The following is a 144,179-nucleotide window of genomic DNA, read 5'->3' as shown; positions in this document are numbered from 1 at the left end:
CCCCAGTGTTTATTCTGTACTGCTGTGTCTACCTATACTGCTCTGTAGTCTTGGGGTTTTTCTGTACCATGGTTGCATGGTTACTGGGCTCTCTCTGAGATAATTCAATCCCAGCATGAGCTGGATCTCCAGTGCTGACCAATCATGAGTTTTGAGGCACAAACTGCAGCGATCTCCCTTTCTGCATCTTGCTGTGTTTCACAGCATTTTCCTCAAACAAAGCCATTTTACTTATCCTCTGTCCTGCTTCTTGGTCATTGCTCCAGCCACAACCAGAAAGATCAGCTTTAGACATAGTCACACAAAAGTTATTTGCAGATAGCACCTAATAGGCAATAGTCATTGCATCCCATATTTAAAGACATGGGATTAAAAGCAGATAAAAGTCTAAGCCCAGCAGCATTTGTTTACAAAGCCCTCAGACCAACATGGTCTGATTTACAAACAGGAAAGAGCAACACTGTCCTTTTCAAAAGATTGAATCAAAGGAGTCAGCAGGACAAATCATTATGAGATGTACAAAGAACATCTTCCAGCTGAGACAAGCAAAGCAGTGACTCAAATACTGCACTAAATAGCAGTAACTGCTGCATACAGGAGAATATCTCCGTCTTATATAGCAGATTCAACAGGATCAATAACAAAATAAAAATAAAAATAATAAATAAAAAAATAAAAATAACTCCTAATGGATTATGAGAGCTACACTAGCAGGTCACTGATATGTTCCAGTTAGAAATTAATTTAATAAGGTCACTCTTCCCTACAGTTGACTTGCTAGAGTGACAAAGACGTTATGGATTATGAACCATACGCAAGTAGAGTCTCTGCAGGCAATAGGAGTCCACAAAGGATTCTGAGGCACAAGCAGCACTTACAGAGAACACAGCTGGCATGACAGAGAAGTTTTTTTTAACACAGCTTGAAAATATTTTATATTTCATTTTCAGGGGAAGAAAACATGCACATACACTGTTGATGTATGTACTTTATTTATCTTCTAGATATGCTAAATAAGCATAAGGATGTACATATTATATGAGGCTTCAGGAAGACATTGACTGTATAATGAAAAAAATGCATGACTCTTAGCCACAATGAATCAGAAAATTTTTTCATTTTAAATAAGAGGGGGTGTAAAACAGGCTTAATTAATAGGAAAATAAATAGTTTTGACAAGTTTTCTGCAGAATCTGTCTAATTTTAATATCATTCATTGGACTGACACACAAGCTTAAAGTTAAGCATGTGCAAATAGGGATTTCAATCTCTGCAGTGTCAAAATCCTGATTGACATAACTTGTGAGAGTCTCTATACTTATGCTCTCCAGAACTTGATTTATTGTATTGATTCATTATTCTTTGGCTGACTGTATGGCCCAGACCTTATCTGGGAAAATCATTACTCCTTTAATGTTCTCTTCTTCAAATGATTTCCCAACAGGGATAGATTCCCTATTTTTTGCCTTTTCTGAGTTTACCCAAAGGTATCTTCTGCAGGTTAAACTGTTTTTTCTTCTGTGCTGCTTTAGAGGGAGACTCAGCTTGCCTGTAATTCCGTTTAACATAAGTTAGTAATTACTTTTCTGGTAAGTCTCCAGTGCTGATAGGACTAGGTCAAATGCCAGAATCTGTTGTTAATGGAACAATTTTTAAATAGCTCAGAGTGGAATTCAGGTGTTAAACAAGTGCATGGTCATATGGTCCACATGTATGCCCATAAATTAAACAGCTCCAGTGAACAACCCTGAAAGGATTCACTTTCCTATGCTGTTACTGTCTGGGTTATTTCATGCAAGTTATTGCTAGAGAGCAGTCGTAACACTTCAGCTTTCTCACGCACTTCTATGCAACCACTAACTTACCCATTTCAACCACATATTGACACTATACTCCACTTTTTAGCCTAAAAGCAAGGATTAAACTTGCAAGTGAACTGAATGTAAACTTGGGCACATGAATATTAAACAGTGTACAGACATATTATCTACAATTTTATTTGCTTGTTGGATGGTTACTAATTAATTAATTCATGTTATTATTACCTGTGCAAGATCTACATTATCATGATTTAATAAGTAACAAATGAGATTAAGGGTTATTTTTAAATCTTTTGAGCAGACAGTAAAATTACTTAATGCCCTTCTACCACATGATAAATGACAAGAAGTTATGCAGCATCCAGAAGTATTTCAGAGTGCACTGGAGACTATGGAAGAATTTCAATTGTCATTGAAAAATATTGTGATTGAATTTTCAACTCATAAATCAATAACATGACAAATAAAGGAAGCAGATGTAGATGGAAACAACCCACAGTAAGAAATAATATGAAAAATAATACTTAATATTATTTATGTCAGTTCTTTTCCTGTATTAGGAAAATTATAAAGAAAATGAAATAGGTAGGAGAGGAAACATAAAATGAGCAGTTCAACAATATATAGCAACCAGATTTAAATTCTTCCCCTCTCATCCCTAGTGAAGATCAGGAACCAGAGCACTGCTAGCTCTTCCAATTCACACTGAGGATGTTCTCATGATGGACCCATCAGTAAAGCAGAGTCCTAAAACTGACTACAGTGGATTGTGCATCAGCTTCAGCTGAGGAGCAGTGGTAATGATGTGTAAAGCACTATTCCATTTTTTTCTTTAGGAAAAAAAGCATGTGCACACAGAGGCTAGAGGTTATCCAAGTCTCTTGTTACATTTCATGGTTTGTTCTGCTGGGACAAAATAGTGATGTGCCCAAGGAGTTTTCCAGCCAAGCAAAACCATAATACAAGCATTACCACTTGTACCGGAGAACTGGTTCAGTACTCCTCTCTCTGAGGTCAGTGGATGATACAGCAGAAAAATACCCCTGGCGTTTTATGCAACAGTGTCTCAGCTAGTTCAGGAATTATTCCAGCCAAAACCACATGTTCTACATTCTCAGCCAATGAAACATCGTAAGTGGAGCTGTGACACAGCAAGTCTGCCATGCCGAAATAAAGACAGACAGTGCTCAAGGATATAGGATATAGAAATACAAGCACTTGATTTTCCAAACCGGTTTCTGACAAGTATGATCTTGGGGGAAAAAAAAAAAAAAAAAAAAAAAAAAACAAACACTTAAAAAAACAATTACTAGAGGAGTCTGAGAAATAACACACAAAGCATAACACTTATTCTCACATTCCAATGAAACAGGCACCAGTTGAAGACTGGCTATCTAATGATTTTTAATGTAACTATAGTTATAATGTGATTTAAAACATTAAATCATTAATAGAAACTAAATTTGTGAAGGAATTACTTAAAATACTCAAAGAATAATTCTTGTGAATTGGTACTAAGAACCTAGAAGTTGACCAACAGAACAGATGGAATTAAACCTCAGCCAAGGAAATCCTCAGTGAACTTACTTTTGAAAACAATATAGGAGAAAAAGTGAGATAATGCTAAATAAAATTCAAACCTAAGTAACACTAACAAAACTAAGCAAGGTTAATATCTGAGAAGTTCTCACTGATGAAAAGTCCAAGGTCATGATCATTTTCTCTAGGTGGACAGAAAGAGGAAAAATGAAGGAGTAGCACAAATGATAACCATAGGGTTCTGGAAGAATGAGGGTTTGCTATTCTCATTAAGGTTTCTCTTACGTTGTGTAAAACTTCATTGCCTAAGAAAACAAAGACTGACATAAAAATAATTTACAGTTCCTGAAGCTTATCTGAGTTGTGAGAGATTGAACAATAAACTGAATTCCGGATATTCTTTCAATCTACTTCAAGAACTGCCTGAATAATTTTAATTATTTTCATTAGAATCATAGAATCATAAAAATCATAGAATTGTAGAATCATAGACTGAGACGGAAGGGATCTTTAAAGACCATCTAGTTCAACTCCCTTGCAATGGTATCTTCAACTAGATATGGTTGCTAATCTTGTCCTTTCAATCCCACTGGAGTTTCAAGCCCTGTATTTGCCAATATAATTTGCAGTCTGATTGGTATAATCTCTGGTAATATTTCATTTCTACACCTATGAAAATTTTGGAAACTTGTATATGTGTATATCTTTGAATGGCTGGTTGGATGGATGGATAGGAAATCTCTGTCCAGAATTTTAAGTAACATAAAGTAACATCCACAGGGGAAGTTTTAGTTGTACCACGTGACAAGAGAGGTGTTTTCAGCCAAATTGTTGCACCAGCATTTACTCCAACTTGTTGAAGGCCATCCTATATGAGAGCCTCCAATTATCATGTTATCTCTGCACTCTACAACATAAAGAGATGTGTCTGCTAAATACCAAGAGGCTGTTGCATACAACAGATGTATGTGTGAAGCTTCTGCAATAAACTGTTGCAAGAGACCTTTAGAACTGAAAATTCTGGCAATCAAAAGACACAGATTGTCTCCACGGTATAACAATATCTGCATATGTGACTTCATCTTAAAAACCATGAGGCAAGGAGATTTAAAATAAACTGCTGACTACTTGGCATGTGTTGACAAGATTTATGTGTCATTAAAACATTTAACACAACTGCAAATGACTAGTCATAACTGAACACTTTTTATGTTCTTAACTACTAAAATGTAACTCTGTTGGTTAACTATAATATTTATTAAACTAATTTTATCATTTAAAAATTAGAAATCTCTGATCCCAGATTTTTATTTATATTATGCCAATAGTGAGTCATGCTATCTAATGCTATGAAAAAGTAAGTGAACACCATTTAATGGAAACTCCTCTTCTAAGTGTTGTATTTAATCCGAAGCATAGAGAAGCCATTAGAAGTCTTTCTGTTACATTCAATTAAACTAAAATTGAATACATAAAACTGAAACACACATAAAATAAATAAAATTAAATTACAAGCACTCTTAAGTGCTTTCCTACTTCTGCAGCATCTTAATATAGCTGAAAATAATACATCATTCTTTATATGCACTTCTACAAATTTCATTCTCAGAGGCAAGTACTTATTTAATACAGGTCTTTCTTCCTTTTTACAGAAAATCTTTGGCTGCCCTTCATTGTAAGCTCCAAAGAATTTGGATTCCTTGTGCACTAGGAATGAAAGAATTTCCTTCCTTCTTTCCTTCCTCCAAGAACAGTTTTAATAGCTACTTCTCAAAATTAATGTAGATCTGTTTGGCCTGTTAGGTTTTTAAATTAATTACTGGTTATTATATCACTCTCTGCAGCCTCTGCTTCAAGGGCAATGAATCTCAGTTAAGATTCTATTCTAGCACATATCATCTCTTTTTGAGTTTCTCATAAGCAAAGTGTCTTTAGGTGGTCTATGGCTGAAAGGGTACAGGATAATAAACAGATAACAATGTCAAGTGATTTGAATTTTCCGTAATTCCCCCTGATATTGATTTCTGCCATATATTTGCTTTTCCATTCCTTTCAGCTGATAAAATGTAAATTAATGGTTCAAAAATGGCTCTTATTATCTTTATCAAGATTAAACAACTCAAAGTAAAAACACTGACATAAAAAAACTTAATTACAATTAAAATGATGAAAATATTTATTCTATTTCTTTGTATAGTGTCTTAATTATTGATTTAAATAAATTCATTTACTCAGTTAAAAAAACAAAATATTTTCGTATCACATAGTGAACAAACATGAGATGAACTTCATTTAGCTTTAAGCACTTTAATTGCATTATGAATAAGTCATATATTTTACAGGGATAGATTTCTTTTACTTGGCATTATGTCAGTAATCTCTCATCTCTGAATGTCTCTGTTTCATTCCTAAGGATATGTGTCCCTAACACAAAATCCACTGTTGATAAAGCTAGCAATAACTAACTAACTATGAAATATAAATGGTAACCAAACAAGGAACAAGTCACAGGACCACAGGATGGGTCAGGTAAGAAAGGCCACTGTGTGTCACCTGGTCCAACCCCCCTGCCCAAGCAGGGCCATCCCAGAGCACATGGCATAGGATTGCATCAAAAAAAATGGGGTATCTCCAGGGAGGGAGACTCCACAGATTCTGTGGGCAAACTGTTCCATTGCTCAGGCGCTGCACAGTAAAGAAGTCCCTCCTCATGTTCAGGTGGAACTTCCTGTGCATCACTCACTGCCCCTTGCCTCTTGTATTATTGCTCAGCACTGACCCCTCCCAGCAGACACTGACAGACAGGGATGAGGTCCCCTCTCAGCTGTCTTTTCCTGAGATTGAACAGGCCCATCTCACTCAGCCTGTCCTCATAAGGGAGATCCTTCACTTCTTTGATCAACTTCGTAGCTATCTGCTGGCCCTGCTCCAGCTGCCCCAGGAGCTTCAGGTCTCTCTTGTGCTGAGGAACCCAGAACTGGACACAGAACTCCATATGCAATCTCACTAGGGCTAAGTGGAAGTTTCTACATATATATATATATATATATATATATATATATATATATATATATGTATGTATGTATGTATATATATATATATATATATATATGTATGTATGTATGTATGTATATATATATATATATATATATATATATATATATATGAATTATTTATGGAGGATTACTGGGAAATTACTGTATATATATGTATAGATAAACAGATAGATAGATAGATAGATAGATAGATAGACAGTAATTTCCCAGTAATCCCCCATAAAGAATATCTTTATTGATGTTTATTGAGCTAGATTGACTTGATCCATCTTAACTTGCAACCTCAATTTTGGCTTTCAGTGTCATTAGTTAAACATTTTGAAGTTTAATTTTTGGAAGATTACAATCCAACATTCCTCTTTCACCTGGCATGATCAGATTGTCTCTTATTGAAACCTGTGGATTTCCCAGTCAGAGACTCCAATCTCTTCCAGAGACTGGGATTACATGGAGGAATGGTAAAGGCTATGAAATTACCAAAAAGGGAGAAGGAAGTTTAAAAGAGTCCCTCTGCAGAGATGTGCTTGTCCACAGACAGTACATATAATGCCACAGCTTTGACAGAGGCATGGCCCAGGATTTGGACCCTGGTCTGTCTGGTACCAGGGAGGGATAAATCTGACAATTAAATAAATGCTGATATAGCCATAAGTCTTCCAAAGTGTCTCTTAATGTGAAGAAAAGAGCAGAAATAGTTGTTTTATTTCCATACTCACATAAAGAAAGAGGCTGCAGTTCTATTCACCCTGTTTGAGGCTAGTTCACCAATCAAGAAGGAATTATAGGGTGGGGTTTTTTTTAAGATTAAGATTCCAGTGATCCTCAGATATGAACCCCCCGTCTCCAGTACATGCACTCTTCATTTGGTTTCTGATCAAGGAGAGAGCACACAGACCCTGCAGCAAAGGGATGAAAGGTACAGCAAATTGCAGAATCAAGGAAGGACCTAATTGGTTGCAACATTCCAAGATTATTTGGGAGGGTAAGAGGAAATCACTTGCTCACATGAAATAATTGTACAGGTAAAAAACTTGGGAATATATCACCAAATTTGGACCAATCTGAAACTGGAAGTACTATGTTCTTCATGCACTTATAAAGAGAACAGTCAATGACAAACTGTCTACAAGTTAATGTAAAAGTACCTGCCTGTTTTTCCATGCCTACACATGGAAAATTTCTGGGAATAAAGGCTTTTAACAGGATTTTTTTTACCTCATTTTGAACAATATATCATCAATGTCAACTAAGTTTGTTATAATTCACATTTCATTAGCAAATAGCAAATTTGAAAGCTCAGACTTCTTAACATTTATTTTCACTTCAGATTCAGTTTGCTCCTCATATGCACCCTAACCTAGTTCCAAGAATATATGCAAATGTTTAGTATTAAGCACAAAGTGTTCTGTGGTGCCATGACTAAGCACTCATAGAAGTGATCAAACATTGTAGGATATAATGATGAAAATATTCAATTAAACCATACCTATTCAGTGTAAATTTTCCATCTCAGGGAAGGAGGCAAATCTGCACCAAGAATGTAACAATTTAACTTTATGGTCTTCAGAATGAAAAGGGAGGTCTAAGGTAATCAAGAAGGGAGCAAAAAAAAAAAAAAAAAAAAAAAAAAGAGAGAAGTAAAAATGTAATGCTTTTAGAAAAAGGGAGATATATAGGTTTTAACAAATGCTTCATTTATATGGATTTGAGGTTATAATCTCGGAACAGACAGTTTGAGAGACTAGTCCAGAGACTCTTCAATTCCCCATCTCATTCAGAGAAGACACATGGTAAATTCTTTATTACAGAATCACAGAATATTGAGAATTGGAAGGGACCCACAAGGAACATAAAGTCTATGGGAATCAAACCCATAATCTGGAGTGTTATTAGCACAATGCTGATGCCAACTGAGCTAATCCTGGCATCTGTAGACAAGATGATTTACCATCTAAACTTCTACAATCATCCTGATCAAGAATCATATTCAACATTTATGGGAAAGGTCTTCTATGAAGACAAATGGAGAAAAGATGGTTCCCGCATCTCTTATCAGTCACCATGATAAAGGCTCTTTAACTTAAACAAGCAAAATCTCTTATCAAGAAAAGAAAAAAATTTGACTTCTTTGGATTATCTACAAATCACTTAGTAGAGATTAATCCTTCATAATGGGTGACAGAGGATCTGGTACCTCTGATTTCAGGCCACTTTTGATAGATCTATAATTACCTGAGACAGAACTTGATCCAGGAATTGATCCATTCTTCGTTATGAGAAAGACTCCTATCTTCCATTTACCTATATCCACTGTGGACATATTCACTAAATTTTCCCTACCAGCATTCTGCTTTCACCCAAGCAGAATTTTTTATAGGATTACTTATCTTTCCCTTCCACTTTTTTTCCTTTACTTTGTCAGCTGTTGAGCAGAACACCCAGTACATGTTCAATCGTCATTTCACTTGTGGATAAGGGCTCATTGTTTTCCACTCAGACAGGGAATTGCTTTAGGAAAATAGCTTGGATTTTCAGTCTCTTCCAGTCTACTTTACTGTTAAAATTTCCCTTACTCACTGTCTTCATGTGGTTTCTTTCCTATAGGAATGACTCTTGCCGGGTCTCAGGAGAGCGCCATTATGCCGCAGCACCTTTCTCAGCTTGCGTCACTAGAACATCATAGTCTGGAACCGGTTTTCCATCTTGCGGTTCACCCATTTTATTTCCCCTGCCCGCCCTGAATTCTCAACTAGGAGATTTTTTTTTTCCCTTTCTTAACTGTGGGGCTTAAGGGATCACAATGTTGAAGTTATTTGTGGCTTGGCTTTCACTCTCTGTTTCTCTCGTCTTACAATGCTGCTCTCCCACCAGTTCAAACTTCTAAGGTAGTTAGTTCTCTCAAGTCATAGAGCCAAGGAAAAAAAAAAACTTTCTACTTCTTTCTGTTCTCATTTAAAGCTATTGCAAGTGAAGTGTCATGGTACCATCTGGCAGTTAGGGAGATGCCACTGTATTCTAATTACCTTTTTTATCTGTATGCACACTCAAAAAAAAAATCAAAGGGACATGGCCCTTTCTGCCTTGGTCCAGCTTTTGCATTAAGGCTGCTAATGCATAAAGGTTTAGTTAGTGACATTTGTTCTACCCACTGAATTCAGACTTTTGTCAGCTGCATCATCTGTATAGGAAATTCTCCATGAAAGAAGATACTAGGGAGGAAAATTTAAAGAAGGAAGGTTTTTCTTAAGTGTATTCATCTTTACATACCATTGTTATTATTATACTTGGATTACACTTTTGCATTTCAGCATTTTAGTAAGAGCCTATTTAAAGACATTCACCAACTACTAAGACTGAGGCAATCATTATGTAAGGGATAGTGATTACCCACCTATCCTAGATTTGGAATAAATATGCCTTATGATAGAATACCTTCCATAAAGGTAATGAACATGGTGAAAATTTCACACATGCCTTTTACTTAACAAAGGGATAGATTTTAATTTAAAAATGTAGTGAAATCCATTTAATAGAAAACTAAATTTGATGCTTCTGAAAAGTCAAGACACCTAAATTCACACAGTTCCTGGAGATGATACTGCTGGGACTGATTCAGCCTCAGTTGTTTTGGCAGATTTTCAGTCTGATTAAAGATGCTTATGTGGAAAGAGCATTAGGTGAATACCAAGCCCATGGAAGGCAAAAGGAGACACTAACTTCTGTAATACCAAGCATATGTAAAAGAGTTTTCAATCTACTGATAAATAACTAACAGTGGAATTGCTTTTGTACAGCTTGAAAGCCTAAATAGCGCCAGCATACAACTGTGAACTCCATGAGTTTTTCTAGTTTCCTGATGTAATTTTACTTCCCTCAACAAATAACACAGTCCAGTGTGGCAACATAGACACACTACTTTAGGGTGATGGATTGAAATGCTGAGTTTGTTACTTTTAAATATTAAAAGCTGCACATTTTATGGTGAATTATAGCCCTGTTTTAAGAGCACAAATGTTCTCCACATTTATCTGAACCACACAGTCTGCTCAGATGCACAATAAGGAGTTTAAATTAAGGTCTTTAGAATGCCACCCTCAAAATGGACTCTCAAGTAGGCACTACCCTTGGAAGCACATGCAGTCATATAGTTCATTTACAGCAATAAATCTCTTTCAGCCAGTCATGTTTCTCCCTTGGCTTCAATGAAGGCTGGATCACATCCTTAAAGATAATCAGTTACAGAAACTCTAGTCTATAATCTTGAATAATAATAAGAAGAAAGAGTACAGCAAGGATAGCCCTACAGATGCAGCTACTCAGCCGGTCAGAAAGACCCTGTTCCTTCACAAGGAGGGAAAACACATGGACATCTCCTTGATGAATTGTGGGATATTGTTGACATTTCTCTCAGGAACAAAATGCAGAGAGCGCAGTGACTGCTACACCACAAAAAAATATGAAAATAGTGATTATCTCATCATCAAAGCTTTTAGGTTTTGGCTTCTAATGCTTGTAGTCCTTCAAATGCTTTTTAAAGCACTTTATTCCGTTTTCTCGTCAGGCACCAAATGGTACCTAGAAGAGCTTGACAATTTTTTCAGTTCAGAGATTTTTCCTGAATTCAGATAAGCTGTGAATTATAACACATTTAAGAACAAAATATAGGAAGACAGCTACCCATTGCAAATTAATATGCCTAAAGGAACAACGTTCTTAATGTTACAAATTGTATTTCTTTTTTATAATCAAGTTTGTCAAGATCAAAGATACACTTTCCTACAGGATACAAAAATTTTCCAGGGACCTACATAGTGAAACATACGTGTTTTGTCAGAAAATTGTACTGGGTTCACAAAAAGTTTCAGAACCAATGACTTCTGCTGTGGCATTGCTGGTTATAAAAGGCAAGCTAAATCTGGCATTTTGTGTTACTGTTTGAACTTTCTCATATTTGCAATAGGTGCTGATGTTGGCATAGGGGTATAAAAAACCTTTTCTTCCAGTACTGAAGATCTTTTATACCTTTGACATGCACCTTTCCACCAGCACTCAATTTATTTAAGAAATGGCAGTTTGATATTGCCAGTTATGAAGCAAAGAATATTTCATGGAAATAGTTTCCTATTTTGTCAAAATATAGACCTGAACTGAAATTGATAATGGGAAGGCCTTCTTGATTATCCAGCAACCTTTCCCACTGCCATGTAGTACCACTCTCACTATATTCCACTTTGTTAAGTATTATCACTGGATTATGCCAGACTAAAATCTTTGTAAATTTATTGTACCTGTTTGCTTTTTTGAGAAATATTTTTGGACTTGGTACAGACTAATTATAGCTCTGAATTTTACTTGCTCTAAAAAGGCTCTACATGCATGACAGCAGAGCAGCACCACAACAGGCAACTAAAGAAGTTGTGGAATCTGCATCCTTGCAGGTTTTTCAGACTTGGCTAGACAAAGCCTTCGCTGACCGAATGTTGATCGCCTTCCTTGGAGCACAAAGTGTGACTAGAAACTTACAGAGTTTCAACCACATTTCTATGACCTGAGGTACTGAAACAAACCTGGTAAGCACTCAGCTGAATAAGTCTCTCACTGTCCGTGTGGACAGACAATCCTGGTATTGCCTCTCAAATCTACTTTATCCTTATAATGCAATTTTCAAAATACTTCATAGAGAGTAAAAGGAGAAGTCCTTTATGAGAGTTATACAAATCTGAGGTTTACTTCAAATTACATTTTCTTTTCTTCACACTTGAAGGGCTGGAAGGCAGAGAACTGGAATCCTACTTGGCTTTATGTTCTCGATAACTTGATTTTAACTGTACCAAATATGTGGTTATCAGATTGGCTCCTTCTTGTAGAAGCCCACCCTAAAAGGGGCTTTAGGAAAAAGGATACCACACGTTATTGCAGGAGGCTTGCAGAATATAACCGCAGTGGGGAAATGACTACCCAGCTGCATAAGGAGCACTGGGCACATGGTCATGCAGGTGGCAGTCTAATTCCATACAGACCTCAGAACGTGCTGAAAAGTAAGAGGGATACTTGAGGAAGACTAAAAGAATGGGTCACTGATAGAACAGCATGCATAAAGGCAGACCTGTTGTAAGATATGATACTTACAGAATATGCCACAGTAACAGATATATTTTCACTCTGTAATCAAGAAAGTATTAGATTATTTCTAATTTAAGATGAAAGTGAAGATTATAGTTATGAGATAGGAAAATGAGAGTTATCGAAGAGTTCTTAACATCCAGGTGATTTCCTGAAGGAGTCTCTTTTCCAGGCTGAATGGAGTCCTTTGCATCTAGAAAGAGCAGCAATTAATTTCTTGGCCAATGCATAAGCTTTGCCCAGGTGGCAAGGTTATAATGCATTCCCAAAAAGGCTAATGGAGTGATGTTCATTAACAAACATGAACTTCTAAGTCTCAGCCTTAGAGCCCTAAGGCTTTAGCTAACATCTTAGAGCTCAGGGCTTAGATTTTCATCTAGATCATTTTAATAATAAGAATAACTTAAAGCACCTGAGCAGTCCCAGTGAGGTCCACGTAAGCAAGCACTGAGACACCTGCCTGGACTGACTCACATGAGAGCTAACAACCGAAACTCTGAGTAAGGATTGAAATAAGACCCTTAACAGTACTCCTTAACAGTTTTCAAAATATCACTACACCACAGCTTTTAGGGGCTTTGTTGAATAAATATCTGACAAAGTTCATTCTAAGCATTTTTTTATACATGCTATTTTTTCACAGTATGCTAAGCAAGACTACTGACACTGCATTTGTTTAAAACAAGGTGGTTATCTATGCATTTGATTAAAAATATTAAATTATATATCTCTTCACTTATACTTTGTGGCAGCACAACTCTGAAAAGACATCCACCTCACAATTTTTAGCCTCCAAATGTACCCATTCTATTATAATAAACAAGTGGGCCATACCCACTGTATAATTTGTTGATGTCATGTGCATAAAATTTACATAGCACATTTTGCAAAGTCCTACCAAAAAGATTTCAAACAATTCTTCACAAACACTATAATAATATTCTTGAATAATATTTCAGAACAGTGACTTTCTTATCAAAATCCACTGTTGAGAAAAAAGAGCTGCCACATTACAGGAGCTGATATTATTTCAGCTGATATTGGTTTTTATCTTCTCTAAGTTTAGAATGCTTATATCACCTTTTAAAAAATAAATAATACAAACCAGTTGATTGAGACAATACCAATTCCCAGCAGTCCAAGTCAGTAACTGTAATGTTACTCTCATTTTGTCTGAATGGGTTTACTTTTTTATACAAATAAACTGCTAAGCAGCGAAATAAATATAATGAAATTTGTGGAAAATCTGTTATGAAGTGTCACTGTATGTGAGAAACATATTTTGATTACAGAAGAAACAAAGTATTTGGAGTAGCAGGAAAAAAAACCTCCAACAGAAACAGTTGGTACTTCCACCAGGGGAAAAAAAAAAACCAAACACATCAGTAACATGATTATGTAACTAGGCCAACCTGGATGGGGCTTTGAGTAACCTGGTCTAGTGGAAGGTTCCTTGTCAATGGGAGGGGGTTGGAACTACATGATCTTTAAGGTTCCTTTCAATCCAAACTATTCTGTGATTCTATGACTGCAACAGTTCTTATCACTATTTTCCTGGTAATTTTAAGAAATATAGTAAAAACTGCTTGTTAACAAAAAACAACAACCTTACTGTCCGACTAAAAAACTCTTTAGAAAAAAAGAAGGTTTCAAACACTGAAATATGAATTCTCTAGTAGTCTTTTGTGTAGTGGAATTGATATATTCCATTTCCTCCAGATTCATGATTTGTTTTACTGTGCAATCCACTGCAGTCCTCCCTACCTTCCACAGATTAATAGCCAAGTAGATCAAATCAGACTGAGCTCTAATCAGTGCTGTTGGAGCTACCAGGACAGAATAGTCTTGTGCATTTGTTGGTCCACCAGCAGACACTGAGTAAGCTGATTACACTTGCAGATGGACAAAGTATTCCCTCAGCCAGCTGGGTCTCTGTAGTAAAGAGATAAACCACCTAACACATTAATATAAGAGAAAGCCACAATTACATTGAAAAAAATTCTGGCCAAAATTACTAAAAAGAAAATGTTTTTAAAAGACACAAAAAATATTTTATAAAACTCCACACCTTTTCTTACACAGTTAAATATAGTTTGGCACTCAATAAAATCCTTTCATCTGATGTCCATCCAACCCAAGAAGCAGCGTTCATGAACACCACTGTAGGACTTTTTATTGTCAGGTTAATACTCTGCTGACGGAATCCAGAATAGCCATGAATTTATGTTGCAGGAAGATTCTCAGTTGCTGGAGCAGTTAAGTGTTCTATTTTAACTCCAGCCATTTCTCAAAACTTCAAAGAAAAACTCAGATGGCTCTCTTTGACTTTGCAGGGATTTTGCATTAAATACACTTAATAAAACAAAACATTTCCTCTGTTAAAGTCAGAAGGAGGTCTTCTGCTGACTTTGCTGGAACATCACCAGACTATTCTTAAGAATAAGGATAGGTATTATTCTAAATAAATAAATAAATAAATAAACAAAATTTCAAAAAATTAACTTTCTTGCCTAATTCATCATCAGCCCTGCATTTAGGAGATGTGATCTGAATATATGATCCTGCTTGTCCAGAGTTCATCTCAAAATAGAAAGAGTGGTATTATAAACCTCTGGGAAAACAGATGCCTAAAGAAAGAGTTCCTGTATTGATCATCTGTGGGAGTCAATGCATGTAGGTTGCAAAACCCCTTGACTGCAGGAGCATTTCACAAGACCATGAAACCTGGCCTGTGAGCTTCCTAATGCAACACTGGAAGCCTCTCCTACTTAGCTCAGGAATACATATCCTAATACACCGACCTTGCAATCAAGACTTGGTGTAAGCTGTACTCTAGCAATGCATGTTTGCAGAACCAGATCAAAGTTTATGTATGTATGTAATAAACTTTCTACTTGTTTAATGAGTGGGCCAAGCCTGAACGATGACTCTTTGCTATATCCTGTACTATCAATGTCACAATGAGACAGAAGAATTTTCCTATTTGCTATGAAAAGAACAGTTTTGCTCTCTAAGTAGTCCGTTGAGAACAAAATATTAAAATTAATTGCTGCTCACAGCAAATGCAAGTATATAAAAGAGCCGATTCACTGTATTTTTAAAAAGAAATTAGAATACTTTTCTATGGTTATGGGTATGGTTATTAGAATATTAGCATATTAGAATATTAGAAAATAGAATTTATTATATTATTATCTCTATGCACAACTTATGACAATAATTTAAGAATATTGATAGCCTTAATTATGACACTACAAGTGGAAAAATTGCATTTCCTTCTAGAAATTAATACAGCCTAGTTTTAAATATGTCAGAAGAAATAAATCTTTTTAAAAAATCAGAGAAATTATGGTGAATGAAAATCAAATAAGTTCACACTACTGTGTCATGCAACACTTGAAGATTGAAAACCTGAAAGATTGATGATTCCAAATAAATTTTTCTAGTTTGCTTTATCCAGAAAGCTGTTATTACCATGCGCTGTTTAAATCAGCTACCCTCATTGCTCAAGTGGACGTTCACACTGGTGTAAAAATTTTAAAATTAAACATTTTAATCTTGCCTGTATAGAAGCACAGTTACTGAAATTATTAAAATTGAATTAATGTAGACGTTGGTAGATATAAGAGGAGATTCACTATATTTTTTCAGACTTCAGATATCTACACTCTCATAAGATCTGAGTTTGCTTTCAGTGTGGAAAACAACTATCTGATTCTGATAAAGAAACAACTGTGAGTCCTGCTATACACTCCAGTGTAAGTGGATGCTGGGGCTGTGTGGGTGTATGCACTTAGGAGCTTTGTGCCTCATTTGTCTTTTAATCTTTTTATTAATTAAAAGAGTTAATCTCATATTTCTGGCATGTGATCAAAATATTTATATTTTCTCAATAAAATCAAATCAGACATACTTATATAGCTAAACTGTACACCAGACATGACCCACTTTACTGTCATCAGATCACAGGTTTTCCTTCTTTCAGTACAAATAGAACCAAACAGGAATGACACTGGCAAGATAAAACCTACCTACAGAATCCAGAGAGATACTAATTATACATGTATTTAAATATGAGCGATACCTGCTTAAGGAAGGAGCTGAGAAGTTAAATTCCTCAATAGGCTTGTTGTCATTTGCCATGCAGAAGAAATCACTGTGGAGCTCAGGCAGTTCTAATGGATTTATCAGAAGCCTATCAGAATTTTGGAGAAACACCATTTGCATGAAGCATGTGACAGTAAGCTTCTGTCATTTTTCTCTCGTTCCTTTAAAATCAATTTTACATAAGCATTATTTCTGAATATTCAAGTTATACTAGCTACAAGTCTAGCTTACATCTCAGGGACAAGGGATATGAACCTGGCAGTTTCAGTCACCTGGATTTATTGGTCATCATGTCACGATGAGCAGTTTAGCATCACAACAGATGCCACCACAGATATTAATGCGTAGACTGGGATTTTTTTTTCCCTAAGGAAGAAAGATTAATCTTCCTGCCTGAGAACATTTTTTTTTCTGAACTGCAGGCTCATTTGCAGTCCCAGACCTTGTCATGCCACAATGGAGCAGATGGCTCCATTTCTTTAAGGAATAAATTCTGCCTCACATTTCCAAATTAGTCTACAAATGTGGACATCTGGTTTAATGAGAATAAAACAAAAGCAAAAGCATGCAGTCAGACTGATCACACATGAGAATAATAGTGCAATAGAAAATTAATAGGCCCATGGGTAAAACTGGTGTTGTGTAAGTTATACTCATCATAAACCTAAAAAAGTAAGAGTATTTACATTTGTTGTCACAATGGAACCTATCATGGCAAAAGACATGCAGCTGAAACAGTAATTGCTCAAACAAACATTCTTTGAATGGACATTTTTTTATCATTGAATAGTTTTGCAACAATATTGATTTTGTATTTGATTTTGCTCTTGCGTCTTATATCTTAGCTTTATGACATACCTGTCTTATGCATTTGCAGTAAGATATATCTTGAAATACATTGGTTAAAAAATGCTAACAAACTGCATTGATTTAGCCCAAGCAGAATGAAATAACTGTTACACATGACATCATAAACCCTTTTCCACACATTAACAGACTTGGAGGAACAACCTTTCTCAAGAGAGGCAGTAAAACAGATAACAATTAAGATTGTGAAGCATAAATTGAGACAGAGATTAAAAGCAAAGTTAGCAGAGAGGTAAAAAAGTGTGTCAATACAGACAAAACAGTGCCTTGCACGGACAGCAGAAATACTTCCACACGAGCCACCTCCAGAGCTGGGAGCAGAGTGGTGCTGGCACAGAGCTCTTCAGCCTAACTCATACTGAGCTGGTAATCATGGGCATTGCTACACTAATGACATCCCAGGTAAGGTCCTCAGATCTAAGATCCTTAAACTGCCTCGGCCCAGCATGTTCTATGCCATAATTACACAGGGCTCTTACTGCACAAGGTGGGTTTGGAGCTCACAGCCTGACACGGCTAGTCACTGAAAATTAGGTGTAGGAAAGGGAAGAAGAGGAGAGCAGCAGACTCCACAAGCAAGAGTTTCTTCCCAAAAGCTAAGTACCAAAATATATACCAAAAACAAAAAGAGTTTCTTCCCAAAAGCTAAATACCTTGGGACATGTCTTCAGCAACTGTCAGCTGGCACAGAATCATCAAAATCTCAGAGCTCTTGCAAAATTCCTGCGGTTGGGACATGGTCACACAATTAAATCCAGTGCTGAGCAGTTACTTCTGAATGTGTTTACTTGCGCATTATACACTGGGCTCGCCTTTCCTAATTACAGTAATCACTTGTGTACCTGCCAAGATGAGTTGTATAAGTATGTTCCTTCAGCATTAATGTCCCCTTTCAGAAAACATTGTCCTAAGGGTGAGAAATAAATGTAGACATCTAAAATTCACATATGTTCAGACTGGTGAAAAGTGGGAGAATTTTATCTTTGAGATGATATTTATGCATATTTAGGAAGAGCTGATAGGTGATGGAAGTCAATTATAGAGTTAAAAAAACTAGCAGGATATGTTTAGAAATTGGAGGGGAGAGTTATGCAAACAAAAACCAAGGATGATAAAACTGTCAGGTAGAATAATTCACTGATTCTCAGACAGCCACATTATCTGACTATGCAAGAAGCAAAACAGATGGTAAATGTTAATACAAATGGGTTTATAGGCAGCTTATCATAATGAACAAATATGTACTGCGCAGCATGTGCGAAGGACATTCAACCTATATTGTCCATCCTGTAATAGGAATTATCTGGATCTAATATAGACATTTCATATCCAAGTTGTACGAGCAGAGATATATGCATGTCAATTGCAGTTGAAATGCAGGAAATCAGAGGTTATCAGGTCAAGTTTATGCATATTCCACATATTCTAAGCCCATGGAACAGAGGGCAGAACCACAATACAGACTTCCCAAAAATATCTACATAGTTTAAAAATAAAAAGATAAATGTGCTCATACTGTCCTAATGGAAATCCTCCAACAGTACTAACAAAAATCTTGAAGTATTTAGACTGTATTTAAAAGACTTATTGCACCTGAGGTACAAACACTAGCTGGCTTGAGAATAGATAGAACAGTACCTGGGGTAGGCAATTGCAATGTGCTAGCTGGTCATTTGAGGTTTTACATAGCTTTCCAAATATACATTGCATTGCAAGCTCAGCCTCACAGTTATCAGCAACAGAACTACTTAATTCTGGTTGGGCATGTTGGCGTGAATTGCTCATACCTAGGACTGCAACACAGATACTTCCTCCCCACCCTCCCCACAAGAAAGCCTGAAAATCAATTGGTGAAGTTTTAGAGCCCAGGCTCATTAACACCTGACAATCCTAAAATCCTTGTCAATATCCGAATGGCAGAAATATTAGGACTATTCTATCTTATATTCACATAAATACAATGACTTTCCAAGGTTCCTCAAATTCTGACTTTTATTTAAAGTTAAAATGCCTAAAATACATTACAACCTAATCTTCTATCTGATAAATACTACATAAAAACAGCTTTCTCCACCACAATTTGCCAACCTCTCTTCAAAGGAAACTTCATTATGTGGGATCTGTAAAGCAAGTGTTACATTTCCCACATACTTCCTCCATTACTATCCAAAAACAGAACACATGTCAAAACTGTCATTTAGTTATTCATGAAAAAGTTGAAAAAGTTTAAGCAAATAATTTACACCAGAGAAGCCATGGGCCTTCTCATTCCCTCCCAAATAAGGAAGACAAAGAATCATCCCACTAATAAAATGAAAACAGTCTTTTACTTTTTTATAATCTCATCCTTGAAAGCTCTTTAAAAAACCCCAAGATATTTAGCTCAGATATTTCACAGACTTGTAAACATTGTGTGGAATGATACTGCAGTAGTACTTCTACAGTGAAAATATCAGCTGGGATGCTCAACAAAATCATAATATAAAATAACACATAAAAGTAAACAAAGCCAAACTTGCTGAAGCTATTCATGCTACCTCTCCCAGCAAATGCTCTTTTCAGTCCCGATAGCAAAGTCTCAGGAGACAGACTGAGATTTAGAGATGTCAGCTGATGACACATATCTGGGAACATCAACGGAACCTTCCCCTGGAAGTATTAGCAGAACAAACTGCAGATTTGGGACTTTCCTTCTCTTTGACACTCTCAACGTTTTTGCTTTCCAGTGCTTGAAACTGCCTTCCTGAGATAAGCTTTATGTGACTATCTTCTTTGGCTCTGCTTTGGAAAAGTGTCAGCTATGGAAAAGTGTCAGCTGTGTCCATTCCGTAGAACTGCACTGCACAGAAGTTGCGCATGATCTGAAAATGATATGGCATAGAAAAATAATAATTAAAAACATAGAGCTCATGAACTCTGAAAAAAATATTGAGAATGATTACTCTAAAGAAGAAAAGAGTGAAGGTGAACTCTAAAAGCAGACTACAGATTCTGTGATAAGAAAAGAAAAGAAAAAAAAAGGGAATAATCTGTGCCGTGTGTCTTGGATGGAGAGTCAAAGAAGCCATTACTTTAAATTTCTGGAACAGTGATTAGGAAAGTGGCAGGAAAGACTGGAAATGTTCAGGAGAATTTTGTAAGAGTAAGGTCAGGTTAAGATCTGACAAATTGCTTGAGAGGCATCATCAGAGGCCTTAAGAATTGGGTGAAACAATATGAATGACACTGCAAGAACACAAGACCTCTGTTCTTTTCACCATGGAAAAACATGATAGGGGGGTGAAAATTAGAGAAGTAGATTTATGCAGCAGCACTCTGAGAAGCCAGGAGTTCATGTGTTACAAATCACCATGTGCAGAACATGAGTTGCTGTGTACCTTAATAAAACATTCTAAAAAATCAGATTTCAAATAAATCCCTTTCAAAAAATAAGTAGAGCCTGTTAAAAATGTGAGCTGTGAAGTGTTTTCATGATCAAAATTGGCTAATACACATCAAAAAAAGCAGCAATGGTGAATGCTCAGCTTGCTTTACTGAAAATGTACGTTGACCGGTATAAAATCAAGGTGTTTGTTTCTTTTCAAATATAAGTGAAACAAAATTAGGACAAAGGCTGAGTAGTAAGCAAGGAAAACTGCAGGTGCTTCAAAGTTATTTAGGGTGGTCAAGTCCAGACATGACTGTGAGAAGTTTACAAGAGAAACCAAAGTAATCGCCAAAGTGGCAAATGAAACTCGACGTTACTTACAGAATAACACACATTGGACAGAAGAAGAAAGGAAGAGTGTACTTTCATCATCCCAAATTAACTGTATGAACTTTTGAAAATAGTCTGGTATCACTGTAGAAAACTCATTAAGACCTCAGCTCAATGCTGAGCTGTGGTAAAAAAAAACAGACATAATGTTTTGAAGGATAAGACATAGGACGGTGATTAATGCAGAAAGTATTGTAATGCCATGATAAAAATCAGTGGTGGAGTCTCACCTGGAATGCTGTACATGCTTCTGATTACCCAGTCTCAAAACAGATACTGCAGAACTAGGCAAGGTTCAGAGAAAAACAGTGTAAATGACCAAAGGGCTGGACACCTCACAATAATCAGAAAGGATAAAAAAATATTTTCTTCTGAAAGGACCAGGCCAACAATGACAAATGTGCACTGTGAAGTATGGAGAAAGCAAATAAAGTTTCTCCTTATCCCTGATTCATGACACAAGAACAAGGTCGTTAATTGACATAAAAACATTAGAAATTTAAGCACATAATGAATATGTATGAAGCATAAACATAATGCCAATTACTTGTATTATGCCCTCTTTTCTATACAGTAGAAAGGAATTAAGCAAAAAAAAAAAAAAATTAAGAACTATCAGTGTTAAAAAAATTTGCATGGAAAAATAAACCAATTAGGATTAAGGAGTAAGCCAAACCTAGGAGGGAGATTACCCTTTGTTTTAGAAGCAATTTCTCCTACTTACTCAACCAACTGGTAATGGACAGAGTTGATTGCGACTTGCTGAAATAAACCAAGAACAAAACTTATTTTACTCTGGTCCTTTCCCTACATCTGTCAGAGAAGAGGAGTGATGGGCACTGTACATCAGCAATGGAGAGGGATTAGACAAAAGCTGTTAGGAAATGGAAATTAACAGTGAAAAGCAGTTTAAAAGAGGTTGTCAAAATCCACATTCAAAGCTGAATTTGAGAACGACAGGAATGAATGTTAAAATAAATGAAGGTACAAGGATTCTCTGAGCACAACTATAAAATCTATACATACAGGAAAAAAAGTGGCTTTACTAAGGCAGAGGTGTGAATACACAACTGGCAGAGGTCAAGCTTAAGTAAAGAAAAATTGTAGGCCTGTATAGTGTCAACTAACCTATTTAAATGTGAAAACACAATAAATTATGCTTTCTCTAAAATGGAACACCTATGCATGAAAGCAAAGGTGTGCTTTTTATGTGAGGCATAAGCCTCAGAAAAAGCATACTTAGGTTTTAAAGCTGAGTTGACATTCTAAAAACATATGGGAAAATGAAAACTCAGTCCAAAAAGTGACTCAAAGAGAGACTGTAGTTTGAGGCTCCACAAAGGCACTTAGTAAACTAACTTGTATCAAAGTGTGTGCCTGAATGACTAAACAACTTTAGCACAACTTTCAGAGACACTAAGAGGAGTTATACTTTCAGGGCCCACTAATATTCAAAATAAATTGCCAATTGCATATGATTTGCAAATCTTCACTTTACAGAACTAAGGTTTTTGTTTTATATATATGTGTAATTTTTGTTTGTTTATATATGCATATTTTCATATACAAGTATATATATAAGCAAAGTAAAATGGCCAGGACCATTTTCTGACACTGAGGCCACCTGGCAATGAACTCATTAGGTCTCAACTACTGAAGTGCCTGTGTCTGCTAAACAGAGAGGGCACAATATGGAATTAGATGTTAGACAGAGACCACTCCCCATACCCCTGACCTGAAACTGCCTGGGAGTTTCCCAGGCAGCTGGCCTAGGCCAGGGCACAGTGGTGGCTGATCTGGGGACACAGCAGCAGAGAAGACCCAGTTCTAAAGCCTTTAGATGTCCTGGTACTGCTTTCTGGCACAAAGCAGATCATGGAACCCTGACTACCAAAGTCCGAGCTACATTATTTTTAAATTATGAAGGTATTTTCTTCTTTACAGTGGGGTGAACATCAAATAAAAATATAATTAATTATAGTTACTTTTCCTTATTTTTAATTACTCTCATTATTTAAGTCCCAAGTAGATAGATAGTCTTCTGTCTTGCAGGAAACCTTCTCCTTCCCCCCTAATATGCTTAGTTCACACGAAATGCATGTGATGCTCAGGTAATGTCAGAGCAGGCATATGGCAAAAACATAAAAGCCATATATGGCTAAGGAGGCAGACTGCTGCCTTCTACTGCGCAAGGACTTATGACAACATCACGCTGAAGGATTTGCATGACTAAAATTAGGCAAAACATATTCTCCATGAAAGAAGGGCAAGGCAGTCTATAAGCAGTAGCCAGAGGCAGCTTGAGACGTGTCAATTCAGCTGTGTAAAGAATGTGCCAGTCTCACTCTTGGAACAGTTTCCACACTTAATATACAGAACGAGTCATTAAAAAAGAGGGGGAGTAACATGAAAGGGTGAGGCATATGGCACACAGTGCGCTACCACAGCATACCATATATTCAAGATAATAGCGTGCATTAGAAAATCCATTTGCACTTTCACTGATGACAAGTACAGCTACTGCCAATTAACTTCTCTCTCCACCTCAGTTTCTGTTTCAAGGTAAATTCCTGACCCTAATGAATCAACAGCAAATTTGCTATAAAGGTTAGTAGGAACAATACTTACTTGTTTGGGATTGTGCATGTGTTTATATTCTAATTCAAATACACATACTTATTTTAGTGCATATTATTTGCTTCACACCTCCATGTTACTTTCCTCCATTTTTTTGTATTATGATGTAGCAAAGGTTGAAAAACATTAAACTGCCTACACTACTGTCATATTAAAAAAGATGGGCAGAGCTCCCGTCTGTCTTATCTCATTTCTAGTTCCTATCCTCCTTTGAGCTTAGTATGAGTATGTCCCCTGTAAAAGTGGATACAGTGAGGCATAAGCAACGTTAGCCAACTTGGATCCTGGAGGTCTGTGTGGCATGAGTTCAACACTCACACCACTTTACATTTGCCCAGTGCAATGGCAACCACATTGTGATGGCTCAGAGCATGGTCCTGATCCACAAACATCGATCCAAACCATGGTCTTCTCTTTTAAGGAGATTCAACCCTGGATTACAAATGATGTTCCAGCGTTCTTGAAAAGAAAATAACAAATTTTGTTCATTCTCACGTGATGACATTAGGATTTAAACAGACCCATTCCATACCTATATGAAAAACTATATCACCTACCAGATTGTTTAGTTTGCCCTTCTGTACACAGATGGTATGGATTCATGTCAGTGAATAATTAATATCAATAGTCAGGAGCTACCCACACTATTTAAAATATTCCAATGCAACAATAAATCACTTTGATCCATTGCACAAGTGAGGAGGTCTGAGTTGATCTAAGAAAAAGGGAAAACAGTCATGCAGAAACCTGTTCCAATTTTGAGGCTGTTGGAATTAATATTGTGCTGTGCACGTAAAGGCTCTGCGTAAACATACAGCTACTGAATGGACTGTGATGAAACTGATGATACACACACAGAGCATTCCTGACACAGACAGGTGAGCACAACACCAAGCCTCACTGAATACATTTTAACTTCCCTTTTACATAACCCTCGATGTCAGGCAGTTTAATTTTGCCAGAAATTAATGTTGACATACTCCCTCTGAACAAGCTCCAACCTATCTGCAAAGCTCATCTGTAAAAACCCTTCCAGAGACTCAACAGTCCCACTGACAACAACAGTACTGCCCACCGACTGCAGTGTTCCCTGTAGGGAATAATGCTGTGACTCAGGCTGGCCTGCACTTTTTATTACATTTAACCATAAACCTTACTCATAGAAGTACAACTGCATGAGCTTTAATTTCATAAACAGAAAATTCAAGTGTTTGTTTTATTGCAGTTTTAGTGTCTAAAAGGCCACAGGAAATCTACTCACTCCAGGATGACTACACATCTTCATATTGTAAGAGACATTTTTAATTCATTTCCTGTATGAGATTCTGCTATTTGGGGTAAATTACTTGCTGATATTTAAAAGCAATTTCCTTTCTGCATGAAAAATCCACAGCTCTTTAATATTTACAAGTCTTAGGTACATTCTTTAAGCAGCAGGGATTTTTCTTCTTACATCATAATATAGATTTGCACAGCCATTAAAAATACTTAGTCCACCTTTCTGCCAGTCATTAATTAAAAAACAAAAACCTTCTGATGCTATTTTGTTCTTTACAATTAATGAGGATGATAAAAAATCCTATTCCACAAATTAACTAGTCTATTGCCTCTGTACTTTTTTTTTTTCTATTTCCAGGATCACAATTCCATCAGCAAATGATGAAATTCAGCTACATATTCAGGAAGATTGATGCAAAGACCTTGTGCTGAGGGTGAGGGGTCCAGAGGGAAGACCTAAGGCTATAATGCAATTCTGAAAATGTAGAATTATAGAAATTGTATGATCTAACACTTCAGTGTATAAATGAAGGTGAAGAAGGGATGGAAATAAGTCAGATGTATTTCTAGTGCTTCAAACTAGTAGAACCCATTGGAACTAATGTCAAGATAATAAGCAACTCAAGTGAGTTCAAGGATGCAAACACCAGCTGTGTTTATTGAATCAAACATAGACATCATTTGTTTTTTTCACAAGAACCATTTTCTATAAAAGGAAAATTGAACAAACATCAAGCTTGAGTCAAGTGCCAAGTTATACCTTATGATTGTACAGGCTTTATTTGTCAACCTTCTTTTCATTTGAATTTTCCAGAACGAAACACCAGAATGAAGAAATGCCAGCAAAAAGCAGATTTCCAAATAAGGACCATCAAAACACATCCATATTATTTGACTTAAACCAACTCCTCCTTTATTGCATTCATCTCACTTTTTTAGTATGGGAACACACATCTGCAGTCCAAGCCATCAAAATAAGCAAAATTAAAGCAATGCAGCTGTCAAGTGAAACAATTATCAAATAATATCACATTGTTCCAAAATACCACCTTAAAAATGAAAAATCAGGCCTCCTAGATGCAAATATGTTCAATGATTTGTACACTTCTGTACCTCTATGGTCATTAGTAATGACGAATGGCACTTTCCCAGTATAGGAGATCAATGACCAATACCCTAATCCTAACTGACCCCATCAAAGGCAATCAAGGGAATTATCCACATAATTTAAGCCAAGGGTGAATGTCAACACTTTATATCTAAAGCAGCAACAAAAATAATTTCTTCTATGCAGTAGTTTCCATACTTACCATGTGCTAGAATGGTTTATAAACAAGAGAAGTACATATCAAGTTTCTGGCCATACAAATTAAAGAGGATGAATATCTCTGGAATGTTCAGGTCCAGAGCCAGACTAAACTATTATATTTATGTTGCACTTAAGCGTTGCTGTCAATCCTTAGTAGAATTCATCCTAAAGAACTTTAAGATGATTTTGTTCTAGGTGCTCAAGAGGCGTAGAAAGGTAACACAGGCAGAGGCTGCTAACACATCACAGATAAATAAGATAAAAGCTTCAAAAGCCAAAACTTTGAAAATTAAGTTTAGCTTCAAAGACATACAGCCAGAAAACATCACTTTATGTGTCTATGGTTTTGCATCTTGAGATGAAAATGTTAGTTGTGGAACAACTATCTTTACAGTAACCACTCATAGAAATGAAAGGCACAAACTGTGATATGCTGTGAAATTTAATGAACTTGCCTTCTTAAAAAGCATAGAAAAAAGCAGACAGATCTTCTGATATTAATGAAACAGCTAAGAAAATTCCATCTTTCTTGGAACAGAACAGTCCCACACATTTCATTCCATTTGAATCAGTGCCATTTCACATGCATGAAGTAATTCAGCCTAAATGATAATGGCAAGTTGATCCAAAGAATTTCTACCAGTTGATATTGAACAAGATGAACAGAATTCAGGTCTTGTAGGCAGGTTGCTGAACATGTGATTCTCACAGGCAAATTTACAAATTATAAACAGGTAAATTTACAAATTATTTGGATAACAAAGGTTTGAATCAGCATTATCACTTCAGGACAGACATTAAGAATGCTCTCTTTTGATTCTGAGATAATGTTTTGTTGAGTTGTTTTTAACAACAGAGGACACGGGCAACAAATCTTAAGAACAAATCATCCCTTTGTGCTTTGGCATAGTCTTCACAGTATTGTATCACTACAATTATTTTAACCTCAAAGACACATTTTCCATTATTTCATTTTATTACCCAGTGCTTCAGTGAAGTCTCTTTGTTCTTTAATGCCACGAAAATTGGAAGCTCTGTAGTAGCTGTGTTCAGGTCAAAAGCATGCTTCTGTAAGCCTCTTTTTTTCCTTTATTTTGCTTCTTCAGAATGTGCAGTTCAAAACAAGAGCCAAAGCACACAAAGAAAGTTTACCTCCATGGTGAAAAAACATCCGGCCAGAGGACATGTCCATACAAAAAATTCCCTAGTCTTTTTCTTTTCTATTCCTTGGAACAGGTTTGAAAGCTAAAGTTGAACTCAGTTCCAGATTATGATTAATGAGTAATATCTTTATAATGCTTACAGTACAAAAAAGCCCTGGGGTTTATTGAAAGAGAATAATGTAAGAGAATTCTGTTTTATTTACAGTGACTGAAGCACTGTCACCTTCCCACAATGATTAAGAAAGTATTTTTTTCCGTTGAAGAAAATAAGATTACTATTCACAAAGCATTCTTGGGAAAACAATCCCACAGCTTTTCCTTCTATTTTCTTCACATATTTTGCAGACTTCTGAAATATACTAGGGAAAAGTTGAAAGAAAAAAATACTTACCTGGAAAATTAAACCAAAATCACTAGGCAAACAACAATATGAAACACAAAGAGACTAAAGAAAAAACAAGACACAGATTTATTAACTACTTACCAATTAAACCCAAAGATATTAATGCTGAAAGCACTGGATTCAACATTAATAATTTAAAGACCATGGGGTCACTCCAAATTTTGACACCAATTTTCTAGTTGTTCATTTCGTGGTGTTATTCGCATGGGCAGCAGTTTTCAGAATCAAACTCATCTTCCATATTTTTTTCTATAAGGAAACCCAAATCACAATAAAATTATTTTTCTGTGCAACATGATTTTTTTTAAAGATAAATCAAATTAAATAATATAAAAATTAATTTAATAGATTTCTTTAAATATAGAGCAAGCTTAGAAAATGTCATGGAAATTGATTTTTTAATTAATCCTGTTTTCCTAACGGTACCTGCCCATATCCCAGCACAAGTCCTCCCTTACGCAATACCATACTCTGAAACACAGACTTTGGGAGCAGTATTCATCACCCTTGATTTTACCATTTAAGGTAAAGAATTCTTTTTCAGCAAGAAGATTCTTTCTGTGGTCAGAGGAGATGGTCTGCCACTCCCAGAGGACAATTCTACATGGTCTCAGGGGACATCTCTATGGCACCTGACACACTCCTGAAATCAGGCAGCTGCTGAAAATAACAACCCCATCCTCCCTCAGCTGCACATTCCTACAGGCATTTGGATGCTCACATTCAATGAGATCAAGATACAGATTAAGGTGAAAATTAACCTCCAAATTGAGGTGAAAGCACTCCAGGCAACAATCTTTCAGAAACATAAACCTCAATGTGAGTCAACAAACACCTACAGGAAAAAAAAATCTTCAAGTATAGAGTATCAGCCTGCACCCAGTTTAATCTAAAATGGTGACAAAACTGCATCTTTAAATAGGAGGAAGTTTCAAACTTTCCCTGTAAAAGAAATGTAGATAACACTGTAAGACTACTGAAGTCATATGAAACCTGCTTATTTATCTCAAATTTCTCTACACTACATGGGGCATGGATATGAGGTTTTTCCCATGGTGCTGGTGGAGAAAAAAATTTTACACACCATTCAATTGTTTGCCCAAAACTTCTTCCCAGTGAAGATGCAAACATCAAAGCAAGCCTCTAAATGTAAGATGCTTCTGTCCTTGCCTTTAGTGCATTAGTACAGCCAGCTAGCTCCATCTTTAAACTTTCACAAAACTGAAGTCCTAAACTTCTTCATGTGCCACTGAGTTCAACCTCAGAAAGTTCTTGAGTAACAATTTAAGATTTTAGATTGATTCTGCAGAATTGATAGTTATGGAATCTGAGAGACAGAAAGCACTTCATGAACACTGCATAGAATTTCTAAATCCCTGCTGCACTGTGCTGTGACTTTTTTTTGTTAAAACTTATACCATTAGTATTAATTCAAAAAGTTAAGAACCACAAAAGCTGATGCCGCAGGGTTTCTAAGCACGAGACAGTCTCAATGAATTATTTGTAGGAAATAACTCTGTATTTTTAGAATAAACAAAAATACTATATATCAAACAGCACAGAAAATAATCTGGTACATACATTTTTGCAATTCCTGTGTTAAAATTTTTGAGATATTTCATATCTTTTGAGATTAGATATTTTATATTTCAGATTTAGAGAGGATACTGATTTTTTAAGTATGAGGATACAAAAGTGTACATAGAATAAAACTTTATGTTAGGGTTTTCAATTTCCATTGAAATTATGATTTTGGTAAGAATTCCCAGGCTGCTTATAAGGCTTGAGAAGACCACATCAAATCTTTCAAATTTCCTATAAATCATCACTTCCACTTGGTGCAAGTCCCATTTTGAAACTGATTGCCACCAGCCAGTCTAGGAACACAAAGACCAAATTACTTCTCTGTCCTAGAGCTCACAAAGTGATGACCATGAGACTATAGGTACCCCAAGTCTGACATTGGCACAAGGTCCTTGACACCCTGAATAAGAATACTTCATCCCTGGTCCTCTAGCCTCACTGTCTGTTCTCCAGCCCACGAAATCTCTATCTGCCAGCAAATTTTTATCTCTGGGTCTCAGCTGGTTTAGACAGCCTTGCTTTTTACCACTTGAATTAGCCCCAGTTAGCCACATGCTCAAAGAAATACAGCCCCTGAAACTGCCAGCACACTCACACAGTAACACACTCCCAAGAGCTTCTGATCTCCCTGTTCTTCTCTCTGTCCCTCCTGCTGACACACATTCACTATTATGCAATCAGAAAGACAATCCCAACCTCAGTCAATTTGTTCACTTTCACTTCTGTTTGAGGATGTTGTCCAGTCCTGATTACAGACAGGTGGCATACTTAATTTGCTAACTATACTGCATTTTAAAATAAATACTTCAACAAAGAAATATGATTGCTGAGTGTTTAGAACTATATGTTCTCCAATTCTGCTGGGAGAAGGTGCCTCCTTATTGTAATGCCAGAAAATAACTCTTAGAGAAAAAAAAACTTAAAAATTCTTTATTTTTTCACCTGTTCAAATCTCATTCAGGAAGGATTAACTGTGTAAAAAAACAACAGCAGGGTTTTTTTTTTTTTCTTTAAACAAAAGGTACTATATGCAATATATGCATAGAAAATATTTATATTATGAAGTACTATTGCAATAGGAGCACATCTGTATTTGCAAATTTGGAAATGGATAAAACAAACAAAATGCATGGGCATTTTTCCTGGTTTACAGTACAGAGAATGCAGATATGCATCATGAGGGATACAAGAGACATGAGGCAACACCAAGAGTCAATGTTCACAGAAGTCACTGAGAAATGCAGGTATGGTGACAGAAAGAGAAAAAAAAAATAAGAAAATGAAAAAAGTAGGAGAAAAATCATTACTCAGAAGCAAAAGTACAGAGAAACTCGTGGGAGAACCTTATAACTACCAAGGAAATGTTGACATGGTAGTCTCTTCTGACTCAAGAGAGAAATAGGGAAATGCTGGACTTGCCAGGGAAACATTCTTGAAAAGCAAAACTGAGGCTGTCTAACAGAGAGATATTTCAAAATGTTCCTTTCTTTCACTGCATCATTGAAAGGCTGTACTGAAGCCAAGCAATGAATTTCCTCTCAGATATTCCTAAGTGTCTCATCATGGGCTAAATATCATTAAAAGTATCCTTATTGTCCCCTACAGTATAGATCAACAAGTACAGATCTCCACAGGGTCATTATTTGGGTGAAAATCTCCATATTGGTCTTTTATTTGCAATCTATTCTCTTTGAAGACAAAGAACTGCCTTTCAGCCATCTAAAGCTGAACTGCTTATCCGTGGAATGCAGGTTTCAGCAGGACATCAAGCAAATTCTTTGTTGATTCTTCTTAAACAGCAAGTTTATTTTTAGCAAAAAGACAATATACATCCACCATGGCAAAGGCTCAAAAAAAATTCTAAGATTAAATAGCAAGAGCAACTTGAAAAGCAGAGAGGAATGGTAAGAGTATGTACCCTTACTGAGAAGACAAGTTCTATTGAGGTCTGACTCAGTTTTTTAAAAACTCTCAGCAGCATTTTTCAGTGTGCTTTTTACACATAAATCATTAAGGCTTAAAACTAACAAAACTATTAATCACCTTGGTAGCCCTCTGTTCCTGAGGTTGTAAACTCCACAAGAAATCTGCTGAGCCTATTACTTCTACTGGAAACAGAGCTGCTCAGTTGTTCATTTCCCTAAACTGTTCATCTGTCAGAAATCTCTTGTGCAATATTTGAGCCTTCCAGTTACTGTAACAGCAATTTTAGCTTTCAGAAGGCTTCCCCTTCCTCTTAAAGACTGAAATTTGTTTTGCAATTCAGTTCATTTTATTTATAAATATTTAATTTTCATTTGCTTCCCTAAAATTTGTTCTGAGTGGGTAGTAACATGAATTTATTATGAAGTGTATTTATCTTTCTGTATCTCATTAGTGCTCAAGAGTTCTGTTGAGTCTAAGGATTCTGCTAAACAAACTTCTGGAGGCCAATTTAAAGTGCATTGAGGAAACTAAATGTAAATTTAGGATATAGTTCTTCTTTTATGCCCCTCTGCAATCTTCCCCAAAACCATATGCCCCACAGAAGTTCAGAAATGGCTTGAATTTGGTCATCTGAAGACAGGAGACATGGCCCAGATTAGTTTTATCCCCGCTGCACTGTTTCCAAGAATAACCCAAAGTGAGAGATTCAGGGGTTATAAACATGCACGCAACTTAAGAAAAATGGGTTTTAAAAAGTCAGATTTTAAAATGAAATAAAAAAACTCTGTGCAAGGGCTTGTAGCTGTCACACAGTGCTACTTTATGCTAGTGTTATCCAACACTGTGTTTTATCAGGTCTGCATATTGTTCATGTCTCTATGAGGCAATGAACAAATCAGAAAGTTCAAACCAAATGAGGATCCTTGAAAAAAAAAAAAAAAAAACCAATGTGAAGAATGAAGTTAAAAAGACACAAAGAGTGTCAAGATCAAAAAAGAGCAAAAATGTGAGTGAAAAATAGCTGACAAAAGAAAGGTTCCATTTGTGCATCTCATCATGACAATGGTTGATAACATTTTCAACATACCTTCAGTTCAACCAGTCAGCAAATATTCTGATAACATAAATATCCTGAAAGCACAAGCCAGGAACAGCACAGCATGATTTCAATCCGTTTTGACTTAGGAACATCACTATAGTTTCATAGAAACAGGTCACAATTAATGGAATTTAATTTGTCATTTTAAAATCTTTGTGATGCAACTTTCTTGGCTGGATATCAAAAGCTCTTTTCACTACTTCCCTGCTACAGAGAAATTAGAAAGATATGACTAATTGGGCAATTCCAAGCATATCTGGATACTTCTTCCCCTTAGACCAGCATCATAACTGCTTTATTGGTAAGTTCACAAGGAGAAACAGGTTTTATCATTAATACTAAATTATTTGGGAGATGGAGAATAAAAAAGTGTAGAAGCTGTTAATTTATATTTGAATTATGATGCCAGAAATTATTGCAAGGCTAAACACCCTGAGTACAGTAAACTGAATTCATCCACCTGAATGAAAACCATATTTGCAATTAGTTGGCTTAAAGCAGGGCACAGATTAAAAAAAAATTAACAGTGCAAACATTTAACAAAAGTATTAAAAGAGAATGTGCTTCTCACTCTATCTCTGCACAGATAAAAGACATAGATACCTTATGTTGGGGCTGAATCAAAATGCACTGTGCTTTTCAATCAGCGGGCAAGCATTTAGTCAAAATTACCTCTACTGGTGCTCTTAAAATGTCATGATGATCCATTTCCTTTAAAATGGAATGATACTAATATCTGTGTGTCCTTCAGATAAAACAAATAGTATTTTTACAAGTTCACATTGGTGTGCTAAAATGGATACTGCAGTTCTCTGTATCACTAAAATACTCATTAATCTGCCACACAATTAGATATTGCAGACAGCTAAACAGGTTTCTGGTTACTATCAAAAAGCACTTGATACCAGGTTTTCTAGTTTGTAAGAGCTTAGGTATTGCTCGAACACATTCTCTTCTCATTCCCAAACAAAACACAATGCTCAGAACTTCCAGTAAGGCCCAGACACACTTTTTCACAATACTTAATTTTTTCAAAATATTCACTACAGCTGCCTCTGGCATTTAAACTTCCTGAATAGGAACAGCTCCAACAATTGATGTCTGCAACATCATGGTTTGTATTAATAATTTCAAGACAGTGGAGTTTACAGATGTCACATATTTTATTACAGAAATTTCTGAAGTATTTTATTATCTGGCACTCTCTTAGTTACTGGAAGAGTCTTACAAGCATACTATGTACTAGCAAAGCTTCGTGACAGTAAAAGCAAACTACCATAACCAATAGCTTTCTTGACCAGGTTCTGGTCAAGGACCTAAAAAAATTTAGTTTGCAGTAAAGTGCTAACTTTAACATCCATCACAACCTTGAAAACAGAAGGCATTACTCTATGCTTAGTACTTGCTAACTAAAAGAATATCAGATTACATCTTGAAAATACAATTATCATCCCAGTTCCTTCTGAACCAGTAATGAAACTGGGGGGAAAAAAGCACCTTATTTTATTGATGGTCATACTTATTAAGGACATAGAACAAAGTCCTATAACCTAAACACTGGAAGGGATTAAATCATTGATAAAAAATATTATTAGTACAGACAATTTCTACTATTTATATCTTTACATATTTTTAATTAATGAATGAACCATTAATCTCTCAAAACGTGATTACCAACAACTATCCAGTAAAATATTCATCTAGGATAGTAATTCAGATAAAATAAATGGATTAGTTCCTGTAAGAAAAAAAGAGAGCAGAAAGAGCATCGATACCATCATTGCCATACAAAAACAACCTGCAGGAACCACTGGTAAGAAAATCAGCTTTGATACATGGCACAGTGTATTTGAAGAAGCAATTTTAGACATGGAATCTAGCAAAAAGGAACTGAGGGATTCTTGATAGAACAAAAGGATATGGAAAGCTGTGAAAGCAAGAGACACAAGGAAGAGGTTTGAGAGATACATACAACACAAAAAGGAGCAAAGCAGTGATAGCAAAACAAGAGGCTGCATAGGATTGCAAAAATACCTTACATTTTCAGGATGCATTGACATTTATGGTCGTATCTGTGTAAGTACACTAGAGGAAGGATTTAGATGCTTAATTTGGTGCTTAAATTCCAAATTAGATACTCAGCATCATCCCTGTTAGTTAATCCTGCATATCAGCACACTCAGCTGCTATTGCCCAAGAGAGCTGACATCTTTAGTACTATTTTAATTTTAATCAGTTTCACTTCTGTTCATATCTATGTATAGTTTCACATTCTGCTGCTTCTCTTAGCTGTAGCATTCTAATCAAAGACATCCTCAGAAAACCAGGCTGAAGGGGCCTGGATGGCACTAAAACTAGGCAGGACTAACAACAAGCACTCTCTGGAGCTAGGGCTTAAAACTCATGTCTCTCTGCTCCCAGAGTGAGCAAATCTGCAAACTGATCTTCTTTCACATTCCCAATTAATATTTAATTATTCCACGCAGAGCAAAACACCTTCAAGAGGAGACACTGCAACCATCCCACCTCAGTATTTTATAGCCAGGATACTTTCCTGGAAGATAGGAGATGCTGATTAAAGTTCCCTCAGGCAGAGGAAGGAACTGAATGCAAGCCTGCTGCCTTTTAACTGCTGAGGTAGTGCATAGCACACGTTGGGAGTGGCAGGCCAGCAACAGAACAGTAAAAGATTTTGAACAAAAAAGGCCATATGATTAATTTCAGGAACGGGAGACTGTCTTGAAGGACACTGGTCCCAGGCAATGACACTGCTTAAGGTATTCCCTGTTTTCAAGATCTCTCCCAAGCAGCTCTCCATTCAGCTTGTTGGGATTTGCCATTTGACTAACTTTTCTTAGAGGCTTCCTAATCTAACCTTAATGATGCAAATTCAGAAATACCAAGCACCTAGGTACAGCAAAGTGTGAAGCTGCAGAAACTTTTCGTGCTTTTCTTTGTGAGTATAGTGCCCAGCAGCTTAGACAAGAGATGAAGAAGTACAGTGTCACTGCCAGAGTGGGAAAATACCTTGATCACTTGGGGTCAGCACAATTCTGGGTGCACACAAGACAACAGAGTGCACAGCCCAGACTGAGAGTATTCACTGTAATCCAGTAGAAAGTAATAAGGAAATAGAGTAATGACAGCTTTTAGGATATACAAATAATGAAGTTCCAAGAAAAAGAAGTGCTCCTACAAAACAAATCTTCCCCACTTCCACTCCTCCATGTGCTCCCATTATGTTCCTCTCTTCCAACATTTACAGTCTTATCACCAAGCTTCCTACAATTTGTGTGCCACTCCAGTTCTCTTGAAAGCTACCATCTATCCACAGCCTTTACAGATAATATTCCTTCTCTCATCACACTAATAAAATTAACATGATTGGCCATTACACTAAAATAAAACATTCTCTCTCCCTGAACATACCAAAAAATAGTTTAGATTATTTGTAAAACAGATTGTTATTTCTGACATACTGGGCATACTGGGTTAGATTCTGACTTGAGATATGAATCAGTACATCTCCAAGAAAGGATCGGATTTACATCACATGAGTATCTTGTCTAATTAATATGCATCAGGACATTATGCAGGAATGCTCTCCGCATGGCATACATGTCCATGAACTGAGTGATACATCACACACATTCCTTCTAGATCTGCCATGTCAGAGAGTGTGTCCCACAGCATTGCTATGTTTGCACCTGCTCAGGTGGGTGAGGCAGCAGCACTACTGCAGTAAGCATATCACATATGCAGGAAGAAATTACAGAAGAGATGGCACACACCTTTGAGATCTCCAGAGGCCTATATCATCCAACAAGAAATATTGTTTCTTTGTATTTTTTAACTTTTTCTTTCTTGTCAGCATGTCTCAAGGGGTCTCTCAGAAATACTTAAGATATCCTGAGTTATCATTTTTCTCAAATCACTCCCCGGATTTGACAACACATGTCATGCATGTGAAATTCAGTTTATTTATGAAAGGATGGGAAACACACGGACACTTCATTTGCCATCCTAAAGCAAAACAGTCCTAAAGTGCAATCCTTCACTACACGGTTACAGCCTCAATCTTCTTTCTTTCTTCCCCCTCAGATCAGATGAAAGCTGCAGCCACTCTGCTTCCTGAAACCATAATCAGGTTCTTAAATAATTTCTTCAGCTGAAATTAAATAATAATACCACCACATTAAAAAAACCCACCTGTGAAGCACTGTGGAGACACTGTAAAACACTGAAGTTTTTGTGCTACATGAGTAGGAAAGAATCAAGTAGAGCTCCTTGAAAATGTTCAGACTTCAGCAACATAGCCTTTCTAGAATACCAGGCTTAGCAGCACTGCACAAGATATCACAAGCCTGTAAGATCACAGGTAATTACTCACACACTGTGCGATTTCAGCTTTCATCGCAATACCAAAACTGTTACAGCTGCACACAGTAGCTGGAGCAACCCAAGGTTTAGTCAAGAGTACTTACAGTATCCAAACGTCTCATGCGCACACATGTAAAATTCAGCTACAATTTGGTGATATACGTATTGAAATTATATAGAAAAGAGAAAGGTGCCAAGGTACATAAGCCAAGGATTATCTTGTGAAGTTAAAATTCCTGTTGACATGTGGAAGTTCAGGCTGTTGCAATCAAAAGGTGTATTTGCAAGTCTAACATTTATAATTACACAAACATTCCCCCACCCTTAATGTCAAACATACTGAATGCCTTTCTGACTGTGAGAAGCTTTCCAGCTGGTGAAGAAAACAGCATCAAGAATTCAATGTGTATATTACTTAAAACAATTATCTATCTACATTTCTAAAGAGAATGGAGTTCATTTTTGTTCCACTCTGTAACTCTACCATAGCCAAATATCAGAATAAAGAATAAGATGCATAAATTTAAGAAGCACATATTAATATTCACTTACAAACATCTCAAAAATATTACTAAGCTAATATGTATCTTTAATAAATGGCGAACTGTCATTATGGAGTGCAGTGGTTCAAAGCTTACTTATATTTAAAATATGTTAATTCCTAGCACAGACATTCCTCATCTGTGTGACAAGCTTACAGTCTCAATTAACCAGGCATTAGTGCTTTGCAAACTGCTTACCAGTGAAACAACAAAAAGTACAAACTAAATACTTTAAATCAGCTATAAATGGGTCTGTCTCCTCCAAAGTTATTTCTATTTTGAAAGGCAACAAAATCCACGAGATTGCAAGGGACTGGCAACTAGCAAACATGGCACTAACACTATGTATGACTTTGGAAAAGCTGTCCTGGGTTCCTCCTCCTTCTTTTGTATGTCTTATGTTTAGACAAAAGTGATCTTGGAATCATCCCATGTTAGTAAAATAGCTTACCAAAGTGACTGCACTAAGAGATGAATTGCCTAGGCTTCTTGTATTATTGGTAGACAGCACGACATGTCTTCTCCAGATCCATGCAAAGGTTTTTCTATATTCCTTTGATAATGTAGAATATTAGTGTAAAAAATAGAAGCAAGTTAACTGGTTATACCTGTATTGCTCCAAAATAAAGAATTCAGACACATTATTCATCCCTGATATAGTTAGGGCATTTTTTACCCAAGAAATAGAAAATTATAAGTAGAAACCAAAAACGTGTCATTTCTGAAATTCAAAACTAGAAAAGGAGGGGAAAGTCTGTAACACAGAGGGATACAGAATGTGAATTACAGACCTATCAGAAAGCAAGAAAGCAAGAAAGCAAGCAAGAAAGAAACATAGAAGTCCTGTGAAGCTCCCTGTGCTTCCCTGGAGCACCACAGGGAAAGTTCCAAGTGATAGTAATGTCGAGATCAAGCTAGCCATGGAAGCATGTGTCACTAACCATATTCACAGGTTTATTACAGGAATGCTCCTTGTACGATTTTTTTTTTTAAGAGAAAATTATACAGAAATTTAAGATTAAAATATGCAGCATAGTTTTAATCATATTACACCTCTTACTAAGATAAATGAAAAGATAAATATTAGTATATTCCTTCTAGAAATCAGGCAAAAAAGGCCAATATTCATGAAGAGCTGAAACACTGCTTTGAATGGAAACAAATTCTGAGTAACAGGGCTTCATTAACACATAGCAACTGAACAACTGTGGATCCTCACATCTCTTCTGCTGCCTTTTCAAATATTCAGCTTTCACTCATGCTCTCATATCAGAAGAGCTTCCGCTGCACCTCAGGACTGCGAGCCACAAAAGCTTACTTCAGGACTGCTTCCTGATGACTCATTTAAAATAAAATATCACAGAAGAGAAGACCATAGAAAGACCATCACCCAGTCCACACCCACTGCCAGTGAGCAGAGCAGGGAGCTGCTGCAGGTGGATACTACCACGACAAATTGCAAACATATATTCTCCTCAACAATAGCTGCTGCAGCAGTGAGTACAGTGGCAGAAAGAAAGGCTTTTAAGCAACTGTAAACAAGCCAAACACTCTTCAACTAGAGTGATTTTATGTATTTCAAATTTAAAAAATGCTTCATGTTTTATCTACTTCACTAGCTGACAAATGAAAGTGAAATAGCTCCTAAGCTGATAATGCAACTGCTCTCAGCACAAGCAAATTGTAGTAATTCTTGAAGGGCAAATGAAGCCCTTGGTAGCAGGACAGAAATGGGACTACTGTTGAATTTGGCTGCGTTTTCCAGTACCAGGCTAAGAATATACCATATGTCTAACAATATGTCTTAGTATTTGTTAATCTGATGAGGTCAGTCTATTGAAGTTAATTTTTATTGCCCTATCTAAAACAAGAGGAAATGGGAATCATTAAGTTACCTTTCCCAATCATTCCTTCAATACACCTAACTTCCTAGAGGATAAACTACCCTCTGCTGGAATAACAGAGAATTTACAGGCATGAAAACTGTAAATAAAAAACACTTAAACTCATTTCCTTGAAAACTTTTTTTGGGCCGTGTTAAAAACATTCTGCTGCAAAAACAGTTTGTCACTTGCTGCAGACTTACTAAAGCTGGAGCTTATTCCAGTGATTTTGCAGCCAGTGTCCTCTTAGTGAAAGATAACTGACTCACCTAATATATGAATCATTCCCACAAAATCAGCCTTTTTTTCAGGCAGCTCTAGTAGATTTTTCTAAGAAGCAAGCTGCTGAGTAACAGATAATACCTAGTAACTTGCTGGTTTCTATTACTTTTCTTGGTCCTCGAATCTTTCAGAATTCAATACTTAATGTAACATAATTCAGCCCACGCAAGAGTTGATTACATACAGTAGTTACACAGTGTACAAATCCTTTCTGAATAGCAAGTATTAAGAAAAAATCTTTCCCAAGGAGCCCAGCCTTAGCATTTATTCAGATAATTCTTCCACCAGGTAACAGAAGAACCATTGCACTTCACTACTAGTTGCTAGTCCATCCTGACAGCTGGAAATACTTTCAAGTCTAGACCCACAATGGGCAGGATGGTACAAGGAGAAACTTCTATTAAACTTTCAGCTGACTGTAACTCACATCTATCCTCAAATCATATGCCCAAGCCAGCCCTCACACTGCAAAGGTAGCAGAGACTCAGCCACATACTCTGAAGGATTCTGCCCTCTTTCCAAAGTGGTCCCAGTAGTTTCATGGAAGGAAACAAACTTCACCTTGAAATTACTGACTTTCTTCTTGGACCACTTCACCAGGATAGACACAGAATACAATTTGTACACAGGAAATATATTTTCCAGAGAAACTATAGTTTATTTTAGATGGAGGTGTTGAACAAAAAATGAAGCCAAGTATGACAACAGAGAAAGGAATGCTACAAAACCATATCATGAGTTAAGCCACTTCCATGACTGTTAAACCAGCTGCAAAAATCACAGGTCCACTGATTTCATCACAGGTGCCTTTAGTATACAGTTTCTAACACCCGATAAAAGACTTTATCAACTTTCAAACAGAAATGCAAAACTCTGATTCTTTCTTCAAATCCACAGAATATGGGTGTGCAACACACCCTGACATGCTATCACAGCACCCAAAAAAACCCCCAAAATAACCATGAGAAAGCCTGATACTTTGTTTAAATTTCTGGCACACAGATACTGTCACACAATTACAGCCAAGAGTCTTCAGTCCTATGATCTCTCATGGAAAATCTGCAGAACAGCTAGACTGGAACAGGACCTGCCACACAACTGCTTCCTGTACAGTGCTGGGCTGTTTCTGCTTCCACCACAGCTGCCAGTTACAATGCTTCCTCACAACAAAATGAAACAACACACAGCATCATCCACAGAGAGTTTAAAAAATACAAAACTATTCCAATTACTAAGATTAACAAAATATATTCTAAGGCACCTGTACAACTCATCCAGCATATATCCTAAAATACTAGTTTACTTCAGTAATGGTTGCAGTTTGTGCCAAAGAGGAATTTAACTTGAAACATATTTTTCTGCATAGGATCTGGGTTAGCTGGCTACATGTAACACATCAGGTAATGCCTGAAATAGTCAAAAGTACTTTAAGGGCTCTAAAAAAAGAAAATATTTTGGCAGCTATTTATCAGTGCTCTTCTATGAACTTCCCATTTCTGCTGTTGGCCTCTGAAAGGCAAGTAAAAACTGCCAACTTAAAAATAAATAAATAAATAAATAAATAAATAAATAAGACAGTATAAGCAACAGTTGAAGGATAATCTATTTCAACATACACTGTTCCAAAGAAACAGATTGAAATGCTAAATTTAAGTATTTTAAGTATTTTAACAACTAATGCAGACTTCATAACTGCTAAAATAGAATTGTGAACTAGCACAGCGATGATGGGCGTTATTACAGAGGAAAAACCCAGTGTTTTCCCAGTAGTACATCGTCCAGTGTACTACAGAGATTAACAGCATTGTTTACACAGTCAAAAAAACTCCAAACTTCAGTAGCATGGTTGACTAATATGGAACACATGACTGTGGAGTAAATTATAGAGCTGTGTTACAGCATCCCATGGGAGTGCACCACTGGGTTCCCTGGCAGTGGCATTCTGCAGCTCTCTCCTAGACAGGCATGCAGCAAGAGGAGCAGGAATGGGACAATATTGCTTTCACTCCACAAAAAACTACCCCGCCCTGGAAAAGCCCCCACTCATCACAGTGTTTTATCAAGAAGAAAGGAAAAGTGCCAGAAGTGCCAGTAATAATTCTAGTAATATTAGTAATAACTAGAACACCTCAAAAAAAAAAAAAAAAAAAAAAAAAAAAAAAAAAAAAAAAAAGACAAACCAAACGGTTACCATCTGTGATGATTTTATGCAAAAGTATGAGGACAGGAAAATATTCTATGTTTTAAAGTATAAAATTTTTATCTACTTACAATGCTACTTCTGTTCAAGTGACATTACAGAATTCCCCAATTCCTCTGAAATATTTTTTCAGCATACTCCTTGCTTAATTTTTCTCATTATTAATTAAAGACTGTTATGCAACATTTGGTTCAGTCTATCTCCATTGTCTATTAATAATGATTTTATTTTGGCATACAGACAGAGTCTACTCTAACAGTTTTTTTTTCCTGAAAAAAACTTTATGTGTCAAAAGCATGACAACAAAAATTAAGCAAAAAAAGCAGAAACACAGTTTCCCACAACCAAATTTTCCACAAAAGGAGAAAGGCTGACAAATTTTTGAGTAAGTCCAGAATGTTACTGAACTCCAAATATGTAATGGGAGTTTAACATGCAAAATGTTTTTCAGACCTGCAGCATGCTAAGAGCAGTCCAAAGTTTCCAAAACTGGCTGTATACACACTTCCACTGACTGCTGAAGACATCACTCCTCTGGAAGTGGAGTTCATAGAAGAACTGCCAGAAAATACCCATCAATTCAAATGTCTACATGGGGATTTCAGTATTAAAATCACAGTTACAAACAGCAGAAAGGCCTTTGCATAGTTTTTTGGCTATGTTCCAGCTGCCCCTGAGCAATGCAGGTAAGGTTTGGAACCCTCAGCCAGCTAAAGGAGATACAAAGGATACCATGTGACAGATGAGACATGCTGGATAAATATGTCATAGAAAAAAAGATAATAAGTAAAATATTTTAATTAAAATCTTTCATCAAGCTAGAAATATTACCACAGTTAGTTATTCATGTCAACTGATCAAGCTACAGTAGTTGACTCATGTGTCACAACTAACCTTCTAAAAATTGTAGCATTATAATCAGAAAAAGCTTACTCTGAGGCAATTAAGAGTAAATCCTAAATATTTTGATTGTCCTAATATTTTCTAATCTAGGATTTTTTAAATTCATTGAAGGTTTTTTCCATATATGATTACCCTTTGAAGCTTTTATTTTTAGTTTGTGATACTTTGACTTCTCATGTAAGTGGTTTCCTCGCAAACAGAAGTTCTTTGGTGGTTACTCAGTACTACAATGTGTGACATTTCTGCTACGAGAGTAGGACAACTCATGTTACAAATGGAATTTCTTCATTTTTTTTTAGTTTCACTTCAATTCCACAGTGTCTGTTTTGCTCTGAAGACTAAGGATTTCACGTGATTATGCTTTTCATCTTGACTAGGAGCTCTATATATCAAAACCATTAGTTGACTGGGAAACTCCCAAAAGTTACTGTATTTTTTCTAATAACTCTGAAAGCTAGATAATGGGTAGACACAGTAAGCTCACATCCCCAGAAACTCATCCCACAATTGTGTGACTGATTTCTAGCCTATTCTCTAATTAAAGAACTATTAAAACACTATTTCATAAAACTGAACATATTATCCTTGCACTCAAAGCTCTACTTTTTTGTACAGTTCTCTGGGGTTTTGTTTTTGGTTTTTTTTTTTGGTTTTGTTTTTGTTTTTTTTTTTTTGTTTTTTTTTTTTTTTGTTTTTTTTTGGTTTGGTTTTTTTGGGGTTTTTTTTCTGTTGTTGTTGTTTTGGTTTGGTTTTTTTTAATGTTGTTTCCTCATTGATTTTCCTGACTTTCCTCCACTTTTTAATTAGTTCTTCAGGCGTATCCATTATAAGACAGACCTTATATAACAAAAGATAGCATTCACTCTTTCACACCCACACTCATGTACACGCACACACACAGAAGGGCCTGGGCACCCTCTGCTATAGACTGAGCCTTGTTAAAACACACTATCTGTTATGAGGTGGGCAAAATACCTCATAAGATGGGATGTAAAGATGAGAAAATAAGTGAAAAAAAGGCAGCAACGAAGAAACAAAAATAATTTCCTCTGCCTTTAGTCATTAAAAAGCTTTGCACTGCTTCAGGGAAGCAAGGAAGTTATTTTTCCATACTGGTAAATACTGCTGCACATGTGTTAAATTAATCCCAGATAATGGCCTCTAATGCCAGAGCGCCAAAGTCCTGGTGTATGAAAAAAGGACTGTTGAGAAAGCACATGCAATGACACCTCCTGAATTCAGAGCTTGCTCTGCACCTGGCTTCCCTGCAACAGTTAGAAAATTGTTTAAAAGCAAAAACAACCTTTGTGCTGCATTTAGTTTGGAAATTCTTTTGAAGTGCTTCTCATTTTCTTCCAATAGTTAGGCAAATTGATCAACCTCTACTTCCACGTGTACCCCTGTGCTTCTGACAGAATGACTTTCTAGTTTTGTAAAAAAAAAAGAGCCACCAATACCAGCAAAATGTAAGGAAAAGTGCTGTTTGTTTTCTCTGAGCAGACCAAATCACCACCTCTGCTACAGTTTTTTTAATCATATATGTGTAAAGTAAAAATCAAGGGTTTTTTTCTAAAACTGCATTTTAATTTTCAAAGCACTTAGATAACACTAAATAAAACCTGATCAAATAAAAACAGCTTTTTTTCTTCATGTCTGCCCATATAGCACTGAAAAGTGAAACTCTTAGTTGTCTTTCCCATAGTACAAACTTGTCCTCATATATTTTGTTCTGTCAGTAATTTGTCATCAGCATATTATGATGTTATCATGACTTTACTGATAGCAAGTCCACAGGCATCATTTTCATAGGCTTAAAGGAAATAAAAGAGATGGAAGTTTTATAATACATTTTGCCTTTACACCAGAGGAGAGATTATTCTAAGGATACAAATGTCATGTTTTGGGACAGAGGTTTTGTGTTCTTTGTAGCAATTAATGTCACCAAGTGTACAAGGGCAATAGACCAGCAGGTGTGAAATCCAGCATGACAATGTGAAGATTCATCCCTGAGCCAGAAGTGATAGCACAGGTCACGAGCACAGAAACTCCTACAGACATACTCGTGGTTATAGGTCTTGTATGCACATTTCTGGACTAGAGACTATATCACCATAATCACCGCTTGGGTGAAAGCTGCACACAGGCACTGCATAGTGACTGCTGTGCTTCCATCAGCCCAGATAAGACTGACTATAATCGTAGGGCTTAGCCAGCAAGTGTAACCCCATTTCCAATTAACACACGATCGTCTCACAGTAAAGACCGAACAAATTCTCGGTACAGACACATATATACATGCCTTGTACGTACAGACACACTTCCTGTGCTCGGTACCCACACTAACAGAGGCCAGAAACAGGCAGTGTAGCAGATCTTCCCTCTGACAGCGGGACATGCCGCCCGCCCTGATGCCGGAGCATCGGCTGCCGGCCGTCCTGTGCGGCGTCACCCCGTCGGGCCCCTCTCTGTCATGCGCGGCCCGGCGGGCGCGGGGGTGACACGGGCTCGGCCCGGCACTCGGACAGCGGGACCCCTCCCCGGGTCCTACGCTGGAGCACGGCGGGCCGGGCAAGCGACAGCCCAACTCCGCGGCAAACGCCGTCCAGCGCCGCGGCGCTTTCAGTGCGAGCAGCCCGCGCTGCCGCCGGCCGCACCCGAGGGGCACACGGGCCGCGCCGCGGGGCCGCGCCGCACGCACAGGTGCCCCCAGCCCCCGCCCGGCCCCCGCCCTGCCCCCGCCCCGCGCAACCTGCCCTGCCAGGCGCGGCCAATGGGGCGAGAGGGCGGGGAGCGGTGGCGGAGCGGCCCGGGCCGCCCCCGCCCTCCCCGGCGAAACTCGGCGGGAGCGCCGCGGGGGCTGAGACGGTGCCCGCGCCCCGCACGGCCGACACCGCATCGCATCGCACCGCTCCGCTCCGCTCTGTTCCGCACAGCGCGCAGCGCCGCGCACCGCTGGCCGGCGGCGGGGAATGAGCTGCGGCCACCGCGTTCCGGCACCTTCTCACGCCGCCCCGAGGGCACCTGGAGCCGCCGCCCCAGCGCCGCGCTGAGCCCTCCCCGGAGTCGGTGCGAGAGGCGGTGAGGCGGCTCCGCTCGGGCCGCCCCGATCCCGCTCCGGGTTGGGCGCGGAGCGCTGCGGCAGGAAGAGGCAGCCCTGGCTCTCTCGGCTGCGGTCGGTGGTTGACGGACGACACCCCGGTTCGGCCTCATTTTAGGACTTTTCTTTCTTTTCCTTTCTTTCTTTCTTTCTTTCTTTCTTTCTTTCTTTCTTTCTTTCTTTCTTTCTTTCTTTCTTTCTTTCTTGAAACACGCCACTTTCTTTTTTTTTTTTTTTTTTTTTTTTTTTTTTTTTTTTTTTTTATCTCGCGCATTTGAATTTTTACTTTCGCACTATACAACCCTCTCCCCTCTGCTTTTCGGCTTTTCCTTTTCGGACCCGTTCTTGCCGTCTCCCAGCTCGCCAGCTGCAGCGTGGGTATCATGTCATTCGACCCCACCATCATGCCACCTGCGAACGGCTCCGCCAACGGGACTGCCAGCGGGGCCGAAGGCGGGAAGCCCCCCACTATCCCCACTGTCATGTTCATCTTCGGCGTGGTGGGCAACCTCATAGCCATCGTGGTGCTCTGCAAGTCCAGGAAGGAGCAGAAGGAGACCACTTTCTACACACTGGTCTGTGGACTGGCAGTCACAGATCTCTTGGGGACCTGCCTGGTGAGTCCGGTCACAATTGCCACTTATCTGCAGAACCAATGGCCAGGAGGAGCTGCACTGTGTGAGTACAGTTCTTTCATCCTCCTCTTCTTTGGGCTCTCTGGCCTCAGCATTATCTGTGCCATGTCTATAGAGAGGTACCTGGCCATCAATCATGCCTATTTCTACAACCATTACGTAGACAAGAAGCTGGCAGGACTCACCCTCTTTGCCATCTACGCTTCCAACGTGTTGTTCTGCGCCCTCCCCAGCATGGGGCTCGGCAAATCTACTTTGCAGTACCCTTACACTTGGTGTTTCATAGACTGGCGAACAAACGTGTCCACCCATGCAGCATATTCCTACATGTACGCGGGCTTCAGCTCCTTCCTGATCCTGGTGACTGTGATCTGCAACATCCTGGTGTGTGTGGCCCTCATTCGCATGCACCGCCAGTTCATGCGCCGCACGTCCTTGGGGACAGACACCACCTCCAGCCGTTTATCTGACTTTCGCAGACGCCGGAGCTTCCGTCGGATGGCTGGAGCAGAAATCCAGATGGTTATTCTGCTCATTGCCACTTCCCTGGTCGTGGTCATCTGCTCCATTCCTCTGGTGGTGAGTAACATCATGCAACCCTTCTTCTGTTCCATCACCCTTACTACAGAATCTTTTCTTCTCCTAGTCTGCTTGTCAAACAGGTTCCTGTTGGAATAAGTGCTTATTTGTGGCACCTGTAGTTAGTGTCACAAATTGTTACAATAACTCAATGGCTGTTAGCATACATGCATGATAAGAGAAAGTTGGGTAAATTTACATTTACACAAAAAGAAAGCTGCTTAAGTCCTAGAGCCCTTTACTTGATAAAATAGAGTGCCAAAAATCTCAATAATTGTTTCACTGTTCAACTGGAATCTACATAGTAAAATCCTGAGTGCTAAAGGCACTTTAAACTCCACCTGCAAAATTAATTTGTGTTAAGTGAGGCTTGGGACTGGCCTGCATTTCTGGCTGTTTAGTGTGTTTTTAAAATGTGCATGGTGTTGCTGTTGGGTGCAAGAGTCCCTGATGTGCCAAAGGAGGACAGAGTTGTTTTCACTTGGCACTAGTAACATACAGAGTTCTTCACAACCAAAACCTGAGTTAAGGTTCCACTCCTCAGGGATTCATGCACCACCTCTGGGGTAGATCCCATATAGGCATCCTTTCAGGAGTTCCCCACACAGTGGTAGGAGTGAACTCAGTGGAACCATCTGTCGGTGTATTGCTCCGTGAAATGAGTGTTGGAGGAATCTGGCCCACATAAACCTTGAGATCACACTGAAATGTCAAACAACATTACAACTAACTGTTTGCTCTTTTTCTGAAAAGGCTGATACAATTAGCGTTATTAAATTGAACACATGCTTTTTCTATTCCTCGACCTTGTCTTCAGGAAAGACAAACCCAAATCCACCAGCTAGAGGCAGAGTTCTTGCTTGCCAACAGCCATAATAAAGCTTGTCAAAAATCCTGTACTAGTCTGGCTCAGAGACATTAAACAAATAGTTGGCTTGCCCTATTTTCCATCTTACAAAACACAGTGTAGGGACTAAAGCAGTGGCTGTCAGACAGAAGGTGTTTTTAGAAGGACTTTTTAAAGGATGTTTCTTGTCAGTAGGGTGATTCCTGTCACAGAGAGGGGGTGCCATGTATGTCAAATAGAGCTGGCCAGCTGGAGATGCAAAACAGTGTATATGACTGTAAGGAAGTTTGGAGAAGTGCATGTGAACAGGACTCAGGTGTCAGCGAGTCTGTCCCCCTGCTCAGAGAAGCTGTAATGGCAGGGTTGGTCAGAGCTGCCATATTACTGACAAACAGGAGCTAGTGAAGTGTGGCTGTGCTGCAGCACCAGGGTCCCAGCCATTACCAAAGGCCATCTTCTCTCGTTTGGTGTTGTCACTTGGTGTGGTGGCAAGGCGTGACTGAGCGTGGTGCCATGTGTTCATTGCCTGACGTCCAAAGGAGGTTGAGAGGTGCTGTCTGAGCTGCACACAGGGTGTCCCTGGGAGGAGCACATGCCTTAGACAGAGGAACTGTGCCAGCCTGCCCTGCAGTCCAGCTCCAGAAACAGCAGGTGTAGGCTGACTCGCTGCACTGGGATGCATCAGGTGGCCGAAACCCTGACAGTACTGGCGGGCGACAGTACTTAATTTGATTAATCTAGCATCAAAACAGCTACTTCACAAAAGAAAAATACTGCATTTTCAAAAGAGGTGCTTGGTAAATGCAGAGAATGAGTTCTCTGAATTAAATACAGTGTCATGATGTGATGGACTTAAGCAGCTTCAGAAAACAAGCCTTATCCTGTAGCAAAGCATCTAAAGGAGTGCTGAGAAGTCTGTATGTGAAATGCAAAATGAAATAGTTTATATCCATTTGCACCTAGGCAGTCTTTTAAATAATACTTTAGAAAAAAAGGGGGGGTGAGGGGCGAGAATCAAGAGGGAGGGTTTACCAGAAAGTGAACTGGATTGTTGAGAGTTAAAATTAATGAACCTGGGTGAGGCAAAAGGTTTATTATTTAAACAGTAGCTAGTGAAAAACTTGCATATAGCAGAAGTATGTGAAGGTGCAGGTGATAAAAGTTGTAGAGCTCTCCCAGACCTTGATTTCACTTCATATAAAGGCAGAGTATTACCTTGGCAATGTTCACATAAGTTAGCTTTTACCTGCTAAAGCAGTATGTATTTTCTCTATCTAAAATGACGTAAGAAGCTCTCATTTCATTTAGATAGATGACTAAAAATAAAAGGAAGCTTTTTCTGAAAAAACAAACCCAAATAACCACATAGATACACATCATCACAGTGTCCAGTGTGGTTAAATTTCCTCATTGTTAAGTAGCTTTTTAAAGTCTTTTGCCTCCCTCTGCGGGAATAAGCCACAGCCACTTGTGCTACTTTGTGCCATGACGAACTGCCAGGTATGCTGCTGTGTTAAGCCCTCTGGATGCACGGACACTGAGGTTAAGAATGGGGAAACTCAGAGAAGTGACACCTTTGTAGTATAATTCCCTAGAAAGAGCCACTAGGTGAAGTAGGTAGATTACTAATATAGACTAATAGACTAATATATACTAATAGACTTACATTTTCATGACTCGGAGGAGTTTTAAGGAGTCCTCAGTTCAGCCTGGCAGTCATCAAGAAGCATAAAAGTGGTGCCAGCATGATTCAGATACACAAAGCAGGCTCAGAGGGTGCTTTGTGACTTAAGTTTTCTTTTGATGAGCTGACTTCCCGCTGATGATTTCAGCTCAATAAACCATCAAGTAAGTCAAAGAAAAGCAACTTCTGAAAAAGACACATAAACTACTAACATTTTAGACACTTTCACAAGATAGTAAGATAGCAGATGGGGTCAATCCAACAGGAACCACTTATTATGGTTTGATAGAAAAAAATTTAAGACCTGAAATATTAAACAGCCCTGAAATAACTGAGTCACAGATAACAGCAGGTTTTAATAATGAAATGCTTCAGCATATGATTTACACATAGGGTAGTTTAGAGATTTAGTGATTATTCATAAAGTCTGCAAAAGTTTAAGGTAACAAGTGCTGTAACAAAATTATGGGGGGTTATGCAAAATGCTAAATAAACTTGAGAGAAGGCTGATCAAATGTATCAAGGAAAAAAAAAAAAGAATGAAAAATGGATTTGTGAAGGAAACTTTATATAAACTGGTGTATTCTCAATGTGCAGAAGAGGATGTGAAAGACATGAATCTGACAATAGTTTAAAAATTAAGTAAGAAAAGCACGTAACTTATGTGCTGACTCGTGTCTTGACTCCACACAGCTTATGTCATCTCTTAAAATATTTTGAGATTTTTAAAAATAAGAATTACATAGTGTAAAATGTATGGAATAAGTTATATTAGAAGAGATTTCGACAAGAAGAGAGCAGAAAGTTTTATCTGGCCTTTCTAAAAAAAACAAGCTGTTTCAAGAGTAAATAGGCACATACTACTGAAAGTCTGGAATTCACTCCAGCAGTCTGTCAGATACTCTTAAAAACTTTAAGTGTGTGATCTTTTTCTCATTCTGACCACTGAACGTTGTTAAATTATGGTGATATGAAAAATAAAATGTAATGTTTCAGGGTGTACATCTTGTTTATTGCATGAAATGAATAGGATTTTCTAACTTGATGTTTAATTGATCTAATTGGCTTGGCTTGGCTAGTTGCAGCTTTTCAGTATCAGGGACTGTCCATGACTAACTGCAAGGTGTCAGGCATGATTTTTTGGCAGTGGAGTAGTCACCAAGCAGACAGTAAGATCTTGAAGGGCAAAGGTGATTGGCTTGTGGAGCTGCAAAACTCGTTCCTGCTTACTACTATATGTTTTTTTAATTTATCATATCAGCATGTGGGGAGATTTTGAGGGCAGGTAGAAGCTGTGGAAGCAATTACAAGTGTGACTGTAACTACAAAAGTCACTTTATAGTGCCTCATAGGATTAGAAGTCATGACTTGCATCTGTAGTTAGTAAAAAGGAAAAGCGCAAACAGCACAAGGACTCTGATCTTAAAAGTGCCTGTCTGGAGCATAAACTTGGTGTACCTTAGAGCTGTGTAGTTCTTAATTGCAAATAAACTGCTAGTACTCTTAAGATACGTTGTCTGAATTCTACAGCTGCAAACCTAATACACAAACCTATTTTTTAGAGATCTGAATTGTTCTAGTTTGCTTCCTTTTTAATTAGGATTTGAAATTGCACAAATCCAAGCATCAGATTAGATAATTTATTTAGCAGCGCATTCCACTTACTTATCACTTGCTGAGAAGATGGCAGGCAATAACTTTTACCATGTAACCTCCTGCAGCAGAGGACTTGTAGCCAAAAGAGGGTGCATGTCTTGCTGTAATTTTAAGTGATCCTTTACTCAATGTTGTTTCACCAGTAAGCAAAGAAGGATAGAACTTACCTTCCTACACGGATAAATTTTTACTCTATTGTGATTAATGTAAGACAACAATAGGTCTGAACTGATAAATGCATGTGACATTCTGGGGAATTAATTTTGTATGTGTCTCTTTTGGGAAGTAGAAACAGTTTTGTACAATCAGAGTTTTCAATGACTAGGCTCACTCTGTGAATCGTTAACCTCCACATGCTGCATAGCTGTCAAAAGGAAATACAGCATGCAGAGAGCATAAAATGAGCTGTCCTGTACCATTAGCAATAATCCTTTTCAGCCATCCTTTTAAGCCACAGAGTGAGCACTGGGAGACATTTTTGTCTTTCCATAAAGTCTGCCAGGTAGCAGAAAGAGGTGGAATAGGTACCTCAATTTCACGTGCTGCTTATCAAAAGAACAATCCGACTATTAAATCACTGACGTGTAACTATAGCTCTGAGTTAAAAAAAAAAATGTAAGCTAGGTCTCCAAGTTGAATTGAACTGTGTATTTCTTCAGCTGTCTTCAAAGTGTGCCTTCTGGTTTTCAGGCGGTCTGGGTGGATTTGTTATACATACTACACATATACACACATACACATCATACATATCTACACTTTATAGACATACACATATACATATTACACAAATACACACACCTGTGGTACGTATGCACACATTATGCACATAAACATATACATATTATACATATGTACACATACACCTCGTACATAAATTCACATTATACGCACACACATATATTGTGCAAAGATCCACACCCGCCGCGGGGCAGCCGCGCCATCTAGCGGTGTTGCCTGGGAGCAACAACTTATTTATTTACAAATAATTTATTTACGAATAATAATTAATACTAATTAATTACGAATAATTTATTTACAAATCTTTATTAACAGCATAAATAGGGAAAGCTGCTTACAGAACAAACAGTCAGAATAATAAATAAAATAATAAAATTACAATCTTATAAATAAAATTATAATGGAGTTATTTATAAATAAAGTTAATAATGAAAAATAAAATTATGTCTAAAATAGTATAAAATAAAGCCAAATATTAAAAAAAGGAGGAAAGATTATTAACAATTTTTTTTCAAAAGCCATAAAAATAAGTTTGTCATGCATAGGAATACTCTTTGAAGCACCTGAATGAAGCAGATCAATAAGGCCAAGAAATTAGTAGTCAGGAAGACATTTGCAGTGTTATAAATCATTAGAAAAGTAACTGTGGATAAAACTGGCATCACTATATTGCTTTATAAATTCAACATTTTCCCATATCTTGAGTTCACTAGGTTACCCATAAATCAAGAGAAAAGTACTGAGAAAGGAAGTATACTCAATCTTCAATTTGACAGTCCTTTTGAGAGAGACTGTAGGCACAGGGCTTCCACAGAGGGACTCTGCGTTATTCTAAACATACCACTGATAGCTTTGGAGAATATTCCATCTCTAAACACTGACATGGCTGAATGCCACCACATTGCCCTCCTGCAAGAAAATTTCTCAAGAACTGTGAAATTTTCCACCAGACTTGGATGGCTTCACGCAGAGGACATGTAAAAAAATTACTTATGAGGGCTATCCTAATTTGGCTCATTTATTTAAATGCTTGCTTGCCTTCATGACTGTAACCTCATAGCTAGGCAGGCCTTGATTCATTTCAGGACCCAAGGATGAGATTCTAAAAACCTCATAATTTTGCTACTAGATTTTTACTGTATCAGATAAAAATATAATTAAGGGATTTATTTTGACTTATCTTAAGGAACCTGAAGAAAATAGAATTTTCCATTATTCACTTTTCGGTGGCTTTCCTAAGCCTTTCTCTAACTGGACACTGCTTAGGTCTTGCTAAAATGGAGAAGAGCTATTTGAGACTGATCAACAAAACAATTGATGCCATTGTGGACTCTGCCTTACAGCAGTATTTACAAAAGTGGCTTCTAAACAAGGAAAGATACCAGCTGAAGAAGAAACTAGCAGAGTAAGCTGAAGAGTACATTTCTGTGTAGAAGACAGGGCCCTTCAGTTTTAAAATTAGTGCATGATAAACTAGAATCACTAATTAAATTGTCACACATCAACTTCAACATCTTAAACTCTTGACCACTTCATCAGTATTTTTGTAAGTAGTCCAGAGTAGTCCAGTGCTGAAATAATCTCAATATCTTGGCCTGTTAAAAATCTCCTAGCTGGGCGACCTGTCTTTTGGGGCTTTTTTTTCCTCCTTTTCTTTTTTTTTACGTTTCTGTTTTTCTAAACCATGCTACAGCAAGCAAACACTTGCAGTTATATAAACAGCTCCAGTAAGAACAGGTGCCAGGAAAATACATTTCTAAACTTGGGAATTGACAACTCAGGACTTGCTTACAGAGTCTCATGTACTTGGATTATCGTGTGTGTTTCAGTTCATTTCTAAGTGATTATTGCTAGAGGAACTGGTCAGGCCTCCCCAGTCAGTTACCTCTTTACAGGCTGCATGAGACTTGATGTGTACCAAAGGTACACAAAGGTGTTAAACTTTTCATCTGGTTTTATTTTGCTATTTCCATAAACAAATTCATGGCTGCCAATCTGAGATACCAAACTTTGCCAGCCTGCTCTTCTGTCGTAGCTTACATTTGCAAATCTAGATCTCTGCTTTGAAGCGTAAGCTTTTCTATCCTGATGCAATTATATAATTGTGTCTTTTTCCCCTTCTCCTTGGGTAGGTCCGTGTCTTCGTGAACCAGCTGTACCGACCTGAATCGGTGGAAGATGTCAGGCAAAACCCTGACCTGCAAGCCATCCGCATTGCCTCGGTGAACCCCATTTTGGACCCGTGGATCTACATCCTCCTCCGCAAGACTGTGCTCAGCAAAGCCATCGAAAAGATCAAATGCCTCTTCTGCCGCATTGGAGGAGCGCGGAGGCAGCACTCGGGGGGCAACTTCAACTGCGTGGATGGGCGCAGGACCTCCTCTGCCGTGTCCAGCCAGTCGCCCTCCTTCATCTCGCGCGAGCTGAGGGAGATCAGCAGCACCTCCCAGACGCTGCTGTACCCTCCGGAGCTGAGCGAGAGCAGTGTCGGGGGCCGCATGCTGCTCCCGGGCCCCAGCGCCAGCTCTGCTCAGTCCGACACCACATCCGTAAGGACACTGCAGAGCTCTGACACCTCGGACTCCTCACAGGGACACGACTCCGAGAGCGTCTTCCTGGTGAGCGAAATCAGCTCTGGTGGCGGGGCCAGCTCTGCACCCAAGAGTGGCCCTCTCCAGGTCACCTTCCCCACAGAGACATTGAATTTGTCAGAAAAGTGCATATAGATAGCCATGAAAGGCATCAACCCTGGGGATACTTCCTGGTATATTGGAAAAACTGGTGCAATAGATAGGTGTTCTGCCTATTCGTGGGAAGAGGGGTTCAGCTGTGCTTCAAAGGGCTATTTTTCTCTTGCTGTGTGGTGGGTACATTTCCTTTAGACTACTGAGGACTGTGTGGAACAGACATTGCACTTGGGCCCTGCATTGGAAATGGTACAAAGCAGGTCTGATGGGACTGGAAACGTGAACTGCCTTGTCTTGTTGAGGGACACAGGAGAGCTGCTGTGCCTCTGGAAATAGAAAGACCCCATCACTTGCTTTTTTTGCCTCTTTTCTTTCCCTTTCCAAGTCTGGTAGAATTGTTCTTGTTCCTTCCCCATAGCTGCTCAGCTATCAAGAGTTTAAGCTTCTGGTACTAGAGCTGAATATGAGGCAGCTGCTAGGAACTGGACACAGCCACTCTGAGAGCTGCCTGCAGCAGGATTTTAAAGTGTCTCACTAAAGCATGAAAATGTGAATTTTTATCATTGTATATATATATCAGGATTGAAAATATTTAAAAGTGTATTCTTCTCTATGAGAAGGTTTGTTATGAATACAAGGTATATAGAAATGATTGCCAGCCTTCTCTTCCCTCAGTATTTCCTGCTGATAAGGCTTTCTTAGCTTAGATTTGTTGTTCATGCTAGATTCACAGCTGATGAGATAATTCTCGAGCTGAGAATACATAAGCACTTTCTGAGTGAAATGGGAATATATGCCTTTCTAAGAGAAAAAGAAAACATATCCTTCCAGTTAAGAATATTAGTTTTCAGTATGTGTATATACTAAAAACATCAGATTTTATTTATGTTCTGAGGACATTTTTCTGCGTAATACACACGCGCCTCTCTGAATACTTTGGCCCACAGTCTGCACATCTTAGGCACACACTTAACATTGCCCATCAGAGTGGTCCCTCTGCTGCCAGGGAGACTCCTTGCATGTAAAGTTAAGGACATATAAAAGTGCTTTCAATATCAGGGCCTGAAACTTTCAACTCCTGGTTAATAGTCTTAATATTCACTTTAGTTAAAGCATCACTGATGTAATAAAGGTATTTTTTCATAACATTTATCATTTTACTTTAAATAGTAAATAGAATTTTATGACAGTGTAATCTGATACTCCATCAAATAAATGTATGAAACCATGGAAGCAGAACCTTCATTTAAAGTATAGATTATATAGAGCTATATTGCAGTCTTAAACACCTTGAAAAGCATTTGTTGCTAGAGTTTTGATGACAAACACATCACCAAAACCAGCTGTTAACCACTGACAAAAAGGAGTTTTGTGTTTTATGTTGTAAGGTTTAGATCTTGTTCCAGAAAGACTGTGTATCAAAATAATTCTGTACAGATATTTGGGGGATGTTTTGTCAAATACAAAGCATGTTATGCTGCTTAAAGTGTTTTCATGTGAATGCTACATTGTAATTAAAATCTTGAGCCTTATGTTGATATGTTTAAGCAGTTGTATGGACCAAAGCAACTTTGGGGATCACAATTAAATGGAAATGTTCTGCTTGATCTCAGATGTCTACATGAGTCTGCCATTCAGTGCCAATTCCTTGCCTTAACAAGCCTCCCATCTTGGAATGCTTTGCACTCAGCTACTGCCAAAACATATTTCGTCCTGCAAGTTTCCAAAACACCACAGCATGATCATCAGCAAGAAGCCGCTGTCTTCAAAACTATCCCCAAGAGCACTGACACAGAGCCACAGAAATTCTTTATTTGAACAAAGACATTTTCCTTTAACAGGGGAGTTGAGCTTGTTTGCCTTCATACATATAGAAAGTGAACTTAAATCTGTACACAAATATTTGCAGCAGCAACAGCCACTTTTCACCAGTTAAGCTGGAGAATAGTATTACCCAAGCTCCTACTACTGCTACAGATAAAGATCTGCCTGAATTCCTTGCAATTAAACCACCTCACTATGGTCTGTTGCTAGTGACATACAAATAGAACAGACTCAACATACTTCCCAAGACAGGAAATAGCACCTGGCAGAGCAGGAAGGTGGGACTGCCACAGGCAGATAACACCACATGCAACCTTTGCAGCTGGCCCACAGCAGCACACCAATATTGGTACTTTATGCAATGACAGAATTAAATATCTATAGTGTCCTAGTATTTAAATAAGCAGGGGTTCACTAATTTTTAAATTATTAAATTAACATGCTTTTATTACTCCTTGTCATCATTACTGATGAGAACTACACATGGTCTGAAAGAGCTTTAAGCAAGAATAGACCATCTTAAGTAGCTTCCCTTAGCAGACACAATAGGCCTGAGGTCCTCCTGCCACCAGCATTCACGTGTCAGTAGTGGACTAGACTCATTATCAACATGAACTCCCTCAGAAATGAACTCCATGATTCCCAAGCAGCCCATGAAGTCTTCTGAGCAATACTGGAATTGCTTGCCACAGCTCCACGGCAGTGCACAAAGGCAAAATCAGAGCACATCTGTTGTCTTGTTGCAAGCACAGATGAGTATTCAGGAGCAGTTGGGCAGAAGGACTGGGCAAGTGTGCCTTTTTAAGGGTGACAGTAGGGACATCTCACTCACCTGCCTCACAGTCCCACTCAGGTTTAGCTCCTTCCTACAGTGCTGATCACAGACACATTACTGAACTACATTCCCTGGCCTCTCTGAGTTTAACAAGTCTAAAATAAAGTTGCAGGTTTGAAGAGTCTAATTTGCCATATGGAGGTTAAAAGGTTATTTTCTTGCTAGGTATTATGAGTAGTTTCCATATATACAAAAGGATTTCCTTTCTCACACATCAATATCTCCCCTATATTCCCAAACCCCAGAGGTCCGTATCCCCTCAGAATGGCCTTTCACATCACCATCCACATTCCCCAGTCCTTGTGTTTACAGAAAATGTACTGATTCAAAAATTTCTCATACCAAACTTGTATCTCTCAAACTCTGTCCACCCTGCTCGTCCTGTAACTGGCAGTCCCCCTCCCTAACTTCAGCAGTGTGTCCTGCCCACACATCCCAGATCACGGCTTTGCTGAACCCTTTACAGACACACTGCTAGACCTCCAGCCCTGCAACCACACCCCAAACCCCAGCCCTAACTCAATTTAAGCCCCTGTCCTGTGGCAGGGTTTGGAGGATCACCCACCACAGGCAGGATGAGAGCCAGTATCTGTACCAGACAGTGGTTTCTGTGAAGATCTGTAGATTAGTTTGAATCTCTGATCCATGGTAAGTTAGCCTTATGAACGGTTAAGGGTGTAGGGTGTACTGTCAGAGGGTTTGGGCTGTTTTCAATCAGGCTCACACATTCCTGCTGTCGGGAACACCCGTGCTGCCTGACCCGAACTGACGCTACAGGACCAGTGCCAATGCCCAGGATCAGTGTAATCTGCTGTCTTCAAATGGCACAGCCAACATCCTAAGTCAGGAAGCTTTTGACATTTTATTTTTGCTGCCAGACACAAGAGCAAACCTGGTCCACTTAAGGCAGATTTACTATTAAAACTACCAAATACCACCAGGCCTTTGCACTCCAGGCCCTCTTGTAGGCCTGCCAGCTTTACAGACCTAGAAACTCAGTGAATCTCCTGCTTTGTGAAACCAAAGCTTTATCCCCTCATCTAATCTTTGCCTTTGATCATTTATCTTTTACAGCCCTTACAGCTCCTAGCCTTATGGCTCTTAGGAAATCAGCCCTAAAAGCCAGGCAGCACACCTGGCAGGATTCAGCTGTCACCCGCGCCCATCAGCCCCTCCTGCTCCAGAACCAGCCCCTCTGGACATACCACAGCCCAGGGACTCCAGCATATCTGGGAACACCATGTTAACATGACAGTGACCTACAGTAAACACATAGTTCCTGCAACCTGTCAACAAACCAAGCCCACATGCGTCTGCTTTCCTGTGCCTCAGTCCTAACTACAGTCATTGTAGTTTTCTAGCAATTCTGTGAACTCAAAATAAATTAAAGATAGCATCTCAATGCTAGTATTTTACCTCCTTTCCCTTGGTTTTAGAACTGGGAGGGAACTTACCTTGTGTGGGCAAGCAAGTTTCCAGTGCTACCTCTCTGATCTTGATCTCTAAACCCAGAGTAAACTTCTCCATTTGCTTTTTATCCTCTCCATGACTACTTTTAAAATCCGGTATTTTATGGTATTATCAAGTAAGAGTCACTGTTGTGTTATCTTATCCTTATTCCTTTTTTACCCTCTAGTATTGTCAGAAAGGATTTATTTCTCTCTCAGTACCATAAATTTAAGGTTTTAAAAGATATTTACCTCCATCTATCAGAATGGAAGTCACATGCACTTGAGTTTCAGCACTTGAGGTTAACTGCCAGTCAGTTGCCTTGAGCTTCCTTTGTAGTCAAGGGAAATAATTAGGCACCTTGGGAGGCTGATTCAACTCAGAATTCTGATACTTATCTAACAAGGCATATGAGTGGCCCTGTGAGGCTGTATAATTCTTTCCACTGGCTAAAAAGGGACTCAAAGGGAAAAATATATCTGAATGTTTAATTGTAGTTTTTTTAATCAATCAAAATGAATCCATCTAACCCAGTGTTGTTCTTGAGCTTTTCTCTTGAATGCAACAGTTGAACACTTTAGTATGTGATTCATATGGAAGGCAAACACATGAGAGCTGCTGCAGTCACTGCCACTAATGATAATGACAGACAGTAAAAATAATTTTCTAATGTAAAAGAGGGAGTGTATTTCACTAATATCCTGTTTTGGATAATATCTCCTTTTGCTCCATCTCATGTAGATATCCCTGAAAGGTTTAAAAGCTCTGAGCATCACCTTTTGTTAAATATTTTTCCCCAAAATGTCTTTCCTTTTTTACTGAAACAAATTAACATGTTCACCAGAGACAAAAGCCAATTATTAAGTGAGAAACATTCTGGAATGGGAAATAATACTTATTTTTGTTTTAACTCAAAGAATCAACAGGCATCACTAAGCAGCAGAAGTCAGTATTTTATTCAAACCACAAACCGATCCAGAAAATTACATACATGCAAAACATGGCATGCTGTACAAAAACAATGTTAAAATCATCGTTATTTGAACTTCTCCCCAGTTTGAAAAGAGTGTCCCAGGAACTTAACTGCTCTACAAAATACTACAGTTCTGACAATACTTAGAATTCATAACCTAATCTAATCAGAAGGACAACACATTTAGTACATGAGATGGAAACCACCACCCCTCGAGACTGGCACAGCCTGATGGTGCAGATGTACACCCCTCCAGCAGTCTGGCCCTGCAGTGCTGAAGTCAATAAGAACTTTGTGAATCATTTCAATGGAAAAAGATTCCGTGATAACACAGGCCTCTGAGAGAAGGGCAGCAGCCCTTCCTGTATGAGTAAAGACAGAACACTGACGCAATTACAAAGCGCAAAGAAAGAAAAGATGAGGTGGATACAACCAAGTTCCTTCAAAACGAAAACGTACCCTAGAACAGCTCACACATCTCCTTTTCCAGCCAAAGAAGATCTCTTCTTTGAAGAAATTTGTCCAAACCCCTCTCACGCTAACTCTTCTATGGCTGACTAGATTAAGTTGATAGGAGAAAGATTAAGAAATCTTTCAACTCTAATAATTTGAATTATCAAACCATATCTTAATCAAGTGCCTATCCAGTAAGCATTTAAAATAATTCTGAACTTAATGAAGAAATAAAAATATAGCATGATGATGTTTTACATTTCTTAATATATTTATGCCACTGTAGTTCTAATTATTTTGAATATTCAGAAGATAGTAAAAGGTGTGCTTTTGTGTGAATGTTGTGCTCATGCAAGCACAGATCTAAAAATTCAAAAATACATAAAACATTCAGGGAGAATGTTGCAAAAATTAATTAAAACCTAGTACATCAGGGCAATTAGGTATTTTTAAAAAACTTTATGTATCTTCTTAAATATATTCTGATATCAGATAAACAGAAAGTATTATCTGAGATAGTTTTTCTGCAATGCATTTTCCACTGCAAAAACATTATACTTCTCAAGCAACATTATTTTCTTTTAAAATGTGTTATTTTGGAATTAGAAATCAGACTTGAAAAGTGCAGAGATTACTGATTTCAAAAGTTTCACTTGTATATAAAACTATCCATTATCATACAAAATTTTACCAAAATCAAGTACTAATTTCATGTTCCCAAACTGAATTCTTCAGGAATTCCTCAGTGGACCATTTTTTTCCCAGTACTTTTAGGATGTGATAATCTCTACCATGTCTCCAAGACAATAACATAAGAACAGTCTCAGCACAGAGCACATCAAAAAAACAGCCTGATTTCATTTCTCTGAACTGCCTGTGTGAGGAGCCAATTGCCACCTTCCCCTGAAAAAAATTTCCCAGGGTATGCCTCACTGCCCACCTCTGCATCCAAAATCCAAAAAGGATAAAAAGGAAGACTCCAGCAGTGCTATCCTGGAAAACTAAGGTTTTTTTCCCTAAGACCATACTTTTAATGGCAGGTCATAAGAAATAGGAAAAGCAAATTGACTCCCTTTATCAGATTAGCCTCACTAGGAAAGAAAAGCCCCAAATACGATACAATTCAGCCATATCTCCTACTTCCACCATTCTACTTTTGGTGATGTCTCTAGCAGAGCACACAAGATAAGGAAAGGCCAGTTTCAGTAACAAACAGTGTTCTTTCTTCTGGTGAAACATTTAGTTGTAACTAAGCATTCAGGGCCTTGGCTGGTAAAGCATTTCCTTTCATCTAATCATAAAGTGTTTAACCCACTCATCAAGGAAAGCAACACAAAGGTTTCTACTTGATTTGGCTACAAATCAGATCTGTCACACACAGACATACAAAATAATAATCCATCCCTGCTTCATAAGAAACATTCTCATAGAACAAGTAATCTTAATGAAAATAAAGACTGTCAATAACAGAAAACAGTTCACACTTTTACTGGAAGAAAAATAATGTTAATTAATAGTGATTGAAATATTTTTTAAACATTCCTTTTTCTTTTTGTGCTGGTTTTGGCTGGGATAGATTTAATTTTCTTCAGAGTTGCAAGTAGGGGGTTACGTTTTGATTTTGTGCTGGCAAGTGTTGATTACACACAGTTGTTTCTATTATTGCTGAACAGTGCTTGCACCAGGTTAAGACCTTTTCCTGCTCTTCATCCCACCCCACCAGTGAGAAGACTGGGGGTGCACAAGAAGCTGGGAGGAGACAAGCCAGAACAGCTGACTCCAACTGACGACAGGGATATTCAATCTCACAGCACAATACACAGAACTCGGGAAAGAAGGAGGTAGGGGAAGGGAGGACATTCTGAGTGTCTTCCCAAGTCACACATCATGTAGCCTTGCTTTCCTGGGGAAGGCTGAACATCTGCCTGCCCATGGGAACTGGTGGGTGAATCCCTTGTTTTCCCTTGCTTGCATGCGCAGCTTTTGCTTTCCCTATTAGGCTGTCTCCATCTCAGCCCACAAGCTCTTTCACTTTTACTCTTCCAATTCTCCCTCCTATTCCACCAGGAGGCAGTCAGCTGTTTGGGGCTGAGTTGCCAGCTGGGGATAAACCACAGAACTTTTACAGTTTAAATAAAACTTTCCTAATTACTGGGAAAATGTACGCATTAACTTGTAAAATTATGAAATACACAAAGATGAAAGCAGCTGTTAGAATGCAGCTAAGCATTTCAGAATTACATTTGGTTGTAAGAATTTAGAATTTTTAGAATCAACTCTTGGCTTTCTTTTTGATAAGTACGGATGGAACAACAACTCAGTCATTACTTTTTTAATTAAGGAAAGAAAAATAACTTCAATTTTTAAACTTTTGTAGGCTATCCTACCATTTTATAAAAAAAGAACAAGCACAAAACAAGCGAAATACAGTAAGTAACAGCAGTTCTTAAAACTATGGGTATGACAACCCATGAGGCTGCCCTACCGGGCCCTGATGAAAAGGGTTTCATCAGGAGTTGCAGGACAATTGTCCTGCTCGGTAACAGTCTCTACTGTGCCTGAAGCAGACACAATCACCATCGTTTTAGCTGCTGAAAGAGCTTTCTCCTTCTCTGCAATGGCAGCACAGACTGCCACAATTTCATCACTTTCAAAGTCGTAGTCTGGGATTGACTCTTGTACAAGCTCTTTTCCTTTTGCCAGTGTTTGCCCTGACTCAGTCTTTGTGGCCTTCTGCTGGTCCTGTAGTTTTCTTGCCCAGGAAAGGTCTTCTTTCCATACTTCAGGGTTCATTGGAAAGATGTGTAAGGATACCTGGAAGCTTCGGATTGCCTATAAGCAGAACAAGGAAGAAACAACAAAAGAATTATATATATCATTTGAGCAAAGCCAAAAGCCATTTTATTCCCGTCTTTATTGGAGCAATCTTCCCTCATCTTGGTTCAATAGCAGACTCACCCCTAAACAATTGTGTCTGAAAGGACAAAAATGCATGAAACTAGGTACCTGGCAACAAGAGCACAAATAAAGAGGTCAAATATGAAAAACAATGTTGTTATTAAAAAGGTAAAAGGAAAAACAATTTTTTGGATGGTTTCCTATTCCACTTTTCTCTCATCACCAGATATAAGTAAAGGCAAAAGCAGAGAGATATGGTTTAAAGAAATACAGAACATGGATGACTGGAATTTTAAGTATCACTGGTATTGCTGCCTTTGAATTAGAATGCATTCATTTCACATGCAGATCTAACACTACACTAAAACTAGCCACATGGTAAAGAGTTTCTGTAATAGGCATGTGGTTCTAAAAACACATAAATAAATGCACAGAAGGAGCCAAATGAACTCCAAACCTCGACAGTTGCTTTAAGAAAGAACTTCTATAATCTTATAAACAACATAGTATTAGTAGAAGTAAGTGTAGTTAGTGATGCTTCTCCTTTCTTTCAGTTCAACTGGGAAAATACTCACAAATACAAATCCTCAACAGAGAAGCTGTTGAGAAATTAAAAACAAAAAAGTGTGACCATCTAAAATAAGAGGTTGCTACAATACTAGAAAAAAGCTACACCAAGAATTACAACTGTATTGTCTTGTAGTTATCTTAACAGTGGTCAAGGCTGAACCTACCCCCTCAAACTTAGGTACATGTACACAAAAGCATGAGTGTATTTCACATTTATGACTGTACAGTCATACAAAATGGGTCACCTTAGTGACCAAACTCTTTTATGACATTTACAGAAGCTTTCCTGTAAGATGGGAAAACTGTGATGATACGGATTGGTATGGTATTTGGGAAGAGTTCTGGCAACTTGAATATTAAAACTTTAAAGACATGGTAAACCATAGTTTACATATTCTGTTGTAGTTTAAAATATATTATAAATAGTTTATAATATATCATAAGTAGTTTATAATATATTTATACTGGTTTATGCCAATTAATTTGGAAAATTACAACTTTTCTTCTGCATTGACAGAAACTGATAGTTCATCCTTCTGATGGCACAGATGAATATATGGACTCCATATGATGGGAACTCAAAAGAAAGAGATACAAAATCAGATTTAAGAAATGTTGCCTATGCTATCAGTATTACTGATGTTGTAAAAAGCAGCCTTTCAATTCCAGATAGAAAAAAAAAGCTTGATTATTGGTCCACAGCCAGCTCTGAAGAGCAGAAGCATGCTGAACTTTGAACAGAAGAAGAACTGAAGTTTAGTTCTTATAAAACAATGTCATTTTATTCAACTTTGCTAGCTTTTAATTTTCAGGGACCCATGAACAACAAGTAAACACTAAATGTTCATTTTTATATTTGTTGAAAACAAAATATAAACAAACACCATCTGATTTTAAGCTTTCCATAAAAGACGTCCCCTAATTAAAACATGTCTATATAGTTACATTCAGGCACAATAAATAACATTTGGTAAGCATCAAAGCTGCTTTGATGATTCATACAATACAGCATAAAAAGATCATCTTAGTAAATCTATTAGAAAAGAGTTTTTGTGCTTGGCATTTTTATAAAGAAATAACAAAATAATGAAGTAAATTTTTAAGTGCTGCAAAAGATCAGAGGGATTAATTTTAAAGCAGTGATATAAAACTGAAAAACACACACTTTTCATCCCTTTAAAATTTTATGTTGCCACTGGAACAGTGCCCAAAGCCATTAATTTATATTATGACAAAAGAAAAGAACAGTGGTACTTTTAATTCTTTCTCCCTAATGGAGATGTAAATATCCTTCTCCAATTTCCTGTCACACTTAGGAAAACACAGTGACACTACATAAAATCAGTATTTCTAGCCTCATTTTAAAGAGGAGCTGTGATTTTAGAGACCCTGCATATAAGGACTACAGGACTTTTTATCAGTACAGTCATGTATCTGCTTTTGCTTCTGTAAGGAAGTGCAATGTAAAACCTTCTGTGAGACATTCTTCCTCATGGAATTACAGTATTTGAAATATCTGTATTTTTGAAGTATTTTACATTTTGTCTCACTAAATAGTATTCTGTAGCAAACAATCTTCCATTTGTCCCATGAGTAGAGTCTCCTCTGCTGGTCTGCATAGCCTTCAAGTGTGAAGGGCAATTCTGATCAGACTACACTTTTTTTAGAAATTTCTGTAACACATGGACTTAGTAACTATACAGCACCCCTCAAAAAGCCAGGATTTTAAGAGGTTGTATCTGTTACCAAAGTATGTGGTAGACCTTTATATTACACCAGGCAGACACTTTCTGACCTGTTTCAAAGGATGTCTACTGGTAAAGTAAGTTATCTTTTCCTGTGTTAAATGATCTTTAATATGGAAATTTTTTTGTTTGTGTGTTTTTACAGCACTCAGCATAGTCCTTGGGGGTGCTGATGAATGAAAAGCTGTACATGCCCTGGCCATTGCACTCACAGCCCAGAGAGCCAAACATGTCCTGGGCTGTGTCCAGAGCCCCATGGGCAGCAGGGCAGAGAGGGGATTCTGCCCCTCTGCTCTGCTCTGCTGAGCACTGCAGCACTGCATCCAGCTCTGGGCTCCCAGCACAGAGGGACAGGGACCTGCTAGGGTGAGCCCAGAGGATGGCAGCAAATAGGATCAGAGGCCTGGAGCACAACTCCTGTGAGGACACTTTGGGAGCATTGGGGCTATGGAGCCTAGAGAGAGAAGGGTTCAGTGACACCTTACAACAGCCCCCTAGTACCTGTAAGGGCCCACAAAAGAGCTGGAGAAGGACTTTTACAAGGACATGCAGTGATAGAAAAGGGGGTAATGACTTTAAACTGAAAAAGGGTAGGTTCAGGTTAGATGTAAAGAAGATGCTGTTTACAGTGATTTACTGAGATGCTGTAACAGGTTGTCTAGAGAGATGGCTAATGAACCATCCCTGGAAACTTTTAAGGCCAGGCTGGACAGGGCTCTGAGCAAGAGCAAGAGCTGAAGATGTCCTGGCTGATTGCAAGGGGTTGGACTAGAGGTCCGTTACAGGTTCCTTCCAAACCAAAGCCTTCTATGATTCTATGACAATGTATTACTGGAATTTTAGTCTTATTTTTGTACTACTTACCATGAACATAAATAACTCATTTTTACAGAAGCATTTATCACAGTAATGTAAAAAATAGAGAAATAAGACATTTTAGTATATTTAAAGACTCTTCATTGCATTTCTCTCCTTCAAACAAGAAAAAAAGTCCCATCCTTTCAGGTATTTTCACTGTAGTTTAATAGTTTATATGGTTAATCTGAATGGCAGATTTTTAAATTTTTTTTTTTTTTTACTTTAAACTGTCATCTTGAACTTTTCTGTGTAATTTTCTGTTCAGATTATTTCTGCTTTTCAATTAAAAAAAAAAAAACTCTCTGAAAATTTCATCATAAGTAATTCTAGTGTCTTACAAAATGAGGTGAATACAATATTTTGCATTTCTTACACTTCCAAAACCATTTTGTTCAAAGGTTCTGGAGATCTCATGTTCTGGAGAAAGTACTTGAAATATAGTAATTTTCCAGATGTGAAAGACTATTTTTGCCTTATGCTTATTGGGATTTGGTTAAATTACAAATGCATAAGAGTCTTTATTTCCATCTGGTAGATGTGAGTGAGATATCCCCACTCACACACTTTTTCTCTTTTTGAAGAAGTTTGTATCCTCCTTATCCCTCTCCTGTACTTTCTTTTGCTTCGGTAACAGATTTCACAGATGTCATTTTGCACCAACTCATTTCCTCACAGTCCTCTTTCCTCACATTTACTGCCCTTCTGCCCTTCCCCCTAGGTGCACACCCCTGCAAGGCTGCTGCATGTTCTGCTGAATCACTGCTTCAGGCTGCCTCTACCACACAGACCTCTTACACTGTGCTCTACCAGACACAAGGATATGATCCAGGAAGACCAAGGAAACAACAACCACAAAAATCAATCCCATTCTAAAAATTGACATAGTTAGCCTATGAAAATAAAGCTTAAGTGTTATCAGTACTTTCACCTTGCAAATCCAGAAAATCCAAAAACATATTTACTTCTTTATTACTGAATTATACCGCCAAAATTATTACAGGAATTTTAAAACAATAGCTAAATAAACCTTGTTCAACATTCCTGTTTGTCTTATCCTATGCATCTGATTTAGCTAAAGCTTTCAATTACAAGGTCTCAATGTTAAGAAATGCACTCCTCAAAAGTCCTGAGCATCTGACAAAGGTAGGCACCAGCTAAATCAGCCACAATCACTTACAAAAACAGAGTACCCTGGCAGAAATGTAGCTGAAAAGGGCATTTAAACTTTTGGAGACTTGTATGCCCTTCAGCTTTCTTGATGGAAAATAAAAATCACCTCTGACTAGAAGATCTTTCTGTGCATTAACAATCACTATCACAAAATATATTTATGATTTCCAACAGTGGTTAAAAAAGAAAAAAGGTTTACTCTACAGTAGATGGAGAGGATTAATATAAACCTTCCTGGGGAAGCTGATATAACTGACTATTACTTCAATAACTCAGTAGGACTGTTTAAAGCTGATGAAAATAACAGAAACCCACTTTAAATGAAAAAGAATGGTACTTTCTCTATTAACTTAGCATTTTCTAAATACTTTGACTTTTCAGTGGAAGGCCAACTACCAATTTCCGATTTATTACCAAAATACTCTATGTTTCTAAATGCTAACATTTGTAACATGTTGAAAAATTATCTCAAATTCAGATTAGTTATGTTAATTAGCTGCATTCCAATAAAACACAGGCATTTCTCTCTCCGGGAGTACAAAACTCCTGCAAAAAGACCCAAAACTATTTCTTTCAAGAGAGATGAAAGGGCCGATCTGAGGATTCATATTGTCAAGGCATGATTCTTTTGACAAAATGTTGTGCCACACTTAAAAGACTGCTAAAGCACTAACTGCTTAGCAGGAATACAGGAAACCACATCCTTCAAAACATCAAACAAAACCCATGCACAACTGGTGCATATTTACAGATCTACCCTCTCTACTTTGTGATCCTCAGTACTTCAGATTTGCCAGGGACCCAGAATGGGGTAAAGCTGAAGTCACAGAACCACAGGATGGCTGAGGGTGGCCAGGACCTTCTCAGGTCACCTGGGCCAAGCCCCTGCTCAAGCAGGGTCACATGAGCTGGCTGCCCAGGACCATGTCACAGGGCTGATGAATTTCTCCATAGTGGGAGACTCAGTGCTTTCATTCAGTCCTTGATTTTTTTTTATTAGTTTTTGTTTTTCTTTTTAATATTGCTTTTGTTTGGTTTTCTTTTTTTTTTTTTTTCCTTGATTAATCAAAGCATGGGGCTCACCCTCTTTCCAGGGAGGAACTGTTATAATGAAGCTATTAGTGTGAAATTGTTAACTAGTTAAGATGTTGTCAGCAGTATAGGAAATTTCATTTGTAAAACCAAGTATTTGCAATGAAATAAGAGAAATACTGCAAGCCTGGCAATATTTCTACAGTTACTGCATTCACATTGCAGGTTTACTCAGGTGTGCTCTGCACATTGATTTGTAGAATTTAAGGAATTTCTGCCTTTACAGAAATAAAGTTTTCCTTGCTCACATTTAAGTATAACTGTTGAATTATCCTATTTATTAAATTCAGGAAAAAAAAAACCAGCAAACAACTTTCATAAAAGCTAAATAAAAAGGGCCTAATTTAGCTCATTCTTTTTGTTACAAGTTTGACAAAAACTAATTCCAAGCAAATCTTTCTTTTATTTTTACACAGCTCACAATATACATTAGAGTTGTTTGGAAGCAGCATTTTAGACCTGGGAAACTTCAAACTGAAATACAGCAAATTGGTATTTTTCCCTAAGAAAAAATGCATAATTCATTGTGAAGTAATAAAAGTATTCACAACAGACCATTTGGCAGGATATGGGTAATGAAGACAGATGTTGGTGGGGGAGAAATGAAACAAAGAAGCAGAGGAAGCAGTTCTTGAGAAGGACAAGAATTCCTAAATCTCAAAAAAAAACCCCCTAAAAATGCCTTGATATTTGTGCTTTATTAACTTTTCTTTGTAAAAAATATGATACAGGTTAAAAAACAGAAAATCATGGCAATGAAAGACTAGTGGGAAAACCACTTGGTCTAGAAGACTTCACAAGTTCAGTAACTATGAACTAATGCTTATTTTAAAACTCCTTCAGTTTTAGCCTCTTAAGATTCCTTAAAAGCCACTTGGTTCAAAAACAAATAGTGAACATTATTTGCATTTTAGAAGACCTCCCCAACTTCTCTGTATGTGAAAACATAATTATCAGAAGGCAGTTCAACCTACAGACAGAAAGCAATGAAGTATGAACACGCAGTACCACAGCACTGGGGACACCACTAGGAGCTTCCACACCTCAGGCTCCCTACTCAAGAGACAATCAAAAACTAAGACAGCAACCTAGTTTTGATAACCCCTTCTCTCTCCCTCCCTCTTCACCACAGTAAGGTCAATTTAACAATTATAGGAGCACCTAGAGCAGTGTTTCAGATGAATGAAGTGCTTTGATGCAAATCTGATTGTTCCTACTTAAAATGCTTTGCTTTGCATCACTGAATAGTCTCAGATATATAAATTAGATCCCTTTCTGATTAAGCTCAACAATGCATTTGAAGGGAGCACCTGAAGTGCTACTCTAAAATAAGACAAAATTAATATAATATAAACACTAGGTCCCCAGCACTCAAGATACCCAGTCCCACTGGTGCTTCATGACTTGTCTATGTAGAAAAATTTCACAGGATTTGATGAATCAACCTGCTGGGTGTAACTAGTACAGGTATATTACTATTTATAACTGATATTACAGCAACTATAACATTTTTTACAGAATAGGCAGTATCAGTTACTTAGGATGCTTGTAGGAAATAAAACTCTAATTTTTCCTGAGACTAGTGCATTTAAAATTCTCAGGCATAATTTACAGTGACAGTTTCATACACTTAAAAGGAAAAGATCCAGGCAGACCAGACCATCAACCCTAACCTCCTACACCACAAAAGCCATGGAATGTCACCACTGCTGAAATGCAGATATGCGTGGATTTATATGAGGTATTTCATATTATGGTACTGCACCAACAAAGGGTGCACACTGCACATCTGTAACACACAGCCTTTGTCTTAGGTTTTGTGTAACAGGACTGGAGCACCTCCCCAGTGAGGATGGGGTGAGAAAGTTGGGGCTGTTCAGCCTGGAGAAAAGAAGGTTGTGTGGAGACCTCATGGCAACCTGCCAATATCTGAAAGGGGAATACAGGGAAGCTGGAGAGGGACTCTTCATCAGGGACTGTAGAAACAAGGAGTTATGGGAATAAAATGAAATGGGGGAAATGTAGGTGTTAGGAAGATATTCTTTACTGTGAAAGTGAAGAGAACCTGGAACAGGTTGCCCAGAGAAGCTGTGGATGCCCCATCTCTGGGAATGTTCAAGGCCAGGCTGGATGGGGTTGGAATTAGATGATCTTTAAGGTTCCCTCCAAGCCAAACCATTCTGTGACTCTAGGTGATTCACATAGTTTGCATTTGTTTTGGTTGGTTTGGGGTTTTTAACGCTGCCTCTTACTACATTTTAAAGATCAGTTATGTATGAATTGTTAACCTCCATAAAAAAAAAACCTATCATTTTTTCAATTCTTGAAAATTTTCAGACCAAACATTGTAACTTTGCAAAACCACTCTGAATTACCAACAAAATTATTTGTATCAAAACAACACACAGCTACTTCTATTCAAAATACAACCAGTATCTTTTTTCATCTAAGAGGTCATGATGCAATGTTTTTCTAATGGACCTCTGGGAGTGTGTCTGAATTTGAAAGTTCACCCATTGAGTTTTCACAGAAACTAGCAAAAAATTATTATACCCCAGAAAAAAAAGATGCACTTCACCTACTGCAGAGCATCCCTGGCTTTTTGCTCTTTTATTAAATAAAGAAGCAACTCAGCCACCATTTGAGGTCAGGGAGCCAGAGGAAAGCAGGAATGAGCACACGTTATTTGCTGCATAAGCAGGATACAAGGAAAACAAGACACTAGAATTTTATAAGCAGGCATGTGTAAAAACTGAGCCTGAATTATTGGCTGATCCGTGGACTTCACATTATCCTCATCTTTAAACTATAGTGAGCTGCACTGTAGCAGTACAACACACAGAATGTAGTATGTGCAGTTATGTCAGCATAATTGTTCTATTGCATAAAGCCACCACATAAATATAGTATATGACACAAAAGTCTTTGAGCTAGACTGGTCTTCTGCAACAAAACCACACAGGAAGCATTTGTGAAACACAATAAAGCAGAGGGAACACTGGAAATAAATAATAATGATCTTTTTCCTTGTCTATGTTCAAGTTACCATAAGGATATACATATATATAGTATATACCAGTGCTATTTCTCCTAATCCAAGCTGGGCACGTCCCAGAGTCTGCCAGGCATCCCAGGAACGTGGGTTTCTCTGGACAGCCATTTCTGCTGCATGCACTGCTGGGAACATTTCATGTAAAGACATCAGGACCTGCATCAGAAATAGAAAAAGAAGAGGAAGAAAAATAAGCAAAACTGAAAATAAATTTAACTCTTCTGGGATTACCCACGGAACAACCACTGTTTCAATAACTAAGATTCATCTTACCCAGCTTTTTTTAGTTAAAAGTTACTTGTCTGACCTCAGATAGTCATCCAGACTCATTTCAATGCCCACAGAGAGAAACAGGCATGCTAGAGGACAATTCACCCAAACTATTTAAGCAATGCTATTAGCAGTAGATTAACTGCTTCTGAAGGTATCTCTCCTGGTCAACAAACCCCACAGCCTATAGAAGCATAACAGAATAGTCAGAAGGACAAATACATGGAGAGCTAAACTTAATAAATGTGCAAGTACTATTGAAGAATTCCTGAACTGTATTTATTCTTTTAATAGAGAGCTGTAATCTACCAGAAACAGTGCAGTGCACATGATATAACTATAGAAACAATCCCTGTAACTCAGCATGGAAACAGACCTTAATGATGACCGTTGTATTTAGAGAACAAGCATTCTGCAGAGCCTAACTTAGACATGAAGTCATCTACATTACGTAAGGAAAAAGGTGGTTTCTGAATGTGGAAATCTCTCTTACTCAGCAGTTATCACAGGATTATTCTCCTTGCATTGAATCTCCATAACTAAGGCAATAAATCACAATTAGCAATACACAATGTGGATCAAAGCTTGCCTTATGTTTCTAATACCACCATGAGACTGGCACATCACCTGAAGACCTGCATCACTCTGAGATCATGATTTCAGACATACCCACATGCTATGGTGATAGATACCAGTGTAAGAAATAAATGACAACTGCATTCCTGCAGTATGATGAGAATATCAACCACAAGGGTTAGACTCATGTGTGGGCAACCACTTTCATCCCAACTGACCAAACTATGATGAATAATATTAGAAAATGTTAGGACTATTGCTGAAGTTCAAAACAGATTTATTTAACCTTACTGTTCTATGATATATTAAATATGAGTGTGGAGTAGAGGAGAATTCAAATGTGATGATCTTGAGTATTTACTCTAAAAAATAGTACATGCACAGCATAGAGGTGAGCAGTACACTAAAAAAAAAGAGGAAGAGGGAAAGGGGAACACAAAGATTTACTACAGAAAGCAACCCTGGACTGAAAAAAACCAAGAAACATCATAAGCATGGCTTCTGAATAACCCTTTGGATTGATACTTCTGCTGTTCTAGTATGACTAAGTTTTTCTAAAGACTAGTCTTATGGCTTCATTTTAATTCCATTCAATGGACTGTACCTTAGAATTCAGAAGTACCTAAAAAATCTTTAGAAAAACAATCTACAGCAGTATATAATCTTCCCCCTTTTTCCTGCTCAACAGTTCTCAGTGACTGCATTTTGTATCAAAGTCTATGAAGAAAGTTGTATTATTCCAAAACTTTCAGATGAATTACATTTGTATGGGCATTTTCTCTTTTCTGCAGCAGATGTGTGAAGTGAATCAAACTGTTACATCCTACCAAGGTGTACATCCTACCAAGATGAAGGGATTCTGTATCTATCAGCTATCTTCTATATCAGTGTCCTAATGTATTTTTTCTCTCTTATAAGAGAAAACAAATCCAAGTATACATTCACAGGAACATTTTTATGCATCCCAAGTACTCTGTATTTCCTACCAGTACTTTCTACTGCAAACTAATTACAAAACATCTGTGTAATCTTAAGAAATCTTTTGTAGTGTTTAATGAATTTTACTGGTTTGTTTACTGAATTATTACTTTACTAATAAAGGCAGTTATTCCACTTTCATCTATGTATGACTACTGTGTGCACCAGCATAAACAGCTGCTTTAAAAATGCTCTTCCAGATCATGTAGTAATTACTTTGCTCCTAATAACTTTGGCATTAGATTCTCAAAGTACATTCAAACAAACACATATTTGAATGTATATGCATTTTTATCCAACACAGGTAGTTCTTTTAGTTATTAATAAAATGACTCAGCTACACTTGTCAGTCAGTACAATGAATACACTTATTCATGCACACTATTTTACTACACTTGTTTTCTCAGGTGAAGAGGTTCATCAAGATGAACCTACAATGGCAGACATGAGTGTGTGCAGCCTTGTCTTGGGTTAGTCTACCTGTATACCATTATCACTTTAATAAAACACCCCTGTATGCTACTTGGAAACTATTCAACACCCAAAAAAACACACTGAAGAAGGAATAAAAAACACTGCTAGCACAAAGATTTCCTGTGCACAGATTTGAAAAGTGGTGCTCAGCCCTTCTGGGGTACAGACACATGGACAAGACAAAGCCAAACAGGAACCAGATGTGCTGTAGGCCCCCTTGTCACACAGCGTGCCTGTCACATGCTCAACATGCAGCCATGTCAAGTATGTGTGTATACACATATATATATATATATACACACAAACACAGACTCATAATATATATATAGTGTACATATAAAGTGATGTGTGTATATATAGTGAGATATATATATATATAGTGATAATACTCTATTAGAAAACATTCTTAAAACTAGGAAAAGAATTTATGAAGCAGAAAAAACATCTCAAGACTCTCACTGCACATACACACACACACACACACATATGTATGTGTCAAAAGTGACTGGAGGGAAATGTCTTATAAAGATGTTCAGTAAATGGATTTTCAAGACTTGCTTTACCCAAAGAAATTTATCCTTATTACATGCTTTAAAACAAAACATTCATGTCCTATAATAACTTAGTTTAACAGATGTTTAGAAAAAGTCATACAAGAGAGCTTAGAAGAATTAGAAGAATTCAGTGGCAAAAAAACCAATTAAACATAGCAACTCTCATCAGGAGACTGACCAAGTATTAGTAATCCAGGCAGCAAAGTGACCCATCGTGTTCTGCCCACAATATTTTGGAAGTGTTATGAATCTGAGTAAATTCTGGTTTTAAATGAGGCTGAATCACTATATATAGATACATTCCAAGTCCAGTGAAACTGATCCAATTCCTTTTTCCATCCAGTAACCCATTCCAAAACACAGATGAGTAAAATTCATTGTACCCATAAGTAGTTTACATTTGTCTGCACTCTAAAGCAATTACCATTGCACCACACAGAAATGCTTTATTGCAATTTAGATTTCTGGAGTTCACACTAATGTTTTCACTGTTTACTATTCTCTGTATACATCCCAATTTAAGAAAAACAAAGTTAAAATAATCAGCACTTACTAGCTGATTTATTATAATCTAAACTTGGTATTCTAAGTCTGGTCATGTCTTAGAAACCTTGTAATTTCTTAAGCAGGAAGAGAGATGGGTAGAAGTTGGTATTATTTCTTCACCAAGTTCAACATTAAGATAGCCTTTAGAAGAGAGGAAGTGGAATAATTTGAAGATTATGGGTTTCATATATAAAAACAAAGAAGTGACATATATCTGAAATCCTGGTCCTGTTCAATGAATGCAAATTGAGGATGCAGCATTGAAGGAAACTAGATTGTTATACAGCTGATGACAAAACATCCGAAAAATTACTAAAAGGAACTGAACCTGCTGGTTTACATTTGAATTTACTTGTTTCTAAAAACATATATTAAAAAACTGTATCATCTACTTTAAAAAATCTGTCATAGTTGTATAGTTATCTGAGATCTGAGGTGCAAGTGTCATGAAGTAAGCAACACGAACCAGGTGAATTCTCAGGAGTAGTACTGAAAAGCAGCAAGTCTGGCTCCCAAGACGGTTTGTTGTATACCATCACAATGTACCAAGTCCTTTGGTATCCCTCTTCATCCAAAAATGTCCCACATGATTCAGTCACCAAACATTAAGATAAAAAATCAAAGAGCATGTCAAAGTCTGCTCCTCCATCTTTGTAATTCAAAGCAGTTACAAAATCATCCAGTCAATATTTAAGAAATTCAGCTTACAGATCATTTCAAGGAGTCTTAGTGGCTGCATTAATATAGGCAGTCTTTATACATTCCTTTGAATATACTTACAATACTACTTATATTAGGCTGTTGTTGGGTCTTTTTTAAAGATTTTTGCTTTTCAACAAAAATGCAGAAATAAACGGGCATAAACATTTATTTTCCAGTCATAGTTCTTCCAATGGGGAAGCAGCTTAGGCTGGTGATGAATTATCAGGTATGTATACTGACAGATCTTGCATGCAAAGAAAAGTGCACCCCTAACCTCTCAAAAACCATAAAAATCTGGTTTTAAATGGATCAAAGAGTAGCTGAGAGCAATGGAAAAAAATCTCATCAAATTCTATGGTTTCTTGAAGCAATTGAGCAATTCCAGAGTTCCCATGTGATTTTCTGGAAATATACTTATTTCAAGTATCTTTAACAACTAGGAACTTTAAACACTATTTCTGCTCTTCAGAAGTACTGAAAGACATTTGTCCTACATCTGTTAAAATACAGATCTTTGAGAACTTACCACAAACATTTACAGATTCCTACAGTGCCATTATCATATTTATCTGAGCTGCATATTAAACAATGCAGTATTGAAAATGTTTGCTGTTGAGAAAGGAAATACTAAAGAATGGAGAAGCTGCTGTGTAACCCAACATAAGGTTATCCTAAAAAATGTAAGGATACTCAAGATACTCAAGCCTGTGCAAAAAAACCCCACTTCATCCTCCAATGTTAATTGTCCAACAGATTTACTTCACAACGAGACATTTTCTCACTGATAGAAAATTAATACAGACCATAAAGAATCTTTGCATATTGCACAAAGGCACTCCTTACATGAACCTCCTCCTCTAGTGTGTGACACATATACCAAGACAGGGGGATTTTTATAGACCCAGTAGTGGTCAAGGCCTTTCTGAAGCTGGTGTACAGCTCTTCCAAAACATTTTCACTGAGCTACACTGTAATAGCTGCAGTATTTGTGCTGGTATGCTGGACTGGAATAACATAGTCAGCTCTAAGACAGTATCTTTTAAATACTGGCCACAATATTTTTTGAATGAATTATGTATTTCTATTTTGGCAAAAGTGGATTTCTACAACTCACATCAGAGCTTTTTGAAGTACAAAGGCATCAAATTACACATTCTACTAAACAGCTTCCAGTAAGCATAAGTCATACTGCAAAAAAAATCTGCAATAATTATTTGCATGTATGAAAGAGACATTACCAATTGAAACATGACATGTTTTATTAAAAATATTCAAGAAATAATTTTATAAATGTGTATTTTCTACACAAGCTTTCCTTGTGTTCTTATTCACAGTGTAACAAGTGTTATGCAATACAAGAAAGGGAAATCGAAAAGAAATGGTGCAACTGCTGAGAACTGCTCTCTTTTTCCAGAAAGAAAGCAAAGGCACAGTAGAAGAGAGGCCTGGGCTCCTTCAGCTTTTGTTTTCAGTTTTTTCAGCTTTCATTATTCTCCACTTCTATCACTAGACAACAACAGATAATTCACAAGATGACTTAGAGTAACACAGCTGTATCTCAGTTCCTCTTGGTCAGCAGAAAAGCTGTGTGCCTCTAAATCATCTTTGCCATTTTGCTGAAATACAGGTGTTGGGGAGCCAAGTACAACAACCTTAGTATTATTATCTGGAGCAAAGATTGAAGCACACTGTAGTAAGCACCTCTTTGGATAATTCACTGCATCATAGCTCGGATCCAGGTAAGCTTACACACTTCAGAGTTCTCCTGCTATTTTCATTGTGAAAATACTTACTTTTGGTGTCATTTCAATTAAACAGAATGCTTTTGGGGACCTATCTTAAATTCTTGCATTCACATAAGACTATAATAAAAAACAGCTACAAGGGAGCTGTTCACTAATTTGTCCCACCGAGCAAAACTGAAATTTTAACAGCTGTTTTATTCAAAACGGAGTTAAATCTTTAAACTGTGTAATAAAATTTACCAATACCATCTTCACATCCTTGCAGATGTGAAGACCTTCTTTACTAGTGAAGTTAAAAATTAAACTTATAAAGGAACTGCTATGTAAGTTAACACCCGTTATAGCAATCTGGATTTCTACTAATTAAAGCAGTATTACCATGTGTCTTCCAAAAATGCATAATCAGGATTTGAAATTCCTTAATACATAGTTCTGCAGATATTAGAAATTTACACGGGAACAGAAAGCATTGAAATAAATTTGTTGAACAAAAATCTTTCACACATTCCTAAACACAGAGAAGATCCAAGCCAAAGCTTGCTGGAGCCTGGGAAAAGGATTAAAAGAATAATATTGCTACATGCCTGTGCCATTTGTGCAACTCTTTTCAAGCCATTCCACTAGGCTAGACAGATCTTTCTCTTACACTAACACTTATGGAAAGACAACAACACACTTCTCCCAAAACAATTTAAAGAAAAACCTTTAAGCCATAAGATATCTCTCAAACCAAATGCATAACCTAGTAAGATTTAAACCTTCTGCAGCTACATAAAAGCATCTTTCAGTATTCACTGTCTTGAAATGAACTCATGATTACTGTACTAATTCTTTTGCAGAATCAGACTTCCTTCATTTCACCAGACAAGATGACTGTGGGGAGCAAATGCGGTAATATCCATTAGAAAAAGCAGCCACTACATGTTGGGAAAGAACCAGCATTAGTTCTTGGGATTTGTGGTGGTTTAGGTATTTTTGGCTTCTTTTTTGGGGAAGTAGGGATGTTAGAGTCTTGATTGGTGTTTTTACACAATAAAAGAATCAAAGATTTTAAAACTAAACAGTATAGCAAACTTCTAAAAGTTACATAATAAATTCACCAAATTTTTTTTCTCTTTTCCTCTCTTCCTCAAACAGTGTAGTTTGCTGAACCTGTGGGGCCTGTTAAGATGCTTCCTAGAATCCAGAGGGCTCCTATGGGAGTCACAAGAAAGCTGCAGTAGGACTTTTTATAAGGGCATGTAGTGATAGGAAAAGGGAAAACAGCTGAAAGGGAAAACCTGAAAGAGGGCAGGTTTAGATTTGATATTACGAAGTCTTTTACATGACTGATTTATCTAGGTAACACTTAATACAAAACCAGATTGAAGCAAACCATTTGCACACAGTACCCATGTTTAGTATGAACAGTAGATAGTATTAAGCACAACCTTTAGAAAGAGCAAGCAGATTTTTAATGGTCAGATTCACTAATCTATCACACTAAGGCTCTCCTTCATCCCTCCAATATAATTTTTTTCCCCGCAATGTAGCATCCAAATTCATAACCCAACAAAGATGTTTATTGTGACTGGCTGGGATAAAAGCATTATTCCAATTTCTGTTAAAAGATGCCCTGTTAGTTGTTAAAAACAAAATACCTAAATTGTGTTGTAGTTCCTGCATGCAACAACTAAACAATGCCCAGTATCTGTTCAGAAACACAGTGTTTTCTTTTCTAATTTCTAAACTGGCAAAGAATTGTCATGCTTTACCTGTGATTTCATCTCATAAAGTGTAGCATCCTCTGGAGTTAATTGAAGTGCTTCATCCCACTTGACAAGAGCCTCTCTGTACCTGTAGTTAAAACAATATTAAAATGTCAACATATTTAAAGGGACTGGATATTTCTTTTTATATCCTGACATTGTCCTAAAGAAAGTGCTATGGCATATGATTAGTATTAATTATTTTTCTAATTACTTCCCCATAAAACATTTTGAACTGTCTTCAGGAACTGGGTATTTTTTGTTCTGATCAAATGGATGATAAGTACTACTACAGAACTGACCTCAAGTGAATTTACAGAATTCAACAAAAGGCAACACTGGAAACCTGAGGCAAAGCTTAATGACTTAAAACTAGAAATCTTGAACTGAGTCCAATTTCCCTAATTGTCAAAATTATCCTTAGCCAGGCATAAAAATATATATTCTGAACTCAACATGCCATGATACACTCATAGAAATTTAAAATTTCTTTCCATTATAAAAAGCTTAAATTTCTGTACTGTAAGATAATGTAAGACTCTAAAGACATATAAACAACTTTGGTATACAAATATAAGAAGGAAGTTGAAAGTAAACTATTTTCAGCTGTACTGAAAGCACTCTTTGGGAAAGCATACATCATGTTGCTCTTTCCTAGGAAAAAGAACAAAACAGAAGAGTTGACAAAAACCAATAAAATGTAGCTTTTTTTCTCAAACAAAGGTAAAACTTCAGCCACAATGAAGAACAATGAGATGCAACTACAGAGGTACAGTCTTTCTGCACTAAAGGTGGTCTTTCATCAACATTAATGAGTCTGTGGGGTTATCACATGTCCTCTGAAACTTCAAAATCCACATTTGTTATGGCACTGTGTGGGAATGCCTGTATTTATATTAATTACACTGCAAAGGTATGAAAGCAGTTACTCTTGGGAGATATACATGCTTCATTTTTAATATAGTATAGGTAAAACTAGAGCAATTTTCACATGCCCTTCATACTAAACCGTTATCTTCCCCTACTCCCCATTGTCACTTCCCTTTCCTTTCCCCAGTTTTCACTCTTCTGGGTTGTATTACAGCTGCAGGTTTGCCAGAGCAGTCACATAAAGACTTCAGAAACTTCTGAATCAATTCAGAATAGAAAAACAGACTGGAAAAGCAATGCAACTGAAGTCAAACTCTCACTATGATTCAGGTATTATTAGTTTGCAAGTTATACTAATAAGTGTGATGTTTGAGTGCTAAGCAAGGATGTTACAATAAATGTTCACATTTCCCCAAAGTTTAGGCACCAGCTGCACATTTTTCATCTCAGTTCATACCCCATGGGCAGGTGTTCACCCTAAAGAAAACATGATGACATTTTTTACATGCCTCAATAGAAGCTTTATGCTGCAGTTTACTTAGTGGGGACTATTTTTGCACAAGAAGATTATAGTTTAGATCAAGACCTAGCACAGATTTGCAAATAAAGCCTGCATGAATAAGAGTCCTCAGCTCAGTTAGGTGGTGTCCTGGCCATGCAGAAGGTGCAATATTGTGAGTACAGCAAAAAAATTTAGTTAAAAAAAAAGTTTTGGAAAACAGAGGAATTACAGTAATAACATCAGTAACCAGAGAGGAAGGACCAGTACTGGCATTCAGCAAGTAAAAAGATGTAAAAAAAGAAGTTGCATTTCAGGAACCTTCATTTTTACTTCTATGAAGGGAACAAAATTGCTCAACGCACCAATCTGAATGTGATAAAACTCAAAGCAAGAACCTGCCAACTCTGAAAGAAGGATCAAATATAAGCTAATATCCCCCAAATCCTGCTGGGTTTTGCTGCTGATTTGCCAACAGTCTGCCAAGAAAATAAAGATGGACAAGGGAGAAAAAGAAGTACATTCACAGAAACACTATGCTACATGTGTTCTGTGTGTGAACAGTAAATTATGTAACTCTGCCTGTAAGCCTCAGAAAGTGTGATCCAAGAGAAGGAACAACAGAATGCCAGAATTACTTCCCACACTAAGAACACAATAGCAGAGGGCTGGTGAAGGAAAGGTTCCACCTACACAGGACTGCTGACTATCAGTTTACAGTCTGCAGATATCCACAGGCCTGTGAAATTGTCTTCTTTTCAGTGCACTTATTTCCTTTAGAAGGAAGTCTGATAAAACATGTCTGTTCTATGCTTTTAAATACTCAGAGAAAAAGACATTTCTATTGCTGCTCCAGGAGAAACTAAGAATATTGTCCTTACTAAGCAAAAATAAGCCATTGTTGCTTGCTCTAGAAATGCAAATTTAGGAACAATTCTTTATAAAAAGGTAGTTCATTAATCAAAGAATGTTCTACCTCATTCTTCTGAAGGAAAAGATTATATAAAAGATTATATTAAATATTGAACACCACACTGAAAAAGATTCCTAGGGATATAAAATAAGATTATAATCTTAGTGTTCCAGTAAATGCTTTATGAAAATTATAAACCTTGGCTGAAATAAGAAAAGAGTTAACACAGGGGTAGTGTTGCAAAATAAAAAAAATTCAAAAATATATCATTTTACTGTTTCTCAGGATCTTTTTTTGAGCTGAACTGTACAGCTTTACCACTGTACTTTACCACTGTGAGGAGATGTAGTTTTGAAAAGGAAAGCTTTGATATAAATATGACATCTGTTTAGGGCTTGGAGCATCTGTCATATAAGGGGAGGCTAAGAGAAACAGGACTATGCAGCCTGGAGGAGGGGAGGCTCAAAGGAATCTTACCATGGTGCAAAATTACCCAATTTGGAAGTGGAGCAGAACATTCAGAAGATGGAATCAAGACTCTTCTCAGTCATGCCCGGTGACAGGACAAGAAGCAATAGGCACAAATTGAAGCACAGAAAATTCTGTTTAAGCATATTTCCGTCACTGGATATATCTAAAACTCAACTAGACAATGTCCTGAGCAACTCGCTGTAGCTGACCCTGCTTCAAGTAGGAGCCAGAGCAGAAAAATCTCGAGTTCACTAGGATTGTATGATACTAAGATATCAGCAAAACCAGTGATACATGATTTATGATATTATCTCTTGGCTAAATGAAAACCAATTTTAAGCAAAATATAAATTGAAAAAAAGAGAAGACCTATTAATTTTTAGATCTCTGGGATGGCTATAAAAATTTAACTATTGTAGTAGTAACGTCACAGACACTAATAATGGACATTGTTGCATCCTAGGATTGGGTTTTAGGGGTTCTTATTTGTGTTAGCTAGCCGAGTCCTGTGTACCCCAGTGCTTCCCCCATGTCATTTCCCCACCCCGGTTTCTGGCCCCAAGCTACCTGCCATTGGGCTATCCCCCTCTGCCGCTCCTGTAACCACTCCCCTGTCCGGCCCCAGGAACCTCCGTGTCCGCCGCCCCATCCCCACGATCCCACTCAGCCCGAGGCTCGGTGTCCGCCCCTGCACTTCTCTGGTTGGTCGCTGTCTCCATGTCATCACTGGGGGGCGGCGCCTGCCCTCCCTATCACATCCCCTACATCATCCTGCTCCCTCCCGGGTCCCGCCGCCATTTCCCCCAGGTAGAGTCGGAAGCGCGGGTCGCTACCCCCCACTGCAGCTCTCAGCAACAATAAAGCCTTCCTGCTCTCCTCGTGGGTGATCTGGACATTCCTTCCCTCTTTACCTCGGATCTTGTAGTGCGGGTGACAGAACCCGGCAGACCCCGACCCATGTGCCAGTGCCAGCGGCACACGGAAGAGAAGCGGCAACCTGGAAGTCTGGGGGGAGGCAGCGCCGAAGGGCATCGGAGCTGCCCCGGACCGGGGAGAAAGAGAGAATGCCGCAGGACATAACCTTTTTTTAATAGGTTATAAAAACAGTATTTCCAGAAAATTTAAAACCCTTATGCATATGTTCATTGCAACTAAACATCTGAACATTAATACAAAGTATTAAGTTGTAAGTATAACTTACAACAAAGTGTATTTTGAAATATAGAATTCTAGTTACATGAGTACACAGATACAGAATACTCATCTAGCCACAGTGATTTCAGCCAAGTAGTATACTTCACTACAAAAAATTATACAGTTACAATCAGAATTTAATTAGCATTTTCTCTTCTTTATTGCAAAGCTGTAAAAAGAAATAAATTATTGACAACTGGATACATCTGGAATGGCTTCAGGACAAAAGACCTGATAGTTTTAGATATTTTTTTATTTAACAGCCCATGAAATCCCACAGCTTCCTTAAAGTACTGAAACTGCTCTCTTCAGATTTGCTCCTGAACATCTGGGAGCTGCAGAAACTCAGCATGTTTTTCTACAGCTTGCCAAACTTTTGAAACAAACATCTCATGCTTATACTTCACTTTTTCAACACTACTCCTGGGAAAACAGGATCTCTTTAACTCTTAAGTAAGATTACTAAAACAAATTTTAAAAAATGTTTGAGGGTTCTTGGTAAAAAACCTAACATTCAGATTACACAGAGATCAATTTTTGAATCACATACACAAAATGCTAAAAAGCAGCACCACAGCTCATGCAAGATTTTATATTTTTACTTTCAGGTTTGCTACAGGCTGATGCTTCAGGAACAGAGTGAGACAGGACATAATCAGAATGACACTGAAAATATCTGCATATATAGTAAAAAGAGGAGATGGTATCAAATTCAAATAAAATGAGACATATGTGCAGGAGAGAGGCAGAGTACAGGAGTACGGTGTCAGGAGAAGGCATGAAGAAACAGAAGTCCTGGGATTTCTTTTAGACTTGGACAGATACTCCCACAACCAAATGTTACAAGATAATGAGGAAAAACACAGACAAAGCTAAAAAAGGGACAGCAAATTTTAAAAATTATATACCTAATTGTCAAAGATTCCTATCACAGAGGAGGAACATGAATGGTCTATGGCCATCAGCAACACCATCTAGAACAATTTTAACCTAGTGCAGGGTCAAATTCTGAATTCGTTGGAAACCAGAGGAAAAGAACACTAGTCAGTAATTATACAGACTACATAAAAAGAGAAATGAAAATTAAAGCAGAAGCTGATTACAGGAATAAACTTCCCTTTTTAAGATGGGAGATGATGCAGGCCTAAACTCGGGGATAAAAGATATAAACAACAGGTGAATGGGGAAACTAAGGAAAAAAAGAGAATGAACGTAGCAAGACTTTTTTGTTGAACTACTTCAGAGTTCTCTAACACAGCTAGGTTTTCAGAGCAAAGTACTTCCTCTGCTGGGGGTGAGGAGAAAGATGTTCAGAACTTAGTCGAAGTATTTACAGAAGAACAGTTCAAAAATAAGCAACAAGATGTTGTTTGCTTAAACACTCTCAGAAAATTCATGCCCACAGCACACATAGCCTGATAACAGTTGTAGGACTGGTACACCTTACTATCTTGCTTCCTGTGTTTAAAATGTTCTTTTGAAGTTTCAGCAACTTCCCAATTTTTTGTCAGACAATTCTGACAACTATTGGTGAAACATGATCACTGCAGCACAAAAAAATGGCTATTTTGTGGTAAAGGGTCAAAGGTCACTTCTGATTCTGTATATAAAAAGCAGCTGCTTTACTATCCACTAGACCTTTCAACAAAAGGTTTTAATTAAACAGTCTCAATTAGGTGTGGCTACACAAGAGGTGCATGGCAATTCCTCAGTGGCACCTGACCACACACATGGGTCTTACCCCACAGTAAAGGAGACATAAACGAACTCACTGCAGCTACCCTTGGAGAAGACAAACTCTTCTGAATTGACAGTGGGGCAAAACAGCATGCATATAAGTATGAAGTACATAATTTCAAACCCTACATATTCAGAGTTACCATTCTTGCACATATTAGACTATTCAAAATCAGGATATTGACACCTTGACACTTGCAGTGCACAAAGTGAAAGTAAGTCTGGTTTATACAGTGAACACACAGCTCTGTTACAAGTGAATCAGCTGAATATACTAGAAAATGAAATAGCTACACAAGTATTTCAAAGACAGCTCTCTCTCACATCTTCCACAGAAGAACAGATGGGAACTACCATTTCATCATGTGCCAAAAGTAATTACCATCTATCATCACAATGAACTACAAGATCGAATTTTTCATGTAAGCACCACTCACCAGTTTCCAAATTTTTACTCCAACCACAAATGTAAATATGGCTAATTTCTATTACTGTATCTATTAGGCAAATGCAGTTTTGAAACTACCTCTGTCAAAGAAAAACTGTGAACTACAATACTGGAGAAAGATGAATGAGTTCATATAAAAAAATCAAGTACCCTACAGCAAAAGCCACAGAATCAGGATTCTGGTACCATCTCTGAGAGACACTCCCTCACACAAATTTAATTTCCACACATATGATATGAAAACATAATCTCAAAAAAATTACTCACTACTTTTTCACAATCATTTTTTTGAGACACAGGAATGGAATATATTGCAGTAAATAATTAAAGCAACAAATGACAGAGGAAATGGGGAGCAAGCAAAACTGTCTTTCACAAATGCATTTTTTATTGAATTGTGAGCTGAGGGCTCTGCTGCCTTTGACTTAACTTTACCCCGTTCTTTACAACCTAGTGAATCACTGTTTCATGGTCCACCCCACTCAGATACTGCAGTTATCTGTAAGCAGACAAGAAAATTTGCAACACAAATGCAAAACAGCTCGGTGTTAATCAAATCTCTTGAAGCTAACTTCCACAACATTTGCTTTTCCTGGGTCAAAACAAAATAAAACCACTTTCATTCCCAGGCCATCGGTGTGTGCAATTTCAGGGCTTTGTCCCCAAGGGAGGCTTTGGGAAGCATGTAAGCATGTGCCTATATTTGTCTTTAGTCTTCAAAAATGACATCATCCCTTAAGCGCAAAGAGAATTCTAGAGTTGGTTAACAAACAAGTTCAAAGCACATATTTTTCTTTTAAAAAACTCTTTTTATTCAGGGAAACAGAACAAGTAAGTTGCATATTACTGAATAAAATCTTTGTTAAAAGACACCAAGCACATGCAATATTCTAGACACTGGATATTCTACACCTTTGTTTCTGGCCCTGCTGCAAATCCTCTCATATTTTTCTCTCTAAGTACAGATTTAGTAGAAAACTTATATAACATAGAGGAATTTACTCACCTGCAATAGATTAAATCATGCTGACTGTCAGAAGGGCTAAAAATACACTGCTAATCTAATCATTTGCAGTAGTCCTGAGAACTTGGTACTGTATTTTTAAAGTGAGAATACCTAATATTTCAAGTTATTGCTACAAGCTGTTAACTCAGACACCAGAGCGTTATTCGGAGAGGAGGAAAGGAACTCCAAGAAATTACACTTCTTTCAGTTAAGTAGTGGTTTTGCTGGTTTAGTTTTGTCTTGAAAACCACAAGTTTTCAATCACAAGTGACTACTGTCACTGACTGCATACCTGATTAACTATAGAAATATTAACAGGCAGACTGCAGTGAGAAGTTTTAGGTTTTTACCATGTAAAAATTGAAGGTGCAGCATGGATAAATGTTTGACCCTCAAGAAGAGACAAAAGAAATAATCTATTTCTACCTGTATTCTACTAACACTAAACTGTAAATTACAAAATAGAACACAAAGATGTGTAAAAATGCACAATGAAATATCTTAATCCACCAGATAGCATGCAACATTTGAAAACTTCTCTACTGACAGGCAAACTTTTCCCCTGTATTTCTCTGATATCTATAGCTGCAAGTTAGGTAACATACCTGTCTTCTATTTAGAAAGGCAGTGCTAACAATAGACTTGTTGATACAGAGGAAACAACAGTGATATTCATATATTAGAAGACATACGAGAGTGCTTAAGAACAGCAGTTGTCAAGACATTCCACACCTCTGAGAAATATTCTCACACAGAAAAACATTTAGTACATTGTATAACTAGTGTTCATTTATGAACATTAAAAAGAATCAATATGAATTACATTCATGTAGTTAAAATTCAGTTTCACATGCTTTTATGTTCAACATTAGTATCAGATTAGACCACAACTGGTAAAAAAGACAGCACCTAAGAATCCCTCTACAGGGTCTAAAAGGTGCTTTCCAACCATCTATGAACATGTGGGGTGCTTTGTTAAAGACCAGACCTTGTAACTTAACGTAATTAATATTGGGTATTGATAATAATTTTACAAGTGAGAGCTCTGTACTAAGCCCAAATAAACAGGAAGAAACAGGAGCTGCAGGAAATTGAAGAAGGAAATAAATTTTTATTACACCACAGCCTGCTATTTTCATTATTTAAGGTAAGAACTGACTATCCTAAGCTTCAAACGAGAATTAATTCTATTATTTCAGTAAAATCAGTTCACCATTTTAGTATTCTAAACAGAAGCTGCAAATTAATATAAATCAAGTATCAGACATTGCAATAGCTGTAGCATTTTAAGTATTCATAGAGAAGTAGCACATTTTTATTGCTGGAATGAAATTCTAAATAGAAAGCTTTAGTTCCTCAAAATATTTTCAACAGCAGTTCCTCTGAAAGCAGCAGGAAGGAAAAAACTGTTATGCTGCATTTGAAGCAATATTCTGGTCTTGAGAATCACTTGTTCAGATACCCTTTAGACACACAGTAGTAGAGGCCAAAATGATAAGTGGCACCTCTTTTACTCTTAGCTGTGAAGACATTTATTCCTTTTAACCTTTTAATTATATGTCCACAGATAGCAGACAGCTCTCTCTTACTTAACATTTTAATCCTAACAATTCTCAGAAATCTGACACAGAAATTAAGGCTTTAAGTCAATAGACCAAAAAAATTCATTAAATGCTGGGCTTTAAATACCAGCATTCCTCTATCTTTCTCAAAATTATTTACTGCCAAATTATGACGGTCAACAGTAGGGTATTGACATGATAAAACATTTTGGGAGAGATTATTCAAGAAAACAACAGTATGCTCACATTGTATTCGGATCAGTTCCATCTCATCTAGTTGACATCCTTTTGTTATCAATGTTAAATAATATAATTTCACTTCATTTTCTTTCTTTTTATTACTTACAGCCTCTTTACAATGATTGCTGATGAATAATAATGACAAAATTTATAGACAAAAACAGACAGAAAGACAAAGACAGGGGAAATGTATACTTTTTTAATGTATTTTCATACTTGAAAAGCAACTTTATTTTTTCATTAAAGTTCCACTAAGTTAAGTAGGCAGGTACTCTATAAACCTCCCACATCTGAAACTACTAGAAAGTAATGATTTCAAATTACTATAAAGTACTAATGCAAATACTAGTCAGAAAAAGCAATGAAATTTCCTGAAATAAGTAAAATATAGATGTGTAATAAACAGAACAATCTCTCTGCAAGGACATAAAATACAGAGATATACAGACTGTATGGAGACTGGGTATCACTACCTAGAATTAAGGAAATTTATCATAATTCTAAATCTCCTAATAACTAAGAACTCATCCACATGAAAGTGGCAAGAAGAGCAGCAAATTTTCACCACCAGCACTACAGCAGTAAGGAGTGGCGGCATTCAGTGTCACTAGACAAAAACGTTCTGCAAAGAGTCAGATGAGTCACATTTCCATGACAGAGCTGGCTAATCACTTACAATGCTGTTTCTACTGAAATGCAACCTTACAAGAACCATTCAGGCTGAGAGTTTGGGCTGGCACTGTCATTTTGCACAATAAAGCAATGCCTGTCAAAAGAAGAATAGCAAGAACTGTTGGAACTATCGATTTCAATGTTTTTTCCATAGTACAGCATGCAATGCAAAATAAAACATTAAAGATTCAACAGAAGATTAACATATCAGATGTTTTTATCTGTGCTGACTACTGGATAGGAATACTTCAGTGACTTCTTCTGATTATCCCATGTTTCTGAATTCTGACTTGTAAGATTCATTCTCCCTCTTGGTCTTAATTTATGACTCAAATCCTATGCTCCACCTAGCAGGAAACATCTACAAAGAATATTTTGAGTTCTGAAAGATAGTACCACCAATAGATTCACAACACACTTTCAAGAATACAAACAGGGCAACAGAGACAAGATTGTTGTGAAAAAGCACAGGGCTGTAAAGCATCTATAAACAGGAAGATCCCTTCTGGGAAAACAAAAACAAAACAAAAAGGAAGCAAAGCTTGATAACTTCTTGCATTCTGGAGAACAGACCTGTATCTCAATTATAAAAACATGCCCTTTAACATATACTCTTTACTACCTTCTCTTTTTACATGTGAGGTTGATTACACTAATGAAATGTACATATTGAAGTCTGACTTACAAAAGTCTAACTCTACAATTCCTTTTCCTGAATTTATGGCTCTACAAACTCTAACAGCATCAACGAATGTTCTTTAGACTTAGACATATACTACCTCACCTTGGTGGTTTTTTTCCCAGTTTTCCTCAATATTTATGATTTTTCTCTCTCAATCTCAATTTATTATCAGAATATAAAGACCAAAAGTAAGTAACCTGCACACCCTCACAATCAGTTAAACAACAAAAAAAAAAAAACACAATAAATTACGCAGAAAAAAAGGGCTAGGTTAAAGATTTTTCATACTTACGTAATTCTCAATGTAATAATACCAGTAATTTGCATAAAACTTCCTTAGTTTTTATTACAGCAATTCTGTAAATTAATTAGGACATTTCAATTATTATTGTTCAATTTTAGTATCAATTTCCTTCATTCTTTCTACCAACAGCACTTCTAAATTTTTTTCCAGTATTGCTTGCAATTCCTTTCTCACTTTTTAAAAGTGAGAAAAATAGTCTCTTTTCTCACAAAATAAATCAGTTACTAAAAAAATAATTTCTGAAACCTCATTCATTAAATTCCACCCACAATATTGAGAAGTATCAGAATTCTGCCATATTTCTGAAAGGCAAATGTCTTACAATGATTCTTCAACCTTCTGGTAAGTCCTTAAGAAGTTGTTCTGCACTCTCCTCACCTACCTCAGTTTACTTTCCTGTCCCTGCTTTGCACCAGTATAAAAGCTTTTGCTCCTTGAAGCAAATCAACAGCCTAATCAAGGTTATGACCTGTCCAACAGTTTGTTTTAAAATACCAGGCAGTTCCCCGGTGTAATTCTCCATTTGGAGAAGTACACTGGATAGTCTTACACTGGAATTACACAGGAGAATTGCTTTACCAAAGAAAACAGATGCTCTAATAGTAATGAAACTCAATGCATTATAAAAAAAAATCCATTTGAGCAAACAGCATCCTATCACCTTCATACTCAGAGCTCTGCAAAAAGACTTTCTAATCTGACAGTGACAAAAAGATGGTCTAGCAGAGGCTGACTACAACAAAGTTTATTTTCTGGACTGGAAAATTTTCATTTCAATCTCAGCATGTGATCCTACCCCTAGAATGCTTTATGTTCACCTTTTCTGTATCAAGACCCTATTTAGGTCTTTTCTGAGGTCTCAGTAAATATTAATCAAATTCAAATAAGAAATGCTCTTTGAGGACTGGAAGTTGAAACACTTAACTGAATGACAATCTATTTTAAAATATACAATATTTCAAATATATCCAGGAAAATAAATTATGTGAGCAACACCAGGAAAGGTTATCCTTCTGACAAACAGATGACCTTTACTCATAGCCTAGAATTGTAAAAACACCTATGTCAACATCCAAACTCACTGAAGGTGAATTTATCATGACGAGAGCCAATTCCCAGGAAAAGAAAAGTTTGTGTTAAATCTTCCAGACAAATACAGCTCACAGAGAATGCAAGGCTGCAGATTCCTTTCAGTAAGTTTATGCTATTCAACATATTTAACTGGTGTCTCCTATTTTTAACAGTAAAAATAGGGCTGTGGAGCCAGCTGAATACAATCCATTATTCACTGCCAAGATCTCTTATCTAAAGACTGTAGCTGAAAAAAACCCACAATTATGAACTGCATTTTGTTTAAATGTAATTTCCTAATTTTTGCAGAAGACAAAAAGCTTAAGCCATGCAAGGTCTACTACATTGGATTTCTATTCCCAGCTGACAGGTCAAAGACAAAACATTGCTTTAATACTTGTCATTTAGTTGCTAGAGCCAGTAAAACTCCAGAGACTAGCATGAAAATATATCCAATTCATGCTAAGAATGGCAGCCTGTAAAAATTACTAATTAGTAATTACTAATTAGTTTGAACTGAGTGCAAAATATTTTTTACTTAATTTTTCTGGCAGTCTGATTTTCCTTGAATCTGATGTTTATATGCCACCTGCAAGTCTTTGAGATGTTTTCCTGCATGAACATTCACAACCTTCTGCTGCATATAAGGGACAATTGAGTGTACCTAGCAGAGTCCTACCGGTGCATTTTTTTTTCTCCTCCCAAGTGCATTGTTGAGGTAAAGGGCTTCAGTGTGAGTTTCTCTCACAGCTGGCTTGATTTCTAAAACTGTCTTCATTCTTGTTCTCTTCCTGCATGTTGTTGTGATAAACTGAGACAAGGATTGTTTTTTTAAATAGGTGACATAGTGGCAGTATAGCCAGCACTATTGCCATCCTGCAGCAATCAATTTCTGCTAGCAAGTCTGCATTGGTAGATGGCAATTAGAGGTTCATGTCAATTCTTGGATGCAAAAGTCTATCTAGCAGGTTAAAGAACATGCTTGAGCTTAGAGATTTTGCCTATAACTTCAGTTAGGAATTCTAATGGTGCATCTTTTAAATGTAGGCAATTCTATTCTTTATATGGCTAGCATAATACAATTTAGCAAAACCTGGTTATTTACATTAATAATCTAAGCAGTTTTTGTAGAGAAATACAAACTGGGGGCTTTTCCACATCCTTCATAGAATCATGTGTATTGATGATACCATGTATTACAACATGGATACTGATATGTGATCATATCTAATTTTTTTAAAGTGACAGTTTTGTTGTTTTGCTTTTTGTCCAGATCTGGTGTTAAATTCATCTAATTTCTTTTACTTGAATAATGAAACTGTTGAATTTAGAAATATTTTTTTCATAATATTATTTCTCTACATAGGGGAAGCATAGGGAAAAAAATTAAGTGGTTTCCTAATTTAATAACTTTGGCCAGTTGCTCTTTAAGTCTAGTTATTGTTGCTGACGAAGATAATATCCCCCTCCACTGCTGTTGTTTTAACTGTCTCTGTCATTCATGGAATTTAATTTTGAAATAGTAATTTAGTATCCCTTGCTCAATCCTTACTGAACATGATGTGTACCTGTTGTCCGTATCTTCCAAAATTAAAATATACTGATTTTAAGGGAGTGTAATTGCCCATTTGGTTAATTTTTTTTCTGCAGAAGTAGGATATGGCAGTGTACTTTGTTATAAGGTCCTGGTTCCTGTGTATATGTCAGCTTGTCTTCTAGTGCCCTAAATGGTGTCCTCCATATCCCATGGCATATTGTGAAAGTATTGTTAAACTGAAAAGGATGCTTGGCAGTAAAGACATAGAATAAAAACTCTCTATCAACATCTTGTTCAGCCAAGTCTTTTGAGTGGTAAACTCAAACAGCATATGGGGAAAATTGAGAGTGGTGCATTCTCAGTTTACATTGTAGAAATATTTGATATTGTAGGCCTGATGGTTATTAATGAGTTGACCTCGTAACATTAGCTACTACCACAAGAATGACTGCTTGGAAGGGTCCTGTAAAATAACATGTGGTCATCAAATTTATATGGACTTCATTTATTGTGTATCTTGACTTCCTCTATTGGTTTTTGTCCCATTGATTTATTTATGTGGCAGTTAACAATGCAGTAATTTTGTAGACAGTTGTTAAATTGTGCTAGGGCAGGGTTAACTGAAAGCTTGGGCTGGTGTGTGCATTCTCCCTAGCTTTGGTTGTTTGGAAGTACCCAGTCAAAGACTGCAATTCTATCACTGGGTAAACTGATTTGAGTTGGGGGTCAGTGTGACCCAGTTCTGCTTCCTTTTAATTTCCACTATTTTTCCATGGTCCCATTTTTTTTTTTTTTTTTTTTTTTTTTTTTTTTTTTTTTACCCTGGGGGAAGCCAACTCAAAGTCCCAGTTAGTCACAGCACTGCAGAGGAAGTCTGGCTGGAAAATAGTCTCTTTCTGGTTGCTGCTTCTGATCTGGTTCATAAATGCTTTTGACAAAATGGCCAGAAAAATGGGAGTGAGTGGCCAAACAGCAGGGGAAGTTATTTCATTTATGCTGTGTTGTTGTCTAGTTGTTGCCTGTCTTATGTTACTGTATTGCACATAAAATTTGAAACGGTTATCTGTGAATTTGTTTGTACTTGCAGTTGTCACACTTTTTAAATACTCATCTGTTTTCAAATGAGTCTTTTTGTCTCAAGTTGTTAGACTGTGAACAAACTACTTCTAATTAGTTCATAGGGACTTTACTAGCAGTTATTTTCTTAAATTTTAGCAGTACAAACTAAAGTACACTTTTTTGCTGGGGGGCAGGTGCAGAGAGAGTCCTAACATGACAAAAACGTTAAAAAATATTACTTTTGGTAAATCATCTGACCCATATGAAATTGGTGATAGATATTGTGTATTTTTCTTAGTAGGCATTTGGGTGACCAGTACATTTGTCCTGGTCTAAAAGAGAAGACTCAGTATTTACAGTATCATCCTCAATTTTATACTATTGTGTTTAAATACTGAAATTCAGATGTTTTAAACTGGAACCATACCTTTCCACCTCTGAATGCTGCCCAGTATACTCGTAACATATAGTCAAAGAAGTAATGCAAGCCTCTCTCTTTTTTTTGTGCCTTCTGAAAAACAGTCACAGAAAGTTTGTCCGGGACCGGACAGGGGAGTGGTCACAGGAATGGCAGGGGAGAAAACCCAATGGCCAGCAGCCTGGGGCTAACTTCCGTGGGGAGGGGAAGACACAGGGGACACACAAGGATACATGGAACCGGTAAGCTAACAAAGACCAGAACCCCAAATCTGAACCCAACACCCAGGATGCAACAAGACATCAATATTTATATTTTTATGTTATTTATTTACAGTCTAGTATGTTATATAATTAAGTAGTACCACAGAGGCATTCTGGGATTAGATTTAACTGTCCTACTGGTCATAAACAGAAGTTGTCTGGAAAGCATGCTACAAATGGGACAAAACAAGAGGACCAGCAAGTAATGTAAAAATCTAGAAACTATTGCTTACTGCCTATAAAAATCTGAGACAAGTACTCATTCATATATAGAAAAATGACAGAAAAAAGGGAACTGTAAAGCATGAATACTCTACAAAGAGAGATTAACATATACTTTAAAATTAATACATACTGATGAAACACTTAAGAACCCTTTTTTTTATGCTTCTTTGGTTGCAGTAACATTCTCTACATATTTAAATAGGGGGGGAAATGGTAAGTAAACAGACATATTTTTGAAGAGTTTACTTAAAAAAAACCACTACACAGGACATATCCAGTGAAAAACATAGCTTTTCCTTCATAAAATTGTGTAAATTATATTTCATGCACAGAAGGAATAGACCCTCTAGACATAAATACAAAGGCAGGTAACACAAATTGCCTTCCTTCACCTCCAAAAAAGTGCTGATAGGCCCAATTCCTCTTATGCCCTCACCTACGATTAGATACCTCACCTGAGGTGTTTACAGGAGGACTGCAGCCACCCTGCAGTCACCCCACTGGCTGTACATATTTGTCCTCACACTGTTAAGAGACCTTGAATGAATACTTATTCTCATCCTGGCTGACAACAACATTAAATTATACGGGATATGCTTAAATTATACGGGATGATACATAGGCACCAATTAAATTATGATTTCTCTGAAGAAAAATATAACTATATCTATAAATACATATATAAATGATTCCACAGTCTACAGCTGGCAGATGAATATTCCTTCTGCTTCTATTTACAAATACATACATACATAAATATGAACACATTCAAATACAGATGGCTCATATGGTGTCACATTTCAATATCCTCAAGGAACAACAATTCTAACAAATAATACTCTCAAAACTATTCAAACTCTGGGTACAGATTAAATAATCTACAATTCTTGCACTCACTCTCAGAAAAATCTGCACTAAATTAGTAATAATTTCATAACTGAACTCCTGCTTTGACAAATAATAACCAGCTGTTGGAAAATAATGTTTCCCAGAATGAAAAGAAAATAGCTAATTTAAAGATAAATAACAACTTAAACAAGAATAACTACTTAAGCAGTCTGCAAAGAACTTACTTCTCAATGAAAGGGGCCAGCTAGATGCATGACCAGGATGCAGCAACTCTATCAGTAAGTGATGAACAAAATAAAGCTAGCAGTAAAAATTAACTTAGAAAAAATAATTAATGTTTTACTTTACATAACAGCTTACAGAAGGGCACTGCAATACACTCCCTGCACTTTTTTAATTCTGTAGAAAGGTTATGAGGCCTGAAAAAAAAAAACCCATACATTCTGACTAGTAAGAGAGAAGCTGTAACATGCTTTCTCCAAAAAACAAAGGTACAAAGCCCATACTTGTTCAGTCTTTTCTGTTTAAGCTCACGTGTTCTGCACCCAGGACTTCCAGCTTATACACCCTTTGTTTCTTTAGTGAGCATATGATGAGTGCAGAATTCCCAAGGAAGTGTAACAGTGCGGAAGTTTTATACAGACACAATATAGACAGTAATGCTGAACACTGAAAAACTTTAAAAAGTGATCAGGTACTTTGACTAGAACTCATGACAGTTTTAATCAGGCCCCTATTTGCATTGTATAATTTTACTTACAGTGTGAAATCTACTTATGTTCTCTGCATTTTGCATGACTGACGCAAAAAAACTCTCAACCTAATCAAATTATTACTGATACTAAAACTTTTCATTTTGTTTGCAGAACACTGGTATTGGTAATTCACTCTGAAGGATGTAAGCATGATATATAATAGCTAATTATACCTGCAAATTGCCTCCAAATTCATACTTATTTTCAAATTTATTTTCAGCCTAAAAGGAACAGTAGGCATGAGTACTTACGATATACTTCAGATTTCATTATAAGCATTTTCCAGCAATTTCTCCTACATTTAATCATAAAAATCCAAACTGTGTCGGGCTTTCAGAATATTCTGATGAAAGAGTCAACACTGCAAATATACTATAACAGAAGCCTAACAGAAATTTAGACTTTATTCTTGAAGCCAGACACTGAAGTTCATAGACTCTTAGATTATCTACTGAATCAATCCTTCTAATTTTTTTTAATTTAAAACATCTTTGCTTTAAATGAGATCAGTTAGCAGAGATGGTAAGAAGGCAGTGTAGTTTTTAAAATCTGTCTCCTTACTAGAAGTATTCCACCAAAGATACTTGTACTAGTGAATTAAAATTTTAAAAGTCACAGGAACTACCTTCTCTATTCTAAATTCTGAAGTTTTAATGGGATATACTTACAAAAAGGCCAAGATTAGAATGAAACTCTAGAGATCATCTAATCCAATCAGCTGCTCAAAGCAGGGTCAGCTAAAGGAAGTTGCTGAGGCTCCTGTCCACAGTATCAATATAGATGGACAATCCACACCATTCCCCATCAGTCTGTCAGCTCCCAGGAACCATGCCCTGTTGTCAAAACCTTTCAAGTGCAGTTGCACATTCTTTGTGATGACATCAACCAGCTCCTGCAGCACTCCAAGATGGACCCCATTACGTACCATGAACTTCTCTACATCAGGTTTATCTAAACACTTTAGTCTGACTCACAAAGGGTAAGTCTTCCTTGAGACAGACTTTCCCTGTGGTCAGTTGGACCTGGGGTTCCTGAAGGCAAAGCAGACAGCAAGTGTCTGTTCTGCATCCTTTGTCACTAGATTCTCCACCTCATTCAGTAGAAGACCCAGATTTTTCCTTGTTTTCCTGTTGTTACTGTCCAAGCCTTTCTTCTTGCTGGCCTTCACATCCCTCCCCAGATTCAATTCCACATGGGCTTTGGCTTTGCTAACTTCATCCCTGCCCCTGTATACTCAGACAGAGTCTCTGTGGTCTGACTGAGTTACACAACTCTGCTCTCACCTGTTGTAAATATCCATTTTAGGTCTGGATTTTGTCAGGAGCTTATATATCCACAAAGCATTCTTATTCACCTTTTCATAATTTCATTGGGAAGAACTACTCTTGAGTTTAGGGGAGAAAACTTGAAACAAATGCTACCTGCTCTCCCTGGATCCCTCTTCTCTCTAACACAACCTATTTATTCTAGGCTACTCTACAATATAACTCAGCTGATTAAACTGATGAAAGGTTCTTGCCAAAGACAGCTGCTGGGAACTTCTGGGAAACCTCTTTATTAACACTGTATTATGTAAGTAACATCAGTTTTATTGACTGAAACTTGAAAAGCAATTTCAACACAATGATGTCTATCCTTTGCCATCTTAGTTCCATCAAAATGAATTAGTAATATAATCTAAAAACAATCTTATTACTTTCATAACTAATGTTTAATCAAGTACTTACCATAATCTAAACCTAAAACACATGGGTAAATGGAATAAATGCAAGTGTTAAAATCTGCTCCACCTGATAGGCATATTTTTTCAGTAAACACTTGACTTACCACTACACTAAGCATACTTTTTAAAGGTGTGTGCCTCATCATCTGACAACCTACAGTGTCTAGTGAAAAAAACAAACTGAATTACAGTGTATATAGCTAAACTATATGGGAGAATCACATGTGGGAGTCATGCTGGCATTCACATCAGAGAAAAAAGTCTCAGCTGCTAAAATGTGGAAAAATGACCCTTCAGAAAAGTTCAGTTCAATAGATTAGAAAATGAAGCAATTCTAAATAATTAATCCCTCTAGAAAAGTAAACAGTTTAATGGAAATTGGCCTGCTATCTGGTCTAGTCACTGCACTTTGACATGTCCTTGTTTAATTTGCTATTGCAAAAACTAAGGGAAATAAGAAATAAAATATTATTAATCAGTCTAATCTAGACACTAAGAGACAAAGTGAAAGTTTTTTTTTTTTTAATATAGGGGAACCTCTAATGTAGGAGTGTTCCAGCTAAAAACATGACCTTCCCAATCAAGATGGAATTTTTTACTCTTTTTGTAGTCTATAAACATCATCAGAAGCAAAAGCGATATTAACTTGTACTTGGCAAAACTGAAAAAAAAAATTACAAATAATTGAGAATTTAAACCTGATAGCGTCCAACAGAACGCTACGTCCAATGCATCTACTTCCAACAGAAACCCTGCACCTCTTCAGGGCACACTGAGAAGAGCTCTATCGCCACTTACTGGGCAGCTACAGAAGTCTGAGGTTTGGAAACAGCACAGGGATGGTTGCAGAGCCCACTGCACAGACAGGCAACTCGTTTACACTGAGGACACAAGTCTGACAGAAGTTTTTCTCCCTGCGTTTAGCTCTCACATGCCATGTATTTAAGGGCGTCATACTTTACCTGCCCCTCAGCCATTTCTAAATTGTGTGGCCAGAGCCAAAGGCTTACCTTCCTCCCACAGTCAAATAACACTGTAATGACAAATTGCTATGTTCAAAATACTAAGGTAGAACATGTGAACTTAGGCTGGATTTAAAACAGTGTAGGACTGTCAACACAAATAACTGGATTGGGGTTGCTCGTTTTGGTATTGCTTTCAGTTGTCTTTTTTTTTTAACTCCAGTGTATGTGGGCACATCCACACTTGGGTGTCTCAAGATCGGTAATTCACCAGCATTTTAAGTTTCCTATAAGCAAACAGACAATATTCTGTTCATAGAAATCACAGAATACCCCGAGTTGGAAGGGATCCGCAGGGATCATCAAAGGCCACCTCCTTGCTCTGCATAAGACAGGAATAGCACCATGGGCCTGTTCCCAAAACACTGTATGTTTGTACATATTTGTTCCCCTGCTCCTTCTCACACATCAAACAAGCATACGAATGTGATATTTCTTCCACACATCTGCCTTTTCTTGCTGTTCTGACAAGATCACTCATTTACAAGCCATCTTCAACACTGCCTACTTATCAAATTTCTAGGACAGTGTTTTTCACAGTAACACCCCCACTGTGACGATCAACTTAGTTTAACAGGTTTTTCTGGTAGACTCTTAATCTTTCTTCCCATCCCACAAAAAAAATGCAAAATATGGATCAGACACTGTCGTCTTCATCACTGTTTTTCTTCTGTTTGTCTGTTTTGGCTTATCAGGTTCATGTATACACATTACAGCAGGTATAAATACACCTCAAAGAGTTCCAAGAAAGCTGAAAACCCACAGAGGGTTTTCACCACCTCCTAAACAATCCCCCCATACCACTTCCCAACTTTGACAGCAAGCAAGTAACACAGGCTGCATACATTCTGGTGCCTGAGAAGCTCATTCATTATTCTCATCCCCAGAGAAGCACTGAGACCCAATCTTACAAACACCGAACAGTGAAATCTCACTTATCCATATAAACAGGCTTATGATGTACACAGAGACTAACAAAACCATGGTGGGACTTGTAACACCATCACTGCCTTCCCTTACCCTAAATATAAGCTGAGCACACTAATAAAGCATAAACGTGGTAATGACTATTTTAGCTAAGTAATCGTGGGCCTGCTTATAAAATTCATCATATTAATTTCTGCCAGGCACGTTACCTCAGAGTCTCTCTACTGTAAGAAATTAATTTCTTACTTCCCCTCTTTATTTTTTTTACCCCCTGCTTCTTCACAAGATTTTTTTTAGGATCCCCTCCACTCCACAAGTAACACCAACCAAGAACCAACCTTTGTTACTTTCTAGTGCTAGGTCTTTGCTTTTCTTGTAGAACACTGCACAATCCTTGTCAGATCTTTTTTTAACTGTTACCACACTTTGATATTTCAGGACACAATCCACCTTACATATATAATTATTTATATGAGTCTGCTTATGCTGCACAAATGCGTATTTCAAGAAATAGACCTATGTGGTCTAGGCCTGAACACAATCACAGCAACCACTTTCAGTCAGAAAGAGTAAAACCTATGTGAATATTTTTTTAAAAGAGAAAATCTGTATGAAAGTTATGTACCCCAAAAGCACCATATCACCATCATTACCTGAACTGTAGAGTGTGCTGGAGTAACTAATAAAAAGTGTAAGTTCATTTGAGAACTTCTGTTGAGCCTCAGATATGAATGTTAACTTCTTCAGCATACATGTTGTAAGCCATTCAGAGTTTCTCAGTAGTTCTTATAAGCACTTCTGATGAGAGATAGCTCTCCCTAAATTCACAAAAAATGCTTACATTGCTACTTATGCATGGGTGAAGTTTTTGTATTGTTTTCTAACTGACAGGTAATGGAGAACTCAGTTTCTAAGACCAAATGAAGATATTAAAAGCATCAAAAATTACCTGCTGTTCAGTATGTCCCTGCCCTAAACCACATCTACAACACAGTATCTGCCACTCTCTCTGTCAAGAGACTTACTGCACTTTAAAAATACACCAAAAAAAAAAAAAAAATCAAAAAAGAACACAAAGGAAAGATATACAATATCCAAAGCAAAATACAAGGAAGGCATATGTATAACAGAAGACAGAAATAAAAAAAAAAATGAATCTGTTTAATATAGGTAAGTACAGAATGTATTAGTGATACAAGATTAGATAAAAATATTTAGCAATCTCTATATTCCTAAAAGGACAGAATGGATCTACTTTTCTGTAGACCAATCTATGATTTATTTCTGGTGTTAAAAACAGAGATGTTAATTGACTATCAATTTGTACATTTTGTGTTTTCAACTATTAATATTAATGTAACCCATTTATGCAACTAGTGCATTAAATCCATTGATTAATACAATGGTGGGATGCTTAAAACTTACTAAGTTTAATTTGGTTTTAATTTAAACTCAACTTTAAAAGGCTTTAAAATTTTATTCAGAAATTACAGGCCTCATGGACACAAAATAATCAACTGAAGTCACTCACTGAACAGTGTCATTATTTAAATGACCAGTTAAAAGAGGAAACTGCATTTAAATATTTGAAAATAAGCCTTTTCTCAAAGAGATTTTGTATTTATTCATTACTTTTTCTTTTAATCAAACCCAACCATACTCACAGTATGTTTATTATGATATATAAACTTGCCTGCATTAAACTTCCAAGTTATTCTCTTTTCCACATTGCCCAGGGAACCCTTTTTTAGCATGATACTTCTTAAGAGAAAAAACATAACAGCACAGGAGCACCTACTGACATTTTGGTAATATTTCTACAAGGAAAATAATATCTCTGATCTGGGACAATAAAGATGCTCTTAAAAGAAAAGAAAGGATAAAAATTCGTATGTCAAAGAATTCTGAAGATTTTAAAGGTACTACTCTCAGAACTGTTTCTTCCCCCTCCAGTGAATATCTGGCCAAATTATGTAGTTAATATATAATTCATAGTCTACCTCTCCCTCTCCTAACACACCTCGACTCCAAAAGGACTTCCTGTTTGAAGCACAACAACACAATGGAACCACTCTTGCAATACCCTTCCAGAACTGGCAAACTCCCAATACTCAGAGGGCTCTCGTAGAAGCTCCCTGTACCTGACTTAAAGCACTAGGCAGATTAAGAGTGTAATAGCTGCTTGGCATTGTTTGCCTGGGCACTGTGCACAGGCAAATAGGCTTACTCCCAGTAAGGGAAAAAGACACATTTTCAAGAGTGGCTAAAGTGTTACCTGTGGTATGGCTTATGACCCTGAATCTCATTTACCCTTTCAGCTTTCAGATCCAGTCAGTTTTTCATCTCTTGACTTCTGTAATCACAGAATAACTAGGTTGGAATAGACCTTCAAGATCATCAAGTCCAACCCATGCCCTAACATCTCAACTAAACCATGGCAGTGAGTGCCATATCCAGTCTTTTTTTAAACAACTCCAGGGATGGTGACTCCACCACCACCCTGGCAGACCATTCCAGTACTTTATCACTCCTTCCATAAAAAACTTATTCCTAATATCCAACCTACATTTCCCTTGGCGCAGCTTGAGACTGTGTCCTCTGGTTCTGTCAGTGGCTGCCTGGAGAAAGAGACCAACCCCCACCTGACTACAGCCAGCTACTGCTGCATCCCGGGTTTGGGTTCAGATTAGGGGCTCTGATATGTGTTAGCCAGTTCTGTGTACCCCCCGTGCACCCCCCGTGTTCCCCCGCCCCTGCGGTGGTCCGCTCCCGGCCACTTACCATTGGAGCTCACCATGCCAGTCCTGTAACTACTCCCCTGTTCACTCCGGAGAGTTCTGTGTCTGTCACCCCGCTCCTGCAACTCCATTCGCCCCGCAGCCCGTGTCCGTCCCTGTTGCATCCCCATTGGTTACCCCGAGCCACGTCACTCTCCCGTAGCCTACCCCCACTGGGTGAGGGGGGCTTCTGCCTCCTTCGCCCCGCCCCCTATAAAATCTCATGCCTTCTTTTGTTTGGAGCCATTTTCGTCCATGCGGTGCTGGGAGCGAGTCGGGGCTTCTCCACCACAGCTCCCCACGGCCATTAAAGCTCTCCAGCCAACCACATGGACAGAGTGGACAATTCTTTTGCCTCTTTGTCTCGTCCCTTGCACCAACGGCAGAACGCGGCCAGCCTGCCCTAGTGCGCAGAAAGCAGAAGCGCCCGGGAATCACGGGCGCCCCAGTCCCACCAAGAAGTAGCGCCTGTGCCGGGCACTCCGGAGATGCCTGGGACCGGGGAAAAACAAGCAATGCCACAGCTACCCTTCAGGAAGTTGTAGAGAGTGATAAGGTCGCACCTGAGTCTCCTTTTCTCCAGGCTAAACACCCCCAGCTCCCTCAGCCATTCCTCACAGGGCTTGTGTTCCAAACCCCTCACCATCCTTACTGCCCTCCTCTGGATGTGCTCAAGCGTCTCAACGTCCTTCCCAAACTGAGGGGTCAGAACTGGTGTGGCCTCACCAGTGCCAAGTACAGGGAAAGAATGTAGCCTGCTCCTGCTGGCCACACTGCTCCTGATACAGGCCAGGATGCCATTGGCCTTCTTGGTCACCAGGGCACACTGACTGCTGGCCCATGTTCAATCGGCTGTCGACCAGTACCCCCAGGTCCCTTTCTGCCTGGGCACTGTCCAGCCACACCGTCCCCAGCCTATAGCATAGTGGGGGGTTATTGTGGCCAAAATGCAGGACTCGGCACTTGGACTTATTAAACTTCATCCTATTGGACTCTGCCCATCCATCCAACTGTTCCAGGTCTCTCTGTAGAGCCCTCCTACCTTCCAACAGATTGACATATGGTCCTAGCTTAGTGATGCCCGCAAATTTACTAATGGAAGATTCAATACCCTCATCCATGTCATCAATAAAAATAATGAACAGAACTGGTGCCAGCACAGATCCCTCAGGGATCTGTCCCTCAGGGACACCCCTGGTGACTGTCCCCAGCTGGATGCAGCACCATTCACCATCACTCTCTGGGTCCGGCCATCCAGCCAGTTCCGAACCCAGTAAAGAGTGCTCCTGTCCAAGCCATGGGCTGCAGCTTTTCCAGGAGTGTGCTGTGGGAGACAGTGTCAAAGGCCTTGCTGAAGTCCAGATAGACAACAATCACAGCCTTTCCTGCATCCACCAGGCGGGTCACTTGGTCATAAAAGGAGAGTAGGTTGGTGAAACGTGTCCTACTCCTCCTAAACCCCTGCTGGCTGGGTCTGATATCCTGGCCATTCTATAAGTGCTGCATGATGACACACAATATAAACTGCTCCATTATCTTACCAGGTACTGAGGTCAGACTGACTGTGTATAATTACCAGGATCCTCCTTCCCACCCTTTTTATGAATGGGTGTCACACTGGCCAGCTTCCAGTCATCTTCCAGTCACCAGTGAGCCAGGACTGTTGGTAAACAATGGAGACTGGCTTTGCATGCTCATCTGGAACCCTGGGATGGATCCCATCTGGTCCCATAGATTTATGAACATCCAAGCAGCTCAGCAGTTCTCTGACTGCCTCCTCCTCCATAACAGGGGGACCACCCTGCTCCCTGACACCAGAGGACAGTTGTCCTGAGGAGAAGCTGTCTTCCCACTAAAGACTGAGGCAAAGGAGGCATTAAGAACCTCTGCCTTCTCTTCATCTGCAGTTACAATGTTCCCTCCCACACCCAGTAGAGTACAAAGGATGGTCTTACCCTTCCTTTTTGCCATTAATATATTTGTAAAAACATTTTTTGTTATCCTTTACAAAAGTTGCCAAATTAACTTTGAACTGAGCTTTGGCCTCCCTAAATTTTTTTCTATATGCCCTAGCAACCCCCTTGGAATACTTCCTGAGAGGCCTAACCCTCCTTCCAAAGATGATGGATTCTCTTTTTATTCCTAAATTCCTTCAAAACCTTGTTGCCCACCCAGGCTGGACATTTGCCTCGTCGACTCATCTTTTGGCACACAGGGACAGTCTGTTCCTGTGCCCTCAAAATCTCTGTTTTGAATCAAGCCCACCTTTCCTGGACTCCTTTGTTTTTAAGGGCAGCTTCTCAAGGAACTCTCTGAATAAGTTTCCTAAATAGTCTGCCCTCCAGAAGTCCAGCATAAAAGTCTTATTGATATTCCTCCCGATTTCACCAAATATTGAGAACTCTAATTTCATGATCACTATGCCCCAGGTGGCAACATTTGCTGTTGTTATGAGAACATGCGAAGATAAGGTAGAATATATACTTTGTTTCCCAGCTGACCAGAGACAAAAACTTATTTAGTACCTGACAGTAAAGGCAGAATGAAAGAAATTATGGAAATTATCAATTTCCATAATTTTCAAATTATGGAAATTATCAGTGCAGATACTAGCAAATTACTAGTGTTTAGAGAAGAGATTAAACTATCATGCAGCAGCTTTTCAGTCAATGAAAAAAAAAGAGTAGGACAACATGAGTACCTCCTATTTTCAGCCAAATTTGCCCCTTCATCCTTGAGCTCCTTACTTTTCCTTATACAATCTTCTAAAAGAACTTCCTTTCTTCTCTTAGCTGCGAGCACCCAGTTACCATCATCATCGTCACCCAGATCCTTGTCATCTGCAGCTTCTGCTTCGAACTGCTGAGAAGTAGCTTTTGAGACCTTCTCACCAATCTTTCTCTTCCACCCAAAAGAAGCCATCTGTACAACTAGGAAGAATGCATTTTAAGCAGTTAGGTAATTTTGCTTTTAAGTACACAGCAGGAAAATCACCCTTCGCTCATCTCGAAGCTAAAACAGTAATACAGAGCGGCACTCCCCCACACAAAATGTAGCCGATCGGCTGCCACTGAGGCACGCACAACCCTGACGCCCGCAGCGGTACCTGGCGCAGCCACCGGCCGCCTCTCCTGGCTGGAAGCGGCAGGAAGCGGAAAGGCGGGGCGGCACGGCAGGAACCGGGCAGGAGCAAGAAAAAGTGAGGGCGGCGGCAGTGCCCGAGGCCCCGGCAGGGACAGCTGGGAGCTGTAGTTCGCCCGGGCGCGGGGCGGCAGGGCCGCTTGGGTGCCGTGAGGCGCCCGGCGGCCCCCCGCTTCTGTGCGTATGAGGCAGCGGTGGAGAGCGGGGGCGAAGGGGAAAAACAGCCGGGCGTGGGAGTGCCACCGCCCGCGGTGCTCGAGTGTCACACGGGGACAGGTGCGGGACGACGGGAATGTCCCCCGCGTGTACCGACTGCGCCCTGGGACAGCAACCACCCACCACGGACAGGCGGCTCCGGCCGGGAAGTCCCGTAAGAAGTGACCCAGGCTCACAAGCACGGGTTTTTCCTCTAAAGGGGAAAAAAACACCACCACAACTAGAACACGAAGAAAAGAACAAAACCAGGAAAAAAAAAAAGGAAAAAACCAACAAAACAAAAAAAATCCTACCATCCTCCCAAAAAAACTCAAAACCATAAAAAAAACCCAACACAAAAACCCAAACCAAACAAAAAAATCTCAACTCTTCTCCCTCCCAAAAATACAAAAAAATAATAAGAAAAAAACAAAGAAACTCAACAAAAAGAGAAGACAGGGTTTAAAACTGCAGGGCAGCATTGTTTAAAACTGGCCCCTACTTACAGGGACCAATATGGAGAGAAAAGTCCCATCCATGGTGCACAGGAAAGGCTGAGTGAAGATGCAAGAGGAGATGCATCTTTGATGTATCTCAGAGGAATCTGAGACTGAACAAACCCTGACCACATCTTTTGCATCGTGATCAGGGTTTGTTCCGTCTCAAATTCCTTTTCTGCAGCAAAAGTTTACAAGATTGAGGGGGAAAGGGTCAGTCGGATCAGGCGAGTATAGCTGGTGCACCAGCCTGTCCAGCTGGGAAATCTGCTGTAATTTTTGTCATGTTGCTGCTTTTTCTATAACTGTAACAGCTGCTGTTTTTAAAATGAGTGTAACAGTTCTTGTCCACTTACATATAATACTAGAAATCAGCAAGTACAGTTTCAAACAAGATGGCTCAGTGTTTCATGTTTACTTAGTTTTTAGTTTTGAAAGTTTAAAAAGTTATACAGTTAGAAACAAGCATTTTTGCCATTCAGCTTTGTCAAAGGAAATTAACAGGAAATAGGCACATCTTTGTTAAAGAACAGGACTTCGTATCTTACAATGGTAATCAACTGGTAAAATAAAATTTAGCTCAAAGTTTGTATTAAACACTCATATCAAGACAAACATGAAAGGATTTTTTTCTTCATATTGCACCACCAAGATGAATTTTTATCCATTACCTAGTGATTTATATTGCACATGGACAGCCCAGCTTCATCCATGTTACAGAAAAAATTACAATACAAAGACAAGGTAACTCATTGTACTCCAACAAGAGTAAGCTTGGGAATAGAGTAACACACTTTATGAGTTTGTGTATATCTGCATAAGCTACCTTACAACTCTGGCAGCTCTCTTAGTGAAGTTTCATTTCACAGCCTATTGGCAGCTTCTAGTGCAATCCTAAAGGTCTGCAAGATCAGTAGGAACATGTGAAGAAAGCAATTTCAACAGCAAGATGTAGAAAGCATAGGAAAGCCACACAACAGGCAACTCGGTTCAACTTGGTTGTTAGTGCCCCTTTCTACCCCTCCCCTTCCCTATAAAAATCTCAATTCAATCAGAAAACCTTTGGCCATCAAAATTGATCTACTATAAAAATGTACTTTTATTTACAACTACATATATTGTACACTTCTGCCAGAAACTTGCTTTAATTTTCTGATACCAAAACTAAGGACAAACTAGGGTTGTCTTAAAGCACAAGAGGGCTGAAAAGGTATATAAAATTAAGAACTATTTTGCATCTTTACACCTTGAATGTGTTGTCAGCATTGCAAGGACCAGACAGCATTTATAAATAGTTTAATATATGCAAGTGATCCCAAACCAATTCCCAGATGAGGAATTGCTACAATTTAAAAACCTGTGCGTTTGTAGTGTTTATACAAGTGCAATACTTAGTAATTCCAAAATACAGGGTAACAAAAATGAACACATTGATTTATTCAGTACATCAGTACCAATTCTTACAAGACTAAAGACAGGACTTCTTTCTAGGATTTGCAACTGGTCCCTCACATTGGCATCTTAAAGTTTTGGAGTTCAACTTCTGAGACTAACTGCCACTTTGGAAAATCTTCCACTTTAAGGTACAGTGATACAGCCAATGTGCTTACAGGGACCATTTGTGACACATGAGCATAAAAAAAATGAAGTTGTAAACTTGTACCACACCTATTAGACAGACCTCACAATCCCAGTCCAAAACACAGTTACAGCAGTTCAGGGGCTTAAAAATAGCCTTGTTTCTTCAGATTCTGTGCATGTGAATTTCTGAACTGCACCCAGCTGGCCAGGATTTAAACTGTTCCTATATCTGTAGCTAGCAGCTTCCTATGGATAAAATCTCAGCCATTGGTAAGAATTTCCATCCATGTGAAGAGCCCAGGTTTCACTGTTCGTAGTAATGCCTGGAGTTCCAGCCTCTTCCTAGGGGAGCAACCTTTGAAACTATGCAGGTTAAGAATATTATTTTGAAGCAAGCATTAAGTCTTGAATGCAAAACTAAGTATTTTATGACTGTTTATGTCTACTATGTGCCAGATGAAAATGGAACAATGGCTAATTATATCCAATTTAAAGAGACTAAAGATTTTTATGCAAGTACTACCTGTGATTTTAACATACAAAGTTCAGTTTTTTTCCTGAAATGCTGCAAAAACCATAAACGCAGAAGGACTTTTATAATGGGGAATTGAAATCTACTATTAAAAACTCTAGCACTCAAGTTGTCATGATCAGTTTTCAATGCTCAACTGAAAAGTAGACTGTTTAATTCAGTTACATTAAATAGCTAAGTTTCCTATAAAGGTTGCCTAGGAAAAATTAGAAACCTGTGTATGTGGTTTTCAGTTCATACTGAATACTATGTAGTATATCATAAGTTAACATGATAACCAACTGTATCAAAGTATGAACATATATATTAAAAACCTGTAAATTTCAGATTCTGGAATAGCATGAAACAGCCCTCAGGCTCTGCTCTTACCTACAGGGACATGTTTCTAAGGAAAAGGATTATCAGCCTGCAGTAGCAGTGGGGAGCTGCTGTGCTGCTACCACACCAAGATAACATGCACAGACAAGGAGGAGCTTCCTCAGAGTTTCTCTGCAAAGCAACATTTTGGTTTAGCCACGTCTTCTCAGCATTAAGTCTCCTGCCACTGTTATGGACTCAATCATTCTACTTACTGTCCCCAGAATTTTCACCCTCAATTCATTACAGACCATCTACACATTTCCAACTGGCCAGATGTGCATGCCTTTAATAACACTTTTGTTAAAAGTAGTACATTGTAAGACATCATAGCATTCTTTATTATTTTTTGTCAAATAAGGGGGAAGAAACATAGCAGTTTTAACACATTAACATCTGTTAGGAGATGCTGATAGTTCTGAGTCACAACTGCAGAGGGTGACCAACAAGTCATACTGAAATCACTGAACTAGTACGTGTATCACTTACAGTGCATCAGATATATATATAACTAGATAAAAAAAACAAGGAGGTCCATCTAGTTTAAATGTTATAGGCAGCCTATTTTGCACTCAAGGTAAAATTTTACAAACATTACCCAAAGGGCATGTTATTTCCTGTACCTGTGTCGTGCTATTGGACAGCAGGCAATCAGAATTCACTCCAGCTTCAAAATAATACATGTTAACTGCCCATAATAATTTTAATCCCCATGCAAGTTGCATTCTGTGGCTAGCTTTTTCAGCGTCTTAGTTAATTTCACTTGATTATAACTGGAAGCATCTGACTATGATTTAGGCATGCTTATTGCTCTAAAAGAAATAAGCCCATCTTCAAAATTACTGTGCAAGTATTTTAATAAGATTTGCACACATCTCAAAAAACTCAATGGTATGACTCCCTGGTCTTGGAGTTACGTCAGCTGTGGAAGAGTCAAGTGAAGAGTTCACTGATGAGGTAAGGGATGTATCCGCAGATTTTCCTTGAGCATCAGCATCTGAATCTTTTGGACAAGATTTATAGTTGCTCACAGAACCTGATCTCTGTGGAGTTGCAGTCCCAGACTTCACTTCAGCAATTTCATCTGGGAACAAGGGAAGAGAAGAGGAAAATTTGGTAGCAGTATCAATCAGTTCTAGGAAGAGCAAATATCTTCCCCTTCTCACACTTCAAAATCTTGTCTTTTAAAGTCTTGATTAATAAATGAACAGCTTTTGCAAACAGTATTTGATACAAAATAAAAGCTTGCATACATAGTAGCACAACAGCAAATGTTCTTATGCTAATTCTTTATGTGCTCTGAGCTGTACATCAGAACGATTTACATCTAGTTCAGACTAATACTAATTGTATTTTTTATGAACTGATTTCAGCAGCCACTTGTTCAATTTAGGTTACTCAAAACAAAAACAGGTCAGCATCATAAGATTAAGTTCAATAGCAGTTTGTAGATGTTTTTTCTATAGTCTACTTTATTTTTATTCTATTTTTGTTCTCTTTTCTGTATTTATATATTGTTATTATTTGTATTTTATGATAATTCATGACAACATTATACTTGTTAGCATCTGCATTCATTTATTCTTCTCTTTTGTAAGTTTGTTACCATAGAATGTATATTTAGGCTGCAGCAACTTATCTTTACCTTCAGTATGAAGAAAAAATGGTTTCATCTCAATAGTAGTGTTCTGCTGAAGCATCTCTATTCTTATTTTAAATACTGAACATTAACTTGGCTCTAAGCTGGCTCCTGAAAAATTATTTCAGGAGAAGTCGGTGAAAAAGCAATCTCTCTTGTTTACACAAAGCTACTTAAATTTACAAATTTTTAAGAGGAACAAAGAACCATTAACCATGGCAGAGAGAAGGAATGTCAAGTAAGTTTAGCTATTGGAAGAGATACAACAAATCTGTGCCCTTGGGTTGTATTTCCTCAAAAGTAGAAACCAGGACTGTAGCAGGCTGCCCTCCCACAGCTGCATGGCTCTAAGCAGTCCAAAAAAAAATAATTTGTTTTTTCCACTCAATGTTTTCCTAGGTATGTCATATACACCAGTGGCTGTAGGTAATTTTCCTTTAGTCTACTATGCCCACAAACAAGTGTTCAGCCTCTATTAGCTCCTATGCTCACTTCATCTAACCAGGCTTTGTATACTGTGTTAATGTTACTCCATAAAATATATTTTTGTACAGGTTAAACTATGTGCTTTCAAGATTTTAGTTCCTGCAAGCACAAAATTTCTACCTCAAATTTTAGCCACTAGTAGAACTGGTGCGTTAACTTTGCCTTGCAGCTGATATCTCAAAGGGGAAGAAAATTGGAATGGCAAAAGTGAAAAAACTCATGGGTAGAAATAAACAGTTTTAAGTAAAGTGTGGGGCGGGGAAAGTGATGCAAAGACAACCACTCACTATCTCCAAAGAAGTCTGATGCCCAACCAGTCTCAAGGTTACCTTCCCCAAAAGCCCTTTCTTGGCTAGGCATAACATAATATATCATTGAATGTCCCTTTGTTCAATATGGCTCAGCTCTGCAGAGCTGTTGCTCCCCTCCCAACACAACAGTGTAGAAAAAGAAAGGCTGGATACTATGCCAGTGCTGCTGAGCAACACTCAGCAGCAGTGTGTTATCAATACCTTTTTAGTCACAGATCCAAAACAGCACCATGTAGGCTGCAAGGAAGAAAACTCCATCTCAGTCAGACCCGGTATAGCAAGGTACAGTCCAAGTCAAATTTAAATGCCTAGATGTCATGCTTATCTTCACTAGAAAACACTGTTCACATGCTTACTTCAGATCTAAATTAATGTTTAAATTTGGGGTGAGGCTCCAAAGGCAGCTTAAGTTGGTCCCAATCTCACCTCCAACAATCCTGTCCCCTTCTGCACTACTGGTATTCTGATGCAGACAAAAAAATGGATCTCCTCAGGAGCTGATATAGCAAAAAAACAAATGGGATGCAGCAGCAAAGCATGTATCACAGGAACACTACTTCAGGAAGGAATAAGGAAACACTAACACAGGTTAGATTTGTTTAAAATAAAAAAAGGGCAACACTTCACTTCTAAATAAGTAAATAAAGACATGTTTGCAAGTAGAATGATTTCCCCTACAACTCATTTAACTTAAGTAACTCTTCACATACCATCAATACTACGGAAGTCCAGTAAGTATGTTCTGCTGTCCACCTGATACAACTGGAGACTCATTTTGGAATATGCACTTGTTACTGGATTCTTCCTCCGAACACGCAGATAATACGGATTTACAACCTAGTATGAAAGAGATTTGAGTCAGTTAACCAGAACTGCTTGAAAATCACTGCATAGTGTTTTTGTTCTTTCAACTCACTAGTATATATCAAGTGATTTCAGATTTCATTACGTGTTGGATTTGAGGGTTGTTGGGGTTTTTTTTAGCCAAGAGAAATACATTCCGACAGCCCCAAGAGAAAACTTTAGCATGACTTTTTTTTCCCTGTCAGCATGTACATTCTCCCCCCAAAACCCTTCTGGCACAGCAAACACAGACAGGACAGGCACATGAGATTAATGCCAGAATATGAAAACAATTTCAGATGTCTGGGCTATGTAACTACACAGCTCAAACCAAAATGCATTGTTGTTTACGGTAAAGGTCCTCTATTTTGTTACCTTCCATTCATAATCCAGTTGTTTAATTGCTCTACAAACTTCAGCCATGATATCATTTGGTCGACTCTGACTCCGTATTCCCAAGTGCCATTTAGCCCGTCTTACACCTTGGTGTTTTGACTTCTGTGGATTCAGCTCATCAAGGGTGTGGCGAGGACGTGGTGCTTCAGCTACTAAAAATGGCACTCGTTCAGGGTGAGGGCGAGACAGGTGGTGATCATCCAGGAAAGAATCTGGTGGACTTGTGGCCAAGTAGAAGTCTTTGGCCTCGTTCATTATTCTTCTGTTATCTATAATAAGGTGATAAGCAACAGCTAGAGGGTCCTGATGATTTCGGCTGTATAGACAACTTAGCACTTCCTCTTCAGTACATTCGAACTTCTCACACACTTCTTTTAAGGCTTCATCGTCAATCATTGTAGAGCTATAAGATGGATCTTCAGGAAACAAGTATTTTGGAAGATCCTGCTTAAACCATTCATGTTCCCTAGATTTAAAAATAAAAAAATTCTGAGTATATGTAAGTAAAGAAAACATTTTTAACAGGAAATTCCTTTAAAATATAAAATGAATTTTAGTCTCTGCTGGAAGAAAGAATAATGGTTGCCAGTCCAAAACCCCTTGTAGCACAGACAGTAAAACAGTACATAAAGTAATCACTGTCTGAACAAGATTTTACTAGACATTTTGCAGGAAACTGAAAAAAATATTTTTGCTATCTCATAAATTGCCTAGGTATAGGAATCAGGTGGTCACTTTCTCATTTATAATTTCAGTACCTTCCTCCTCCTTTTCTTGTGACTGTTTTGCTGCAGAAAGGGCTGATCCTTCTGATTGCCCCTCCTGTTCCCTCCTAGACGCTTCTTCATTCCCGACCAATCGAGATTATTTTTTCTTTAGTTGTTTATTTTTAATTATAGGAGCAAATGATATCGTTGAAAGCTGGGTTTTTGTCTTAGCCAAAGTGTCAGTTGATATGTTTTCAGACCCAGAAATCCCCTCTTCTCCTTGAGAGTGCTGATTAGTATTGAGAAGTGTTCAATGGGAGCAGGCCAGGTCCCAACACGGTGTTATAAGCCAGGCCTCCTTGCAACAGCACCTTTCTTTCAAACATTCTATCACTTCATGATGAAATGCAATTTCTCTCATGTCCTACCTGCACATTTTCTCCCATATGCCTTACCACCCATAACCACACTACTGTGAGGCCTGGGAGATGTTCCAAAACAGGTTGTTAATCTTCCAAAAAGCCTAAACTATGCTCATAAGAAGTACCAGTAGAAATATTTTGACTGCCCAAGGATATTCAAGATACTGAAGTTATGGCAATGATGGAGAAAACATCACAGAAGAATATAGTGAAGGTGCCATTCTGTATTTGCTCCACAGGAAAAAAAATAAGATATATAATGTAAAACAAAGATATATAATTGTTAATTGTCTCCCTGAGATGGTACTCAAAGGACAGTCACAGCTTCAGTACAGAGCCGAAATACCAGATTAAGCTCAAGGCCAATGTTCTAATTAAAAAAACCCTCAACAAACAAACAAACAAAAAACCAAAAAAACACCAAAAACAACAAAAAAAAAACCCCCAAAAAAACCCTCCAAAAAACAAAAAACCACCCAACCAAAAAAAAGTCACTAAGCAGTACATAGCACAGCAAATTGCAAAAAAAAAAAAACCAAATCTTCAACATGTACAGCAAAAAATGGAACATGGAAGAGATCAGATAAATCAATATTGAGAACAGAAAAATCAATATTCTGACAAACAATCAGTATACAGACAGAATTTATAATTATTTTACCTAATATGCTCTGTTCAAATCTGTTTTTATCTCAACACCTTCAAGCCCCACACTGGATATCAAACAGGACTGCTACCCCAGCCAGCAACTAAGCACAACACAGCCACTTGCTTGGTCCTCTCCAGTGAGATAAGGGGCAGAATCAGAAGAGTAGAAGTGCAAAAAACTTGAGGATTGAGACAAAAACAGTTTAATTATTAGCATTTTTATTTTTAATTCTAAGCAAAAAAAAAAAAAATCAAAAAACACAAGAGGGGTGACAAGGAAACACAAGAAAGACAAGTAATGCAGATAAAAACAATTGCTCATCACTCATCACAAAATTTTTGATGACCAGCAGATCAGCCTTCCTCTTATTTTTACTGCAGAGTATGACCCCATATGGTATGGAATATGCCTGTGGTCAGCTGGGGTCAGCTGCTCCAGCAGTGTCCCCTCTCAATTGCTTGTGCACCTCCAGCCTGCTCTGTTGGGACAATGTAATAAGCAGAAAAGACTTTGGCTCTGTGCAAGCCCTGCTCAGCAGTAACTACAACATCCACCTGTCAGCAAGACTATTTTCAGTCCAAATTCAAAACACAGTTACTGTGAAAAAATTCAACTCTCTTCCAGCCCAAATGAGCACAGTGCAGTAAGCTCTACTCCGTGTGATCCTGAGAACACTGTGCCTCAGCACAAATGTGCTGAGCAAAATATAGTTTAATCAGAAAAATTAATTTGGAAGCAGAAAAATGTGTTCCCATACCACAACAAAGGCTCAGCCATAGCTGGGATGACTGAACCCAGATGAATATTGTTACTATTCATGGCACCAAGCCTTTCCCCTTGCATGCACATAATACAACCCCTAGAAGAATTAAGGTATTCAACTCAGTTTGTCCCTTAAACTGTGAGGTGACATGTCATACGGATAATAGGACAGAGCTGTTTTGTATTCAAATTCCATATATGTTCTGTAATCAACATTTTTCAACATCTGTTTCACACCACTTCTTTTCCACACACTATTTAACACAACTGAGGTAAGTTAAGTTCCCAACCAGTCAAGTTTTACAGTGCTTAGTTCTCACAGCGCTTTCATCTCTGCAAGGAAGTACTTCCCATTGTAATAAAGTAGTAAGGGATAAGTGTGCCACATTTTTTGTTACACTGAGAAAACAAACAATGCTGATTTCCTAACTCCCAACCCTAAAAGGAGCAGCATTTTCACTATGGTAGTATAGCAACATTCTTAGAGCTTCTTGCAAAGAAAATTAAGCTGCTGCATAAAGTACATTTGTCTCATCTATCTTTTTTTTTTTGATCCAGTGCATGTTTGTCAGCACAATCAACTTCTCCAGAATCGTCTCTTGGAATCTGGAGCCCATGATGACTCTCTCTACCTACAAACTTTACACTTATCAGTACTTGGTGAAGTAATTACCATTCATATATAAATTCATGCCAGTGCATTGAAACTGGAAATTGGTGCCTTACATGTGGAATATTCAGTCTTAACAAATAACTTTTCAGAGCCTGAAGAAATATGAATAAAAGCAGTAGTTATCAGATTAAAGAGACATTTACAGTAGAGCACTGGTTCCTAACAGCAAAGATAATTTTCTTCCCCCAGAGAAGTCAATATAGTGTAATCTTTGCAAACCATTATGCAAGTAAACAGCTTTGCTATGTCAGTCTTAAACCTAAAGTGTCTCAGAATTTCCATATATAAAATAAATAATTTGTTTTACTATGGTCTCCAATACATACTTCATTGTCTACTGCAGATCAGCACTATCAGAGCTAAAACCAAGCCATCAGAAGCTGATTTTTTCATCTTAGTCTAGAAAACATAGACAAGCTGTATGACTAACTTCTTTGTTCTGCATATTTGTGCTATTGTAATTCCAGGATCTGGATCAGACATCAGCAAGTGTTTTACCTAATGTCTCTGATTGTTGCTCTTTTCATTGGATCCACTTGCAGCATGTGCTTCAAAAGACTAATTACAGATGGATTCAGGTACTGAGGGGTATAAAAGATACCATCACATATCTTCTTAAAAAGGGTTGGCACATGATCATCATCAAATGGAAGTGTTCCGCATAACAAAGCATAGAGAATAACCCCACTGCTCCAAATATCTACTTCTGGACCTGCATATAACCTGTGAAAAAAATAATTATTAGTGATTTATGTTTAATACATTTAAATGTGTTTTCTGTCATTTTTCCATTGTCTCACAGTAATCAAAAGCATGTGAACTCGGGACAACTGATTTTGCAAGCACTATATCATTTCAGTTCTATTCTGTGCCTCCCTTGAACTTCAGTACTCTTCCCTTTCTAATATATAGTAGGGCACAAGTACAGTTTTTCCTCTCTAATGTGTAACAATAATCCACAGTGCAATTTCACACAATGGCAAACTGAAAGAAACATGCATCTACTACTAAGAAAGCCCACATTATATATATTGTTATCAAAGTTTTAGAGGAATCTGTGCAAAGTCTGTTATCCCCCAAATTGTGGCTGAAAAGTTTAAGACAAGTCCATATCACAGAACGTGTCACATATTCTGTGCCCCTGCCAGAGTAAAACAGACATCTGGCCTCTAATCAACAGAAGGCAATATTAGGGTAGGTAGCTGAAAGCAGATTGGACAATAACGGCTTACAAAAAGGGAAGTTACCTCCAAAATTAGTATCTACTCTGCAGCAGGTATTTCACTACTACTCAACTTCACAGCAGACTCTGCCTGTAACTCTGAACCTCAGCTTCAAAGATCTGAGCTGTACATGAGATTTTTAAAGCAATTCAGGCATAATATACACAATGCATTTAGGGCATTAGACATCACCTCTACCTTACAGGAACTATTCAAAGCTAGCTCATAGAAGCTTTAAACATTTTAAAAATCATCAATACCACTAACAGCCCTCAGTTTCTCAGCATCAAGCTTGTCAACTGAATTAGTTTTGTACCCTTTAAAATCAAGCAGCAACATGACTGAAGTACATGCATACATGTATCCAATATAAAAGAAACTACCTTCCAGAAATTACTTCTGGTGCAGCATAGTTAGGGGAACCACAGCTTGTTCTTAAAAATTCTCCATCTGACATCATATTTGATAGACCTGAAAGTGCATAAGAGTAACTACTAAAAATTAAGGGAGCAAAATTATTTCACACTGCATATACCACCTAGAACAAACCACTAGTGATTCAAATTAGAAAATTAATAAATTTATTCCAGTTAAGAAATAGTATTATTTGGAATTATGGAATTTTTATATGAGCATGTCACATAATCCTCCATATATTTTACCAGAAATATGAGTAATATCAATATATTACTGCCCACAGCCTAGAGATATTTGAGAACATATTCATTCCTAGACTAGAACAGTTAAATTTGGATGACACAGGCATGACAGAGAACAAAGTTGCTCTAAGGGAGAGGAAGCAGTATAGCAAGATAGGATTTTGATCATTAACAAGAAAGTACTAAAATTCTCATTTGCTTCTAAAATGCCAAAGTGGGAAATGCTACCACAGAATTCCCTAAAATTCTGTTAGAGATTACACAGAAGAAGGGAACTGAGGAGTAAACATGACTTTACTACAATTTACAACCCTACACTATGCATCTGTTTCCTGCATGACTGTAGGTTAGTAGTTTGCTTTTCAGATACTCTGTAAGCAACAGAACTGTGCTTTAGAACCAGGCCACCTGCATTCACCAGCACTTAGTCTAACAGCTGCAGAAAATTTCTTCTAGTTTCCTCAGTGAGGCTGCATGATCAAGACTACCATAAGCCAAAGAACTCAGTCTCCAAGAAGGAATTATGCCCTTTTATGCCTCAGCAGGCAATGTGGAGAGGAAAGAGTACAGCTTGGCTAGCTTTAATATTCTAACATACAAAAAAAAGCTTTTATTAAGCTCATGAATAAATGAGTGCTACAGTTTTGCTGACACTAAGTTACGGGAAATTTTTTAAGTCACTGTACTTCATTTCTTTACCATGTGAGCCATTTCACCCAAAAATTTTCTTCACATGAGAAACCAATATGATTCCCAGGGCCCACACAGTTGAACACCATACTTTTAAAACATACTTCAAATACTCAGCATTACCTAACACCTTTCACTGGAGACTTACATAAGCAGTTATTATCCACTATGTCTACAAGAGATCTGTCATGACACAGCAGTATGGATACCTTACTATGCTTATGTGGTGAGGTTTCCTGACTCAGATGGTTCCAAGACCTAGCTTCAAGGCTTCTCTGCAGCTGTGACATGAACAGCTAGCATAAACAAATCAGGAAGACTAGTGTATTTTTCTGTAGCACTGTAGCTTCTTAAAGATGATGAATTGCCCCTGCACTGTTCTTCCAGGAGACCTAAGCATCTACATTTTACAGATGGTGAAACAGAAAAGGAATGAGTTTTGAAGAAGAAAGGTCAGAAACTAAGTCTACTTAGCATTTTAGAGAAAATGTTGTTAAGCGAAACCAAACTAATCAGTTCACAATTTCAGCCAGTTGCAGAAAATACCTCAAGAGAAAGCAAGAAAGCTTGAGAGGAATATAAGTTCAATAAATATGCAAGAACATTATTTTTGCTTTATATCTATTTTCTTCATGTTTTTCTGTTGTATCCCACCACCAGGATATTAAAGTATACATACTTTGCTTAATATTTCCTATTGTTATTAACAGGATGTAACACCAGAAATGCAATCAGATAGAAATATAAAGCAATACTTACCAAAGTCAGCTATCTTGGCATTCATGTGTGCATCAAGAAGCACATTTTCAGGCTTCAGATCTCTATGTACTACCATGTGCCTGTGACAGTAATCTACACCAGAAAGGATTTGCTGAAACAGACGTCTACTTTCCTTCTCATCAAGCTAAAACAGACAAAGATTTTAAATAATTAAGAGACAGTGGAAGTTAACTTGTTTTTTATTTTTACCAGCCAGAGGAAACTTTCCCATGACCTAAACTTATCAATTCTACTTATCATTTGATACTTTATATAGCAGATTATCAGAACTTGTAGCAAGCAGCTTCATATCTTACATCATTTTGTTTGTACCACAGCTCTAAAGTGACTCAAACAAAACATACCCACTTACTCAGAAAGTCACTGAAAGTTCTTAACGACACTTCTGAAATTGGGTTTGGCACATGTTAGCTACTCACTTACTAGAAACATTAGCACTCAAGCATTTAGCTTTGTATAACTGGAATTATCAGTTTGATGTTTAAGCACAGCGCAAGATTTAAGCTGGCAAAAGCTGCTGAAATGCAGCACAGAAACTATAATTTTCAGACGCTATTTATGCTATCAGCAGCTAGTCACAAACAGCAGACTTAGGTGGGCATTTCCTACAAAGACCCATAATCCACATCACTTTGTCCTAGCAACTGAAGTATCCTATGCATCTAGTTTGTAAAAAGGAATTTCAGATCTTTCACAAAAGCTGTTCTAATAGTAGAAGACAGTAATAATGGGACAGTGGTAGCTTTCTAATAGTGGGATATACTAAAGAAGCAGTTTTCAGCTACTCCAACCAGGTACATATTCATCTGGTTTATTCTCAGCCACTGTAAATTAACAGATTAGTAGAAAGGAAGAATGCCATGACAAAGTCACACACAAAGATGTGGAATGTGCTAACATATAACCATTTGTATTTTCAAAAGAAAAAACCCCACAGTCATAAAATATATTTTAATTGATAGCAGAAAAATTGAAACTGAATACAAGAAAACACAGCCACATTTAACAAGGTGTAACCAGTATCCCTTGCTCCCAGCCCATGATAATGTGGTTAGCTTAATTAACAGTACTTAGTGAGGCAAGCAGCCATTCTGTTGCCACGCAAGTCATGTGTTCATGCTCTCTGCCCCTTTATCAGGCCCTGGAGGTCCTGTGAAACAAATAAACAAACCAGTTTTCTTCTTCCCCTCCCTACCACCCTCAAGATTCCAGGGTGCCAGGCTCATTATCTGCTGCCTTACCAGCGTTTAGTTCTCAGGCACAGAGTGATGGATGACTCTGTCATGGTATATGGAACTGCAACAGCTGCCAGAGCAGTGTCTTTAACATCAGTTACAAGTCCTAAATGGGAATGAAACCCAGGACTTCTCAATGGCCACACACACCTCCAGCATCCTCTGCTTCCTCTGAGGACTGAGTGACTTGTGTTCATCCCTATGACTTCCAAGGCTAGACTGTGACTGTTATATGGATACAGCAAAATATGTACTAAGATTTGACCAAACCTACAGAGGCTCTAGGTGAATAGACATCCCAAGTTAGGTTGTGTAAAAATTCTGTACTACACTACTTATAAATTATAGTATATTCATTCTGCTCATAGAAATCTGTGCCACTCTAATCATATATCCTGTGCTACACTAATAATAATATTCTTTTGAGAAAACTTTTTATTGTATCAGTCTGACAAAGATACCCAAAAAGATACCCAAAAGACTGTCCCCTCAGTGTAGAGTGACACAGGAACGTTGCAAATGCAATAACAGAATGCAAGTCACTGATCTGCAGAGCTGGACTACTTCTTACCCTTCCATTTTTACAGATATAATCAAACAGTTCTCCTCCTGAAACATATTCCATCACCATGAAAATGTCAGTGGGTGTACTGATGACCTGGTACCTGATAAAAGAAGGTATCTATTAGTCTACACAGTCAGTAAAACACTAGTTACGCTTAGTTGAAACTGAAGTCATACAAATAATCAGATAAAAAATATACTTTAAAATAGTTATCAATCAATCTACAGCCTCTGGAATGACAATACTTTTCAGAAGCTTTTTACTCTCCTTTCACCGTGTGATGCCACCATTGCAAAGACTAGCAGAAAATTTGTAATCCCTATCAGGAATATCAGTCCTTGCTCTTTCAGAGGAACAAGTGATTTCTTTAAAACTGTTTAAGATTATAAGACTGTATAAGACAATGCTGCCTCATCAACAGCTTGATCCATTGGAAAAGGACTTCAAAAGGACTTTACTAGTGTTGCAAAAATACACACTTTTCAACATTAACATGAAAAAAAATTCATTTGCCATTAATGAAAAAACGTACTTTGAGACTAGGAAAAAATTCCTCTTAATAATGATGAATATTAATATTTAAGAGTATTGCTCTCTGGTTGTTATATTTTTACCTTTCTACTTCAATTAAATTTTAAAAACATAGTTTTGAAGCTTTGAAATAACAAGTTTAAGGACAAAATCAAAATTTCAGAGATTTTGGTTTTTTTCTAATATCCTTACCTAAAAATTGTTTACAGCATTCCACGTGCAAAAGAAAAAATTTTCAACTGTTTTCAGTTTAGCAACACCACAAGCACACATTCCTCTTTCACCCTGGTATGTCACTAGGTGCACTGACACTTTCTATTCTGTTCCTGCTATAGGTATGCCCTTTGGACCCATTCATAGATTAACTGAAAGCACTAGCAATTTTGCTGGCAAATCAGGTCTTCTAAAAACTAGCCCTCTGATGAAGTGGGTAAGTTGACCTTACACAATGTAATTTAGCTTCAGTGTAACAGCTGTTGCCGAATTAAAGGGAGTGCAGAGACGTAGCATCTGCCAGTGGCAGTGGGGTCTTTAGACAAAATTCTACCAATAAAACAACCACCCACATCATGACTAAGACAGTGGAAGTCATCCACACTCTGGAAGTGCAGATTATTTTAACAGGAAATTAAGAGTCAAAGAAAATCAACCTTACTTATCATTTATTACCACAGACGAGACATGAGGGGTCCACTCTGGGACATAGTTTTACTCTGAAATCCACTGATGAACTATTGGTCAACTAAGAGATGTAATCAGGCACATTTTAAATACCACATTTAGACAAAGGGTAACAACTACACTGAAGATTTCTGAAATAGCAGTCATATTTATCAAACTTTGCATCCTTAATTCAGAAAATCTTGCGGAGCACCACCTACACTGAAAAAACATATATCACTGACCAGCACATCATTAAAATGAGAAGATACTTTGAGAAGATACAATAAACTTACTATAGAAATGACCTTTACACTCTTGTTCTTAGTAACTCATTTTCCAAGGGAAAAAATGATCAAACGTAAACACAAAAAGTAAAATTAAGTAGCCACTAAACTGAGAGATGACTGCTACCAGAAATATCTGTCATGACATTACCTTTCATACACCTGCCCAAAGAATATCTAATCAAAGATCTAATGGAAACTCTTCAGCCTGCAGTAAAGATGAGCTTTGTGAAAACATATTACAGAGGGCACAGCTGCATACTTCGAAGCTGGTTATTTTTCTGACAAGATACTGTTTGTAGTATTGCCCTTTAAATGTATTTCAGATCAAAACTTACAGCTTAATTATATGAGGATGCCTGAAGAGTTTGAGGTTCTGAATCTCCCTGCGGATTTTGCCTACAACATCAAGGCTGCGAATCTTCTGTCGATTCAGGATCTTCACGGCAACTTTATGCCCAGTTAACTCATGTTTTCCAACTGCAAGAAACAAGGAAGTATTTAGTCAAGGTTTTCAATTGCTCAGTTAAGACATTATTTCTCCTTTTAGAATGTAGCCAAGTTAAGACACTAGCATTCCACATATCCCCATTATCTTTGGGGTGGTTGAAAAACAGATGGTATGGAATTTCTTCAGCCCTACTCCAATTTCTCCCACAATTCTATTATTAGAAGATGTATACATGTAAGAAATTCCTTAAACCTAACCAGCAGAAGTCTTGCAGCATACAGCATAACATTTTTTGCAATACTGGTTAAAAAAAAAAAAAAAAAAAAAAAAAAAAAAAAAAAAAAGAAGCATATCCCCAAACCCTGCCATCCTTGATAATTAGAGAGAGCATTTTCTCTCCCTAAGTCACTCCAAGCTTTTGGCCTATTTGGCAACTTACTCAAACACGTTTTCCTGTACCTCTTCTACTTCATCTGCAAGGATCACTCCTATTGCTCCCTCAAGAAGCCTGCTTCAGCAATTGCTCTGAATTACCAGTGTAAGTACCTGATCAGTTTACTTATAAAAATGTATCTGTCCTTGGAGCAGTCTGACAGCTCCACATTCTGTGCAGTTAACACCAGAGCTGTATTCTAGTTAAATAAGTGGCAAATGTGATGAGAAATGCACAAAAAACAGAATAGAAACAAGGAAAAACAATGCAAACATGCATTCCTAGAAATGGCAAAGGAACTAAGGATGGTTTCACTGTTCTTTAAGCAGAGGAACTATAAAGTGTAAACTATTTCACAGTAAGTTACCTCTCTTAAAGTCCCTAACTTTGCAAGTGCTATTGGGAGTAGTCACAACAAGTCCATCAGAATATTTTTCTTAAACCCAAAACACGATCACAGATGGAACACTGAGAATCTAAGTATCTCTTTTACTAGAAGGCTTCCCTACCTGCATGGCTGCCACATGCAGTGATTATAATACCATTCATTTGCCACCCTGATTTCTACCTTCCAAAGATACGTCAGATTCTCCAGACACACACATGGCTCACCCTTGTCCACGTGAATGGACATTTGTAACAGAACTGTGCTGATCACAATACTCAATCATTTGGGTGCCTACCCTCACCCAGAATTTAAATAAGCCCTGGGCTTCAAGTTTTATTTAAATAGATCCATGGGAAGCTATGATTAAACAACAGTGATCCACAAAAATCTTCCTGTGTTCAACAAATGATCTGGATAGAACAAACACCCATCAATCTGTAAATCTCATTCCAGCACAAAAGACCTTCCTGTTGCCTTCTGCTTCTATATCAAGCTAAAAACCAATGCAAGTGAGAAGTTCTTAGCAGAGAGGCAGAAGATAATAATAATAATAAGCATCTGCATACTTATTCTTACAAGAAGACAGTCACCTATAAAATTAAGTAGTCTGAATTCCTGTAGGGAACTAAACAGTGGATTACTCAAAACCCAGAACCATCACAATGCTGCACTGAGAAATGTCTAGTACATGAAAAACTAGAAGAGCTCTGACAAAGACGAAAAGACATCCCCTCATTCAGTGGGGCCATTACCTAACAATGGCCACAGTAAACAAAGTGCTGGGCAAGCGTATTTGCACTACTGAGGAATGCAGGACAAAGCTCAATCCATAGCAAGTTCTAGAAACACTACAAAGTAGTGGCAGGTGAGTGCCTAGAAATGTATGAGAATTATTTGCTTTGAACCAGACCTACAATCATAGCAAACACATTCCCTTTATTTTCTTCAAATGTGACAGAAGTTTAAAGGAAACAAACAAATTATATCACCTATGTTCAAACCTTCAGGAGTAAAGAATCATCATAAAAAACGATAAAAATGAGAAAAGCAACTATTCTAATTGTAAAGTCTTTACCCATGCATAATGGGTAAAGAAATACACCAGGAGTATTTGAAAAAAAAAAAATAAAAAAAAAAAAAAAAAAAAAAAAAAAAAGCGCACAACTGTAATCAGTAAGTTAAAATGTAACATGTGTTTTTGTTAGTAAGAAACAACTTCTTAGAAACCAAGCAAAAATCTTTTGGTCAAACACGTGAATCTGCATCTTCTTTTGCTGTATAAAGTACATTTAAGAAAGTGCTTATTACAGTAAATAACAGACATATTTGACCAAGTCTACAGTTTAGAACATAAATACGCAGTTCTGATATGGACTGGGCTACAAAATCTCATTTTTAAGCCACTTTGATATATTTCTGATTCGTTAGTCTACCTTAGACTGGAATTCCATTAGCACTCAAAAAAATTTAAAAAGTAATTTATTAGCTACAATCTATGTTCAATATGCAAAGCACATAAGAGTTTTTCAAAACATTTTTTTCTTTCAAAGTAATTAAACAGTAACATTTGCAGTTGACTGAAACCAATTCTAGCTGTCATAGCCTTCAAGGCTGTGAGCCTCATGCCTTAGTTTTATTCACTGACTGGGAGAAAACAAGATTTTCTGCTTCTTCAACTCCACCAGTTCTGAATAAATTATTGTAATGAAAACATACTGTGGTTCGGTGCCGGTGCATAAAGATCCCAAAAAGCCTAGTCTCTTGCTTAAGACATTTCAAATTCAATCTCTATTATTCTTTCAGAAACGTTGGGCTTACTTTTATCCCATTTGAAATTATAACAAATCTAGCTTTTTAAGATACAAGTAGCCTTTCCTGGATACAGTTCAAGGTATCTGTTACCAGTAAAACAGCAGATGCCAGCTAGTAACAGACTGCTGACACTTTTGAAATCAACATTAGGACAGAAGTGAAAGCGTCACCCCAGATGATAACATCGTGTAGAAACATAAGCAGCCAGTGTTACCTTCCTAAAATCTACTTTGCATTACCACTTGATCGAAGTTTTACCTATAAAAGGGAACGCACCCTAATCCTCAACTAGCTATCAGTCCTTCAAAATAATCTCTGAAAAAAAAAAAAGAAAAAAAAAGGTAATTCATTTACAAGACCTAGTATATTCCTATATTTTTTTCTGATAATACTAATTGCCTTCAAACTTCACTGTGGCTTTGCATAGCATCAAGATTTTCATAACAGCGACAGAGTCTCAAAGCAGCAGCGACTTATTATTAACTGTAGAAGTACAGGACAAGTCTCTATCTTGTTCAACAGTTCTTCAATTGGAAAAAACTTATTTTGAGGTCATGCAGACGAAATACAACATACTCATGAAATACAGGTATCAGTCATTAAGTTTTAGAGAAAAAAAAAATCTGAAGGGTATGTTGTACTTAATGAAACAATTCTCAGCAGGCCAAAAAGCCAATCCAAAGCTCAGAGGGAAGCTGTCTTTAGGAGTATAAGCTAAACAAATGTTTTCACTAACATGGGAAAAAACCCTAAACAACAATAGTTCATGCTATTCCAAGCCACCTTGCTGCACAACATTAGATACCATAGGGATCTACAGTGTTCATTTGTTCATAAGTGTCTCTTATTGTTGCTTTGACCGAGACCACTTGGTTTGCAGTCTATACAGAAGTGTTGATACTCTAGATACAGAGAGCTGGAACAATTATTGTATATTTAGAGCCTTAAGTAATATACCTCATAGTCTCAGTATGGACCACTGGAAGCCCAAGTACTCTTTCTTTTATGAAAGATAATTAAAAAAAAAAAAGTATCTGTAAATAATTTTGCATCTAGTTTCAGGAGAAAACATCAGCAGTGCTTAAAAAAGTTTTACACTGAATTCTAGCAAAGTCAGAACATGAATGTGTCTCATACAATTTATTTAAATTCAGTATTCTTCCACATCGGCTTTTCAGTTCAGTGGCATTTTAGCTTTGCCTAGATGATGGCTAGGAACAACCATTTCTTCGACTCTCCATCTGAGGCACAATCAGGTAAACCAAGTCACTCAGAATTAATTCAGAGTGGCACAGACAGGTGAAAATTATAAACTGGACAGAATCACACCAGTGACAGCTATCAGCAGCATGAATTCATCAGAAAGTGATAGCAAGAGACCTTTCACAATTACCAAATAAAGCACATATTTTCCAATTCAATTTTTTCAGGCTGCCACCACTGTTAGAATAAAACATTCTCTTAGCCATGTCTGACCCCCTACACCATGTGAGCTCAAGGTATATCCTAATTGAATTTTAAGAAGTGAATACATGTTTTTCACCTTGTATCAATTGATGAAACCATATCACCAGAGAAGGAAATTATGAAAACAGGAAAAACAATTGCAGATCTGGTATTAAATGAAGAAAATGTATGCTCAAGAGGAAAACCAGTGCATCATAGATAAAATGTTCTTTATTAAGCACAGCTGAAGCAAGACAAAAGTAACACAGTACATCATATGGGGACAAGAAAAGCAGTAGCATAACAGTGCTCTCCTAGATTTAGGATCATAGTAGAACACTGATGGTACATCAGTCTTCTGCGGTGTGTTGGGTAAAAAAACACAAAAAAACCCACAGCTTTGACCCCTCCCCTCAAGAAGGCAGTCCTTCCATGAGGAAAGAGAACCTAATGCTTGTCTGCTCTATTACTTCTTTTTCTCTCTACTCAAGGAAGTACTAAGCTCCCACAGGAAAGAATGGGAACTGGCAGACGGGGGGGTGGGGGGGGGAAGGGGAAGGGGAGGGTCACTGCTCCCGAATGGCTGGGGCTGTCTCTTTATAAGCTTCCCCTGAAAAAGAGACTTGAAGGGCTGTGCTTTCCAAATATTTTTAGTGCTTTCCTAGAGCAAATTATCATCCTATTTACTATACCTTAATATTTTTTCAGAACACATCAATAGTTAAAAGAGCTTGTGCAGAGCACATACAATGGATTATCTACATGAGGGGAAAAAGCTGGGGTTTTTATGCACCTATTAAGAACCACAACCGTTATGAAGAAAACAGCCTGACACTAGCTCTACTCATTTGAGCAAGGATGTTTTTTATTTGCTTGCCCCAGTATTTGAAGTTCTCACAAGCAACATGGCAGGAAAACTAATGCTTAGTCCTGCAGTGAATGGCACTACGGGGAAGTTTAAATCCTACCTTATTTCTACTAGCCTCCAAATAAGCAGTATGGCATCCATAGCCCTACACTGGAATTTTTTTTAAATCTGAGCTGAAAAAAAAAACTTTGTTAACCACTGGTCAAGCGGATTAAACATGAAGTTTTCTGTATCTGCACATCAGCTGTGTTACCAAATAATCCAACAGTCCCAGACCCATCTTTTTACACTTATTTCTCTGTTGAGAGAGAAATCTTGCCTTCCTCACAAGGGTATCGAGAGTTCGTACTTGAGTATCAAAATGCAATATATGACGCCCGAGGATTTAGACTCTCTACTTTCGTTACATGCCCGGTGTTGTTCCACACAGAGGCAGCATTTAGCTTCCAGCGGTTATTTCCGCAAGCACAGATGAGGAAGCTGTTTCTGCCTCAGCCGCTGCTTCCCGCAGCGGGACCGCAAGTCCCACCCCGGCAACTCAGCCCGTGCAAGCCCCGCTCCGAGCGGCGCTCCCGGCGCCGGGGCCACGCTGACAGGCCGCCGATCACCCCGCGGCCCCGCTCACCCTTGACTTTCCCGAAGGTGCCGACGCCCAGCGTGTCCCCCAGGATGTAGTGCCCGATCTTCACCCGCCCGTGCTCGTGCTTCTGTTTATCCGCCACCGCCGCCATCTTGAGGCAAGGGCCGAGCCTGCGCATAGTGCCCGCCTGCGCCACGCCAGAGCGCCGGCGGGGAGGAGCAACCACAGAGCGCCCGCCCGCGCCCGAACCCGGAAGCGAACGGCGCACCGAGCGCCCTCCCATCCTGCCCCAGGACCAACCACTGCGGCTCTCGGGGGAGGCCGGGCCGGCCCACGGGCGGCCCGGGGGGAACGGGCCCTGCTGGACTGCAGAGCGGGGAGATGGAGGCGCGCAGGGGCCTGCTCGTCAGGAGTGGCACCCTTGCAGCGAGGCCTCCCTCATTAAACGGACCTCCGAAGTCTGTATTTCCAATAACCTTGTAAATTAAATCCGTTTGTTCTTCTCAGTTCCTCTTTACACATCCAGACCCTGTTATAGGAATATGAAGACAACTAGGAGTCTCTTAACTCTAACTACCTTGACCATGTATCCTGCCTTCTGGCTTGCCTTGCCAGCCACTCTCACCGCTCATTCACATTGCATTTAACTTGCCACTAACATTGCCTTTCATTTAACATTGCCACATTTAACATTGCCACTAACTTGCCTTCCATTCCATGCATTGGGTATTTTCTATACACTGAAGACCACAGTTCTTTTTTTGCTGATTATAACTGGATTATTTTTTTTATTCACATTCCAACTCCGCATTGAAAGAAACACATAAACCTGGAGAAGAAGTGACTACTGGATGGGTATTTTCAAACTGAGAGATCATCAATTGAAGAGGAAGGTTATGGGCAACTCCCATGCCTTCACTTCCTTTCCCTAGTACTCCAGACTAAGTGAATGATTAAATCTGAAATGGTTTCTCTTGCCTACCCTACACACAGCCCCTGAATGTGTTTGCAAATAGATAAATACATCAGACAGCAAGAAAGTTTGGACAATTTTATTCTAGTAATGGTCCTAAATCCAATTCAGAGAGCCTTCAATATTACTTATGTTATAGTCATTAATTTAACAGTTGGAGACCAAAAATCCTGGTCTATGCAAAAATTGTATATTTTTAAAAATTTCTCAATGCTAATGGCATAGGGAAGTAACCTTGAGGGGTGTTCCCACTCAAGGGAGAAATCTTCATACCCTCATTCTGGAAAGGGAAGAGAGGTGTCAGAACTGTGTCCATTAAAAAGTAGGACTGAGCTCTTATAGAATATAAACCACATATACAAAGTGATTGTCAGCCAGATGTTTCTAGGTCACCAGTGTCAGCTCATCAGCCTTTACCTCAGCAGTTTTACTTCAGTTATCTGCATTGTCATTTGCGGGTTCATTTCTCAGGAACTTGGCCACATCCTCATCAGTGCCAGTTTCTGGCAGAAAATATTGTTTCTCACATCCTCAGGATGTTTAACTTTGAATAGTTGAGTCAGGCTGGTCTCAGCATTCTTCAACACCAAAAGCAGCATGACACCCCTCCTCCATCCACCTCTGATAACTTTTGCTATAAAGTTTGAGCGGTTTTACCCAACTTAGAGCATCCTGCTATACTGAAATAGTAACATTACACTACACTACAATAGAATTGTATAAGCTTTGAAGTGTAATTATAAAAATTATTTGGCCTGACATTACATCTTTGGCTCTAAAAATCTTGTACATCACAAGTAGCAAACACACACACAAATCAGAATATACAAACTAGCACAGTACATGATCTGAGATTTTGGGGAAAAATATTTATTGTCAGGCTATCAAATTTCAGTGTGGGATTGGCTAGCAATCTAATATCAGGAAAAGAAAAATTGGCAAGTTTTCTTTTGTGATGCAAAAAGCATTACTTTAACCTTTTGGAAACATGAGGAGAAAATTATGTGTTGAGTATCACACTGGGAAAAAAAAGAAAGGATTAAGCCATAGCTAGCTGAAGAGGGAAAAATTATTTGGGATGTCTGCAGAGCTTAGATGTTAGTATCTTGATACCAAATGATTACAAGTTATTTTTAGCTTTAACTCAAGCTATTGTCCTGATCATGACAACACAATGAGACTTCAAAAAGTTCTACAGGTCTATACTAGAAAATGATATAATTTCATGAATTACTAAGTAATCTCTTAATCATTTAGATACCAGAACATTTTAGAAAATGAAAATAAATGAGCTCTTAAAGTCAGACAGGAACTAGACTGTAGAAGCCATTCATGACTTTTATATTTGCAGCCAAAAATGAGTATTACCAAAATATTTTGTCCATTTGTACTCCATCTGTCCCCATCTTTCTTCCAGGTCTCCTACAAATATTGAATGGCTTCCTGGAGCCTTCTATTCTCCAGGCTGGACAATCCCAACTCTCTGGGTTCAGGAGAGGTGCTGCAGCCCCCTGAATCTTCTTTGTGGCCCTTCTCAGGGCATGGTCCAAGAGAACCATGTCTTTCCTGTCCTGGGGATCCCAGAGCTGAATGAAGTCTCTCTGTAAACTGAACGACTGAGGGGCAGAATCACCTCACTTGACCTGCTGGCCACACTGCTCTGGATACAGTCCTGGATATGGTTGGCTTTCTAGTTTCTGGGCTGCAAGTGCACATTGCTGGCTCATGTCCAGCTTTTCAAGCACTATTACCCTCAATCCTTCTTCACAGAGCATCTCTCAATCCCTTCCATCTCTTGGCTGGGATTTGCCTTGAGTGCAGGACCTTACACTTGGCCTTGCCGAGCACCTTTAATTCACATGAGCTGGCTTGATCTTGTCCTTCTGTGTGGCATCCTGTCCCTTGGACATGTCACAACCACACACTCAGATAGTGCAAATTCTCAGAGGGTGCACTCAATCCTACTATGTCACTGATGCCATGTTCACTGTGGGGCAAGTTACATTTTGACCTTCTCTTATGGCTCACATGCCTACAGAAGCCCTTCCTTTTCCACTTGCATCCCTTGCTAGGTTTGCTTTAGCCACACCTTGCCTTTCCAGATCTATCCTGTCACAACTGAGCAATGTCCCTATGCTCTTTCCAGTATACCTCCTCCTGCTTCCCTGCCTTCTTACTTCTTTCTTGCCCTTCAGTTTGGCAAGCAGGACTTGATTCAGCCATGCTGTTGGCTTTCCTTTCCTGGTTTCTTATAGATGAGAATTGAGAGCTCTTGCTCCCTGTGGAACGCACACTTCCAAGATCTGCCGGTCTGTTCCACTCCCACTCTGAGGTCAGTGGGTCCCATGGACTACCTCCTAGAACCTAAGTATTGCTCTCTCCTACAGGGAGATGCTCATGCGGCCTGCTGTTGTGCCAGGGAGATCTAAGGGCTTCACTTAGGACCATTGTTTAAAGGGTTCCAAGATGACTGACTTTAGCCCTCAGGCAGTTTCCACATTGGCCGCCATCCAAGGCAGTAATTACTGGAAAATTTCTGAAGTCTATAAGCATAATATTGTTCCTCTCAGGCTGTGTTTCAGGTAAGTAACATTCCCAGGCTACCAGGGGCTGACTTACTGTCTCTTGTCACCCTCCTTGGTTAGGCAACAAAGGCCCTGTTATGGACAGTGTTTCTGATAAGTTCAAGGGCAGTTTTGGTGGGGTGGGGGTGAGGGGGTGGAGGAGGTGTTTGAAGACATAATACATCACCACACAAGGATCTTTTACCAAAGGCAATCCATCTTTCACCACTGTAGTCACTTGGATCACCTCTCTGCCTTTAAGAAACCTTCATCCAATACACTTCTACAAAGTGAGACCTGTACACTGAACAATAGGAAATGTAATTTCTGATGTAATTTGGACTACACCATCTATCAGTCTGCAGGATGCAAAACTCACACATCTATCAGTCTGCAGGATGCATACTCACACTGGGTATGACAATACTTCTGTATCCATAGTAAGCATTATGCATAGGTTCAATTGGCAACCCTCAAGTTAAAATGCTTAAAAATATTTCAACAAAAGATTATACACTGAGCAACCAACAAAGCAGCCTTTCAATATTTAACAACACACTACAAAGAACAGAAGGGTATCAAAATCTATTTCGTATTTTGTACAGTGCAAATATAGCTGACACATGAAGTACACAATCCTTTCTGAATAGGACAGAAAACCCACAGAAACTGATTTCCTGCCCCTCATGAAGAACTTTAAAACAATTGAAAATGGCTGTCAAAATTCTTGTCCATAAAGTTCATTCTTGCTGCAAGTAAAATTCTCCCTGAAATAAAGGGTTTCAGTTACTCCAAGTCATTGGAAGTTTCAATTACTGTTACCATGGTGTATTGCTTATTGCATATTACTAATGTTCATTTTTCAGAAACAGAATTCATAAGAAGCTAATAGGTAACAGCAGCAAGTAGCTAAGCACTTGCCCTCAGTGTTTTTTTCATGTCTGCAGGTCAAACAGCTGTTCAGAGCAAAACCCCATGCTACAGAAAGATTATCTGACTTGTCATGCAAAGGCTTTCACTCCCACTCAGTCAGAATACCCATCATACCACCATCCAACATCGCTCAAAAAGCCCTTCCTTAGAATCCTGCTGACCTGCTTTTATAATTGTCTTTATTCTCAGAGAATAAGGACACATTTATGATTACTTCCACCCTATATGCATGTGTTTGCCAAACATACCAAAAACCACATTTCAGGGGCACTCCCTAGCCCTGTGAATAAATGGCCAGTACTGTGCACAGTGTATTTTAAGAGCATCACTACCCCTTACATTCCGACTTTCTCAAATGGACCACTTGAATCTGGAGCAAGCAGAGTCTGTTTATTACATGCTACAGACCATCAGCAAATGACTTCTTTTGGTTTAGAAACAGCCCCAGTTGATAAACTAGATTATCCAAAAGTTCTAACTCCATTTGAACACCTAAGAAAGTGCAGTCAGGCACTCCAACTTCACACCTGGCTGAAAATTTCTGTGATTTTACAAGTGATACATTAACTGCTGATCATACAGTAGTGACAAAGCAATATTCTTCTTCTATGACAAAACTAAGAGCAGTGAGAACTGCCTCAGGAGCTTAAAGCATCACAAGTTTTTCAGTTTCTAGTATTGTCTCTGCAAGGCAATCTGAAAGTCTTGTAAAACCTTGCACTAACTACTGCAACTCCCGAAACTTTCATAGCAGCACCTTATAATAACCTTCTTAGTGTGAGTTTGAATGCCAGTAACACACAATGTAGGGTACAAATTCATTTATCTGTAATTTTTATGTAACTCCAACTGACTAATGTCAGGTATTAATTTATTATTTACACACAACACAGTTAACTCAGATCTGTGTGTCAGCTTTCCACACCAGGCCATTCAGGCAATTTTGTCCCATCCACAGCAGATCTCCAACCCCCCTGTATCTGCAGTACACATGCTCCAGGCTTGGGAGTTTCTTTCTGCCCAAGAAGCAATGATCCACACAGTAAGTAGTACCTTTGCAGGCTTTCCAGTACCACAGAGCAGTTAAAAAAGAACAGTATTGGAAATCCTTCTTTCACTAACACCTCCCAAGACAGCACATAGAGCCATTATTATAGCTACTATCTTCAAAACACAGTTCTGGCTCTCCTTGCTACAGCATACTAAGATCAGAGGCACACAGGGTAAATCCACAGTACCAATATTCTACTTCCTTAGCAGAAGACCTCCTTTGAGTAATACAGACAAGCCTCTTTTTCAGTTCATTGCAGAGATTATGGTCCTACCAAATGAAGAGTAAATTGTTTTAAATTAATCAGTTCAGAATTTGTGGTTTTAAGTATTTCTGTATTTTCATTAATACTACATTTCAGTGAAGTAAGTAAAAAAAGGTGACAGATTTTCTGGTTAAGACCATTTATTTTAACAAATAGATGAGTCTTTAAGATGAACTGGAGGCTGCAACAGCTGCTCTCTTGGGCTTCGGTGTGGTTCCCTCACGGAATCCATTCCTGCAAGTAGAAATATCATTACCACTTTTTGAGAAGTTGAGTCCTGCTCCAGGTTATTTTCTAATAGTCATGTTTTAGATGAAGCTCACTAGCTTTTTTCAATTTATCTCAGTAATGCAATGAGATCACTATAGAGTTCACCTGTTCAGCCTTTTTAAACATAAAACATTATTAAAAATTGTCTTGAATAAGTAGTATGGTTTTTACTCTCTTTTGTTGAAGTAAATTTGACTTCTTAGAATAGGAAGATTTCATTATCTGAGTGAACACTGCAAATATAGCTCACCTGCTGAAAGCACATCTCACTTCACACTCCTCCTGACTAAAGAGGTCCTGTTTCTGAAGTCTATTTCTTACAAAAATCTTCTATGCCTCCAACCACACTCTTCAGCCCTGAGCTTGATTTTGGATGACATTTCTACTTGAGCAACACTCAGTGGAAAGCAAGCTACAGCTGCACACTGAACTGGATGGTGTTTTATGGCTGCCACTGGAAAAGAATGAGCTAACCAAAACAAATTAATTGATCTCTCAACCACACCCACCACTGAGACTTAGTCTCTTACCTTTTGCTAATAAAGCCAATCTATATTTTTAATAACAACACTTCTGAATTACGTGATATTTTTCATATACCTTTCTTATGTAGACCAGAAGCTACAGAATTCAATGGGACCCACAGAAAATGAGAATCATACAACACCTCCACTACCTCCCAAGTACAATTCAAAGGCTTTGTACTAAGTCTTAGAAACTTGCAACTCAGGATCTGATGTAATACCTAATTAACACTGACTGAACTCTAAATAAAGAGAGGGACCAGAAGTTATCCCTGTCCTGAACTCTTTCTGAGTGAGCAAATAGGGACTGGAGTGCATTTTGAGACTCTAGAAACGTTTAGTGTAATCTATTTAATTGAATCACAAATAGACAAAATACCACACAAACCATTTTCAAATGTGAGCTTCTTACTACAGTAATGTTTATATTCTGTACTACCTTCATTTAGTATAAATACTGCAACTTTTTACACACCTTTGTCTTACCAGTAAGGTTTTTTTTAATCCTCAAAGAAGGATAAAATGCAGACAACTATAAGAAGCACATTATTTCATTACATATTTAAGAAGACTGTACTCCATTAAGTGGTACTAAAACAATTAAAATGTTAACTTTGAATGGTGAATTTTGTCATTAAGTGGTGTCTATGCAGGATTTCAAGCATGCTAGTCTGTAATAACATATTATACCTGAATCGACGGTAGACCTTTTTCAGGTGCCTCATGCGACCAGTACCAGTGGTGTTGCGTCTTTTAGCTTTTGCACTCCAGTTATCTAAAATATGTAAGTTACTGTTATTACCCGCACCAAGTAATTTTGGTTCCATGTTACATGTATGGTACAATTACTCAAGATAACAAAAGAAAAAAAAAAACTGACTAAAACTGAATTCAGATTTTATGCACTAATTAACTGCATATTACCTAGCATATAGTTAAATCACCATTAATTTGAATAAAGCTCCAAAATGAAAAGTGGTAAAACTGCAGAAAGACAGTTTTCCTCCTTGACTGGAAAACAAGTCAAACTACTGAAGAAAAAGAAACACTTTTTTTAAATTAGAGCCAGTTAAAAGTTATTTACTTACACTTTCTCTTACGCTTAGCAGGGTAACCACATTTCCCACAGGTCGATTTTTGCAGATGGTATGCCTTGGACCCACATCGACGACACAGGGTGTGTGTCTTGTTTCGTCGTTTACCAAACGACGATGTACCTTTCGTCTGAAAAGCATTTTAAGACATGGGAATATCACTAACACTTCCAAGTCACAAAACTAGAAGAACAAGCCTCAAAAAACCGAGCGCAAACCGAGTCGTGTAAACTCGTCAGAGGCACATTCAACTCTGAACCACAACTCAATTTTAACTACGAGCAGCCTCCATTTTCAGGACCCGTTGCCGCCATTCGTCATGTGCCCACGCCCCCGTGCTGAAGAAAAACGGAGCCACGGCACGTTTACATCGGCTTCCCTCTCCCCACACCCATCACCCTAAAGCAGCAAACCGCTCTCTCCCGACGAAAAGTGACTCGCTTCACACGCAGCAGCCGAACACTCACCCCTAGTGACCGAAACCCCTCCTGCTACGTTACCGCCCGGCTGGTCAGCCACAGCGGCAGCAGGTACGAAGTAGGAGTCCCCGGAGCGCACGCGGCCCCAGGCCGCACCACGGCCTCCCTGCCCGGCCCGGCGCAGCAGCAGCGCCCGCCGCCAGCCCCCAGCCCCAGCCCTGCCGCCCAACCCTGCCGCGGCACAGCGCAGGGCCTCCCCTCGCGGCCCGGCCAGCCCCCGCGGCGCCCCGGCCGAGCGCAGCGGCGGATGGCAGCGGATAGCGGTGGATATCCCGCGAGCGAACCCAGCACTCACCATCTTCGCCGGCCGCCAGCACCAAAGAGGCCGCGCCCTCCCCCGCTTCCGCCACGGCCCCGCGAGCGCTTCCGGGGGCGGCCGCTTGGGCGGGCCCGGGCCGGGCCCGGTGTGAGGGGACGCCCGGCGAAAGCGGAGTCCGGGCGCAGCGCGGGGCACCCCAGGGGTACGGCTCTACAGCAGCGCCCGCGGTGCCAGGCGAGTACCTCAGCGCCAAGTCCTCACCCTGCTCACACCGACAGTCGAAGTTCCCTTTACAGAATCACAGAATCACCAATTTTTGAAGAGATCTACAAGACCATACAATCCACCGGTCCGCCCAGCACTACCCCTGTAAACCCCTAAATCATATCACTCAATGCCAGACCCAGACGCCTATTGAACACCTCCAGGGAGAGCGATTCCCCCACCTTCCCGGTAACCAACTTCTGGCCACCCGAGCAGCGATGAAGTTTTTTACGTGAATCTCCCATCTCTCAGTTCCACACCATTTTCTGTTGTCCTCTCTGTAAGCACAGTAGAAGAGACTGGCCCCCACCTCACTACACCTTCCTTTCAGGTGGTTGTAGAGAGCAGTAAGGTCTAATGGGTGAGTTTTAATGAGTGAAATTCAGTCACAGGATACTCCTGCCTGTAATACACAACTTTCAAAGTAAGCTGCCTTGAACAACAGGCCCTCCTGCACTCTGTATTTGTCCATGTCCTCCCCCAGACCCCACCACAGTGTTACACAGTCTGCCTGAGATCGAAAGTGTTGCAATGGACATCATGGGCACAAAAAAGGGAAATGGTTACAGCACTGAGCCTGAGTCCAAGAAACATTTAGACATATGGCATCAGGACAATGCTCTAGACACATGGTGTGATTCTTGAGGCTATCTTGTGCAAGGCGAAGAATTGGTTGGTGATCCCTCTGGGTCCCTTCCAAATCAGCATATTCTGTGATTCTCTGAAAATCTACTATTTAAATTCTCATATGCCTGCCTACTATGCATCTTCAGTAGACTTACAATCTATACACAATTTTATCTTGAGAGAGTTCATTTCAGGGAAAATTGGAGAAATTTATGTGTACCTTATTACCAGATCATTATCTTGTCATCCCAAACAGAGCCAGAAATTGATGCTATAGCCAGTTTATTTATCTTTGATTGTAGAATTATGTAACTTGTCTTACAGTACTTGGCGAAAGCATGTCTTTTTCTGGTAAGCTAGATCTTAATCCTTGTTTATTGACTAAAAATCTAGCTTTTCGCAAGTACAGCTGTCTGGGCCCACCAGAAGCCAACAAACTGTGAGCAACTCTCCCACTATAAATGAGTTGAAGCCCTGTGACATAGAGCTCATTGATTAGAAGAAGGGGTAGTCCCATGGCACAGTCCCCATATTAGTGAAGCTGTATCTGACCTGCTGCATTTTCACTCCTGGACAAATCATGTTCATATGGTTGTCTAAATATTAATTTATCCTCACTTCTTTTGGAGTGTAGCCTCTTGTTGAATTCTTTTGGTGCTAATTTATGTAATCGGAGGCCTTTGACTTCTGCTAAGGTTGAGGGATGGGGAAAAAAGCCATTTTGACTTCAGCAGCACGGCTTCCAAACTCAAAAAGGTGTGGTTTAGGCTATTCTCTCAGTTCTCTCATTTTTGGGTGGCAGTTTCTCTTTCTGAAATACCAGAAATCTTTGCCTGTATTCATTTTACCTCACATGAAATCTAGACATTTACTCCATCCAAGGTCCTGCAGTAGTTAAAAAGGAGAGATTGGTTCCAAATGGTAAATCATCCCATTTTAAATTAGGTGTCTGAAGTAGGGTGATCCTTGAGAGGAAACCTTCTTCCATGAAGGGTTTCTTCCTTCTTCTGCCTAGAGAAGACTGGGAAGACCCATTGAGCTGGGCACATAGGTAGCTGAATTTAGGTAAAATTAATTTTAGCCTGACTTGACTCAATGAAGATATTTTATAGCATTTTTGTCTTCCTTAACAGAAATCAAAAGAGAAATCACAGTGTTCTATGGATGAAATACCATTCAGAAAAAAACACCAAAACAAACCACTTAAATGGTATGAATACACCCTACAGGCTGAACTGGAGTCATATTTCTCCCAGCAACCTTGCTGTGTGCCTTTTATCTAGTGCCTCCTTTGCTCTTTCTTTCTCACTAAATCTCAGAAATCTGGAAGATGGCATGGACATTGGACAGGTGCCATGGCAACAGCCTCCAAAGGAAGTCTGTTGGTTTGGCTGCCTGCAAGAATATGCAGGAATTATTCCTGTCCTTTGTGGGATAAAAATAATCTTAATTTACATGTCTTCAAACCTGTTCAGAAAGAAAGATTGCTGCTATCATCATGCATTTGTCTTTAGTATTCAGGAATATTTTTCGGGTAGAGAATGGGCAGAGCTGTGGCTGACCCAGTACCATTCCAGAAGGTCTTAGCTTGTGTGAAGCTCACAGGGGAGCAATGAACAGAGTTCATTGCCCATTGCTCAGAACCCACAGGCTGCTGCTGAATGGCACCAGTCTAAATTCAGCACTGACTAATTCACACTGCTTCTTTGTTGCATAGAAAGTAATCCAAATTTTGGAAGGTGACATGTCTGCATTTAAGAACTGTATTTTTGATGTAGGAAACAGGAGTCTGTCACTGCAGCTGATATTCCATCACAGCTTCCGTACAGCAATTTTGGTCCAGACAGGTTTGCTGATGGAAAAAATCCTTTGTTGTGCCAGCAAACAGTGATCCTATTAGTCTTCTAGGTTAGGGTTTATTGAGTACCATGTTCTGCACCATGTTCCACAGCCTGGCTGATCTGGTTGGAGTTAAAACTGCAGTAAAAAAATAGATATGCCTTTAGAAATAAGCTTTAGAGTTAAGTCTAGTTCAAAGACAGGGAGATCAGAACCAGGACTGGCTAGGCATTAGAGAGGAAAGGGTATGTGAGCAGCAAATAACCCCTACCACATCACACCATCACTGGGGTGCAGTACAGCCAGACACACCCTGTGGTGTGACAGAAAACAGAGGAGTTGAAGTGGTTTTACTGATCTTGAACTGCTGAAAGGACTAGTATGTGACAAATGAGCCACTGATATCCAAGCAAGTTCTGTCTATTGTCATCATATGGCATCACTTGTTTGTGCACGTGTGGCACCCTTTACTCAAGCAGGGATGAGTTAAAGGATGGGAATAGTGGAAATTCAACCTTTATATATAGATGTTTGAAGCTAGTCAGCACTAAATATTATCTTCAATTATCTTCAGTGGTGCAGACAAACTGAAGTCTTTATTTCTTAGTGTGCTCTCATAGATCAAAAGCATGCCTTTTAGTATCCTCCTGAATCTCAAACTCTTTAACAAAGGTGACAGCATCTCAAAAATGCTACAGGAAAACTGAGGAATTCAAGGGCAACATTTTCATGAGGGTTGGTTTGGTTGCCTTTGTGTCTTGTTATCATCCTGATTTGCAGAGGTAAATATCTCAGTTGGAATTAGTGGGGAAGACACTGATTATTTGTTACCTAGCAGGCAGAAGCAGCATAACTTCATCTGTATAATATAATAATTTGAAACTTCTGCATGTGAGTTTGAATCAGAAGCATTTGTCACCACAAGATGACAGCAGAGTTCAAGTAAAATCTTTCTACTAAACAATTCAATAAAAACTCTCAAACAGTAACAGTATATTAAGTTAATAAATTGAAATATTAATGAATATTATCTGTACAGTTCTTACATCTTTATGACAATAACAGAAAGTTTTAGCAAACAGCAGTGCTTATGAATAAGCCTGTTGTATCCTGCTAAGAAACTAATAATCATTAGATTATAGAAAAGTCTTTCTATTTGTTTGAGATGAAAATGAATACAAGAAAATTAAACAGCTGGCATTGACTTCTGAAATTGCTTGTTACAATACAGTGGAAGAGATAAAAAAAAATTAACATCTCAATATTTTTAAATTACACTTCTATGGCAGCCTTCCAGTACCTAAAGGATGCTTACAAGTAGGATGAAGGGCAACATTCTACAAGGGCATGCAGTGGTAGGACAAGGTGGGGTGGCCTTAAGCTGAAAAAAGGCAGGTTAAGATTAGGTATTAGCAAGAAATTATTTACTATCAGGGCAGAGATGCACTGGGATAGGTTGCCCAGAGAAGCTGTGTGTGCCCCATACATGTAAGTGCTCAATACTAGGCTGGATGGGGCTGGTCTAGTAGAACATGTCCCTGCCCGTGGCAGGGGAGGGGTGGAACAAGATGATTTTTAAGGTCCCTTCCAACCCAAATCATTCTGTTATTCTATTGCCACTCCTCAGCATCAGAGAGAGAGAGAGACTAGATAATAGCCTTCAGATCACCTTGGGAATAGCAGTAATACTTGCAGATCATGGCAGAAGCATGACTACCATCACAAACATGGCAGGAAGAGCTCCCTGCCCATTTCCTCAGCTGCCTTTAACCTTTATCTTAGAGTAGTTGCAGGGGGGATCCTGGTTTCTTCCCCACTAGAAACCTCACTAGAATCTTTCCTGTTCCATCTGCCTAGGGGAACAGGGAGAGCATATCTCTTCTCAGCAGAGGTAGGGACAAGCCTGGGACATACTTGCTACACAGTGCAACAGAATTTAGAAAATTCAGAATTTTAAATGATCCTATTTTTTTTTTCCCTTTGGTTCTGCTTCTGTTTAGTTTTTATTCTTTTTTGCTTTCTGTTTAATGCTTATGCTTAGATACAGTACAGAGTTGTGGGGCTTTGTTGCACCAAATTCTCAGAGGGCGTTTCACTGTTTGCAGAGCTGGTTGCATGGCAGTTTAGGCTGAGCACCAAACAGGGTGCATAGGAGAAAGCCACAAGTTCCTTAACAAGGTGACAGCTATTTATTTCTCAGTTCTATAACAACAAAATATTCTTGTTAGTATTATTTTGATAAAAAAAAAAAACCTTGCTTGATCTTTTCTTATTTGACACTGTTGTCTTACAACTTTGTTGCATTATTCATGCACAAATGTATGCGCACACAAGCCTGGAGCAAAATTTTCATCAGAGAGGTACAAAAAGCATTTGAACTACCACCATCTGGTATTGTAGTCTGAATCACATTCCAGGTGGAAATGCCTAGCTTCCAACCACGTGCCTCTTACATTGCAGCAGAAAATATTTTAGTGAATTGTGAGGAAAATGTATCAGTGCAGACTGCAAAGTACTGGACTTAATTTTCCTTCAGATGGTTCTAGAATTTTTGAGAAAAGGCTGGTCAAATGGTTGTCTGAAATGGCATAGATTTGATGGATCTTGTAGTGGGAAGGTAAATAAGTTAGATGACCTTCTGAGGTTTCTTCTAGCTGAACTTTTGTCATACTGTGATTTCATAAAAGGCCTCTCACTATAGAGACATAACTGTACCTCTAATCTCTAAGGCTGTCATTTTCTCAGAAAATGCATTTGAACAATTTTATACTTGGGGAAAAAAGTCAGATCTTCATTAATTCTACTTTCAAATTTTGTCTACTTTTCTCATAGTGGTGGCTTTTTTCTTGTGATGCCTGGCCAAATAAGTGTTATGTCCCCTTTCTTACATGCCCACTGACAGGCTTTCATTTTAAACACCCATCCTTTCCCCATGTTGTGTAAGTCTCTGACTTGTATTTTTGGTGTTATTCTGAAGATTTATAAAGATAAATAAAGATTTATTATTTAAAATAATTTTATAACTGAAAAGCAAATGTTACCTAGTCACGATCCTGAGATTAGCTCAGTAGGGTCAGAGCATGGTGCTAACAACACCAATGTTGTGGTTTTGATCCCTGTATGGGCCTATAGGGGCCTGTATGGGATAAGAGCTGGGCTCGATCATCCTTGTAGTTCCTTTCCAACTCAGAATATTCTGTGATACTTGTGTGCATCTTTCTGTGCAGACACATACACAGATGGTACACACTTAGCTGTTCTAAAAATGTTTTCTTTCCTTTCTTTTGTACTAAAAAAAAATCAAAACTTGGCTCACTTATAGCTAGACACAGCCTATACCTAAGCCCAGGCATTATGGTTGAAATTTGCTAACTTGGAAGCTGAATGTCTAAACATAACTTACAATGTCAATTCTTTTATACTTCCAAATGTTCTGTATGAATGATACATGGGCATAATCTTTGGAAAAATACAGTATCAACTGGTTGGAAAAAAACCATCTCTTTCCTGCAGAAGTGTTGGGAGTAAAAGTCTTTGGCTATTTTACCCTCTCAATTTTCTCACTTTTTACATGGAATTAAATGCCACCCATTCCTTAGAACATGGCATGATATTCTCTTCCTGGAAATGCTGGAGAAATACAGAGACATGCCTTTTTACACTGCTTTCTTTCTCCCCAGGTAAGCAGGTAATTCAGTTTTACAGGACTCATCCAGGTTTGGCACCTGTTAAAGGAACTGGTACAGCATATACATGGTAAATTTTCAAATTTTCCATGTATATTGCAATTAGAAGTATCCACCTATGTGAGTAAATGCAAAGTTGTGCACAAAATGTAAGGTATCTGATTTTCTTTTGGAAAAATCCATTTCTCACAGATATTTATTGTTTTTAAGTTTCAAGTTTTACTTTAGATCTAATACTCAGGAAGAAGGATAAGTGTCTGCAGTAAAGTGGGAGGTCAAAGAATAGGGTATTGAAGAAAATTGGGGCACTCATGTTTGATCTGAAAACCAGCAAAATGAGCTTAACATATTAGTTGTTTGTATATGTATTTACTTTATCTTACATCTCACTTCAGGAGTCCTAAAGGATGTACATTTTTCTTGCTCTAGGACTACTACAAATAATTGCTTTCCCTGGTCATCCTGTCTCTTCTCTAGAAATAAAATATAAGCTCACTTTAAAGTATAAAAAAACTGTTTCTTGCTTAACACTCTTTACCTTGTATGAATTTGTGGGGGTTGCTTTTCATTTTTGGATGTGAGACACAAGCTGTAAAAAAAAAAAGGCTTTGCAGTGGAACAGACAAATTAAAGGTTTCTGTTTACTGAAGATAAAGGCTTATTCCTAAGTTCACTTTCCTTTTTCAAAATCACTGTTGCATTTTATTACTTTCACTGGCTGAGAACCTTCCCTAAGTACAAATGAATTGCTAACAAAGGTCAGCTCAACTTGGCAGTTACAAATGCTATCTTCTGTTTATTCTGGAATGTTTTCCCTGTACCAGGCATTTTCAGCTTTGCATTTACTGGAACTGAGGCATACTGGCTCCATCAGGGAATTCCCCTAACACCCATGTACAATTTCCCTCTTACACTAATTCACTTTACCAAAAATAGAGGACTAAATAGTGGCTAACCTTATTAGTGTGTGTAAAGAGGACACAGAAAATAAATGGGGCTTTTTGAACTTTTTCTTTTTTTGATCACAAAATGGAA

General features: G+C 38.2%; 4 protein-coding genes, 1 long non-coding RNA gene and 1 other non-coding gene across 8 annotated transcripts; 2 read left to right on the top strand and 4 right to left on the bottom strand.

Moving 5' to 3' along the window:
• The first annotated feature begins 46,288 nt into the window (after positions 1–46,288).
• PTGER4 (prostaglandin E receptor 4) lies at positions 46,289–56,388 on the top strand. Its single transcript, XM_054003226.1, has 2 exons — positions 46,289–47,169; positions 54,227–56,388. The coding sequence occupies exons 1-2, from the start codon at positions 46,339–46,341 to the stop codon at positions 54,818–54,820; spliced, it is 1,425 nt and encodes a 474-aa protein (XP_053859201.1). The 5' UTR covers positions 46,289–46,338; the 3' UTR covers positions 54,821–56,388.
• Positions 56,389–59,822: 3,434 nt separating this feature from the next.
• On the bottom strand, positions 59,823–105,813 carry TTC33 (tetratricopeptide repeat domain 33). The gene is made up of 5 exons (XM_054002640.1): positions 105,624–105,813; positions 105,219–105,447; positions 79,300–79,381; positions 71,725–71,856; positions 59,823–63,147 (listed from the first exon to the last, which is right to left on the bottom strand). The coding sequence occupies exons 2-5, from the start codon at positions 105,437–105,439 to the stop codon at positions 62,797–62,799; spliced, it is 786 nt and encodes a 261-aa protein (XP_053858615.1). The 5' UTR covers positions 105,440–105,447; positions 105,624–105,813; the 3' UTR covers positions 59,823–62,796.
• Positions 94,398–99,007, top strand: LOC128821512 (uncharacterized). Its single transcript, XR_008441141.1, has 3 exons — positions 94,398–94,446; positions 97,539–97,640; positions 98,323–99,007. It is a non-coding gene; the product is annotated as an uncharacterized LOC128821512 (long non-coding RNA).
• A 937-nt stretch (positions 105,814–106,750) lies between the features above and the next one.
• PRKAA1 (protein kinase AMP-activated catalytic subunit alpha 1) lies at positions 106,751–128,676 on the bottom strand. 3 transcript variants are annotated; one of them, XM_054002638.1, is made up of 10 exons: positions 128,362–128,676; positions 122,677–122,818; positions 120,867–120,960; positions 119,040–119,184; positions 117,315–117,402; positions 116,207–116,431; positions 112,475–112,961; positions 111,967–112,093; positions 111,683–111,753; positions 109,927–110,570 (listed from the first exon to the last, which is right to left on the bottom strand). In XM_054002638.1, the coding sequence occupies exons 1-10, from the start codon at positions 128,597–128,599 to the stop codon at positions 110,559–110,561; spliced, it is 1,629 nt and encodes a 542-aa protein (XP_053858613.1). In that variant the 5' UTR covers positions 128,600–128,676; the 3' UTR covers positions 109,927–110,558. The 3 variants fall into 3 exon arrangements, with proteins under 3 accessions (XP_053858614.1, XP_053858613.1, XP_053858612.1); XM_054002637.1 differs by lacking the exon at positions 109,927–110,570 and having other exon boundaries at positions 111,499–111,753; XM_054002639.1 differs by lacking the exons at positions 109,927–110,570; positions 111,683–111,753; positions 120,867–120,960; positions 128,362–128,676 and adding an exon at positions 106,751–109,904 and having other exon boundaries at positions 122,677–122,716.
• A 5,548-nt stretch (positions 128,677–134,224) lies between these two features.
• Positions 134,225–136,861, bottom strand: RPL37 (ribosomal protein L37). The gene is made up of 4 exons (XM_054003066.1): positions 136,765–136,861; positions 135,985–136,120; positions 135,587–135,671; positions 134,225–134,336 (listed from the first exon to the last, which is right to left on the bottom strand). The coding sequence occupies exons 1-4, from the start codon at positions 136,765–136,767 to the stop codon at positions 134,267–134,269; spliced, it is 294 nt and encodes a 97-aa protein (XP_053859041.1). The 5' UTR covers positions 136,768–136,861; the 3' UTR covers positions 134,225–134,266.
• LOC128822698 (small nucleolar RNA SNORD72) lies at positions 134,437–134,517 on the bottom strand. Its single transcript, XR_008441565.1, has one exon. It is a non-coding gene; the product is annotated as a small nucleolar RNA SNORD72 (small nucleolar RNA).
• Positions 136,862–144,179: the final 7,318 nt, after the last annotated feature.

This window comes from Vidua macroura, chromosome Z, assembly GCF_024509145.1.
Source record: "Vidua macroura isolate BioBank_ID:100142 chromosome Z, ASM2450914v1, whole genome shotgun sequence".
Lineage (NCBI taxonomy): Eukaryota > Metazoa > Chordata > Aves > Passeriformes > Viduidae > Vidua > Vidua macroura.
The sequence above is the reverse complement of the archived record's forward strand: the minus strand, read 5'-3'. Positions and strand labels throughout refer to the sequence as shown.

Coding starts and splice junctions, on each gene's coding strand:
- TTC33 (XM_054002640.1), bottom strand. CDS start 105,439: ATGGCTTCTTTTGGGTGGAAGAGAAAGATTGGTGAGAAGGTCTCAAAA. Junction 79,382..105,218: donor AATTTGGCTGAAAATAGGAG/GTACTCATGTTG, acceptor TTTTAACTACAG/GTACAGAGAGGCTCTTGTCA. Junction 63,148..71,724: donor GATTAGGAGAAATAGCACTG/GTATATACTATA, acceptor TTCTGCTTATAG/GCAATCCGAAGCTTCCAGGT.
- PTGER4 (XM_054003226.1), top strand. CDS start 46,339: ATGTCATTCGACCCCACCATCATGCCACCTGCGAACGGCTCCGCCAAC. Junction 47,170..54,226: donor TCTGCTCCATTCCTCTGGTG/GTGAGTAACATC, acceptor CTCCTTGGGTAG/GTCCGTGTCTTCGTGAACCA.
- RPL37 (XM_054003066.1), bottom strand. Junction 135,672..135,984: donor TGCTAAGCGTAAGAGAAAGT/GTAAGTAAATAA, acceptor TACATATTTTAG/ATAACTGGAGTGCAAAAGCT. Junction 134,337..135,586: donor AAGGTCTACCGTCGATTCAG/GTATAATATGTT, acceptor TTCTACTTGCAG/GAATGGATTCCGTGAGGGAA.
- PRKAA1 (XM_054002637.1), bottom strand. CDS start 128,599: ATGGGAGGGCGCTCGGTGCGCCGTTCGCTTCCGGGTTCGGGCGCGGGC. Junction 119,185..120,866: donor ATATCTGTAAAAATGGAAGG/GTAAGAAGTAGT, acceptor TGTCTGTTTTAG/CTTGATGAGAAGGAAAGTAG. Junction 117,403..119,039: donor TGCCAAGATAGCTGACTTTG/GTAAGTATTGCT, acceptor ATGCACTTTCAG/GTCTATCAAATATGATGTCA.